The sequence below is a fragment of the Schistosoma haematobium genome, chromosome 6 (assembly GCF_000699445.3).
Source record: "Schistosoma haematobium chromosome 6, whole genome shotgun sequence".
Lineage (NCBI taxonomy): Eukaryota > Metazoa > Platyhelminthes > Trematoda > Strigeidida > Schistosomatidae > Schistosoma > Schistosoma haematobium.
The window spans coordinates 1,265,659-1,409,837 of NC_067201.1; the positions used below are offsets into that span (position 1 = coordinate 1,265,659).

Here is a 144,179-nt window from a genome sequence, read left to right on the forward strand (position 1 = left end):
TGTCTTCATCTTTCTCCACATTTTCGGTATGAGATTGGTTGGGAAGGACTTGTTAAAAATAGTCGTGGATTGATAACATAGAATGTCAGCTTATTTTTTAGAAAGGTTTGGGGTTCCATCCGTTCCTAAACATTGGGACGAATTAAGTGGCTGGAGATATTTTCGGACAACAGTTTCAGTGAAACTAGGAACACAACTATTCTTTAAACCTGTGGATATAGGCACCATGAAATCAGATGACTGATGTACAAAAGACTTATTTAAGTCGCAAACATTCAGCTGGTTATCGCTTATAATGTGCCTGTCACCTGTAAGTTCTTTAAAAAGATTTCATATACTTGGAAGGTTTTTACGAGATAGGAGCTTATGAATTAAAATGGGCGTCTTGTCTCTAGGACCATTTAGCTCACGAACTTCAGTAGTTTTTTTCCTTGTAAATTCTCCCTTTTAACCCACTGCAGTCGTTTTAGCTGAAAAGGTGAAAGTCGATCAAAACTTACAAAAATGATTTCAGTGAGACAACAAATAGCGAAACAGAATTTTAGGTAACAATTGATAACTGTAAAATGTGATGGACAGACGAACCCACCAATAATAGACGGAAACGCCAACCACCACATTAACTCCTTTTGACCTTGTACGACTGTATCTCTTTATTAACCGATCACAGTTTGATGTTCATTGTAAAACAATACTTGCTTGTTGACTCATTTTTCCTATTCTCTGGCCACTGTTAGATACGTTATTTGTCTCTGTTTTCCCTGTACTAATAGACCGTACTGTTTGTTTGTACACTAACGATGTTAATTTGTGTTTTAGAAACAGATAAAGTTTATATAGCCAAATAGCTTGCTTGTTCCGACTTTGGCCAAACCAAGACTCTGTATTCGACGGTCTAAAGAATAGTTCAGAATTAAAACCTGTAGGAAATTGCTTCCTACAATAACGTCAGTGGTGTTTTCCACTGATCCATCTGTAAATGATTCATAGTTAGTCGCACAAAACGTGTTTTTCCGATTTTGAATATTTTTTCTGGGTAATTTGTCTTTTTCGGTCTGATGCAAGAGTGTACAGTTTCCATTCTTTCCATATACTTTAGGTAGAGCATGAATTATACAGTGATCCAAGCTAGAAAATGGAGCACGTTTACGAGTCACATATATACCCACATCAATAATGTAAACAAAGTCTAAATGAGCAAACAAATCAGTAAGAAAATCTACTACATTTTGGTGACCTAGTGATGTAAGGAAGCTACAGTCACATGATTTGAAATCACCACATACAACTGAAAGTGAATCACTGAAGGCAGTAACAGCGAACTCAGTGAATTCACCAGCGAAAACAGATAGCACAGATGATCACAGGCTCCCAACTTTGGGGAAGTCCCCAAAATATGCGTTGCGCATCATTCCAAAATAACATTTCACCACCGTTGCATTATTAAACCTTTGAATATTCAAATACAATTAGGAAACAATAATTCTAATAAAATAATGACTTTTGGTCACGAATAGTCTATCGAATTTAAGGTTTTGTTTTAGTACGTTAAAAATACACGAGACAATGAGTCATCGACTTTATAGCACTTTTTCAAACTTCTCACGCCATGCAGGTTGGTTATTTGTATTGTCCAGAACTTCGACTATTGTTTCTATTCAGTATAACTCAAGTTAATTGTCTCTTTCAGAATAGTAATTTACCGCTTGATAAGATCGCTAAAAGGCGGGCTAATGCCACCAGAGACTTGATGGGCTGTCCCAGATCAACCTATTACAGGAGGTTGCGGAAGTTAAAAGCGGAATTCATCAAAAACTATCAGCTAACGAGCAGTGACGATGAGAATGTCAATTCAGTTGTCGTCACAGAAGTAGGGACCATCGCAGCTACAGAGCAGTGTGGCAATATTGTCTCACAAACAGCCACTGCTTCATGTAGTTACGCCCCGGTCGACTTTTCAGTTGTCAACATTGTGACAGGAAAAGTTTCACTTGTAGCGAAGTATGTACCTATTTAATCAGTGCTCATAAAGTAGCTAATCGAAAACAGGTTTTCTCATCACCGCTTCCATGTACATCAACGGAAGTTAATAAACCGCAAGTTGGATTTAATGCAATCATGATAAGAAAGGGTTGTGCAACGATGACAGTAAAACGCTGAAAAAGATTCTGAAAGCAGTCACTGAACTGTCTAGCAAAATGGATAAACTTATCACTTTCAATGAACGCCCATCTATGGGTGTCATGAACAGGCGTACCGACCAAGCAGACACCCCTATTGCTTTCCTATTAAGAACACATGAGGAGTTGAGTTTTTTGAAGTTGCTTTAGATGACTTAAAGTTCCGTCATCAGTTCGTAGTTTGTAACAGGTGTTTGGACAAATTATAAGTGACCAGATTGTACGAGCTCATATGTGATGACCCTCGTAAATCAGCAAAAGCCTGTCTAAGTTACCTGTTGTCGCCGGAACTGGCGAAGACGTGCACTTTACACGGAACTAAAAGTCAATTTGGTATTGGTAAGTACAAACTTTACCGGACGATTCAAAGTAAGTACACAATACAGTATTAATATGTTTGTGGGTGTTCTGTGTTCCCAATTCCGTAGTGCAACCTGTCCCGAAAAAGAAGTACTACACGCCATGGATGTTGCAAGCCAAGCTTTCTTGCATGACGCAAGAGATAAAGTAAATAAGCGTGGATGGCGATCCAAAGAAGTGGTGAGCTAAAAGCACCCTTACATGTTTGAACTAATGCATATTTCAGTTTTGATATTACTTCGTGATCAATATTTTTACCGAAACAGATTTTCTTGTCGTTAAAAAAGTTCATCCTTGTCCATCTTGCTTAGAGATGGCTTCGCAAGTTTTAACAGACGTAACTGTAAGTTTTTTGTTCGCATTATTAACATTATTAGACCGTTGGTACGTCATGGACGTTTTTCATATCATGACATTTGCTTATAAACTAAGGAATTTTTTTATTTTTGTAGAACATTGTGACTGATAGTTCAACGTCTACGTAACGTGCTTATGTTACAAAGCCATGAAAAAACCTTGTATAAATCAATGATTTGTATTTTTACAAACCGTAATAAACACTTCGTCAAGACTCTAATTTATGGAAGACCTTTGAGATTTAGATGGTGGTTGGAGGTAGTCAACAGGAAACCCTGGACCCGGGTTTCGTGCTACTTGGCACTCGTCAGCAAGGTGTACCTGTAATCTTGAGGGAACTGGTGCTCCCTGGCGGACTCGATCTCGTGTCACCCAGTTTCACAGTCAGAGACGTTACCACTGAGCTATTCGAGCCGTACACCTTGCTGACGAGTGCCAAGTAGCACGAAACCCGGGTCCAGGCTTTCCTGTTGACTACCTACAACCACCATCTAAATCTCAATACATAGTGCCCGCAGTGCCGAGTCACTTAGACTAGTGGCCACATTGCAACATGATCGATAGCATTCGATCTGCACTAATAAGGACTAGACAAGCATGACATTGATCACCACCCAGTGATCAATCAATTGTGATGGAAGACCTTTGAACGAATCTTAAGTGACCTTGAGAAATAACAGCCAATCAGCGAACAGTCAGTATAGAGTAAAAATATATTGTAGAAAACCAAGGAAATAAAGTGGATACACTTCTTGTCAAGGTTAGAAAGAGGTTCAGAGGTTCTAAAATTGTAATGCATGCAGTAGAGGGAATCATTCATATGGCTACAGAATAGCCGTCATCTGGAGTCATGATGAAGTCTCAAAAACTCTTTCAGCCTGGACCACAAAACTTCAATATTGTTTATGTGCACTCCAGTTGCTGAGTGCACAAAATGCTACTTGTGAATAACGACACGATGCACATAAGCAAGTCTATGCAGGAGTCTGTACGCTCTCCGATCATCCGCACATACTGTAGTACCCGGCTGCAGCCAGTGTTACTGGTGCCTTTATCATCCATTTCGCGATAATTGTCGTAATTTGCCTCAGGAATTATATATAGGGTTTTCATCACGAACTGACATAAGCTATAATGACAGAAATTTATTTAGCCAAATGGATGTAAATCTTTCGCGTTAAAATCCGAGATCTATTATCTTATACCTGATTTATTCGTCCACGAATTATAGTCCCGCCGTTTTATTTGTTACAGACGCTTAATTATCACGTTTTGTACGAAAATCCCTGAGAACCGACCGTACGTTAGCATTAATCACTGAAGTTGGCGCTGTAACCTTGAAATCTCTAAAATGTCTCTGATTGACTCTTCCATAAATTACAGTCCCGCCAACATTTCTATGTGTCACGAATCAGTCTTTTAATTACAGCGATAGGTCGAATAACTACGTTTCTTTGGCACTACGTAATTGACTCGAAATAATGGAATATCGCAGTAAAAACTGTACGTATGTATTGTCGCCTGGCTTTTCCTTTATATCCGTAGAAATTTATTGAAAAGTATTGCACTCAAACGAGTTCGCAAAAAATAATAAGATTATGGTGAAATTTTGGGGAAAAGCGCAAAATTCAGGCGAAATTTAGGAGAAACACGCGAAATTTCCCTAAAATTGTGAAAAGTTCTGGGGTTTTATTAGTAACTATAAGCCGATTTTCCAAAAGTGCAATAAGATTCTGGGTAATTTTTGGGTTTTTGTGCCATTTTCCCAAAGTTTACTGTGGCGGCTCCCTCAAAATAGGTCAGATTTTCCCCTTAATTATGGAATTCGGTTTTATTGTTTGGTCGATCTAGACGATAAATTTTAAAATCACGTAGTGATACTAAGCAATCGTCCTGTAAATCATTTAACCGAGATTTTTGAATTGTGATGACACCACAATCACGACACATATTGTAGATAGATAACCTTGTTAATAAGTGATCGGCAGTTAGAATTTAGCAGCTTGAAAATCGACATACGATTATTGTTCATTCTTTTCAACGCATATTACCAACAACCGTGATCTTTTTTATTGTAATCTTTTGTAACTTGTACTGCGAAAGGTCGTAGGCTTTTCATAAACGCGCCTGTGTAGATTGTGCAATTAATAGACATAATGAGACGTTAAAACAAAATAAAAAGCAGACAACTTGTTGAAATATTTAGATAGCAGAAACAAGTAGCCCAGATGTTCGAGCAGGCTCTCACTAAATAACGACTCGTGAGAGTTCCCATGGATAATTCAAAGGCGATGGCGCTCAGAATATTGTATATCAGGCTGGATCTACACATACCTTTCTGATTTCAGCAAGTGACTAGCTAGCAGAACACTCTTTATCAGCAGTGTTAGCGGATGTCGTATGAAGAAGTCTTGGAAGATTTTAATGCTAGAAATCCATCCATCGAGTAGGCCGTATAACCGTTAGTGGTCCAACTTTTGGAATTTCGATGTTTCTGATCAACTCTTCCCATGGAATCCTGTCATATTTGTCCTGCAGACTGGAAGAAAGGTAAGAGATGTCTTTAAGGTTCATGATTATGAGAGAATAATCTCAAACCGTGATCATTTTCTCAGGATTTCAGGTATGTTTAGGCTGGGGTCCTTTTTGTTTGGCAGTTAGATTGTGTTTTGAATTTCCGTTAAACTACAACCCATGTGTTTCTGTTGAAGTATCATCATACTCATCTTGAAGTGTTGTTTTTTTATTGAAAATATAGAGATCAAAAAGGTTTTTATTCTGTGGAAATTATTGGATTATAAAGGTCTAAAATCTGGAGTATGACAAGGAAAGATTCTAAGAATGATAAAATTGTGTCTAACTTCCCAAAAGTCATCGGAAGGGATGCCTACAGCACACTAAAAAGTTTTCCATTCCCAGATAAGCCTATTTCACTTTCCTACCCAACTCTCGAAGAGCTACTGCTAAATGATGTAATACTTACAAATTTCGAATCCCGTGAAAGGTTAAAATTTCATAAAGTGATTTGTCAGAACAAGTAGAAGGTCAGAGAATTTATCGTCAAATTGTGGAAACGGGATGACAAGTTTAATTTTGGTGACCAACTTCATGTCCAGATGGGTGATCGATTAGCTGCTTAATCTCAAAAGAGAGTTTATACAAATCCCGAAGTGTTTCATCCCAAATCCTGAGATTTTTTGTATTATTTGCGGGGCAGTCGAAGTTATTGACTTCCCGAACATCGAGAATTTTGGTTAATTACTCAGTTATCCTAATCCGACTTGTACTCAAAGTCACACTGATAGAAGTTTAATTAAAAATTATACCTATTCGCTTAAAAGCATGGATAACAATTCATTGAGGAGTGATCGATAATGTAATTAGTGATCTTAAAGGTGTTTAACTTCATCAAGATTATCGTATTAGTCATATTTCTGATAAAGTAGCTCTTGATTAGAGACTTGTTGCTTCATTACGTCGTTTAATTCAGAAGAACAGTACGGTAAATCCAAATAAGTGCATAAATTGATGTAACTGCATCTGAAGATCTCATAGATCAAGTAGTCACATTATGAAAAGTCCACAATATTTAATGAGGTTTATTTTTTGGTGGCATAGATATTTGCACTTATGCAGACCTAAACTTGACTAACAGCGAGATGTACCTTCATGAGTAGGTTGGCCTATCCTTGTTCTCTAGGCTCTGCATGCTGCTGGCTAGTTGACAGAAACAGGGAGGGCGGGAAGGCGTAGCACTGTCAGTCTGACCCGTTCCTTAAAGAAAGAAGCGATACTGAGATACGAGTATACTCGGGTGACGACTCTCAAACAGGAAGGAGCATGCATTCAGTATTCTGACGTCATATTCGAAACTGAACAGCTAACTAAATGGTACTAGTTCCAATAAGTCTAGAACTTCGATAGGAAAAAGTCACGAACTCGAATTCATTGTACTCAGTATGAAATTGTATTGTATTGTTAGGATAGGTTTAAACACAACATAAAATATTTGACTGTACAGTAAATATATTGATTGTTCATCACATCCGTCATACGTTGATTTTCTGTCTACGTATCGATAATGTAGTCCAGGATTATTTGCAATTCTGTTAGATCTCAATTGTTCAGCGATCTGATTTTTATTTTCCTCATCTACTACTACTACTACTACTACTACTACTACTACTACTACTACTACTACTACTACTACCACATTCGTTGAATGGTTTCTCTCTGTAATCATAAACATTTTAATTATTTCGGCCAGTGATCTCTTCTCCTGACAAATGTTTGGTAGTAATTTGGGTATCGGTAATGCTATCAAATTATTAAGCCAATCATATTAATCAGTATGATATTTTATCAATCAATTAAGTTATTTTAATACTCATAAATATATAACTAGCGGTAGTATAAGTAGTCTATGAGTCTATCAATAAGAATATGAAACTGTTGAGTAGTTTTGTTGTTGTTGTTGTTGCTTGAACACTTCTTATCACTTTAATATCTAATGGGAATAAAGTGTGTACATCACTAACAATAGATCTGGTCACTTCATTATTGTATATTTGTCACACTATCACGATACACCATCGAAATTTTCACTTTTCTAAATCTTCACTAATTAGAAATACATAAGTTTAAGTGAATTGACATAAGTCATATTCTTATTCACATATAAAACTTGTGTCGTAACTGTGTTATATCCGGAGGAGAATAATGAATGGTAACTTTTGGAATCTATTTATGAACTAATCACACACATAAATTTTTATTGTATAATTATTCAGTAGCTAAAGTATTCATATTCGTGTCCCTCTTATTATGAGCTTTATTTTGACCTATGAACTGTTATTATACGATTTACCATTCTTGAGTTATGCTCGGTCCATTAATTACATTCTCCCACATTCACAACCACTTTTGGTTAGAGCTTGTACATATGTCATTTTCTATTTTATGGTATGATGTGGTCCGGTTGGTTTGTATACAAACTCAGTATGTTTGAAATACATGAATCATATTACAGAGGCTGAGATTGGTGTTTTGGACTCAACAAGCAGGGCTAGACAGGAAGAAGGATCGATACGGACTTTAGGCTGCTCTTACGGGTTTTATGTGTACTTAATCCAGTTGATAAGCCTCTGTTTTCTAATTGGCGGTATCATTACGTTATGTATTAAATGGTCATAGGTCACAAGTTATAACACTGTACACGTTAAATACAAGAAGACAGTTCGAAACAGTTCTATTGTATGGGGCGGAAATCTGGAGAACTACGAAAGCCATCATTCAGAAGATACAGGTGTTTATTAACAGTTGTCTACGCAAAATACTTCGGATCCGTTGGCCAGACACTCAGCAACAACCTACTGTAGGAGGGTGTTGGGATATTCAGGAAAATATCCCAAAAATTATCCTGTTAAGCCTAATGCTATCCTTGGACATGAAATGGTATCATCTTATTGGTCAATATTTATTTAACGTGTTATTTTCCTGTTGGCCATTATTGTACAATGTTATTTTCTATTTTATGGTACGTTGTGGTCTGCTTGACTGGTATATAAACAAAGTATGTTTGAAATATAATGATTCATATATCCGAGGCTGTGACTTGCGTTCTGGACTCATCTGGCTGGGCTAGACAGGGAAGCGAGACCAATCAGAACCCTAGGTCGTTCTACGTGTTTGCGCGTCTTTGGTCCGAGCAATAATTCTCTACCCTTAATCCGCAGCAAATATTTTTCACGTTATAACAGAGGGAAAAAACCACATTCCAGTAAAGGAAGAAATCAGGAAGAAGCACTGGAAGTAAATAGGACACACATTGAGGAAAGCACTCAACTGCGTCAGTAGACAAGCCCTCACATGGAATCCTGAAGGCTAAAGGAAAAGAGAAAGACCAAAGAACACATTACGCCGGGAAATGGAGATGGACATGAGATAAATAAACAAAAATTGGTTAGAACTAGAAAAGAAGGCCTAGGATAGAGTGGGTTGGAGAATGCTGGTCGGCGGCCTATGTTCCATTAGGAGTAATAGGCGTAAGCAAAGTAAGTGAAAGGTTTCAGGTTCGAGTCCTGGGTACAGAATCATGATTTCTAGTTGATGAATTCATATTCATGCAAACAAAAAAAAAACAGCCTCCCAAGGTTTTCAATGGAATATACATTAGAAAATATCCATTATACTGATTCAATATAAGTAACATTAGAGATAAATGAATAATATCCATTCAAATCAATAAGATACAAATAAGTATGTATAAATCACGTATTACACAATTGAGATTGTGCTGGAGAAAAGAAACACACACACACACACAACAATAACTGAACTAAATTAAACTAAAGTTGGTGTTATATAATAGTTGTAATCACTAAAGAATTGAGTGTTTGTTTATGTAAATAGAAATTGTGTATGATTTATAAATGAAAATTCTAATAAGTTTACTAGTAAATTCATATGTCTCATTACACTTTAAATAGTATTCTTTACATAGACAATGAAAATGTTATTGTGTAAAACGAGTTAGATGGTTGAATGTACTTACTTTACGCCTGCTACTCGTCGTGGAGCAGCATAGGCCGCCCATCAGCACTCTCCATCCAACCCTGTCCTGAGCAATCCTTTCCACTTGTTATTCATCCTTTTCATATCTGCTTCTATTTCCCGACGTAATGTGTTCTTTGGTCGTCCTCTCCTCCTTTGACCTTGAGGACTCCAAGTGAGGGCCTGCCTTGTGACGCAGTCTGGTGATTTGCGTAATGTATGTCCTATCCATTTCCATCGTCTTTTCCTGATTTCTTCTTCAGCTGGAAGTTGGTTTGTTCTCTCCCACAGAAGGCTGTTGAGGATGGTGTTTGACCAACGGATGTTGAGTATCTTGGGTAGACAACTATTTATTAATACTTGATAATGGTTGTAGTGGTTCTCCAAGTTTCAGCTCTGTACACTAGAACTGTCTTGACGTTCGTATTGAAGATTCTGACTTTCATATTGGTTGACAGTTGTTTTCAGTTCCATATGTTCTTCAACTGCAGGAATACTGCCCTCAATTTGCCGATCCTCGCTTTTGCGTCTGCATCACATCCTCCTTGTTTATCGGTGATGCTACTGACCAGGTAAGTGAAAGATTCCACATCTCCCAGAATTTCTCCATCCAATGTGATTGGGTTAGTGTTCTCTGTATCGTATTTGAGGATCTTGGTTTTTCCTTCGTGTATGTTGGGGCCTACTGATACAGATGATTGGAAGTAGTCAACAGTAAACCCAGTTTGACGTAGGTTTCGTGCTACATGACACTCGTTAGTAAGGTATACCTATAATCTTGAAGGAACTGATATTCACTGATGGATTCAATCCCGTGCCACCCAGCTTCCAAATTCAGAGACGTTATCACTGAACTATCCGGACCGCGTCTGACACACAATGTCGAGTCACCTAGACTAGTGGTCACATTGCAACTTGTTTGATAGGATTCGATATGTACTAAAAAAGATCTGACATTGATCATCACCCAGTGATCAATCAATTGTATATTACCTTAATCATCAACTGTAAATCATAATTCTAATTCCTTATACAAGTTTATAGTCCTCATTTGGTCTTAATTATTAGGTAGGCATTCTCAAGATCAGTCTAGCATCGCTCGAAGATCGTTCATAAATCATAGTCTTATCGAAAAATCTTTTAATAATCTATAGTTATCAATGATATACTCAATAGGACTTGACTATAACAAACAACAATTACAAATGAAATCAATTTCCATTAAATCACTTTACTTCTTCAATAAGAATGTCCATACTTGAAAGTGTTTCAAGGAATTATCATCATCATTATATCAAATCATAATAGAAAGCACATGATATTGATTTAAGCATTAACCTTGAAATAGTGAATTACACATGATTGTATTCTACTTTATTGTTGTATTTAATCTACATGTGAAGTATAATAATAAGACTTTTATTACAAGTAAGTGAAACAATATTGAATGATTTTCAAATTGTGATCTACCTTTAATTGATTCATGAATTCAATTATTAAAATGACTACAATCTTTACAAAACCCTCTTTCTGATATGAATCAATATGCGCTCAATAGTGACCGGGTTCAAGATGGATCCCGTGGAGTTCTAGTGAGAAGTTATGATCAGTGGGGTTCAACTGAGTTTGTTGTGAGATAATAACTCAATGAAGACAATGGTTTTTTATGTTTCACTCAATTTCTGAGATTAGTTGAAGTGAAAAATTAGCACTATTAGATGCCGGCTCAGTGGTCTAGTGGTTAAGCGCTCGCATGCCAGACTGATAGGTCCTGGGTTCGAATATTGCAAGGTGGGATCGTAGATGCGCACCGCTAAGGAGTCTCATAGTAGGACAAAACGGCCATCTAGTGCTTCCAGGTTTTTAAATGGTGGTCTAGCTTCAATTGACTCATGATCTCAACTATTAAAAATCACTGTAATATTAACAAAACCCCTCCTGATATAATCGACATATCATTATATAATCCGGGATGAGATACTGCCCGGGAGCTCAAATCGAAGCAGGTGGTTTTCTTAGAAAGCCACACCCCGAGCATTGGGGCAACGTAAACAGATGCAGTCCCATGGTAGCCGGTAAGCAACAAAGTGTTCATACGCCATTTGTTCCCTTAGGATCCTGGAGCCCATGTATACCGTTGGTTTGTAATCAGGGTTTCCCAGTCCTCCTAGGTGGATCCTCCATATCCATCAATCCGGTTAAAGCGATGAACATTGGCTATTTGTCCTCTCAATTTCGTAAACAACACCCCTACCACGAGAAGGCGATCAGTAGGACTTATCTGGCAGTAGTTGTGTTATATCCGGTGAAGATTAAACTACAGGTAACTTCCGAGGACTATTCATGGACTAATATTCTTATTGTATAACTACTCAACAATTACACTATGTATATTTATATCCCTCTTATGACAAGCTTTATTTTGGCCTATAATTTATTATTGTACGATTTACGGTTCTTAAGTTATGTTCAGTTTACTAACTACTGCCTCCCACATTCACAGCCACTTTTTGGGCTTATTTGTGTACAAATATTATTTCCTATTTTATGGTACGTTGCGGTCTGTGTGATTGATATATAAACTAAGTATGCCTGAAATAAACGATCTGCTCTGATTCTGGTCTGATCTGCTCTGATTCGGAAGCTGGTATTGTGTTCTGTACTCAAGTGGAAGGGCTCGTAAGACATAGGACCAATAAGGACGCTAAACTGCCCACACCGGTTGAACGTCATTGGTTGGCCTAGTGTGAAGATTCGTATAAGTCGTATTCGGATTGGTAGATAAATCGTGCGATAGAAAAACCAGACATCACAAGGTCATAACAAGTTGTATGCTCATAGCCACTTGAGAACATTTCGAGAGGGAGCACTGACTCGCCCCACTCTCAACTGCACCAGAGTATTTAAGGCCAAAGCATTCTTCTGTTCTATTCCTGACCGCAGTTTAAACTTTTAACTCTACATCTGAAGCCGAACTCCTCATGTTAACTTAAACATTTATATTCTAACTATTATAAAATTGGCTTTTCTTTATAAATAAGGCTCATCATTGTCAGTAAATTAGTTTCAAATTGAATAATCTCCAAGATATTCACAATCTCGTTGAAAAATCTTTTGAATATAATTCTATCATTATGAGCAGAGATAGATGATTTACATGGTGGTTGGAGGTAGTCAACAGGAGACCTCCAACCACCATCTAAATCTCAATACATAGTGCCCGCAGTGTCGAGTCACCTAGACTGGTGGCCACATTGTAACATGATCGATAGCATTCGATCTGCACTAATAAGGACTAGACAAGCATGACATTGATCACCACCCAGTGATCAATCAATTGTAAGAGATAGATGATGACTAGCAGTGAAACTTTAAGATAACAACTTATTTTCATCTATATTAATTACAAAGAAATAAATCAGTCAAATTTTTATTGACACTTTACCGTTTACAAAACTGATATCTTGATGCAGTAATAATTAGTATTGTGCAATATGATGTTTAGGTATGTGTAAATTCACGTACTGATATATATATATATATATATATATATATATATATATATATATATATATATATATATATATATATATATATATATATAGATTGTATTCAGATATTATAAAGTACATTTAGGTTACCTTCCGGTGCATAAACACAAATGAAACGATGTACTTTTAAAGGTTATATTCGTTACACACTGCAAATAAATATATATCGTTTAATAACTAAAATCTCTATAAATCTCCATTCTGATCTTAATAATCATGTGCTCACTAGTGACTAACTTCAAGATGGATTTCTTAGAGTTCTGATGAAAAACCGTGACCAATGGAGTTCAATCTGTTTCAGGTAGAGATAAGCATCCTGTTCAGACAATAGATAAATGGTTGTACAAGATCATGGATTGATTAAAATTATACATTAACAACGTTGGATACAGTCTTTGTGGTCTAGAGGTTAAGCGTTCATGCATGAGACCGCAGGTCCTGGGCTCAAATCCCACATGTAGGGCTGTGGATGCACACTAATGAGAAGACCCATACTACAACGAAACGGCCGTCCAGTGTTCTCAGCTTTTCTATAGTGGTCTAGCTTACATCAACTCATGAATTCAACAATTAAAATACTTAAGTGACACGAAAAACTGTTTCTTTGACCACATACATCATGTAAGATTAGACACATTTGACGTGTAAATATACTAAGAATTCATATTTTAGTTCATTGTTTCATTGAGTCAACAGTTTTCTACTCTAAATTTTGTATTCTACTGACGTGTGATCTAAGAGATTTGATTGAACAATTTATCCAATCACTTGAATGTAATTTTAAACCACTTAAAAATCCACATAAAGAGGTTTATTCTCAATGAAGTATCTATTGACATTCTTCAATTCATTAATGAGAGAAATCAGGTTTCCAGAAGTAACAACGAGATTTGATCATAATCAGTGTGTGTTTTTGGGGTTGCAAGACAACTCCACTGTTATTATTGTAAACAAAGAAAACCCCAGTCGATCACTTCAATATCTTACTGAAAATCAATACGTTGAGCAGGTATATAATCACTGTGTATATGACATTGTGAATACCTCAAAAGAAAACATTTTGTGTAACAAACCAGTGAAGAGTGGGTATCCCACCAAAATTCAGTCTTGTTCAGAACAAATTGAAGTTTTTAAGTAAAGATGGATAGTGACTAGCAGCGAAATTCAGGACACTCGTCTGGTCCTATTTGGGACCTGTCAGCTGGATGTACCTGCATCCCAGAGTTGATGTTCACCTTGGGACTCGAACCCAGTACTGTTCGTTTAGAGCGCCATCGCGTTCCCCATTTAGCTACTGACTCCTGACAGCCGCCTGCTTGTTCAATGGGGCGAAGTTACAATTCACTTGGCATTATTTTACTTGAATCTTCCCATTATTATTTAGGACTGCAATGGACGAGCCCAAAATACAACGAAACGTGCGTCATACTGGATACCACTGCTAGCCACTATCCATCTTCACTTAAAATGCTTGTGACTTAAGGCTATATATTGAGGCAATCCGCACAGGATGCACACATGCCAATAAGAGAGTGATCAATTGCAATCCGAAATGACAATGGGAAGATACAATTAAAACAACATGAAGTGAAATTGAAAAGTGTGTTAAGATTTTATTGTGATAGAGTGAACACCGAGGACATTATGACTTTTGAAATAATTTTACAGACTATTACTAATAATAATTTGATTGTATAATCATTATGTCATTAGATTATTGAATTGCGATATTTCTAGCCTTGTTAGCTTTCGTTCGTTAGACTTACTAATTATTACTATGGCGTTGCATTATTCCTTAATTGTTGTTCACTAATCATGTACAGTTTGCACTAGTCTTTGCCATTCATGGTAAGATTGTATGTTAAATACTTCTTATTTCGATTGTGTTGGGATCTAATGATTTATATATAAAAATTAATGGCTATTTGAAACGAAGATACTACGTGCTTGGAATATAAAAACAGAAGTTTGGCTGCACTGTTCTCTTATCTGAACTTAAATATGGATGAGAGAAAAAGGTGCTCAGATTAGCGGAACAATGAGAGTCAAGATTATTTCGCCAGTGCTCAAGGTTATTCATGTGAACCTAAGCATCTCACTAGTCAAAGTCAGTAATCAGTCGGTAAATAAACTGTTACACCCGGACTCGAAAAGAATATAGATAGGGACTTCGTAAAAACTAAAACGTTGCATCTAACTTAACATCATACAAGTATATTTTCTTCTTACGTCACAACTGCACCAACAAGATGCAGTCTAATCTCTCAGATACTTGAATAGTGGATCGCTTGAGCTCCCACAGTCGCTGTCATTGACGTGCTTTAAGAGATAACACTTTCCTCACCGCCCCCCTCGAAATGAAAAATGTCACTTCAGGATTGGGTTGCATCGATACCCGAAGTAATAATAGGGAGTGAAGTAGTTGAGCGTGTCGACCGCTTCACTTATCTTGGTAGTCTCATCAGCCCTTGTGGTCTGGTGTGTGACGAAATCTCAGCACGGTTACAGAAGGCTCGACTAGCTTTTACCAACTTGCGTCATTTATGGCGTAGGCGAGATATCCGTCTATCAACCAAAGGACGGGTTTACTGCGCAGCAGTTCGTTCCGTCCTACTTTATGGCAGTGAAACATGGTCGGTAAGAGTAGAGGATATTCGTAAGTTACTACTATTTTATCATAGGTGTCTTCGAAATATTGCTCGTATATCATGGGACCATCGAGTAAGTAATGCAGTTGTTAGGAAACGGGTACTAGGTTAGGATGGCAAATCGATTGATGAAAAAGTGAAACTTCATCAGTTGAGATGGCTGGGACACGTGTTACGTATGCCCAACGACCGACTGCCTCGACGTGCGATGTTCAGTGGTATAGGAGTAGGTTGGAAGAAAGCTAGGGGTGGCCAGACCAAAACATGGCACAAGTCCATGGATTCACTGACAAGTGGACTGAGTCATGTTGGTAGTTGTAGACTAGCTGGTTGGGATCCGTGAGATGATAACAATCGATGGTTAGAGACCTTGAATGACATGTCTTAAATTCGTTTGCAATGGCGCAGGTGCATCCACTCTTTGTGTTCTTCAAAATTCTAATCTTCTTAACTCTTCATGTTCCTTCCTTTTTTCTCTTTCCAAATTTATTTCACTGTATTACACTCCTTGAATAACATCTTCAAGCCCTGATATTTCCGATTACTGCTTATACTCTTATTACTATGGGATTCGTATCGACAATTGTATTAGTGTGCTAATACGGTATGGCAACTTGAACTGATGTACGTATGTACGAAGTTCTACGTTGTTGAATGACTGACCGATCACAGTAGCTGGGTGTAGATCAAATAACCACATTTAGATCCTATATGTAGATAGTAAACAAAAAGAGAGTATCAGACAAGTAATCTAATCCATCCATATCATATTATGATGAAACTTATAAGAAGAAACTTTCAAAAAGGAAAATAATAAACTTAAGAAAAAAAACAGATTAAAGAAGAAGAAAAAGAAGAAGAACACAATGATATAATTTTATTTTCTGCATCTATATTTACTCTAAACAACAGAATGTGATACTTCTCCCTTTAACGAATGAATGTGCATAGAATTAATCATTAAGATAGTTGAAATGATCTTTAATAGTTACTTAGTGAAATGAATAAAAGAATAAACAAACAACCATTTCCATAGTATACAATCTACAATTTATATAAATAAATAAATCTGAATAATAAACGATGCATTTTAACAAAGAAAAACATTTAACACAAACAAACAAACAAACGCACACACACACAGAGAGAGACAAAGACAATCACAAAATGAACAAAGAGAAAACCAAGTTATTCAAAATGTACACACATCATTGAATGGAAGAAGAAAAAGAAGAAGAAGAAGAAGAAAAAAGTGTAGATGAATTTTTAATGGTCCATGTGAAGAATTTCAATCTATGGCCTAGAAATTTCACAATGAACAGATTGAAAGAAAAAAAGAAAAAGAAGAAAAGAGACAAAATAAGGAAGAGGTAAATAAAACTATGCTGATGAAATTATGGTTGTGTATAAACGTGTGTGTGTATTGGGGATTTGAATGATAAATGGGACAAATAAAACACACTATTAAATATATAAGAAAACTTAATAAATATGAAAGGAAAAATAAAAGCGGATTCATCAATTACACACTTTGTATGTATGTATGTATGTATGTATGTATGTATGTATGTATGTATGTATGTATGTATGTATGTATGTATGTATGTATGTATGTATGTATGTATGTATGTATGTATGTATGTATGTATGTATGTATGTATGTATGTATGTATGTATGTATGTATGTATGTATGTATGTATGTATGTATGTATGTATGTATGTATGTATGTATGTATGTATGTATGTATGTATGTATGTATGTATGTATGTATGTATGTATGTATGTATGTATGTATGTATGTATGTATGTATGTATGTATGTATGTATGTATGTATGTATGTATGTATGTATGTATGTATGTATGTATGTATGTATGTATAAGTAAATGTACAGAATGGACTGTGTAACAAAATCATAAGAATAATAAGAATAATAAACCCAAAAACAAGTACACAGTGTTTGCAGTAACTGTACCATACAATTACATCATACATCATATATATATATATATATATATATATATATATATATATATATATATATATATAATGAATATTCTGAATAAACAAACAAAATGGCGAGGGGTGTGTGTGCAGTCGATTATTTGACATTTCCTGTTGTTGTTTTTTTAACGTAATTCCAAAGTAAGTGTTTCTTGTGGAACAAGATCTAAATTAGCTAAAGTCATATTTTCATCCATCAAAGTTAACTATAATTTAAATAAGGGAGAGAGAAAAGGGGTTAATATTATGCAATAAAGATATTGTAAATCGTTAAGAGCTTATAATAACACATATATCATCTCCATCAATAAGTTTAAATCACGAATTGAAAAAATGAAAGCCCTAGATAGTCGTTCTATCCTAGTATGGAACTCCTCAGCAGTTCGCATCCATGACTACGCTGTCTGGGGATCGAAAATCAAGGATCTACGGTCTCACATGAGAACGCCTAACCTCTAGACTATTGACCTGGTATTCAATGGTGTTAATGTCCGATTTTAATTAATTCACAATATTGTATAGCCCTCATCCATTGACTGAGATGGATAACTGTTGCATACCTGCGACATGGTGGAACGGCAATGGTCACAGCTTTTCATGACAACTCCAGGACTAGCATTACTAGTGAAAAATGATACCGTAGATTCCAGAAACAGCAACACTCAGGTGTCCTATACTAATTATCTTTTAACTATGGTCCGTTCGTCATTCCAATCAAAATCAATAATCTCCATAAATCCCCCTATACTATGAACACAATTAAGTGTATGTATTTGAAAAGATCGACTACGGTGATCCAGTAAAGTTGTTCCAACAATGTCATTTACACATGACACTTGTTTGGCTGAATCACGATTAAAAAAACTACTAGTAAGTGGTCAGTCAATTGTAAATATCTGTCCTATAGGAGGTCAGCCGTCGATTGCATGGCTTAGTGATAATGTCTTATACTCTGAATTTGAGTGATATGGTGTTCGATCTCACAAATAACACTAGTTCGCTTGGGATTACAGGTACTTCTGTCTGATGAGTACCACCTTGTACGAAACCTAGACTCAGGGTTTGATTTTTGATGTGATTGCGGGTGTGTATATACAGACACAAAAAGGAAAAAAATACAGTTCATTGTGTACTTTCGTTTAAAATAGTTGTCTAATCAAAGTTATTCAGATCTGTAAACCGAGATCTTTGAATTCAGCAACTGTTAGGGGTCTATAATCATGTAAATAATCTTCAAATAAGTTGTCACATGTATACATAAAACAGTTCTGAAAGTGGTTTTTAGATTAAGTAACGTTCTATATTACAATGTTGGGGTTAGACAAAGGATACTTGGTAGAGGTCGGAGACTGGTAGGTGATGTAAATCAGTATCAACCGCGATGATTAAGACATCTTTTATGTATGTCTAACCACCACCTACCTCGCCGTACGGTGTTCACTAATGTAGAATTAAAATGCAAGAAAGCTAGGGGAAATTAAACCAAGATATGGCATCTATTCATGTAATGATTGACTGTTGATCTTAGTTATATCGGTAAATATGGATTACCTGGTCAGGGATTGTGCGATAATCACGACCAATCGAGACACTAGGTGATATGGTTCAATATTATTCACAACGGCCTAAATGAATCCACCCCTGAATTTCAGTATCCCTCCATTCACAACCCTCAACAGTCATTTCGAACCATGTTCCTAATGCCTTGCCTTTTTCGCTATCACTGCTACTACATTGTTTCAGTCTTTTCTGCCATTCATCTTGTTAATTACGTCTCTTTTTGTATATATCATATGATAACTTGGGTCAAAAAACATCTGTGCCTGGCTCTAATGTTGATGATGATTCGACTTTGACTTTGTTGTTATAATCACTCTACATAGTTTGATGTAATGAAGCATGAAAACCTGTTTGGTTGACGACAACAACATCCATCACAATTCAGCACATTAAAAAAAACAATAGCACTACAAACCCTTACATCTCGGATTGGATATGTAGTGAAGAGTTTATAATCTGATTTGGAATAACCTTTCGATTCCATAAACATAAATACATGTTTTAAAATATCTGAGCCAGCGAAACGTCGAATCATTGTACTATGCTTTACATTCGGATCATTAGAACACTGAGGAGGTAAACGAAAACGCAACGTTGTAATACCGTCAACACCATTTGGTGTAGATAAAAATGCTTCAGCTGCTGGTGTTTTTGGTGTAGGTGGTTCCGGCGGTAAACTAGCAGCCATAAATAATCGATGTTGTGTAGCTTTTATTTCATCATTTATACGTTTTTCTTCTTCAAGTTGTTTACGTTTATCTTCTTCTGCTTTGGCTTTGGCACGTTCCCATTCCTTTGTTGGATGTAGGTGGGGAGCGGGGTGAATGAAATAGGGTACAATAAATATATAACATTTACAAGTAACTTTAAGAACATAATTAACAAATAATGGAATTGAATACAACGATTGTGGCTAACAGTGGAATCCAAGAAATGTGTTTCGTCTTATTTGAAACCTTTATTTCAAATAAGCACTCGAACCCAGTAACTTTTGCTACCAACTCGTTTAGCGGAAGTGACAAAGGAAAGTTAAAACATTTAAAACAGATTCTACCGATGATGGTACAGTGTGAATTAGCGAACACTGAAAGTTATGAAAAGTAGTTAGTTCAAAATGTGTTTTCTGGAGACCAAGAATAACATTACATTAACTCGAATAGTCAACATCACTGGTGGGTGGCAAACAAGTCATCAGTGAACTGTTAAACACAGGAGATAGCAGAATTGTTCAGAAGTGACGAAAAAATTTGATCACTGAAATGAGGACCTAGAGTGTTGTTACAGGTATAAGGGTGGTTATTATTTTTTCTTCAGACACATCGTGAAGAGATACTTCTACTGAACGGGCCTGAAAAGAAAACGTGACTAGAAGTAACGGTCTTCGCGACATGGGAGCGGACTGCAACGCCCGAAGGACAATTGCTTGGAGCCGGTCACATACGATCTTTTTGAATTTTAAGTGTGTTAGTTAATAATTTTAAGGTATTACGACAGGAGACAGAAACCTATCAGGTAAGGTGAGGTCTGTTACTTCTAGCGATAACCTTTTCTAAACTCCTCCTTCTGTTATAGAATAACACTTCTGTATTATTTTCACAATATCCACAAATCCTCATACTGATAATAATCGTGTGTTCACTAGTGACTAGCTTCAAAATGGATTTCCTGGAGTTCTAGTGAGGCGCCGTGACCAGTGTAATCCAATCCGTGTCGAGTAGAGATGGGTATCTATCTCAGATAATGGATGAATGGTTGCGCAAGACCATGGGTAGATTGGGATGCCCTCTTCGTGGTCTAGAGATTCAGAGTTCTTGCGCGAGACCGAAGGCCCGCGTGCAGGATTGTGGATGTGCACTGCCGAGAAGTCCTATACTAGAAAGAAACGGCTTCCCAGTGCTTCCAGGTTTTCAATGGTGGTCTAGCTTAGATCGACTCGTGAATTCAATTATAATTCAATTTGAAATGATTTCGATTATGCTCTTGTCGATATTTTTGACTGAAATTTGGTAAATCTTAGTAGGTGCATGAAGTTCCTGTGTGGATTCCCTCGATATAGGCATTATGATACAGTATGATGTAGAATGGACAGAATGTGGCTAGCAGTGAAATTCTGGAGGAGCATTTCGTCCTAACTAGAACTAGTAAGCTAGATGTGCATACGTTCCAAAGTTTGTGATACTAGCCAATGGCTATCCGGACTCAGTAGCTAAGTGGATGACGCATTAGTATTCGAAGCGAAGTGCATTGGATTAGAAATCCCGTCCTGGACTCTACTGCTAACCAAATTCCATTTATTCGTCATCAATAATAGTTATAACCGCATAACTGTTCAAAACCAACTTATATTTATCTGAAAAAAACCCAGATGAAACGCGTGTCTCTATATATCATCATTTCATAAAATGAATAAATAATACTCAGGAAAATAACCAACCTTTTCTTGATCACGTCGTAACGATTCTTCATAGGCTGCTTCTTGTTCTTCTAGTACACGTCGTCGAGCAATAATCTCACGTTCAGCTGCACATTCCGGTTCTAACAATTCCAAATATGTTGTATAAGCTTGCCATAATTCTGCAACAATTACATCTGGTTTTAAACTACCACAACTGGTGCCCACTGACGAGGAATTATCATCATTTTTCACTGATTGTACAGTTGTTGTTGATGATGATGTAAAATGACTGCTACTACTACTACGACGTACATTTAGCAAAGGTGGAAAATGTTCAATTGGTGGCCACATTTTTACAATCCCAGTACCCATTACAATACATAACACTTCTAATTGACTCGATAATTTGACAATCATTGCTAGAATAGGATAACTATCTACCTATAAAAGAATTTCAAAAGATGTTAGCAACAATATTGATTTTAAAACAATGTACAACGAATCATTAATTGATTGATTACTGAGTACTGATTAATGTAACGTTTATGAAGTCTTTTAATGCTAATTAAATTTTATCGATCAAGCTGCAGGGTAGCTACATTAATGTCAGATGGTTGAAGGAAATCTTAGACCTAGATTTTATTAGTTGGCACTTGTTAGTAAAATGTACCCAGAATCTTGAGGGGACTGGTGCTTAGTGTGAGATCTGAATGTGTCAACAAGCATTACTAGTCACAGTCGACTTTGGTTTAGTAAATAGGTGATCCAGGTTCGAGTCTCACAACAGGCATCAGCTCTGTTTAGATTACAGGTGTGTTTGGTTGACAAGTGTTGCACAGCATGAAACCTCGATCTAAAGTCTCCGGTCGCTTACTTAAACCATCAAATGCCCTGGTACAGCCGAGAGTAAGGAGAGTCAGTTCTTCCTCTCGAAATGTTCTCATATGGCCAAAAGTATACAGCCACTGTCAGGAAAGTCCTACTCACTGCCTTCTCGTGGTAGGGGTGTTGTTTACAAAATCGAGAGGACGAAAAGCGAATGTCCGGCGCTCTGACCGTGTTGGTGGATATGGAGGATCCTAGGGGAGTTGGAAAACCCTGACTGCAAATCAATGGGGAACATGGGCGTACATGGCCATACAATCTAATTACATGGAAGCTACTGATATAAATTGCGGCTTCTTTAAACCAAAGTAGGATGAACAATATTAAAACCGACAGCCTAATCAATCAGCAGTATTTTTTCTTTAAATAAAAAAGAATATATGAATTTCAATGATTTTGAATTTAAAACTACTGATTGATTTCAGTTAGATAGACATTGAAGATCGGAACAAATACTAGATAAAAGTCTCAACTAAGCATAAGACTCCAACTCAACAATCCGCATCCATAATCCTATCAACGATCAAACTTAGAAAGTTCAGGCTTTGTGACAAGCGTTTACCTCCCTCACAAATCACCGATTTAACATTTAATTACAATTTATCATTTTAAAACGAAATAACTGTTCAATAAACTTTATAATTCTGTCTGATTAAGGTCAATCAATGGTGTAAAGCTACAAAATTCAACCGGGTCCGTTGTGAGATAGTAACTCACTGATGACAATGGTGGATGTGTCGCTCAATTTCGTGGATTAGTTGAAGTTAGACATTAACACCGTTGGATGCCAACTCAGTGGTCTAGTGGCTAAGTGCTCGCGCGCGAGACCAGTGGGTCCTGGGCTCGAATCCCGCTAGGTGGGATCGCGGATGCTCACTGCCGAGGAGTCCCACAATAGGACGAAACGGCCGTCCAGTCCTTCCAAGTTTTCCATGGTGGTCTAGCTTCAATTAACTCATGATCTCAACAACTGTAATATAAATCCATTGAGAAAATCAATAAATATACAACAAAGAAGACAATTATTTCACTAACAGTTAATGATGTAATTATTCTTGATAAATTTGGTAGTTTCACTTCAAGCCAACCAATTAAGCGTTCTCTAGTTCGTGTATGTGTTATATCCCATGGCCATAAACTAAAATCATGATCAGTTAGAAATCTAAGTAAACCAGATGAGCATAATACTTGTTGACAGAAGACATGACATGCTACACTTGCATTATTGTGTAAATATATAAATAATGGTTTACGCTGAGTAAAAAAAGGGGAAAGAAAACAAGTCCAATGAATAATAACAGAAGATGAATATAAAGTAAATACATAATACATGTGAACTGAATATTATTCATTAGTAGGTTAAGCGTTCGCGTGCGAGACTGTTTGAATCTCGCGGGGCGGGATCATGTATGAGCACTGCTGACGAGTCCCATACTTGGATGGAAAGGCCGTCCAGTGCCTCCAGGTTTTCCATGATAGTCTAGCTTCAACTGATTCATGAATTCAATTATTAAATTACTACAACCTCCACGAAACCCTGGTCTGATTATACTTTCCTTAACTTTCCGACCATGTTTCCAGAAGCTTCCAGAATAGCAAGGTCACACACAGACCTATAAATATCCTTATTTTTACTGCATTTGTAGTGTCGGTTATCATGTTAAGCCCATGTACCTTATTCTAGCTTTCAGACAGACCAATCTATTTATTATTCCTGAGTCACATTTTGACCATGTTAATTATTCGCTTATCAACCTTGACTGTTTTTATATGAGCGTATGTGCGTACACACTTTTTATCCTATTCATCACATGTTTGTAGCTTAATTTTGTGTGGCTATAAATATTGATTAACGCTTGGTTAAATGGAGTTGGCTCACAAGCCTTCTCCAATGTGCATCATTTTTGCTTCGCTCTCTTCTCTTCGCTTCTCAGATCTTTTTGTCTGGACCACTGATTGCATGAAATACACGTATTCGAAATTCATTTTCGTATTTAACTTATTTAGTTTCGTTATTGACTAACGTGATCTAAGTCGATAATTATATACGAGAATAATCAGGATACATATATTTCAACAGCAAACATTCATACGATCTAATTAATGTAAAAATAAAGGGCCACACTAAAGTGATGACCACGTCGACAACATCGTCCGATCTGACTTACATCTAAATGATGGGCCACTAAGTACTTAAAATAACCTTCGAAGGAAAGTTTCGTAACATACATCCTTTTGCTCGTCAACATTGGTGAATAATGGCTGATGAGGAATCCGCTTGAATGATGTTCGTAGAACATGTTCAATTTACCGAAGTTAGTGTTTTAAAATGACGATGCACACTGAATTATCGTTAGAATGGCCGTCTCAGTATTGCATTCCTCAGAAACGTGCACTTATGATCATGCTATGGGTCGAACTCAAAACTATAGGCTTCGCAACAAGTATGCTGCATTTTCACCACTAAATTTGAATTCAACTGCTCAAATGTTATGGTCTGATACTCTAATTCAATTACAAAATACGCGCTCCCTAAACTTTGATCTAATCAGCTACACGAAAGTGAGAAAAGTAGGAATGAGTAGAAATATCTTTTAAAAGTGTGAGCAACCAGGAAGTGGCAATCAGTCTTATACCTCTAACAGAGCTCGATATAAGTATCGGGGCACTGAATGTTCGACGAGGCTATCGAACAAGCCACTGATGTTTAATTTTATCATAGATAACACTCACGTTCTTCGGTTGGTTTACTGCTGAGATTGAAGTAGAAGTGGTTTAGAAAACCTAACAATAATCAGAATAAAACCAGGTGAGATCGACAAAATATGCCCAGAATTTTTTCCTGTAACCAAACATGACAACACTACAAACATACACTTTACATATTAATAAAATAAATGTCAACAACTTACATCACACACTTGACCAGTACCAACTGACAAAGATAGAGCAGTTTCGAGGCTACATGTAGAAAATGGTGGCGACATAGTCACACCATCCCTACAATAACGTTGTAAAAATACTATACAAAATTGTTGTGTAGCCAATTCTGGATCTTCGAAACTTGGATCATCAGGAACTAAAAACAAAAGAAACGAATAATAACAAGGTAGGAAAAGTATGTTTTTTTTCTTAAAGACAAACATGTTTACGATAACAATTAGATCGAGAGCCAAAAAAGTAACATTGATTTCATTCGATGCAAGCTGATCACAGATTCGATGATTGGATTTTGAGTTACACTTTCCTATGTTTACTTGTAAATAGGGAGGGGTAGCTGGTATTGTTACCTGGCTGCCCTAAAAACTTCAGTTCAACTCAACTCATTTACCAGGTTACAGATTAATGTACTTGACTTAGAGTCACTCTCTAAGCGTGACAGCTAATGATACTATCCGATTGTCTAAATCCAAGTAGGTGAAACCATGACTTAGTAACTGAACATCGAACATACAGTTACTCATCGCTGCCCAGTCCCTAAACTAAAGTAAATGAAGCTGAATTAGAACTTAAGATTTAATAGCTTGAAGTCCATTGCTTTAACCACTACGAAAAAAAGGTTATAAATAGGATACCTAGCACAATTGTGCATCCATTTAAGTTACTATAAACCATAATTATATAATTTAGAGAAATGAAAATTTACAATAATGTAAGGAGAGTATTCTAGAAAAATAACATAACATTACTATCTGAGACAACTTATTTTGTACCGTCTTTGAGAAATTCTTTCAATAATATTAGTTATTCAACAATTAATTCAAACACACAATTGAATACATGATATATCAGGTAATAAATTAAGCTTTATAGTCAAGTATTTATTTCATTGGTACATAAGTGATCTACATTTCAATTGGCTTCTAATCCTGTCTATTTTTGCCCCCAGATGCCCTGGTACGGCCGAGAGTGGGGAGAGTCATCCCTGCCTCTCGAAATGCTCTCACATGGCCACGCGTATATAGCCTCTTCCAGGGAAGTCCTAATCACTGCCTTCTCGCACGAGTGTTGTTTACGAAATTGAGAGGACGAAAAGCGAATGTTCGGCGCTTCAACAGGATTCCAAACCAATGGTGCACATGGACTGGCTCCAGTAAACCGAGGGAACAAATGGCGTATGAACCAATTGTTGGTCACCGGCTTTCATGAGACTGAATCTCCTTACAATGCTCCACTGCCTTGTGGACCAGACCTTCAGGTCGAAGGCTCGGGGAGTGGCCCCCTAAGAACACCACCTGCTTCGGTTCGGGCACCCGGACAGTATCACAGCCCTCACACATGTCGAATGAGATCTGTGTGGCGCATATGTAACTGGTGCCCCCTTGTACCAGTATTTATGTGTTCAAATAATCATCTTATTATATTCACCAAATCTATTGTTATTGTTATTATTCATATTACGTAATCTAGTATTATAACCTTTTTATTAACTGTGTTCACATTTCCTCACGGAATTAGTACTTTTAAAAACAACATTTTCATATATATATGATTGTACAGCTTGATAATAAATTCGTTGAAAAGAGATCCCTTCGCTGAAATTCGTGTTTTAATTTTAATGTTTAAATGGGAACTATCTGTCAAATAAATAATAAACTGCCTATTTTTGTATTCAGTATTGCATATGTAAGTGATAGATTAGAACAAAAAAGTGAGGTCAGGTTCTCTCTAATTCAATGTAATATATTATGACATTAGTCCTATCCCCAGACGCACGTGTTATGTATGCCTGAACACCGATTACTACGATGCGCAATGCTGACTAGTGTTGGGGATTGTTGGAAGAAAGTTAGGAGCGGCTAGACAAAAACGTGGCATCAGTCCGTGAAGTCACTAACTTCCAGTCTGAGCCATGTTGGTAGATGCAGACTACTTGGTTGGAGTCCGCGTGACTATCGTAACCAGTGGTTGAAGACTCTTGGTAACATGGCTCAGAATCGATCAAAATGGTCTAGGTGTATACACTCTGTCTTCCCTTAAACTGATAGATTAAAATCGCTTCATATCTTTCTTTCTACGAACTAATTCTTTCTTCCTGTACTATATCCTTATTGCAATCTTTCTTTTATATATTACCACAACTGAATTAACTACTTTTATGAATCCAGTGTCCATCTTGTTGTGCTAATGAGGTATGGCAACTTGGACCGATGCATGTATGTGCCTGGTCCTACATTGTAACTAACTGACTGATGAGTAGTCAGTCATCATTAGATGATTTACATTGTAACAATATAAATTTCACAATTATCATTTACATATCACTGGATTCATTCACTTAATAATATTTAAACATTTTCATCACAATCCATTTGAAAATCTTCCTTCATTCAGTCATTCAGATCTGACATAGTGGATAATAATTTCCGCCAATGCCCTCACCTTCCACTTACAATTTATTGATAACACATACAAAGTGATCATTATTAATCAGTGTTAATTGCTTGTTTCATATTGTTGATTTACGATTTAAAAGCTGTATTTTATGAAGATAATCACTATTCCTTACTGAACTGTCTCTCTTTCACATACACAAAGACGCAAATACACAATATAGTTAGTATATTATATTTTGTTGATTTGTAAACACCTACTTAATGGTTGATTCCATGGAGTGATTTTTTTATCATCAGTTTCATCAAGTATCTCATCACTAGAATAATGGTAATCCATGTCATAATCTTCATCCTCCTCCTCCTCATTGTCGTCATTACAGTTATCATAGTCATCATCGAATCCCTGAAAAGAAAAAAGACAAATAATCGAAATAAAAATGAAGAAAAAGCAAATAGCTAACTCAACTAATGATGAGGATGATAATATGGCATCAGTTTATGAAGCAATAGACTATCAATTTGAGCCGTGCAGGTAGGTGCAAACTACCTGATTGGAGTCCGCGGGATAACAGTGATTAAACATTCGAGAGGTTGAATGGTGTGGTTGAGAATCGACCATAGTTGGACAGATGCATTCAATCTTTGCCCTTCTTTAGACCTAAAGTTTAGGTGTTTCTTTATATATACCATCTTTACGAGTTGTAATTCTAATGTTTGTTCTTTCTTACTATCACCTCACCATGTTGATGCAATATGGCAATATGGACTGACGTATGTACGTGAATACAAGACAATTTCTGGTACAGTAACTCAATAACCTAGAAATACACAGAAAATTAATTCTGCTTTATCCTATACATATATACATGGTTTATAGTTAATTACACATAAGTTGTCGAGAACAGTAACTGAATAATTAAAGGATTTGACAAATAACCACTACTAAGTGATAAATCTCAATTCCATTTCATTTTTCAACGGAATTAATTATTAAATACTCTAAACACAATTATATATTGTAAGATGATTGAAAAGATTTGTAGCTCAAGTGGATGATTTTGTTGGAGTTTCATCCTCGGAGCTAGATGGTTTGATTGTGAAGTTGTCATTGATCTTCGAAACAACAATTATTAGAAGACTTCAAATAGAAGCGAGGTTTCGAGTTTCTTCACAAATGACTGACAGCTTGTCCTGTCGAATTGTATCGTGATTGATTATTGTTGACCTCATTTATACCTGAAGTTTGTGTTAATAATGTTTTTCAGAAGAACAATGGAAGCTTCACGATCAAACACTATCCAGAATATAGAACGAAACTCCACCACAATTATCTATTCATAAAGAATAGGAGTAAAGTAAGGCGATGGTTGGTGATAATCAACAAGGACCCTGCCTGAACTAGGTTTCGTGTCACCTGGGACTCGTCAGCAAGGTATATCTGTAATCTTAAGAGATTTGATACCCCCTGGCAGACTCGATTTAGTGTTAGCCTCACAGTCAGAGACGTTACTAATGAGTTATTCAGGTTACGGCTGATCTCCTGTACCACTCAGATGTATTAACGTTGATTGATCAATAAATGGTGACTAGTGTCATGTGTATCAAGTTCTTCTTTAGTGCTGATCTAATTTTGTCGATCAAGTCGCAGTGTCTTCACTAGTTTAAGAAATTCGACATCGCGTGCACTGTGTCAAAATGTGAGGTAGGAGTTAGAGTCAATCGACCGAACTTTGTGTTTTTAATGTTTAAATGGGAATCATATATGACATTGGTCACCATTTAGTGGGAGATAACAAAACGGTCATACACTTGAATATTACAAAGTAGCTTTGTTTAGACAATCATTACAAACTAGAATGTATTGGACAGCTATTTTGTCCTAAAATGAGACTTTTCAACAGTGCTCATCCACGATCTCAACAAGAATAGAATCCAAGACCTTCAATTCCTGGGGAGAGCGCTTAGCATTTAAACCACTGAACCGATATCCAATAGTTGACATTTGTAACTTCAGTTAACTAAAGAAACTGGACGATAATTCAATGCCTTTAGTGAGTAACTGCCTCATAACTGACATGGTTAAACCTAACTGCTTAAAACTTCACACACTAGAACTACATACCCCACAATTTCCATCACTAGTAAGCAGAAAATAGAAAGCAAGAAAAAAAACTCACAATTTCTGGAGATACGTTACGATAATTGGGTTTTTTCGAACTTGATATTTTACGGTTAGACTTATTCCTAGTGGAAGAAGTTTCAGTGATGAGGACGTCAGTAGCAGCAGGGGTGGTGGTGGTGGTGGAAGAACCACTAGGAATATTATCATCAAGAGAATGTGAAGATGATTTCTTTGCTCGTTGTTGTAATGATTCGGAATGGGTATCAACAGCATTGTGAGATAATTGAGCTTTACTTGGATTTTTATGATGATTTAATGGATTTGAAGCAGTCAACTATACATAAAGATATAAATATGTGTATGCATAAGAGTAAATTGTAAGGGAAAGAAAAGTAAAACAATAGTCAGTGAGAAACTGATATTGACAAATTGATTAAGGCACGTTATAATTAACATCTGTACAGTTGTCATTTATCCAATATAACGACTATTTAACACATAAAATAGGAAACAAATATTCTATATTATTGATAAAATAATACTTCCAAATGCCTTGGTACAATCGATAGTGAAGATAGTTCACTCTCCTTCTTGAAATAATTTCGTACGACTAAGCATTTATAGCCTTTTTGATAGAAGTTGTACTTAATGACTATACATAACAGGAGTCTGAGAATGCTGAAACTAAGTTTGTGTATATGGAGAATTTATCTAAGCGAGTTAGAAAAGCTTAACTACAAATAAATGATGTACATGGTGTTTTGACGTGTGGTGTTCGTAATCTAACACTGATACACGGTGTGCTGTGTGTTAACCCTCCGACTGACTACTTGAGCGAGGATACAAAAGTGAAGAAGGAAGTGTATTGGACTACTGAATAAAATGTAAAAAATACCCATTCATATATGTATATACCATTCTATCCTTAGGAAACTGACCCAGGGACCCCGATGAAATGCACTTGACCTTTAGGTCACTTATGATTGCCAACGATTAACCTTGTGCTACTTCCGAATAACTATCCATATGATGTGGGCTTCAGGATTTTGAAAGAATGAATGAAGCATAAATCTACTCTGGTCACTGACTACTAGTGCAAGAATAAACTTTTTGATGCTACTACTCCATCACTACCGTGTGGACTAGACATTGAGGTCAAATACTAGAAGGACTTCCTTAAGAAAATAACCTTCTCTGTATTAAGTACCTGGATATGACAGACGACGTACACAAACAGTAGTGATTTGAAAAATAAGGAACTGATAAACGAAGAGAATTGTTTCGTCAGTTTTGACTCAGTTTTCAATTTCTTTTATAAGATATTGAGATTTATACATACCTGATTTTTACTTCGTATTGATGCTAACAGCTTTGAGAGTGATAGATGTCGAATACAACAGAATAACATTTGGGAATCTAAATATATGTATCGTAAAAAGTCAGGGATTACTGATTTCTATAGTCAATATACCCGAATACGTCATTAACTGTTAAGATTTAGTCATTCGAATTAACAGAATACCATTAGCACACATATGATACTTGCGACTCTCTTTGAAGCCCACAAATAGATACATTGTGGTGTCTTTGCACCTAGATATGTTATGTTGTTGGAAATGAACTTACGTTACATATCCTCCACTGGTTGATGGATTAAGATAGACGTTGAAAACAACAGCTCTAATACTACTTTCAACCGGATAACAAAAGAATAAGTCAACATCACTGTTAAGAAAAGTGATACGTTGGACCAATCAAACATCCATCAAATTGTAAGCGCATGTGACCGGCCAAAATATAGCTTTCTTTTTTAAGAAAGACACACTTCATCAGTGGAAAAATGTGGTTTGAACTTCTAAGGGATATACATATAATTATACAGTTAATTCTGTATTTGGCTGGTCAATGAAGGCTTCCTTCTCACTCCTAGTTCTTTTATTTGTGGAGCGGGTCAGATTAATGTTTAAGAAACCTGGGTATATGTTAGAATCGGAAACTCCACAACACTTTTTTGGAGAGGACACGATAGTGGGGAATGAACACCCAAGTGGAGAAACCCCTAATGAAGTGGCAGAAGAAACGCATCTTATACACATCATATCCAGGACCCCGTTTGGAGGGCCACAATGAATTGAAAGGTCGAATTCCTAAACATCTTACATTCCATGAGTATCATGTCATAAACTAAAAGACACTCCGCTTTCCCATCCAGCTCCAGCGCCAACAAGTAATCTGAGGTGTAGGAATCACTGAAACAGAATTCACGAAACATGTCCAAGTCATCTGAGTCGGTGTTCAGGGATAGTGGCTTCAAATAAATTGACATCATTATATCCGAACACACACCACCACGCCTCGGCATTGTTTACTCTATTTTGCCATTGGATGTGGTTAATTCTTCGGAAACGATTATGATAGAACAAACTCGATGAAAATCCTTAGCTCTGATTATTTAAGATTCACAAACAAAAAGGAAAACTGCTCTTATTGTCGCGTTGCATAACAACCCTTTAGAGTCAGATATCAGAACGGTGCCAAAGACGGAGATTTCAGATGCGTTTTATCCTTTGACTCGGATGGTTTATTCATTGGGACTTCACTGACTGTCTGGACAAAATCAGCATGTACTTCAGAAAGAAATGATCTATTAGAATTTCTGGTAAAAATAAACTATGCTTATGATCTTGAGTAGACCAGCCCGGTTTGACGACAATGCCTCTAGAATTCTCGCGCGGAATTCAAAGAGTGGTGGAAGATAACATATTAAAAACTAAGTAGAAATTGTCTATGTACGGTTCTTCAGACGCTTTAAATTAATTTTAAAGAAATCTTTTCTATAATCAGTGAATGAGAAACGGTGCGTAAACTAGATTACAAGGAGTAACTGATCATAGTGTAGATTGTATATGAGAGTACATGATTTGATTCGAGGGGTGTTTATGTGTATAAAATGTAGTCTCCCATGCTAAGCCTCATAACAGAAACAAACAATTAGATTAGTGATAATAATAACAATGATACTTATGAACTTACGCATAAATCACAAACATCACCGGATTTCAAACCACAATCAGCTAATGTTACATTGTCATGACTAGATTTTTGTTCAGCAACATTATCATCATCAGTGTTGATAGTAGAAGAAACATTTGAATGTTTTGACAAAATGGATTGTTTATTTAACTGTTGAGGATTATGCCGATTCAATTCATTGACTAATGAATTCAACACTTCATTCGATGGTATTTGTTCACTAAATAATAGATTACTCTTCTTATTATTATCATTACGATTATGTTTTGATTTAATAGACCATAATTGATTTGTTATTGGTATACCAGTAATACGATGTAAATCATTATGTATTTTTGATATATATGAATCACATGGTAAACGTAAATAATGATAAGCGTAAGGTGAATATGATTTATCAGTATTTAGTTGATTACTTTCAGATAGATTCATATCTTTAGTGTTATAATTATCATCATCATCATCACAACAACTACTACTACTATTATCAGTAGTAGTTGTTGTTTGCGCCAGTATTTCATTATCACTTGTTTTATATACACTAATATGTAATACAACTTTTCCATTTTGTTGATTTGAATAATTACTATTAAAAAAGAAATGTGTGCAAATGATGAGCATATTTTTTTCCAGTTTGAAGAGAAAAATTTTTTAAAAAAGGAGGCAATATCCAAAGTAAATGGATCTCAATGGTGGCCTAACATCAATCGGTTCATGATCTCAATCAATAATCAATCAATTAATAATCTCTACAACCCTATACCGATAATTACCATGTGCTCACTAGTGGTTAGCTTCGTGTGGGAATTCTCAGAGTTCTAGTGAGAAGACGTGACCAGTCGAGCTAATCTGTGTCGGGTAGAGACAGATATCTACTTCAGTACAATCGGAGATGATCGCTTAATTTCATGGATTGGTTGAAGTTAGACATCGTTGGATGCCGACCAACTAAGTGGTCTAGTAGGTTAAGCGTTTGCGCGAGAGACTCAAGGCCCCGGGTTCGAATCCCACAAGCGGGACCGTGGATGTGCACCGCTGAGTCCCACAATAAGACGAAACGGTCGTCCAGTTCTTCCAGGTTTTCGATGGTAGTCTAACATCAATCAGTTCATGATATCAATCAATAACACACAAAAAACATTACATATATTAGAAAGTTACTTTTCTTTCAACGGTTCAGTTGAAACAAAGAAAAAATCCACCTTAAATTATGACTGTTCAATGAGTCAACTTCATAGTTCAGATAAGATTAAATGAAATGTTCAGTTGTCTTTTTTCTTACTCTCAGATGTAAAAGATCGGGTCTACAACGCGTCGGTGAGAGCAGTTTTGCTCTATGCTTGTGAAACCTGGCCTCTCCGAGTTGAGGACGTTAGACGACTTTCTGTGTTCGATCATCGTTGTCTCCGAAGGATTGCTGACATCCAGTGGCAACAGCATGTCAGTAATGCAGAGGTTCGGCATCGTGTGTTCGGGCACAGCGACGATGATTCAATTGGTGTCACCATCTTGAAACACTGAACTCGGTGGTTCGGACATGTTCTACTAAGAATGTTGTCCCAGAGAATTCCACGTCGTGCATTATTTGCTGACACTGAGACTAAGTGGAAAAAACGGAGAGGTGGTCAGTGCATGACATGGTGTCGTGGTATGAAAGAAAGCTCTGTTGAACCTTCACGACTCCCTGGTTGGGGTCCTAGAAATGGTGCAACACAGTGGCCCCCCGAATGCCCTGGTACGGCCGAGAGTGGGGAGAGTCCGCTCTCCCTCTCGAAATACTCTCACACGGCCACGCGTATACAGCTTCTGCCAGGGAACTCCTAATCACTGCCTTCTCGTGGCGGGGGTGTTGTTTACGAAAATGAGAGGACGAAAAGCGAATGTCCGGCGCTTTAACCGGATTCCAAACCAATGGTGCACATGGGCTCCAGTATCCTGAGGGAACAAATGGCGTATGAACCAGTCGTTGGTCACCGGCTACCATGGGATTGCATCTCCATACGATGCTCCACTGCCTAGTGGGTTAGACCTTTAGGTCAAAGGCTCGGGGTGTGACCCCTAAGATAACCACCTGCTTCGGTTTGGGCACCGGGCAGTATCACAGCCCACACACAAATGATGAACTCTTTATGTCTATGGAAATTACTTTTCTCGCTTCGAAAAACAATCAATTGATTCAAATTATTATCATTACAATTATTGTCATTATTAATACTATTATTATTATTACTATTATTGTCATTATTATTACTATTATTATTATTATTATCCACAATATTCACCCTCTTTTACACTTATACAGCGGCTCGTCTTCGGTGGAAATTCCACTGTATCTAAACGTTCTCGAGTCACTGTCCAGTTGAAAATTGTATGTTACCAACGAATACGAGAACTGAAGCAGTATTTCTGAAACCACGTGTACCATTCAAACTGGCTGCCTTCAACGTTCGCACATTTATTCAGGTTGGACAACAGATAGGGTTGGCTATGTCTTTGGAAAGTCTTAATATCGATATGTGTTGTCTATCCGAGACCCGTATTCAAGACTCGGGCGAAGTACTACAAATTCGATCTCCATCTGTCGCTTCGAAAAGCTTGTTTTACGTGCGCTTATCCGGGGACCCTGTGGCATCTTCGTCTGGTCTTGCTGGCGTTGATGTCGCACTAAGCGCTAGAGCTGAGGCAGCACTAGTCGATTGGATCCCCATTAACAGTCGGTTATGTGCTGTTAGATTAGAGAGTTCTATCAAAGTGAGAAGAAATCGGCGTGAGAAACGATGTCTTTTCGTCATCTCCGCCTATGCCCCGATAGATTGCAGCCCGGATGCAATCAAGGATGAGTTTTACCACCAGTCATCTGTTCTTCTCTAGAAAGTGCGTTCGACAGATATTGTAGTACTAGCCGGAAACTTGAATGCTCAGGTCGAGTGTCTAGGCACAGAAGAGAGTCGTTTGGGTGGCCGATGGGGACTCGTTGGTCTCAGGACAGATAACGAGGACCGTCTACTGCAACTGTGCACAGACCACAACCTGTTTCTAGCTAGCACTAACTTTCGGCACAGTCATCGCCGATGTGCCACCTGGCATGCACCCTCTGCATCTCAAGCCTGGACTCAGATTGATCACATCGCGATCAGCTACCGCTGGCGTGGTTGTGTACAAGAATGCCGCTCCTTTTGGAGTACCTATCTGGACTCTGACCACGCCTTGGTCTGCGCCAATCTTGCCTTACTTTTCAGTGGACAACGAAGTGACCGCCATCAACGGATTGATATTAGCAAGCTGGTTGCAACTTCTGTTGCAAGTAAGTATCGAACCGAGCTAGCCTCTAGGCTAGCTACCACTCCACCGAAAAGTATAGATGAGCATTGGTTCCAACTTCATGACGCCATGAAAATGGCGGGAACAGTCAGTTGTGGGTTTGCGAAACGTCCCGCTTTTAAGCACTGGGTTTCTTCTGGTTCCTTACAACTCATTGAAGCCCATCGGTCTACTCCGGGTGACCGTGAGTTTGACCATAAACGAAGGATATTACGTAAGGAAATTGGGCAAAGCTTGCGTAAGGACCGAGAAGCCTGGTGGTCGAAGCGTGCTAATGAGCTGGAAGCAGCAGCTGCATCTGGTAACTACCGGAAGCTCTTCCAGCTCATCCGAGCCACTGGCAGCAAGGTCTGGTGTAAGCGAAACAATCTGCGAGGATGATGGGATGGCAATCACTAACATCCATCGACGTCTTGGACGGTGGGCAGAATTTTCGAAGGGCAGTTCAACTGGCCCGCTGCTCCGGCAACAACGGTCAGACTGTCCTGCCCTCCATGGCCGGTGACGACTGATCCACCAAATAAGGCGGAAGTCCGCAAGGAACTCCAACTTTTGAAGCGTTACAAATCACCTGGCCCAGATGACTTACCTCCGGCTCTTTTTAAAGATGGTGGTGACTTTTGACTAAGGAATTGACAACGTTGTTTACAAAGGTTTGGGAACTAGAGAGTGTACCAACGTCATGGAATGAGTTGATAGTTGTCCCCATCTTTAAAAAGGGTTCACGTCGTTCCTGTAACAACTATCGGGGATAAGTCTACTTCCGATTGCGTCCAAGCTTTTGGCTTCCATCATACTTCGTAGATTGTTCAAAACCCGATAAGGATTGACTCGCGAGGAGCAGGCTGGGTTTCGTTCTGGTCGAGGATGTATTGATCATATCTTCACCCTCTGCCAAATGTTAGAACACCGCCATACTTATCAAAGGCCAACGATCGTAGTGTTTCTTGACATCAGGGCTGCCTTCGATTCGTTGGATAGGACTGTTCTCTGGGATTGTCTATTGAAGAAGGGTGTGCTTGAGAAGTTTATTAACATCCTAAAAGCCCTATATAAAAACACCTCAGGCAGAGTGAGGGCATACAACCACCTTTCTCCATTGTTCCATTCGAGCAGTGGGGTTAGCAGGGTTGCCCAATCTCACCATTCCTCTTCAACTTTGCCATCGATGACATTCTGGAAACAGCTCTGATGAATGTAAGTAATGGCGGTGTGGATCTTTTGCGCGGAGAAAGACTTCTCGACCCTGAGTATGCGGATGATATTGTCTTATTGTGCGATAATGCCCAAGGTATGCAATCCACACTTAATCAGTTGGTAATCAATGTCCGTAAGTATGGTATGTGCTTTGCACCTTCGAAGTGCAAAATACTTCTACAAGACTGGCAGGATCCTAATCATGTACTCACCCTGGATGGTGAGCAGATAGACGTAGTCGAGAAGTTCGTGTATCTGGGTAGCTGCATAAGTGCTGGTGGGGGTGTGAGTGATGAGATCGATGCACGTATAGTGAAAGCCAGAGCGGCTTATGCCAATAGTAATAAAAATAATAATAATGGGGTAAACGAAAGGTACGATCAAAAGAAATCTTTCAGTTAAAGAAGAAACATCCATTTTTCGAAAGTAAAAGAAGGTTACAGCAAGATCGCCACTGGCTTCTGTTCTAAACCATATCTGATAACGGCTCAAGCCACTTATTTTATTATTTATTTATTTGAACACATGAATATTGGTACAAGAGAGCGCCAATATATATGCGCCACACAAAACAATGAGAATTCGAAGAGAAATAAAAAGGAAACTAAGGAGCGCAAAAGAGAAAAAGAAAACAATAACGAAGAGATTGGTGTAAGGTAGTGTGGTAGTAACGAGGGAACGGAAAGGTACAATCAGAAGAAATCTTTCAGGTAAGGGAGACACAACCACTTTTTATGAAGAAAGTAAAAGAAGGTTACAGCAGGATCGCCATTGGCTTCTATTCTGAGCCATATCTGATAACGTCTCTAGCCACTGTGTTGCACCATCTCTTAGACCCCAACCAGGAGTCGTGAAGAACCGACAGAAGCCAGTCCTTTGCGGCTTCCTTTCATACCACGACACCATGTCATGCACTGACCACCTCTCTGCTTCTCCCAACCAGTCCCAGAGTCGGCAAATAATGCACGACGTGGAATTCTCTGGGACGACATTCGGAGAACATGTCAAGCCACCGAAGTCGGTGTTTCGAGATGGTGACACCAATTGAATTATCATCTCTGTGCCCGAACACACGATGCCGAACCTCTGCATTACTGACATGGTGTTGCCACTGGATGTCAGCAATCCTTCGGAGACAACGATGACCGAACACAGAAAGTCGTCTAACGTCCTCAACTCGGAGAGGCCAGGTTTCACAAGCATAGAGCAAAACTGCTCTCACCGACGCGTTGTAGATCCGACCTTTTACAGCCAGACTAACATCACGAAGGCGCCAAAGGTGGCCCAGATTGGCATAAGCCGCTCTGGCTTTCACTATACGTGCATTGATCTCATCACTCACACCCCCACCAGCACTTATGCAGCTTCGTGATGTTAGTCTGGCTGTAAAAGGTCGGATCTACAACGCGTCGGTGAGAGCAGTTTTGCTCTATGCTTGTGAAACCTGGCCTCTCCGAGTTGAGGACGTTAGACGACTTTCTGTGTTCGGTCATCGTTGTCTCCGAAGGATTGCTGACATCCAGTGGCAACACCATGTCAGTAATGCAGAGGTTCGGCATCGTGTGTTCGGGCACAGAGATGATAATTCAATTGGTGTCACCATCTCGAAACACCGACTTCGGTGGCTTGGACATGTTCTCCGAATGTCGTCCCAGAGAATTCCACGTCGTGCATTATTTGCCGACTCTGGGACTGGTTGGGAGAAGCAGAGAGGTGGTCAGTGCATGACATGGTGTCGTGGTATGAAAGGAAGCCGCAAAGGACTGGCTTCTGTCGGTTCTTCACGACTCCCTGGTTGGGGTCTAAGAGATGGTGCAACACAGTGGCTAGAGACGTTATCAGATATGGCTCAGAATAGAAGCCAATGGCGATCCTGCTGTAACCTTCTTTTACTTTCTTCATAAAAAGTGGTTGTGTCTCCCTTACCTGAAAGATTTCTTCTGATTGTACCTTTCCGTTCCCTCGTTACTACCACACTACCTTACACCAATCTCTTCGTTATTGTTTTCTTTTTCTCTTTTGCGCTCCTTAGTTTCCTTTTTATTTCTCTTCGAATTCTCATTGTTTTGTGTGGCGCATATATATTGGCGCTCTCTTGTACCAATATTCATGTGTTCAAATAAATAAATAATAAAATAAGTGGCTTGAGCCGTTATCAGATATGGTTTAGAACAGAAGCCAGTGGCGATCTTGCTGTAACCTTCTTTTACTTTCGAAAAATGGATGTTTCTTCTTTAACTGAAAGATTTCTTTTGATCGTACCTTTTCGTTTACCCCATTATTATTATTTTTATTACTATTGGCATAAGCCGCTCTGGCTTTCACTATACGTGCATCGATCTCATCACTCACACCCCACCAGCACTTATGCAGCTACCCAGATACACGAACTTCTCGACTACGTCTATCTGCTCACCATCCAGGGTGAGTACATGATTAGGATCCTGCCAGTCTTGTAGAAGTATTTTGCACTTCGAAGGTGCAAAGCACATACCATACTTACGGACATTGATTACCAACTGATTAAGTGTGGATTGCATACCTTGGGCATTATCGCACAATAAGACAATATCATCCGCATACTCAGGGTCGAGAAGTCTTTCTCCGCGCAAAAGATCCACACCGCCATTACTTACATTCATCAGAGCTGTTTCCAGAATGTCATCGATGGCAAAGTTGAAGAGGAATGGTGAGATTGGGCAACCCTGCTAACCCCACTGCTCGAATGGAACAATGGAGAAAGGTGGTTGTATGCCCTCACTCTGCCTGAGGTGTTTTTATATAGGGCTTTTAGGATGTTAATAAACTTCTCAAGCACACCCTTCTTCAATAGACAATCCCAGAGAACAGTCCTATCCAACGAATCGAAGGCAGCCCTGATGTCAAGAAACACTACGATCGTTGGCCTTTGATAAGTATGGCGGTGTTCTAACATTTGGCAGAGGGTGAAGATATGATCAATACATCCTCGACCAGAACGAAACCCAGCCTGCTCCTCGCGAGTCAATCCTTATCGGGTTTTGAACAATCTACGAAGTATGATGGAAGCCAAAAGCTTGGACGCAATCGGAAGTAGACTTATCCCCGATAGTTGTTACAGGAACGACGTGAACCCTTTTAAAGATGGGGACAACTATCAACTCATTCCATGACGTTGGTACACTCTCTAGTTCCCAAACCTTTGTAAACAACGTTGTCAATTCCTTAGTCAAAAAGTCACCACCATCTTTAAAAAGAGCCGGAGGTAAGTCATCTGGGCCAGGTGATTTGTAACGCTTCAAAAGTTGGAGTTCCTTGCGGACTTCCGCCTTATTTGGTGGATCAGTCGTCACCGGCCATGGAGGGCAGGACAGTCTGACCGTTGTTGCCGGAGCAGCGGGCCAGTTGAACTGCCCTTCGAAAAATTCTGCCCACCGTCCAAGACGTCGATGGATGTTAGTGATTGCCATCCCATCATCCTCGCAGATTGTTTCGCTTACACCAGACCTTGCTGCCAGTGGCTCGGATGAGCTGGAAGAGCTTCCGGTAGTTACCAGATGCAGCTGCTGCTTCCAGCTCATTAGCACGCTTCGACCACCAGGCTTCTCGGTCCTTACGCAAGCTTTGCCCAATTTCCTTACGTAATATCCTTCGTTTATGGTCAAACTCACGGTCACCCGGAGTAGACCGATGGGCTTCAATGAGTTGTAAGGAACCAGAAGAAACCCAGTGCTTAAAAGCGGGACGTTTCGCAAACCCACAACTGACTGTTCCCGCCATTTTCATGGCGTCATGAAGTTGGAACCAATGCTCATCTATACTTTTCGGTGGAGTGGTAGCTAGCCTAGAGGCTAGCTCGGTTCGATACTTACTTGCAACAGAAGTTGCAACCAGCTTGCTAATATCAATCCGTTGATGGCGGTCACTTCGTTGTCCACTGAAAAGTAAGGCAAGATTGGCGCAGACCAAGGCGTGGTCAGAGTCCAGATAGGTACTCCAAAAGGAGCGGCATTCTTGTACACAACCACGCCAGCGGTAGCTGATCGCGATGTGATCAATCTGAGTCCAGGCTTGAGATGCAGAGGGTGCATGCCAGGTGGCACATCGGCGATGACTGTGCCGAAAGTTAGTGCTAGCTAGAAACAGGTTGTGGTCTGTGCACAGTTGCAGTAGACGGTCCTCGTTATCTGTCCTGAGACCAACGAGTCCCCATCGGCCACCCAAACGACTCTCTTCTGTGCCTAGACACTCGACCTGAGCATTCAAGTTTCCGGCTAGTACTACAATATCTGTCGAACGCACTTTCTAGAGAAGAACAGATGACTGGTGGTAAAACTCATCCTTGATTGCATCCGGGCTGCAATCTATCGGGGCATAGGCGGAGATGACGAAAAGACATCGTTTCTCACGCCGATTTCTTCTCACTTTGATAGAACTCTCTAATCTAACAGCACATAACCGACTGTTAATGGGGATCCAATCGACTAGTGCTGCCTCAGCTCTAGCGCTTAGTGCGACATCAACGCCAGCAAGACCAGACGAAGATGCCACAGGGTCCCCGGATAAGCGCACGTAAAACAAGCTTTTCGAAGCGACAGATGGAGATCGAATTTGTAGTACTTCGCCCGAGTCTTGAATACGGGTCTCGGATAGACAACACATATCGATATTAAGACTTTCCAAAGACATAGCCAACCCTATCTGTTGTCCAACCTGAATAAATGTGCGAACGTTGAAGGCAGCCAGTTTGAATGGTGCACGTGGTTTCAGGATTCGTATTTGGTGGTAGCATAATTTTTTTAACCAGGCAGTGACTCGAGAACGTTTATATAGAACCGAGTTTCCACCATACGCGAGTTGCTGTATAAGTCGAAAAATAAGGATACACCGAGTGGGAATAAAAGAGAGTGAATAAATGTTAAAAAAATAATAACAATAATAGTAATAATAATAATAATAATAATAATAATAATAATAATAATAATGTGAATCGTTTGATTGTTAATCGAAGAAAGACAAGTATTTCCCATAAATATCGACATTTCATCATATTTGTGTGTGGGCTGCGGTACTACCCGTGTGCCCAGACTGAAGCATGTGGTGTTCTTAGGGGCCACACCCGGAGCCTTCGACCTAAAGGTCTAACCCACTAGGCAGTGGAGCATCGTAAGGAGATGCAGTCTCATGGTAGCCGGTGACCAACGACTGGTTCATACGCCATTTGTTCCCTCAGGATACTGGAGCCCATGTGCACCATTGGTTTGGAATCCGGTTAAAGCGCCGGACATTCGCTTTTCGTCCTCTCATTTTCGTAAACAACACCCCCGCCACGAGAAGGCAGTGATTAGGAGTTCCCTGGCAGAGGCTGTATACGCGTGGCCGTGTGATAGCATTTCGAGAGAGTGGGCGGGCCCACCCCACTCTCGGTCATACTAGGGCATTTGAGGACTCAGAGAGAACAACACCTTCAAAATTTTTCACCTGACCCTACAAATATTCTTTATCATGGTCGGTTTTCTTCGTTAATAATTTCTACTTTAACTAACCCAGTGTAAAATTTAATGAACTAATAAACAAATTTACCTAAATATGAAATGCTGTCTATCTGTTAGTCAAAAACTATAAAATTACGTTTACAGTCCAAGCAAATCATTGCATATGATTAACCAATAGGGGAATATTGCATCACTTTTCGTGTGTACATGTATGTATGTAGGTAATTGTGAGTGGTAATTATTAACTAATCGCAAGGAGAAAAAAGTACTTCTTTGCGGTTGACATGTATCTAACGCATGACGAAACAAAGAAAGGAGTAAACAAATATGTTGATTTATTTCGGGGATGAAAATGAGGAGCATCGTGAAATAAACACTTACGAGTAAGGTAATGGATCCGGATTGAGTTTAGCTCGAAGTTTAATACATTTCGGTAGATGTAATGCACGAAGGAGCGTCTGGAATAAAATTACAATTAAAAGGATAGAGACTAATTTTTCCTACCAGTTGGTTGGTAAAGTTTTAGTGAAAAATCATGCACGTAAATAACTGACCCATGAATTTCAAATATGAAACTGCAAAAATGAAAAGTTTAAGTATTTCTGGGTAAAAAATTTAACGTTGAATTCCAACTCCATGATAATTCACAATACGTTACAAACAACAAATAAAGCATTGATTTTAATTTGACATATTCGTAGCCTGGATTGCATACCTTTATGCTAATTCTGCAATTTTAAAAGCGTAGAGGATATTGAATGTTCCATGTGGTTTCATATTGACAGCAGCTACTACCTAGATATGGTGGTTGAGATACTATATCGTGATGACCCAATCAACTTATACTGACTGGTGCTTCTGTTTTCTTAAGGTCCATCATGCCAACCAAGTCAGTTGGAGAAGGATAAGACTAAAAGCAATAACTTAGGGTCAAAGGGAGAAATCATACTGTTGACTGTACTGGAATATGAGGTCAATACGGTATTTCCCTTAGACAACCAATAATTGCAGACATACTGCTTTCTCACAACGAAAGGAGGGGTAAGAAACGATCACCCCTAAAAATATAAAACTTCGTATTACCTCACGGGCTTCCATGTTCGGCAGTAGTCTGAAAAGCACCGACCCAACACAATAAAAACCCCTCTTGAAAACGCTGTGCATGACTACCTTTAAACAGCTATTGCCCGAACGCTGCGGACGCTCTCCCAAATTTTCAAGACCACCAACCTTACCCTAATTGCTGAAGTTCATTTAACCAGCAAACCATAAAGCCGTATAATATCTAAACTCAAGTACTTGAATACCTTAAAACGAAGTCGGTCAAAAAAGTATCAGCAGAAATAAAGGACCGGAAATATTCTGGTCTAGAAAGATATGACATAACAATATAGTTGGACCATGTTATCTACTCGCTTACATTTCTTACTCGATTACAATACTATACAGATAAATACAATTAGACAATGTATTATTAGAAAAATAATTGTATATCTTACTGAGTTGTCAGAAAAAGAATGAGATCCAGAACTCTCCAAAACAAGATGCTTTAAAAGGTTGGCTTTGCTACACTCTGTTATTTTCGATTCTAATTCTGGACTAGTCGCTAACTGTATGAGCTCAGTCAACCGACAGTCAATAAAATGTTGTTTCAAAAATCCAACTGTCTCCGTATCAGGAAAAGGAAAACTTTCTTTTACAACTTTTTGTTCATGATCTGTATCATCATCTATAGGTAATTCCAAATCTATTTCAAAATTCAGGATACGAACTGCTCTATTGGAATTAATAGTAGCTTGATCACTGTCCAGTTCAATAACGGATCGAGAAATCGCTGGAGATATATCGCACCCTGAAATATCAGTATCGATATCACACATAGTTGATACGGAAACGGTCTGAGTCCCTAAGTTATGATTCATTGAGGATTCAGATGACAGAATGGGTCCACCAAGCGGAGTCATAGGAAAAACTGTGGAATATGGAACAGATTGATCTTCTTGGACAACTGATGATCCTGCTAAAAAAAATAGTGAATAATTTACATTTTTTAAAAAGTACGTAGTATTTATATTGAATGTACAAAATCAAATGAAATCATTGATGAACGCCTATTAAATTATTTGTTTGTAATTGACCACCTGTTGAATATCTATTTGAGTGGAGATAAAGTGTTTCCACTGCTAGGATGAATGGTCAAAATTCGAAATCAAGAAATATTTCATAGAATTACGCTTGGAACTGTCAATAAAATAGAAAAAAATATTTGTCGACTTTAAAAATCATCATGTGTTCACATGAATATTTTATTGTTGTAGATCAGTAGTGCGAATAAATTTTAAATAATCAAGATACTGTTTCGGTCTTAGTTGAGAACATAACAGATATATTGGTAGGCTAAATCACACAATAGATGATGCAAATAAGCTGCAAAAGATGATCTCATATCTTATTTTCTGGTTTACATAATCCAGGTAAAAATCGGTGGACAAAAAGTAATTAACAAAATAAAATATTAGGAAGAAAATTTACAATAAATGATCAGTTACCACTGATTTGCCCCCAAATTCTTCTTAACAGTTCTTATCTACGACTGGGCATCTGGAAGTCGAATCCAGGACTTTCGGTCTCACATGAGAACGCATAACCTCTAGACCACTGACCAAACTGGTATTTAACAGTGATGTCTAATTTTAATTATTCCACAATATTGTGTAGCCCTCATCTATTGACCGAGGTGTATAACTGTCTCATACCCGACATGGTTGAACGGGAATGGTTACAGACTCTCACTACAGTCAGTCAATCAGCTACAGACTAATTCTTTCTTACTGTACTATATCCTTATATGCAATCTTTGCTGTACATATTACCACCATTGAATTAACTACTCCTATGAATCTGTTCATCTTGTGCTAATGAGGTATGGTAACAGGTATTCTCACTAAAAATCCAGGAGTTGTATCTCGAAGCCAACCACTAATGAAAATATTGTACCGTAGATCCCAGGATCAGGAGTCATATACTAGGGCGAAACGACCATCCAGTGCTTCCAGGTTTTCAATTACCCTTTAGCTTTGATAGGTCCGTGATTCCAATAAAAATCAATGATCTCCACAAATCCCACTATACTATTAACACAATTAAGTGTATGTAGTTGAAAAGATTGACTATGATGACCCAGTATGGTTTTTCCACCAATGTCATCAACACATGACACTTGTTCGGTGGTATCACGACTAAAAAAAGTGACATCGATTGCTACTAAGTGATCAATCAATTATAAATACCTATCGTATAGGAGGTCAGCCATCGGCCGAGTAGCTTAGTGATGTGGTTTCCGATCTCACAAATAGAACCACCCCACTTGAGATTACAGGTACTTCTAGCCTCCAACCGAGAGTGGGGAGAGTTAGCTCTCCCTCTCCAATTGCTCTCACATGGTCACATACGTACAACCACAGTCAGGGAAGTCCTAATCACTGCCTTCTTGAGGCGTTACTACTGTCTACGAAATTGAGAAGACAAAAAGCGAATGTCCGGCGCTCAAACCGGGTTGGTGGATATGGATAATCCACCTAGGGGAGTTGGAAAACCCTAATCCCAAACTAATGGTGCACGTAGGTTCCAGGATCCTAAGGGAACAGATGGCGCATGAATCTATTGTTGGTTACCGGCTACCATGGAACTGCATCTCCTGAAGTTCCTCAACTGCCTAGTGGAGTGTGGCCTGCTAAGAAAACCACTTGCTACAGTTCGAGCACCCGGGAAGTATCCCAGCCCACATACAAATCAAATGAAGTGAGGTGCATATATTCGGTGCCTCCTTGTACTATATTTGTTTAAATAAGGTTTTTACGAGCCTTAGTAAAGCGTTAAAAAATTACTGGGGATAATATTCTAGACAAACAGATTCCTTCAAAATTTCATTTGGTTCTCAGAGATTAGCTAGTAATCGTTAATCTAAGAGCTGGAACTGGACCACTATCCAAATAAGACGTTACTAATACAGGAGACTATAAGCCTATTGGCTTTGGCCTGTAAGAAGAACGATGGTGGTTGCGCTGACAACACGAGCACTGACAGTGAAGAATGTGTCAGTGTACGTGCTATTACGAGACGCCCCAAACACCCGACTGTGGTTGACGGAAAAGTGAAATCTCCGTTAATATTAACGGGAAGGGAAGTACCACCTGACATCGACATTGGTAATCATGCACCTCTAGTGGAAATTGAAGATCCGGATAAAACCGTCACCGTTCCAAATAGTCCAGGTGTCCTGAAGGAAGAAAAATTGACTACAGTAGGTAGAAAACGAAACGAAAAAAGCTGTAGGCAGTACGCAGCTGGTTAGTAAGTGATTGGTGAAATCCCACTGAGTCACAAAATGCACTGCCAAAGTCTGATAGTAAGAGAGAAACCCACTCTGGTATGACTGGAAAGGAGAATCTAATCTCATCGAATATTATTGTGAGCGAATTTCTGTAGTCAAACGACCCTTATCCCAAAATTAGACACGCGCATGATTTAGAGAATCTGGGAGAATATATTCGTAGTATCTTACCAGATAACTCCAAAGGAGTTCAGGTCAAAAAGCTTGTTAGAATAGGTAAGAGGACCAAGGACAACGTTGAACCCCGACCATGCAGACTCCTTAAGGTAATCCTAGGATCGGAGAAGCAACGTGATTTCCTGTTAAGTAGCGCTCGTAGTCATGTCAATTCCAACATTCGAATAAGACCTGATATATCTCTTGAAGATAGAACAAAAAGAAAGCACTAGCTGAACTAGAAACCTGTCAACAAAACGGTGAGGAAAATCTCCGGTTAGTGGAATTTCGGATAGTCAGGTCTTGGAGGCGAATGCTACCAAGGCCTGTGTGGATAAGCCGTTCTACCTAGGAGTTTTATATGCTAAAGCTCGTAGTCTGAGAAATAAGTTATATGAACTAGAAGCATTAGCGAACAAATTAAAGCCACTCATTGCAGCAGTGACAGAAACTTCGTTAGTCCATGACTTAGACATTACTCCAGAATTGTCCGGATTTCATTACCTAAGGAGTAATATATATAGATGTAGAAAAGGTGGCATCCTTTTATGTATAGCCAATAATATAAATATCCGCTCCTCTACTAGCGAATCCCATGATGGCGGTACTTGTGAAGTTATTAGCTGTGAATTGGCTATCGGATGTGGTACATTTATGCCCGGTGTCATCTATAACATACCAATCTGCTTAGCTGATGACTTTATTTTAGAGCACATTCAACTATGGAGTTCAAATAACAGATACTTGGTAATAGGAGACTTTAATGCACCTGATATTAGTTGGACTGAGATGACCACGGAAGGATCTATAAACTCCTTTGATAGCAGGTTCCTGATAACAATAATGGAGCATGCATTAGTGCAGCATGTATCCAAACCCACACGTTTTGGTGCTAACTAAGGTTCTTCTCTGTTGGACTTGGTAATCACTCGTGAGACTGAGGATATTGTCGACCTAAATATTCTTTCACCGTTAGTGAACAACGATCACGCTGTTTTGTCACTCACGTTTAGAACTAGGGACATAATATACGATCAGGTTACACCCCGCCCAAATGTATGGAAAGCTCATATATCAGCCATTCAGGAATGCGCCACTAAGACTGGTTTGTAGATACTAGCTTATCAGTTGAAGAAGCATGGTCTGTATTTAAAGGTAAGTTTAGTTTAGTTACGTCCTCATCATTCATACCATACCTGGTACCGCGAAGACCGAATAACAGTCAACCATGGATAACTAAACCAGTCAGAAACTTCTTAGAAGAAGGAAGCGCTGGAATATGTTCATCTCTACTAGCTTAGAACAATACAGGTCCAGTTATTGGAAGATTAGGAATGCCTGTGAAGCGTTAATAAGTAAGACCAGACGATTATATGAAAAACAATTGGTTAGGGATTCTAGATATAGTTCGAGACGGTTATGCTCGTATATAAAAAGGAGAACTCAGAGAAGCGATGGATTTCCATAACTTTTGATACAAGAATATCCGTTAATCTTAGCAAGAAATGATACCCAAAAAGCCGAAGCTTTACCGGAATATTTTAGTAAAATGTTTTCTATCAGTAATGAAGAATGATCAACGATTCATTGTGATTGTGGCGGCTCGCTGATGGACCCTGTAGTCGTTGAGGAAGGTACTGTCTTAAGGCTACTTCAGCATCTCAAACCTGATAAGTCCAGTTGTCCTGATGATATTCACCCTAGGATTATGTAAGCCATATCAGACGTAGTTGCTGAACCATACTGTTTGACATGTCTCTGAGGCAGTTCAGACTGCCCAGAGACTGGAAAGACGCTATAATAAGTCCGGTGTGTAAGGAAATCCTCGGTCCCCTTCTCTTTTTACTTTATTTAAATAAATTACCAACTGTAGCAAAATCATCCGTTCTGCTCTTCGCTGATGACATAAAAATTTGGAGACCCATACACAGTATGTCGGATAGGATAGTATTATAGAATTATATTAGCTCATTGGTAGCATGGTTGGACAGGCGGTCACTAGAAGTAAATCCTAATAAGAGTGCGGTGATGCAATTAAATAACTATGATGAATCGTATCACTATACCATATGTGGGTTTGTGCTACCCAAAGTAAGAAACTATAAAGATTTAGGAGTCATATTAAGCAGCCCTCACACAAATCGGATGATTTATGTGACGCACATCGATTTGGTGCCTCCTTGTACCAATGTTTGTGTTTAAATAAATAATATAAGAAAATACATATTAAGCAATGGTCTCAAAACCACTAGTCACTGTAAGGCTGCTGCTGAGAAAGGCTATAGGGTAGTATGGTCTATTCGTAGGACTTCCCAGTATTTAGATGATGAAATGTTTAGATTATTATATCTGATTTATGTGCGACCACATTTAAAATATGGGATTCAAGCAGCGAGTCTTTGTCTCAAGTATGAAGCAGAGATGCTGGAAAGAGTCTAACGACGAGGTACTAATATGGTACAAAGTCTATCTAGCCTATCTTATAAAAACAGACTGAAACACCTTAACCTATTTCCGTTATCTTACCGTAGAATACGGGGTGACCTAATATTGGCTTATCGTACACTGAACGATGATCTTGGTATTAACATGTCTTATCTTGTACTTTCATCTAGGGAAGATCATTTGAGAGGACATTCAAAGTTCAAAAACCGAGATCAAGTCGTTTACGTCTGGAGTTTCGTTTCTCGCACCGAGAAGTGAATTACTGGAATTCTCTACCGGGACACGGAATATCAGTACCTTCTGTTGATATATTCAAAACAAGATTGGACCTCCACAGCATTACAAACTGCAAGGATTAATATAGGTCGACAGACCTATCCTTATTACTGAAGATCTGTGGTAATCCAGAAGGGTCTGTTGCTTTATCTTGGTTTAGATTAACCCAAGATTTCTACTTCATTATGACGATACGGCTTCAAATTGACTTCAGAAATATGTAGAATTTATCTCTATATGACTCGTGTGCACTTTATTATTCCGCATCTATTAATGACGATACGAATCGCTTGTTTTCTAAGTAATAACACCACTGTTTTTACAACCCTACAAAATAGATTACTTCAAGTATTATGAGTAGGTCGACAGCCTTGTACACAGGTTAGATAGAGTTGAATGGCGAAAGGATTTTTATTGAAGAATTTCGGCTAATGATTCAGTGCTTTACCGACTGACCAATACAATTTTATGTAAACATTGATTTCCAAATGTCGTGCGAACTAGACACACGACTTGTATTTTGGCATCGCTAGCTGTATAAACTAATATAGCTAATAACTACAACAATTACATATGTTTTTATCAGGAAACTAAGGTTTATAAACTTGAGGGGATCAATGCTTTTCTAATCCCCTAGGTGAGGCCCATTTCTACATACATCAACAGAACTTATGCATTAAGTTTGCCAACCACCTTGTTCTTAGCAGCAAAACACTCGCTACCTAGAAGCAGTAAAGGGGACTTCCCCAGGTGTGTCAGAAATTTTTGGTGTGTTTACAACATTTGTTATTACCTGGCAACACGTCACTAATAATGCTGGAAACAGCGGCCGTTAAGTCCCAGTTATGGTCTTCCAGTATTGATATTGCATACGTGATATCTGTTAATCCAGTACACGCCTATAGAAGTCAAATAATATTAGGAAGTGCACGCTCAAAAATTTAATATTCAACTTACCAGAAAATTCTCAAGCATCGTATCCCTGTCCATTGCAGACAGAATAAGGGCTGACGCGAAATTGAAGCAACCTAAGATGGACTAAGACCAAATTCTATTAATTCATCATGCGCAAATCATCCTAATAGAGAGATATCTATGGTGAAATTGGAAAAATTTGAAGCCTTCAAGGTCATCGAATCCCCATGTTCAACTATTAAATGGTCCAAATGGTTCAAATGTTTTGGGACGCAACAAAAGCTTTCGTCTAGTGGGCTTCCGTATCTAGTGGCAGAGGATCGCCGATGCCTCCAGGTAGGAGCTTAGGTATAGTTAACAGATGCGAGAGAAATAATAGTAGGTTATACTACAATACTTTCAGTTTCAAATGGTTCAAATGGTTGTGGACGGAATAGAAGAAGCTTTCGCTTAACAGGCTTCCGTGTCTAGTAGCAGGGGATCACCAAATCCTCCAGGCAGGAACCTAGGTATGTTAACAATAAAAGAGGAAAAGAAATTGGTAAATCATAGTGCGATGCTGTCCTTGGTCCTTAAGAATAGGTCAAGTTGCCTCTTGAAGGACTCCTGAGAAGTCGCTTGGACTAGCTCGGCCGGCAGCGAATTCCAGCTTTTGACAACTCTTAAGGAGTAGAAGTTGTGTCTACATTCCGTCTTGCTATGTTGTGTTTCCAGTTTCTGGGTGTTACCCCTTAGGTTATTGTTCGAACTAAGCTTAAGTAGGTGTTTAAGAGGATGTCCAGAAGTGTTAAGAATACTATAAGCCATTAATAAATCACCTCTAAGACGCCTATATTCTAGTGGGTAAAGGTCTAGTGAACGGAGGCGTTCTTCGTAAGGCTTAGATTTGAGTCCTCGAACTGATTTCGTGGCTCGCCGTTGGATACGCTCCAAAGTGACCTTATCCTTTTGGAGTGAGGGGGAGTACTATGTTTCCGTACTCTAAATGGGGACGGATGAAACTATTGAAGATTGTGTGGAAAGTTCTTCCGTCAAACTGACCAAAAATGCGCCTCAACGTTACCAGTGCAAGGTTTGCTCGGAAGGCATTTTTGTCACAGTTAGCGTAAGACTTTAAGTCATGGGGCACCAGGACTCCTAAATCTTTTCGACTTGGGATACTACTAGAGAGGAGTTTCCTAAGTTGTAACTGTAGTTTGCGACATGTCGCAGATGGACTACTTTACACTTAGAAGTGTTAAAGGTAAGTCCGTTATCGTCTGCCCAACTATGAAGTCGAGTCAGATCCTCTTGAAGAGCCTGTATATCGTCTTGGTTGCGTATCTCTCTCCAAAGTTTCACGTCGTCGGCAAAAAGTAATAAGTCTGACGTTACCTGTTGAGGAAGATCATTTACGTAAATCAAGAAGAGAAGAGGCCCTAGTACTGAGCCCTGGGGGACCCCACTAGAACATTCCATAGCTTGAGATAAAGTGAAATTAACCCTAACCTTAAAGTGTCGATTTTTTAGGTATGAAGTAAGCCAGTCGATTAGAGGTGGTTTGATACCTAGTCGTTTGAGCTTGTTGATAAGACACAAGTGGTTAACCTTATCAAAAGCTTTTGAGAAATCAAGGTAAATGACATCAACCTTTCCCTTGCGATCGAGGATGCTTGTCCATCTGTCCACCGCAGTCAGCAGGTTGGTTATACAAGAGTAACCCTTCCTGAAACCATGCTGTTGGGGTGAGAAGAAATTTAAGGACAGTAGGTAGTCATTTAAACCGTCGCATATCAGGGACTCCATGAGTTTTGAAGGTAACGACAGAAGAGCTACCGGCCGGTAACTTGAAGGTTCATTGCGTCGACCACCTTTGAAAATTGGTGTGATGTGAGCCAACTTCCAATTTTCCGGTAGTTTGCCTCGGCTAAGCGAGTGTGAAAACATCACGCTAAGCGGCGTTGCCAGGATTGAGGCTGCCTCCTCAGTATGGCAGGATGAACCATATCCGGGCCAGGAGAAGTGTCAAGTCGTAAGTGCTGCAGTTTCCGGAACACCAAGTCAGCGCTTAGGTCCACTTCAGAAAGTCCTGTGGAATTGCAGATGAAACTGTCGTCAATAAAGTTGATATCAGCCGGTTGAAATGTTTGAGAGTAATGGGCCGCCAGAAGGTTAGCGGCGTCGCCATCGTTGTTGGTCGGGCCGTTAGGACCTAGCAGTTGAGAAACTCCTGTTTTGGCTTGACGAAGAGAGGCTGCAGTTTCAGTTTTGGAAGGACAGGAGGCTCGATGGCCTATATTAGTCCTGGCAATCGTGGTCTCTCAGTTGATCCAACTTTCTTTTGAAAGAGTCGACGGATGGAGCCTCAACCACGTGCTGAGGTAGTGAATTCCACTCGTTGATGATTCGATGGGAAAGTCGATAGTCAGCTGACAAGTAATTTGTTCTCAGCTTGTGAACATTTTTGGAGTGTCCTCGTAAATTCTCTGTTTTGGAAGACAAGAAAAATGAGGGCATGTTAGGTGCAAATTTATCACTAAGCAACTTGCAGACTGTAATCAAGTCGCCTCTAGTTCTGCGATATGACAACGGGAAAAGGTTCAGCTTGGCCAGTCGATATTCATACGGAAGCTTCGCTATTCCGGGAACCAGCTTAGTCGCCGTTCTCTGAACCTTTTCCAGAAGCTCACTGTCTTTTTTAAAGCAGGGGCTAGCCGCTTGTATGCAGTACTCAAGTTTAGGACGAACGAACACTGTATACAAAGTCAAAAACGTTTTAGCGTCGACATGACTAAAAGCTCTACGTATTGCCCATAAGGTTCTAAAACCTTTGGCGGTTATTGCACGGCAGTGTGCAGTAGTCTTTAAGTCTTGACTAACGATAACTCCTAAGTCATTATATGTCTGGACGACAGGTAGCTCAGAGTTATTCATCGTGTATGTATCTGTGCCTTGATGACCGATATGCATCACAACACACTTGGAAGTATTTATCGGCAACTGCCATGTTTGAGACCATTCAGATAATTTCTTCAGGTCATTTTGAAGTTCTAAGCTATCACTCTTACATCGTATCGTTCTCCATATCTTGACATCGTCAGTATATAGCAAGACCGATGATGGTAGGAGACAAGGAAGGTCATTTACATACAAGAGGAATAGCACTGGCCCCAAAACTGTACCCTGGGGCACTCCACTAAGCACAGTTTCCCAGCTAGATAACTTTGAGTTCACCCGAACTCTTTGTTGACGCCCAACTAAGAAGTCTTTTATCCACATCAATAAATTGCCTCCAATCCCGAATTTTTTAACTTATATAACAGCCGGTTGTGCGGAACTTTGTCGGAAGCTTTACTGAAATCAATGAAGGCGACGTCTACAGGTAACTTTTGGTCCTTAAGAGCGCACCAGCTTTCACGAACCACTAATAAGTTAGTGAGACAAGAATAACCTATTCTGAAGCCGTGCTGCTTCTCCGAGAGGATCCGGTTTTTATCGAGATACTTAAACAGCTCCTTCCGAATAATCTTTTCTAAGATTTTAACAACCACACTAGTTAGGCTAACGGGGCGGTAGTTCTCAGGTTTGTGTTTCGTACCTCTTTTGAAGACAGGACTTACTATGGCGTTTTTCCAGTCTTTCGGTAAACGACCCTGCGTAACGGATAGGTTAAAGCATGTACTTAAAGGGCTTGCAACGAAGTTAGATAATTCCTTCAGTAGCCTAGGATGTAATTCATCGGGCCCCGTGGATTTACCTATGTCAAGCTTATTTAGCAGTCCAAAGACATCGAGTTCTTTAATGGTCACGCTATCCAGTGTATGTATGGGGGGATCTGTATACGCTGACGGGAAGGGCGCTTCTATGGTATACACGTTGCTAAAGTAGTTCGAGAACACTTGAGCCTTACCAAAGTCGTCTTCCACTAATGATGAAGCAGTACTGTCTCCCCATAGAGCAGGAATATTTCCTTTTTTCTTTGTCCTCTGGTTTATATAGGTATACAAGCGTTTAGGACATTCTATGGATTCCTTAACAAGTTTTTCTTCGTACAATTTTCTAGACTTACGGAGGGTCGAGGCACAAGTGTTCCGAGCCTTTCGATACTGAGATTTTGACTCATCAGTCCCCAGTAACCTAAATATATCCCACGTTTTCCTTTTCTTACGGAGAAGGATACGGACCTCCCTACTGAACCATGGTGGTGAGTTTTTCGGCCCCTTTGGTATAGTCCAAGGGATGTGAGGTGTGGTAACTTTTAAGTATGAATTTCGAAATGCGTCCCAGGCCGTTTCAATGGAGGACTCTGGGTCTATTGTCCAATCTATTAACGATGCTGAGTGCATGATGTCTGGTATGTTTGCGTTCCAGACGTTGGGTCTGGACTGGACTGACGCGTCCTCATGACTGGCAGTTATATGGAAGTCGAAAGTTAAAACTGCGTGGTCACTTTTACCTAAGGGTGGCATATGATGGAGGTTCGCAACATCATCCTCATAGTGAGTCAGTATAAGATCTAATAAGGATGATTCAGTGTCCGGATCGTACCTTGTCGCTTCTTTCACATGTTGCATTAGAGCACATGTGATAACACCATCAACTAGTTCCTGCTCGAAAGAATTCTCCGACGATTTAGTTCGCAAATTTTCCCAGTCTACCATAGGTGTATTGAAGTCCCCTAGGATTATACATCGACCACTTTCGGACCAAGTATTGAGACTGCTTAACAGGATCTCATTTGCCTCACAGCTTGGACTGCGATAGACCAAACCAATCAGCAGCTCTTGTCCCTTGCATTTTAAGCGAAGACTAACTAATTCACACGTCCCACTCTCATGGGATACACTATCGATAATGGCAAATGGGATAGCATTCCTAATGAATAAAGCTACTCCCCCTCCTTTGCGCTTTTGTGTTCTGTCGGCCCTTACTAACGTAAAGCTCTCGAAATAAAGTTCCATACTATCTATAGCCTGTGTCAGCCAGGTTTCTGTTACTGCGATTATGTCTGGCTTTGTAGAGTCAATCTGTACACCTAGTTCCGATCGCTTATTAAGTAAGCTTCGTGCATTGGTGTAACAGATCCGAAGCCTGTTTAAGTGCCTTCGTGCTTCACCCAGAGTGGCTTCGGCATCATTCTCTGTCGAAATCTCACAACCCGAAAATTTACAATTTTCAGGTCCTTTTCGCCAGCGTCTAACCTAAGTTGTAGTTCTTTCTGGGCTTCCCGTCTTTTAACGCGGTCTGCCAACGGTAGGTCCTTTCGGATAAAGACTCCTGAACCCTTTAATTTGTGTCCATTTTGTAAAATTAGGTCACGTTCGTTCGAAGAGCCGAATACTACTTTAAGCAGTCTGGAATGATTTGGTTTCGAGTCCGCTAGACTCCCTAGTCTGTACACCTTTAGCAAGGTGACCCCAGTCATATTTTGAGGCATGAGTTGATTAAGCAGCTGCCTAATCAGTACAATGTCATGCTCAAAACGAGCTTTAGGTTCAGAGCTATCGCTCTCCTTGATTCTATGAAAAATAGCTGATCTGTCGCTATGATCAGCTTTCGATTTTTCAACTGCTTTTACGGGGGCAGGGTTCCCTTTTATATCCCTACTTTTCTTCCTTACAACCTTTACCCATTCGTCAACGGTGCTGATAAAAGCAATAACAGTTGCGTCAAACCTAGTGTTGGATTTCGGGGGGTTGTCGACGACCTGAGTCCTTGATTCGTTAAACGTATTATAATGGGACTTGTGAAATCGTTAGCTGTGAACTCACTTTTGGAGGTTGTACGTTTATATTAGATGCCATATATCGTAGCCCAATCTGTCCAGCTAATGGTGTTATTTTAAAGCACGCCCAGCTATGAACGCGATCTGGTAAACATGTTTGTAAACTGTGAGTCCATTACTATTTGGAACTTTACGTATCATTTCTTCACTTTAATTTTTACATATCGTGATATTTTTCAAATTTTTGGGTATTTCCCCCCCCCTCGTTCACTCCTATACTCTATATTCATCATGACTGAGCAAACTTTTTAGAATGTCAACGTGGCGTGCTACTATTGGTCAATAGCATAATGTCTTTTAGCGGATTGGCCAAAATATGATGTCGACATCTGTAAATACCCGTGTTTTTCTGTACAAGAATGAACCTTTGAAGTAAAGTGTTTTTCACTTATTTTGCGCCTTTTCTCTCGAGTTCAGGTCGCTTGCGGGTTATCAGAATAGTTTAGGAACCGAATAAAGCGTTCGAATTAACAAGACTTATCAAGATCGATCCAAACTACCAACAAATACTACATAAGTACCCTGAGATATACCAAATGCAGCAGAAATTGCAAAATGTAATTAGCAATGTTACACATTACACCACGACTGCAAGACCACCTGTATTCTCGAAAGCCCACTAACTAGTTCCTGAAAAGCTGAGGTTGGGAAAAAATGAATTCAGGCACATGATTAACATAACAACTATTTGACCATCGCACAGCAAAAGGTTCTTGAAAAAGACAACAGCGGTTAACGTCCGACTGTTGACTATCGAGGAGTGAATCCACAAACCATTCTTGGTCGTTACTCGTTGCCTCACATTCACAATTTGACAGCTACCTCAAAAGGCACAACTGTGTTCACAAGAACCAGTCTGGTTAGAGCATAAAAACAAATTCCTATAACTGCAGACGATATTCACAAAATGGTTATCATCACTCCCAACAGACTTCATGAATTTTTGCAAATGCCTTTCAGCTTAAGAAACGCTGTACATACTTTCCAGAGATTCATCGAGTTGGAGGTCTCAAATCCCAGCACCCAGATGCAGATGACTGCTTGATTGCAAGTCCAGAGAGATAACCTCATCTCTAGCATCTGGACGTTGTCTTCAAACGACCACAAAAGCACGGCATTACTGGAAACATTCAGAAATATAAAATCGGCACCGACATTCCGGATGTTCTGGGATATACTATTGGTGCACAAGGCATCTGACCTCTAAAAAGGAAAGTGGTAGCCGTTCTCGACTACCCAGAGATGATCAATGCCATGCAGTTACATACATTGAACGGCTTAGTAAGTTTTTATCAATGATTCATACGGAATAGCGCGTCTCTCATGAGTCCCTGAAACGACCAACTTTGCGGAAATGCAGAAATCATCAATTTGGATAACAATGCGAGAAAAGCATTCTTCAGGTTAAGGAAATTATCACAAAAGCAACCATGCTCAAACATCAGAATATTAAAGCACTCATCAGTACCTCAGTAAACGTGTCCCATACGGCAATTGGAGGAGCCTTACAACAGTGCGTTAACTACACATAGCAACATTTGGCATTCTTTTCGAGACGGTTGCTAGACACTGAATCGAGTCATAGTACTTTCTGTAGGGAACTCCTGGCCATTTATTGTGTTGTGCGGCGCTCTCAACACCCTGTTGAAGGCCAAGAACCCACTCTATTCACTGACCATAAACCTCTTACCTTATCTCTGAGCTCCTCCTCAGACAAGTACTCTCCTTGAGAGTCTAAACAACTAGACTTCATTTCACAGTTTACTTTGTGGAGATAGGTCTGACAAGCTTATTTTGTAAATAGATTTTAATATTATTGGTATTTATTTTGTCAATTTCTCACTACATGTACATTTATCATTAAATGATTGTACCTGTTGTTTTAGTAAACGACCTTGAACACTTTTTCCGTTGTGGTACTAACATAGCGTGACACACTTTTGGTTGTTCGCAAATACACTACTACACACACACGCTCCTTGTTCTATTCTCACGCGTTATCGAGCTAATCGCATTCTAAATCGAGTATTATCCACATTTTAGACTGCTGTGCCATTTCTATTACACCCTACGTCAAAGAAACTTACTGGAGTCATATTTACCTCATTGGAATTATTACTCATTTATAATTGTGGATTTTTGGGACCAAAACTCAACGGAATACGCGACAATTAACTGATTTAAGTAACTTCACTGAACTTATATTTTGTGTTATTAATTTATAAATTGTAATTGTTACATTAACTTTTGGACGTAATAACTTTATTGCTAATTTTTGGTTAATATACTTTTTGGTCCACCACAACTTCAAATATAAAGCGCAATTCTGGGACAAACAATTTAATTGCAGATGCCTTGTCTTTTATGATGTTCTTGAACAGTTTCCAAGGAACAGACCTTCCTAAACTTGTCTAGCTTTAAAAAAGAAGGTTATGGTCTACAGTGCCAGTTATCTTCGACAATCCTCAAACCAGTGATCAAACAGATGGGAACAGTTAAGGAAACTTTACTGTGCGACATATCTAGAAATAGGGTTCGTTCAACCGTGCCGAAACTATCGATGCAACATCTTCAATACGTTGCACAGTGTTTATCATCCAGCTGTTCATGAAACCATTGGGCTCATCCTAAAACGATTTCGCTGTCCTGATATGAGCAAATATATGAGGGATTGGGGGCGCTCATGTGTACGCTGCCAAAAATCTGAGGCGATTAGACGCAACTAATGTCCCTCGGGCTCCCGACGCCCGTCTCGACGGCGTTCATCTTGATTCAGTAAGACCCTTATCAGATTCAAATGGACAAGTACCTTTTAACGCGTGTGGACTATTTCACACGATGGTCAGAAACAGTACGTAATAAGGACATTAACGCTGAAACAGTGACCCGCCCCTCCCTCGAATGGTGAGTGACAAACTTCGGCTACCCTCCAACTATCACTACATTGAGATGACCAAACCATCCATCTCAGAGAACAAAACTCCATAAGCAGTATCACTACATGTCGTCGACTCCAGCTCTAATGTGGACTTTTACCGTTGTCTTACTACACTACTAGGAATCACACGATTCCGAAGGACTGCCTACTATACACAAAATATCAGATCGATAGAACGAGTTCACCAACAGATAGAAGCTTCACTTGAAGGCCCAAACCTTTCACAGTGAACTAACGCTCTTCCATTCGTGTTACTCAATGTTCGCAGTGCAGGGGAAGTTGACGTTAGACACACTGCAGCACAACTCATTTACGGAGCGACACTCCGATTTCCAGAATAACTAATGGACCCTTCATCTACAATGAATATGGATTAAAATTTCAACGATAACGTGAGCACTGTCCAACTTAAAGTATTTTATTTAAAAGTAAACTGTAATAATGTTGATTCTCCTCCTTTACGCCCGAAAGATACGAAACTCACAATTACGAAGCCTTCCCCGGTAATCAAGAATCACGACCAAACTTTGCTGGTAGCTGAAAACCGTACGAAAACAACGCACTCAAGGAGAAAGATAAGGTTTCCATAACATTTGGTCGACTACTACGCGTAGTACACTGCATAACTTTTGTTTTATCTCGCTTGTCCGTATGAAAGAATGACGGTCAGACGCCGTTGAACATGGCGAGCCGTCGGAAGAGTGTCTACAACGGTAAGATTGCTGACTTTAAACTCATGGCTGGCCACGTTTTAAGGTCATCACTACCCCACTACGAGAGTGCACTGTAGTGGTATATAAGTCTCAAAAATGGAGAGTTCTGTATGTTTCCAACAGTTTCACCAAGTGGCCCGTCGCATGTTATTATTGTAAGGTTTATCCAATATTATATTTTTGGTACAATATAGGATTCTCAGCACAAAGTATTTCAACAAGTTTCCGTTTCTTATTTCTTGGTCGATCCTCACGTTAAATATTGAGTGATCGCCAGTTAGATGCCAGCAGTCCAGTAAATGAACATCTGAATAATGTATATTCTTTTCGCTGCATATTGCCAGCGACCACATTATCTCTTATTGGGCTTTTTGTAAGTTTGACAACGAAAAGTTGTACACTTTTCAGAAATGCACCAGGATATATTATGCGAATAATAGACATAATGATACATTAAAACAAAGAAAAATAGATAACTTGTTGAAATATCTAGATGGCTTGAACAGGTAGCTCAGACGCTCAAGCAGGCCGCGAGGTTCTAGTGAAAGGCATTTCAGCAGAAAATGTTGATACTACGTTCCTGAACTGATGGATTTCTACAGCCACTTTCGACAAACACTCACAGTTCTAGTCACACGTCCTTACTAAATGTAAAAGTTCTAGACGTCTAGCACATCACCATAACAGCATACCATTCAGCAGCAAATGGACTGGTGGAGCGATTCCACAGACAACTATAAAACTGACCGGTAGCACAGCCTGATATTATCGAGAACCACACCACCGCCACCTGGAGCTGCCGACGTATGGGATAAGGGTTTTGGTATATGCTCAGGAAAACAGGTCAGACTATGATCCCCAGACAGACGTATGTGCGGTTTGAGTGCTGGACCAAGTCGTGGATGAAGTAGAGGTTGAAAGAGACAGATGAACTCTGCACCAGATCCATCTAGATAAACGGTTAACCATAGATCGCCTAGTGACAAACAGAAATCTCCAGTTTGACACTGTATTGAATAAGATCAACCTACGCCCCGTTCCCGGTGAAGAGCCAGGTCCATAAGCAAATAAGCCTAATTCCAGAAAGTAATCACATCAACAACTGTGACAAATGGCGACGATGCGCGTGAACCATATGAATATAAGCTGCTAAGTAAAGGGGCACTGGGAATGGTTAATGCACAGAAATCATTCAGTAAACTACTCACTTTGTAATTTACCTATGGGAATTTGAATTCCTCCTTTTCCCCCAAAATGTACCATTTTTACCTTTATTTCTGTTTCCCACCTGGAAGGACCTTGAACGTCGTTGATTAGTTTTCTCTCTTTGTAGGCTATTTTATGACGTTTTCCAAGGACATTTCGATACTGCGTATATACACACCAGTTGTGTGCTTGTTGCTCGTTATTCTGGGTTAATTGTGGAACTATATATTTCCCCGGCTGAATCTGGTTTTCTTCCTCCAGTTAGCAGGGCCGGAGTGTGGAGAAATGACTGAGCATTTATTACTCGACAAGAAATGTTATATCCCGCAGCTTTTTTATTCGTTTATCGTTTCTGAACTTGCTTGTCGTGTTCTCCGAGTTATTGTGACTGTGACGCAAACTTGGGAATATATCAGGTTGAAAATGAGGTATACATTAAGATTGGATTACTTCGTAGTCTGCGTCAAGATAGATTAAGGAGGACTGACGATGTTTAAGTGCAGAAATATCCTGCCTACTACCAGTGGTGTTGCGCCTGTAGAGCTTGTAGACCTTCACGCGGATAGGATATTCCGAAGCTCCATCAACACCAAGGTAATGGGACCTACTTCTTGTCAGTTTACTGCTTTCACATGCACCTTATGGAATCACTGCTAATTTTGTCTCACTATACATAGCCTTATTCCTAACTTTTACATCCCTAAACTTGTACGTCTACTCCGGTACACACTTGCCTACCTTTTAGCCTTTTTAAATGCTTATCCTTTGTTTAGAAATCTACGATTCATACTTTAGAGCATTGCATCGATGTCTTACCCAAAGTTCATAAATCGCAACCACCTGATAAGCTTGTAATATGTTACTTATTGAGAGAGAGTTTTACAACGGGATGTCGAACACAAAGCATAATGTAGGACAATATTTTATCCAAATGTAATCTTAGAACATATAATAATTGGAGTTTCTTAGCACTTCGCTTTCATTCGCTCATATTTTGATGAACATCCTTGATAACCGTAACTTCAAATTTCCGTCCATCATCCGAACCCATTCCACCTTGTTACGCGCGACAACTCATTAATTTTTGTCACCTTATTCTCTTATCTGAAGACCATTCATTCCAGTAATAGCAGTTAGTTTTGGTTTTATCTACTAATTTGCCATATATTTGTATGTTCCAATAGGAACCGCTAGGCATTGTTGAGGGTTTATATCCATGTGCTTTACTGACTCTTTGTTTCTCTTTTTCAACATCACCTTCAAATTTCACAGGTGCGGATCGGACGTCAAACTAACTTACGCATCACCCAAAGCCACAGCTCACGTAAGCGCCCTTTTTATCCACTTGATAACAACCAAAAACGTCTCAAAAGTTATTTTGCATAAATGCCTAACAGCACGACAATTCCAACACACAAATGTCGAGTTCGGACCTGATGTGCGTTTGCCAAGGTTAAAATGTGTTCTCAATGCCATTGTTGGAGGACCAAAAACCTTATTCATAGTACATTAACAAAGCACAAACCTAATTATCAACCACCCAGCACATCTGCACGAATATACCACTTCGTTTTTCACCGATTTTATCCATTTAACAATACCAAGTTTAGACCAGTGCTGTAAATTATTGATCATGTTTGTAAAAATGGCGAATGCCTGCTCTGTAAGATGTATGCTACTATTAAATAACGAGTCATTAGAGTGTCAATGAGAGCTTTTACAATAGTGGATTACTCAGAACATGATAAAAAAATGAGCGGTTTTACCAAAATGCCGTCGACAAACATAAGGTGAAAATATAGAAAAGCGAATCTCTTGTTGAAACGTTGACACAAAACTGGCTTCATTTATTTGGGTGGAAACGTTATGGTATGAGACGAGATAAAACAAAAGACTGTTTCAAAGAGTTCTGCACTGACGCAGCTTAGTACTTTGTGTATAGATCTTGGTTGGCGTTCACTATTTGTGGCTCACCGTTTGTAGCAACGTATTGACTCACCTATGAGTGACGATGGAGTGAATGGAGAATAATGATAATAATAATTTATCATCAACTAACAGTCTGTTACATGAGGTATGCCAGTTTACAGGCAAGATCAATTTGTTACAGAAGATGCAGTCTTCACTATATTGGGTTTCTTAGTTTGATATTTTATCGGCTACATTGATCATAAAGTATTGGGCATAATACTTTCCACATATGAATGGAATGATACCAGTAAGATCCGTATTATCAATGTGACAATTGGCGCGCTTTATGGAGGTTGCGTTGCGACGTGCAACTGATAGTCGAAATTAAATCCACGTAAATTTGATGGCGTCGATAAACCGCAACATTATACCCCTCTGAGACATCCGATGCATCAATGATGGCGCAGGACGAAGTCACTCGATCCATGTGCGCTATCGGTGGCATATCCTGAGAGAGCTGAAAAAGATGGTAAGAAAAAAAGGACGGGAAGGAAAACAGGAAATGTTCAAGCGTATTGAAATTGAGTCATTTGTAGTGAACTAGTGAAGGTATAACTACTTGGTCTAATTTTCTATTATTAAGGCACCTTTTAAGCAAGAGCTCCCTAGTTGGTTAGAGAAAAGAAGCGTATATATGATATGAATGGACCGTGAACACAAAGTATTCGTTCGATATCTAATTCCTTTTATTCAACCTCACCTCTTTTGCGCAATGAATGTAATAAAGGTCCAAATAAATATTAAGTTGAATGATTTTATTTCAAGCACTCATTCATTCATGCAAACTGCACGATGGAAAGCGATGAAGGAAGATGTACTAGATAAAATAGCATCAATTACGAGCGTTGATACAACTCAAGATATGCAGAGTATGTTATGACACTGATACAGAGACTCGATGAAATTATAAATACATAGTCATTCACACAAGAACACACGTAATGTGTATATGTACAGTTACAAGGTCACGAATATAAGGGGCATATATAGTAAGAATCACAATGTCCTATGGAGAGGGTAGTTATTAAAAAGATAAAGAAGATAAAGTTATTAAAGTGTATCCGAGAGCAAGGATAAGCTACGTGTGTAATGGGACTACGTACTACATTTATACTTTGGTGAACATATATGCACTTATTTTGGAAGCTGTTTGTCTAAACGACCATAAGTTTCTAAAAACCGATTCTCAGACCGCATGGTTTTCAGGTTGCGATTTGCCATTGGTTCATTGTGAGAATAAGATGAGTGCACTGAAGTTTTACTGGCGTTATGTTTATCCATTTTTGCCCGTTCAGTGCAGATGCAGAAACATTCGCCCACGTTGGTAAGGCTTATCTGCAACTTAGATACGTTTGCCGAGAATTCCAGGCCGGCCTGCAGTGTACATACGTAACCACCCGTCGTCACGTCTTGTCAGATTTAGACGTTATCAGCGTGATGTAGCAATGATGTTTTAACAGTACGCTAGAGCCCATCCACACAGCACCATAAGTTAAATATCAAGAAAGAAGCCTTACTGAACTCCGCTAAGTACTAGTTACTATGATAAACATGTAGAGCGTCAGCATTTATTAATATGGATAAACGACTTCCTAGTTTTTCACTAAAAAAGAGTACGGGATAACTCAAATATTCTAGCTATGAAACTGTGCTTAACGGAGTGCCTCAGGGTACAGTTTTGAGGCAATTGTTGTTCCTCCTGTACATAAATGACCTTTCTTGTTTCCTATCATCATCGGTTTTGTTACATAATAAAAATAACAAGATGTACAGAGTGATAAGAAACAAAGATGATAATTAAGAGTTTCAAAACGAATTAGTGAAATTGATTGAACGGTCTAAAATTTGGCAGTTGCCGATAATATCTTCCAAGTGCATTATTATACATATGGTCACCAAGGTCAATATACGTACATGGCGAATATAAGCAAGATACCCGTTACCCAGACCCACAACGACTTGGGAGTCATCGGTAGTCAGGACTTAAAAGCTACTGCACACAGTCGTGCGATAGCCGTCGAAAGTTTTAGAACTCTATAGTCAATTGGTAGCTCCTTTAGTCACGTCGATACTAGAAACCTTTTAGAATCTGTACACAGTATTCGCTCATCCTAAACTCGAGTACTGCATATAAGTGGCTAGCCCCTGTCTATAAAGAGACAGAGATCTGTTTGAAAAGATTAAAAGAACCGCAACTAAAATGGTTCCAGAATAGTGAAGCTCTCGTATGATGCACCACTGTTTAAACTAAACCTACTTCCATCATCATATTGAAAACCCAGAGAGGCTTGATCACAGTTTTTAGATTATCTAGTAGTCAATTCACATCTGACGTTCCCTCTTTTTTCTTGTCTTCCAATAAAAGAATTTACAAGAACGGTTTACAAATTTTCACAAGTTCGGAACAAATCACTTGTCAACTGACTATCGACTTTCCTATCGAATCATCAACGTATGGAATTTAAATAGCTCAAGTGGTTCAAATGGTTTTGGACGGAATAGTAGAAGCTTGCTCTTAACGGGCTTCCATGTCTAGTAGCAGTGGGTCACTGGTACCGCCAGGTAAGAACCTGGGTATATTATCGATAAAAGAGGAAGAAGAAAAAAAGTTGATAAGTCATAGAAAGATACTATCTTTAGTCCCTAAGAACATGTCAAGTTTTCTCTTAAATGACTCTTGGGAAGTCGCTTGGACCAGTTCAGCCGTCAGCAAATTCCAGCATTTGACTACTCTCAAGGAGTAGAAGGTATGTCTACACTCTGTTCCTCTGTGTTCTGTCTCCAGTTTCTGGGTGTTACCCCCAATGTTTGATCTGGGACTAAGCTTAAATGTCTGTTTAAGGGGATATCCAGAATGGTTTAGGATGCTGTACCTCATTAGGTCATCTCTGAGATGCCTATACTTTAATGGGTAAAGGTTCATTGGTTGAGGCCGCTCTTCATAAGACTTGAATTCGAATCCCCAAATTGATTTCGTGGCTCGCCGTTGGATACGTTCGGAGTGAGGTAGGAAATACCACGTTGCCGTAGTCTGAATGGAGATGAACAAAACTGTCAAAGATTGTGTGGAAAGTTCTTCCTTCGAACTAGCTGCAAATGCGCTTCAACGTTACCAGTGAAAGGTTTGCTGGGGGGACATTTTTGTCGCAGTTAGCACGAGACCTCAAATCGAAAGATACAAACACTTCTAGATATTTTCCAACTTGGGATACCTCTATAAGGGTCCTACTTAAACTGTATTCGTATTCCGTAACATGTCTCAGATGGCAAAGTTGTTCCGTAAAGCCGACACATCCAACCGTTTGAAATTTCAACGCCTGTTGTTAGCGGGATGTTTGAGCTCAGATTTGCTGATAAAATGGAATGCTATGACGACATGACCACTTTTGCCCATGCAAGCCGGGATTAAGCAGCTTTCAGTTAGACATTCTTGGTTTTTAAATATGCAGTCTAAGCGCGACAATGGATGCTGTCAAAGGTTTTATTTTAGGAAGTTCGAGCAACTAGTTTAACTCTTCCAAGAACGTCCTATCATTTTTGTCCTGCAGGTTAAGGGAAAGATCAGAGCTGTCTTCAAGACCTATGATTATGAGAATCATCGCGGACTGGGACTGTTTTCCTACGTTTTCCAGCACGTTCAGGTTGACCACCTTGTTGTTCGGTGATCGAATTGCGTTTCCGATTACTATGCTCTTTGCTGACCGGTTGGACAGTCTTAGGGAGTAGACTGTACGGCCAAATCACCAGTCGATTTCACCACAGAACCTGGGATGTTCTGCCTCTTATACAGTGACACCCGGTATTTCTCAACTTTATTGACGGGGGTTCAATCGCCTACATAGTTTTTGGGGACCACCGTTGCAATCAGAGACCCTGTCCTGGGAGACCAAAGTTTGCTGAGGGAGTCCAGTACTGTCGATGTTATGATGGCGCTGAGATTTAGCATGTTCTTATTGTTGTAATTGCATGCTCCATCTATACTAGCTTTGTCGAGGTCCCTTTTTTATCTTCACTGCGTACCTTTTACGGATTTGCTGACATTTTCCGTAGACCTGTCAAGAGAATGGAGTTGCTCGACAAAACCTTAGCATTCATGTTGCACTTGCCACATGCCCACCTGCGATCCTACCTACTATGTCCGTTGTAAGTAGTTACTGTAAGATCCATGCATACTTCGTGGAATCGACCTTTGCATTTGTCACACTGCATGCCAGAAGTAACAGCAAAATGACAACCTGGTGGCCTACATGAATTCTTCATGACTATAGTGATGTAAATTGTTTAATAGGTCCTGGCAAATATCTATGGCCCTTAAAGCAAAAAAAGCATACCAGAAACGGACAAAATGGATAAAAACGGGTAGTACGAAAGGTTAGGATATACTTAAAGTAGTCTTAACGTAGATAACTGGAAAAAAACCGGATGGTAGGCTGAGGTGAAACCACAGCCAACTATTAACTTGTGTTTATCTAAAAAAAAGTAATCCATCGAACATTAGGCTCAAGATAGATTATTTGGATTAAAAATGGAGCTTTCGTTGCGTAGGAACACAGCAAAAATTTGCTAAATACAAATCACGTTAGCACTAAAATTCTCTTTCTTGAAGCGACGCTTTCAAAAGAACTTTGGTCTGTGAAATCACCGTTGCCTGGACTAACGAACGCCGTTTGGTTTCCTTTCCTTTCCAGGTTGAAACTGGAACTGAATACTAAATACTAAATCGTTGACATACAGAAAGTCATTGATTGACACCAGCAGAAGTCTAGAAATTACTAGATGTTTATCTCTTCATGTTACAGAATAATGAGTGACAACTGCAGAGCAAATGTAAAAAAATAGTTCCTACCTTTGAAATAAAGAAAGATTGGATGTTGAAAGTCCAAAAACAAATTTTGTATGACTAGATTCCGCATACCAACGTAAAGTGCGCCGTGTTTGGAGTTGTTGCCTAATGATGTCTGTGGTCATCTTAACACTCATAGTTTTGAGTAGTTTTTCGCTATCTTCGAGTAGTAGAAATAGACCAGGAGATTCGGATGAAATTCTTTATTTACCAGGCGCTTGGCCACAACCGAATTTCAAGCAGTTCTCTGGATATCTCCATGGGTCATCTGATAAGGTCAATATTCATTACTGGCTTGTCGAAGCTGCTTCGTCACCGACGTCAGCTCCCTTAATTGTATGGTTTAACGGTGGGCCAGGGTGCTCTTCTTTAGAAGGTTTACTTACTGAAAATGGTCCTTACCTTGTGAGTTATTTTGTGTTTAAGTTCTATAGTTCGGATAACGTTCAGTGTGATTAACTTGAAAATTATAAAAACCTGCTTAAAAGTTTGACAGTTTCCTATATTTATAGACTTATGGCTCCTTGATCAAGGACGGAGAAATTTATCTATCCTTTCACTATTGTAACTTAAGAAATCTGCGGTATCTTACAGTAAAAAATATTTTCTTACTGTAAACGAATATTTGCATAGCAAGTACATAGCTGACACCATCAACATATAGTTGGTGAAATAGTTGTAGACTGATTGCTATGTTGTTGGTATGATCACTGAGCCAAGCTTATGTGTATCTTAATCCTCGCAACATTATTTAACCCTTATATTCATATGTAACCTAAATAGACAAATTTCAAGAATTTTTCACATATTTCGTCTCAAAGTACAACGGTAATGTGAACCTTAGACAATTTGTTTGGGAAGTTTAAACTTGTTGTTAGTTGTAGTCCATAATTGTACAAATGTAATCCTGTCGGTTTTATAATTCGTGCACGATGTATTACTTAATTGAAACATCATTTGTAAGAATAAAAGGCTAACCAATCTAGGTAATCACGGCGGTTTGCGGTGGACCTATTGTGGTTTCTTGCTTGAACTTTCAAAAGACAAATATTATATATATACCAGTAATCCAATAATCACTAATTCCTAAAATCAATCAAACCAGTATTGAAACTTAAGAAAAACGCTCAACTACGCTTGAATAGGTTTTTTCTAAGGTCGAATTCACAGTAATATAGTTATTACTGTCATTTGTTTTGACTAAATATATCATGAAAGCAGATGAAACATTCGTAATATGAGTAGTATGATTATATATATTTTCAATCCAACCGAAAACAGTAGCATTGCCATTATCAACAAATTCATGAAGAGATATTGCCACAAATGTTGAATTTTTAATTCTTGAAATCGATATGTGCATAACGGTAAGAACTTTGACAACTAAATTCTCACATTGTGATGTATTCACGTGATGTTTCGTTCTAAAATCTCGTTTTTTTAAATATATCCCTGGAGTAACAAAAAAAGCATGTGTAATAGTCTACAATCTTTGTATATTTACTGGTGTTGAGCTATGACTAGCAAATTTTAATTTTAATACAGCTAACTAAATGTGAGATGCTTTTTTTGGCAAACATTTTTTTGGTGTTATCATCCGTTATTTCTTCGTTTGCGATGTTATTGTAAATAATTCCAACTCAAAAATTTATCTCGAAATCTGTCACTCTGGAGTTTCAAAAATTTCAATTTCATCTTTCGTTAATGAGATGAAATCCATATTCAAATTCCCATAACCTTTGACAATTACAACCTCGATTTCCTTTAGAACAGTTCAGAAATAAGGTCATTTTCCAAGATCTCTTGGTTAGCCAATAATCATGCTCATTATTTTTGCTTAACTATTTGCCTCACTAGGACACGTAAATGAATAGAAACTGCAGCTACAGTACAACCTATTAGTTTTACTATAGATGTGTTTCAAAGTTGCTAATGTTGGTTGTAGGGCTCGTTTCAAAGACTTGGTATATAAACTAAGAAATGAAATCCTTATTTGGTTATTAAGGAAAAGCATCATCCCATAAAATCAATATCATGGTACTCAACTGCAATATAACGTTCTTTATTGTTTTTCTCTCCCATTTCCAAGTTGTAACGATAATCAAAATATGAACGTTTGGCATCCCTATACAATAATTTGTTGATAAACATTTCACGTTTTGTGTTTTTGTATTGTGTGTGGGAAAATTTCTTCAGAGTGAGTATTGGCATTTTTAGAGTCAACTAGGGCGCAAATGTTTGAGGACATGTATTTGCCTTAACTATGGCATTTACTTGGAAATCCCAATGTGAAACAGTTACTTTGGTATCTTATTACTTTTCACTTGGCCAGATACCAGTTGTTATCTACACTTTTGTTATCAATTATATCTTTTTCAGTCACCTCCTTAGCAATACATTCACTATCCACTTACCATAAACAGTCATCACTCCGTCAGTGTTGGTAATGTGTGTAGCAATTAGTTTTTTTACGGAACAAGTCAGAAGTTAAATAACTGATTAAAAGTATGCACTTTGCATATTAAACCGTTGAATTAACTAATGTGCGATGCTATTGTGAAGTTCTATCTATTCCCCTCGAAAATATCTAGGTCTTATATCCACATCACTAATGGGATTCCGCAACTTGCGTTAGCTGAACTGAACTTCACAAAAGTTTATATAACAACAGAATAACAATGTCATATGTTTAGGTTGGATGGACAAGCTTTCGCCAATCACGTCTGTCATATACATCCAAATGCACTCATGGTTTACCACTGACCACATATATATTCCTGTTATTTGAAGGAAGAGGATTCGTGGAATGATTTAATAAATGCCTATAAGGCTTAAACTTGGTCAATCCTTCTGCTTCGATGTGTTCCATGATCCCTGACTTACCTGTTGTGACCACAACACCATGTGCGAATGGGATGAATCTGGGATTCTTACATGTTAGTGCTTCTTAAGTAAAATAATGACTTTCGAGAGTCTAGTATACGATAAATGTCAGTTGCGTGTTTCCTTCGAAAGTGAACTTCTTCAATATGGCTGTTTCGTCTACTTAGACACCGAGTATCTTGGATCCACACCGAATCGGATTTTGCTCAGGTTTTGAATGGTTAAACATGTCTAGAATTCCATGATTCACTACTTCATCAACAAAACACTTTAAGTTGTGCATATTTCACACTAAGTTTTCTGATTTATATTCAGTCTGAAAATTAAGACTCATTCTGCATTTTTATGAAGTTTATGTAGAATCTCGGATGATCTATCAAGTACATTCATAATGAATAACTCAGAAAATAAACGTACGAAAGTACTGCTGTGATCGTTTTCTGTAAGGTAGTTTTGTAGTCTAAAAATGGTTGGTCAGGCTTCTGTCTGGATTGTTACCTAAAGCCCTAGGTTATTAAAGCCTGTAAGAAGTTTTCAAACTTCTGACTCCAACGTGTACGATCTCCATTTTCATTAAATGTGGTAATTTCAATGAAAGTTTCGTCATTAATTTCTGATCTTAAAGTTAACTCGAGTCCATTGTACAGATTCTTTTGAACCCTAAGTTCACGTAGATGATAAAAAAATATACTGACAGCAAATTTCGAGACCGTCATTTTTATCGTAATTAGCCGTCACTGTATATTGTACGCCTACTGTTGCAAGGATAAGATGGTTCTTAGGGGAAGAATTGGTCAGCTTACAATCATGATCGATGATGATTTGATTTTCATCTTTCCATTTCTTAGGCGTCGTTTGTTGTCACATTGTTATATGAATATTTAACCTATGTTAGCATTCAAAATAGAACTCCCCATCTTTCATCAGTATCTCGTTTTATCCCTTCCTTTTATGTACTCGTCTTTCCAGCTCCAGGAAGGACCTCGTCTCGTGGAAAATCCATACTCCTGGAATAAAGTAGGTCAATTGTATTTTTATTAATTAGTTTAATATTCAAAATATACCCTAGAGCTTTTATAAGTTTCTCTGAAATGATCTTAATCGCTTTTGTTGATCAATCCAGTTGGTTTGCTCATGATAACAACCATCAACGTGCTTATCAGCTCTCTCTTTGCTTCTTTGCAACTATAAGATGCAGCTACCTTCAGAATATCACGAACTAAATAATTTCAATTTTTCTGATAACCGTTCATATGCTGTGTCAGTTTCGTCCTAGGGCCTGTGTAAGAAAGGCACGTCATTGTGATCGATCCTGAGCCATATCACCAAGAGTCTCCAACCATTCGTTACGAAAGTCACGCGGACCCCAACCAAGTAGTCTGCATCTCCCAACATGGGTCAGACTAGAAGTTAGTGACTTCAAGCACTGATGCCACGTTTTGGTTTGGCCGCCCCTAACTTTCTTCCAACCATCCCCTACACCGGTTAGCATTGCGCGTCGTGGTAATTGGTGTACAAGCATACGTAACACGTGGCCCAACCATCTCAGTCGATGAAGATTCACAACCTTATCAACTGATTAACCATCATTCCCTAATACCCTGCGTCTAACCTCACTATTACTTACCCGGTGATCCCAACAGACGCCAGCAATATTTCTAAGGCATCTGTGGTCAAATACTAGTAGCTGACGAGTATCTTCTACTCTTAATGGCCATGTTTCGCTGCCGTAAATTAAAACAAAACGAACTGCCGCGCAGTATACTCGTCCATTTATTGATAGACAGATATCTAGCCTTCGCCTGTATGTTTGTATGTGTAGGAGTGAATTAAGTGTTTGTTTTTGTATGAAGGTAAAATAAAAGTACAAGTTGAAGGTTGAAAAATTGTTTCTGAATCATTAATGTATGAGTGAACATGGATAGCCTGAACAGAAAGAATGATATTCAACTAGCTTTTTTCTGCCAAACCTATGGTAGGTATCACTGTACCATGAATTTTCCATTAATGTTTTGTTTAACAATCTAACATCATCACCAATAGCGTCATTTATACAAATACGATCAAGCCTGTTAAATAGGCATCTTATCAAACCCCGTATGCATTGCACCGGGCAATAAATGTAATAACTAAGGTATTGACCTGTCCATGTTAGTTTTCTAAAAATGGATCGCTTGATTGAGTCATCTCGTTTGCTTAGAGGTATATCTAGGAAGAGAAGCTGGTCGTCCTTCTCCTCTTCGCATGAGAGACTAATGTGGTTTAGTTACTGCCCCAATTATTTGAGCAATATTAATCTAGCCATCATGCATACAACATGAGTACTGATGTTTTTAGATAATAATTAGTTATTATATTGATTCCTCACTCCTAATTACTTCGAGAAAAAGACATCCAAATATAACTGTCAATTAACATCATAAAAATTCCTCCAATAGTCTTACTAGCTGTAAAGTCACAAACAGGCAGCTCAAAAATACCGTAGGAGAAAATCAGTAAGAAGATAGGAACAGTGAACTATATACAAATTATATGAGTTGGAAAAGAGAAATAAATGACGAGTGAGGGTAGTGTTTGAGATCCAGAGTGCAGTAGTGACAATGTGGTCGATTTTAAATCAATTCGTCAGAACAGATGGAATCATAAATTACACCACTTATTTCATTTATTGAAGATATTAAACTAAGAAAATATGATCCAAAAGTCCGAAAAGATACATATACTCTTTTTGGTTAAATGTATCGTTCACACCGAAGCAACTATTATCACAATTTTACGCAACCTGTTATCATCTGGCCAGTAAGTGTATCATCCCCGACCGAAGCTGCTACCTTGACGCGGTGGTTGGGCTCGCCTATCGTGATGACCCAATCGAGCTATATTGGCTGGAACATATTTTCCTGTAGGTTCCACCATGCCAGGCAGGTCGATTGGAGAACGGTAAGACTAAAAGCAGCAACTCAAGGTCTGAGGGCGAAGTCGTACTGCTGACTGTAGAGGGGTGTGACAGCAGTAAGGTGTTTCCCTCGGACAACCAGCATCTGCAGCGATGCTGCCTTCCCACAAGGAGGGGTGAGGTTAGAAAAGGTCGACCCTAAAAATGTCACACCTCACCTTACCTCGCGGATTTCCGTCTCCGGCGGTAAGGCCCTTTGAAGAACGGAGCTAACACATTAAAAACCTTCCACGAAAAGACCGTTCGCGACCGGCCTCAAGCAGTTGTCCCTTGGGCTCTGCGGTCACGCTCCCAGGTCGTTAAGACCAACACTAATCCAATTTCCTTTTCAGGTTCCTCAAGAAATACCCTTCCACGGTGCGGGCAGCCGGGAAGTGATATCAGCCCTCATATCCGTAACAGCGCACGAGACCAAGTTGGTCACACTCAAATCCTTCCTACACCTGCTAATAACTCTCTTATCTTCATGACTAACCCTTCTCACGTCTCTTTATCATCTCGCACCGCTAGGGCAAACGATTCGAGTACGCGGAACTTTATTCCTGGTCTTCTGAAACCACGCTCTAAACTACACGTAGGAGCTTTTAACGTCCGAACACTGTGCCAAATAGGACAACAGGCTTCCTTAGCTAGGACTTTAGAATCCCGCGCCATCGATGTGTGCTGCGTCTCCGAAACGCGCATACAGGATCCGAGTAGCGTCGTTCACTTGACCTCACCATGCCAAAATAAAGAACCGACTCGATTCACACTTCGTGTATCTGGAAGCCCTGATTGTACTTCCCGTGGCCTCGCTGGCGTAGGTATAGCATTGAGTTCTAGGGCAGAACTAGCTCTCTTAGAGTGGATCTCAGTAGACAGTCGTTTGTGTGCTGTCCGACTAAACGGAACAGTAAGGATCCGAAAAGATAGGGACACTCGTCGTTGCCTCTTCGTCGTCTCTGCCTATTCTCCCACTGACTGCAGCTCAGATGATGTAAAAGATGAGTTTTACAGAAAGCTCTCCAACCTTCTCCGAAAAGCTAGGCGCTCGGATGTAGTAATAATGACCGATGACCTTAATGCTTAAGTAGGTAAACTAAGCGATAGAGAAAGACACCTAGGTGGATCTTATGGTGTCGTGGCTTAAAGAACAGATAATGACGACCGTCTGTTGCAGCTATGCTCAGATAACCGCCTCTTTCTTGCAAATACTAACTTTAAGCATGAGGAAAAATATCTTTTAACATGGAGACCTCCTAATTCGTCCCAACGTTGGACCCAAATAGATCACATCGCTATCAGCCGCCGATGGAGAGGCTCGATAGAATAGTGTCGCTCATTCTGGAGCACAAGCTTAGATTCAGATCATGCTCTAGTACGAGCGCGTATTTGCTTGCGTCTTACTGGACGTAGGAAAGAGGCTGAAAGGAAACCTCTTAGGGGCCTACTTAATGATAGTCAAACTAAGAGTATATTCCAGGAACAACTAGGAAAACAGTTAGGCAGCCATGTATGTGATGTCCACCCTGAGGCAGCATGGAATGATATCCGTAAAGCTGTGGAAACAGCAGTGATATCTGCAAGTACGGTAAATCGTAAGGTTAGGGAGCGACACTGGATCTCAGCAGCATCTATCGCACTGATAGATGCTCGAAAACTCATTCCACCTGGCTCTGAACATAATGAAGAGTGGAGTCAGCTTAAGCGCAAGCTGAAAAGAAGTCTACGCAATGATCGTGAACAGTGGTGGGTAGCGAAAGCAAGAGAGATGGAAAAGGCAGCGGCAATAGGTAATAGCAGAAAATTGTTCAGACTTGTTAAGGAAACTGGCATTAGCAAACCGACTGTTAGTGAAACACTCTCAGAGAAAGATGGACATATTATTCATTCTCAATCCAGGATATTAGATCGATGGGCAGAACACTTCAGGGATCAGTTCAACTGGCCTTCAGCCACACTTCGGTTTCCCACGATCTCCAGTCAACCTGAAAGGCAAGTTAATGTAGGTCCTCCGTCTCTTTACGAAGTAAAAAAACCATAAGAAATCTGAAACGAGGGAGAGCAGCAGGCCCTGACAGGTTTACTCCTGAGATTTTTAAGCATGGTGGTTCCGTATTAGCAGTGAGATTAACTGAGGTCTTGGGTAGAATTTGGGAACTAGACGTAATCCCATCTGACTGGTCTCAATCACTGATTGTGCCAGTCTATAAGAAAGGGCAGAAGGCCTCTTGTGACAATCACAGAGGAATCAGTTTGACAAATATAGTGTTTAAAATATTAGCCTCAATAATACTTCGACGCCTAACCAGGGCTCGTGAAGAACAGACTAGAGAAAATCAGGCTGGTTTTCGACCTGGACGTGGTTGTATAGACCACATATTCACACTATGTCAGGTTCTAGAACACAGACACACGTTCAGACGCCCCACAATGGTAGTATTTCGCGACCTTAAGGCAGCATTCTACTCTGTTGATCGTGAGGTTCTATGGGAGTGTTTGTCACTGAAAGGAGTACCAAAGTAGTACATTAACCTTATACAGGCTCTCTACTGGAACACAACTGGTAGAGTGAGAGCTTATGGCGAACTGTCATCAGAATTTATTGCCTCAAGTGGTGTTCGTCAGGACTGTCCACTCTCCCCATTCTTGTTCAACTTTGTTGTCGACGTACTTTTAAAGATAACACTCTCCTCATCTAAATTTCCAGGGGTTGGACTTCTACCGGGAGGTTCACTTGTTGACTTAGAATATGCTGATGACATAGTTTTATTTGGGGAAGACGCTGACAAAATGCAGAGTCTTATGACCACCACATAAGCAACAATGCAAGCATGTTCGGGATGTGATTCTCCCCCTCGAAATGCAAAATGTTGCTTCAGGATTGGGTTGCGTTGACACGCGAACTAATGATAGGGAGTGAAGTAATTGAGCGTGTCGATCGCTTCACCTATCCTGGAAGTCTTATCAGCCCTTGTGGTCTGGTGTGTGACGAAATCTCAGCACGAATACAGAAGGCTCGACTAGCTTTTGCCAACTTGCGTCATTTATGGCGTGGGCGAGATATCCGTCTATCAACCAAAGGACGTTTTTACTGCGCAGCAGTTCGTTCCGTCGTACTTTATGGCAGTGAAACATGGCCGGTAAGAGTAGAAGATATCCGCAGGTTACTAGTATTTGATCATAGGTGTCTTCGAAACATTGCTCGTATATCATGGGACCATCGAGTAAGTAATGCAGTTGTTAGGAAACGGGTACTAGGTAAGGATGGCAAATCGATTGATGACGTAGTGAAACTCCATCAGTTGAGATGACTTGGACACGTGTTACGTATGCCCAACGACCGACTGCCTCGACGTGCGATGTTCAGTGGTATAGGAGTAGGTTGGAAGAAAGCTAGGGGCGGCCAGACCAAAACATGGCACAAGTCCATGAAGTCACTGACAAGTGGTCTGAGTCATGTCGGTAGGTGTAAACTACCTGGTTGGGGACCGCGAGATGATAGCAACCGATGGTTAGAGACCTTGAGTGACATGGCTCAAAATCGTTTGCAATGGCGCAGGTGCATCCACTCTTTGTGTTCTCCCAAATTTTGATATCCTTATTCCTCCTTGTCTCTTTTTTTTCTCCTCCCAAACTTATTTCACTGTATTATACTCTTTAAGTAACATCTCCAAACACTAATCTTTCCGATTACTGCTTATACTCTTATTACCTCTACCACTGCGGGATTTGAATCGACCACTGCATCTCTGTGCTAATGTGGTGTGGCAACTCGAACTGATGTACGTACGTACGAAGTTCTACGTTCTTACTGACTGACTGAAATGTATCATCTTAATCCTACATAACACATGTTACTAACTCAGACAACCGAACAGGCTTTAGTTAACTATCTCAAGTCATTGAATATTGATATATATATATATATATATATATATATATATATATATATATATATATATATATATATATATGACTACTTTGTTTTAGATATGATATTCACAAGCCAAAACGGAGTTGTAAGAATAATTTATTTTAGGCTTACAACTCAGATAATATGACCGACCGTTGTTGCTACCTTGACGTGTTGGTCGGGCATGCCTATCGTGATGAAGCAACCGAGCTATGCTGGCTGGAACAGCCGTTCCTTAAGGTCCTACAATGTCAGACAGGTCGGTTGAAGAGCGGTGAGACTAAAAGCAACAAACCCAAGGTCTGAAGACAAAGTCGTACTGCTGACTGTAGAGAGGTGTGGCAGCAGTAAGGTGTTTCCTTCAGCGCTGACAAAATGCAGAGTTTTCTGGTAGCACTGAGCAACAATGCCAGAATGTTTGGAATGCGCTTCTCTCCCTCTAAATGCAAGTTGTTGCTTCAGGACTGGCTTGCGTCAACACGTGAACTAAGGATAGGGAGTGAAGTAGTCGAACGCGTTGACAACTTCACTTATCTTGGAAGTCTGATCAGCCCTAATGAGTTGGTATCGGACTAAATCGCAGCACGGATTCGAAAAGGTCGTTTGGCTTTTGCCAACTTACGTCACATTTGGTGAAGGCGAGGTATCCGTCTATCAATAAATGGACGAGTATACTGCGCGGCAGTTCGTTTTGTTTTAATTTACGGCAGCGAAACATGGCCATTAAGAGTAGAAGATACTCGTCAGCTACTAGTATTTGACCACAGATGCCTTAGAAATATTGCTGGCGTCTGTTGGGATCACCGGGTAAGTAATAGTGAGGTTAGACGCAGGGTATTAGGGAATGATGGTTAATCAGTTGATAAGGTTGTGAATCTTCATCGACTGAGATGGTTGGGCCACGTGTTACGTATGCTTGTACACCAATTACCACGACGCGCAATGCTAACCGGTGTAGGGGATGGTTGGAAGAAAGTTAGGGGCGGCCAAACCAAAACGTGGCATCAGTGCTTGAAGTCACTAACTTCTAGTCTGACCCATGTTGGGAGATGCAGACTACTTGGTTGGGGTCCGCGTGACTTTCGTAACGAATGGTTGGAGACTCTTGGTGATATGGCTCAGAATCGATCACAATGGCGTAGGTGTATACAGTCTTTGTCTTTCTAAGAGATTAAAATCACTTCATATCTTTCTTTCTATTAACTAATTCTTTCTTCCTGTACTGTATCCTTTTATGCAATCTTTCTCCTATATATTACCACTTTTGACATGATCACTGCTATGAATCCGGTGTTCATCTTGTTGTGCTGATGCGGTATGGCAACCTGGACCGATGCACATATGTGCCTGGTCCTACGTTGTAGCTGACTGACTGATTGACATACAGACACACACAATGCATGTAGTCATTTATTTTCTTATGCTTCGCATATAACTGATTCGTATTATCCTATTTACTAAAGTGAGCACGTAAATATGATTAAATTTGTGCAGTATAGACTTGTTTTGATTGTTAAACAATATATATTTCTTTGATGATCTTGATTTCGATTATCCTACCCTGACGAAGTTCACACTAGTTTGTTGAACGAAACGTTGGAATCATTTAAATTTCAACCTCTAAGATTATTTCAAATATAATTTTCATATGTACTTTTTTATAATAATATTGACCAATATTCGTGCACATCAGTACGCACGTTGTATGTATGATGGCTAGATTAGTGTTGTTCAAATAATTGGGGCAGTAACTACAAATTTTTTGATATTTTCAGTAATAGGAACCCATAGTATTGTGTTACACGTCACAGCTTCACAATGTATCCTAAAAATTGAGATTATCACCTAAGTATGTACATGGTATTCTGCATTTGTACACCGTTTTCCCATTTGATTGTCTTAGGCATACTTTAAGATTATCACAACATATAGTGGACATATTATTACTGTTTGTAAATGTATATTATGTTGAGTAAAAACAAATTTCATCAATTTTCCCACGTAAACTAAAACTGTTTAGTTGACCTTATTTTGTTCTTCTTTAGATTGCTAATGTTTTGTACCTAGAGGCCCCAGCTGGTGTGGGATTCTCTTATTCTACTGCTCCATCTCAAACATGGGATGATGATCGAGTAAGCACTATGTTTTTGTAACAGATGGTTTCAAAGTATTGCTTTCATTACTGTCCTTTTCACTGTCAACTTTTTAAGATGGAAAAGTGGTGTCATGAATTTATCCAACCAACCATCCATTAGTTCATTTGAACTAATTATTTTCTTAGGATTTACATGTTGACGTCATTTATCTCATGTGATTTAGCCAACTAAACGTAAATATTTCTTCATACTCGGAATACGTTCGAAATTCCTACCAAACATTGCATTTGTGTGTCGTTTAGTTCTTTTTTTGGCAAGCTCCACTTCCATACTGATTTGTCAGTAGCTTTTCAACTGTTTACCAATTACAACTTGTTCAAGATAATAGACTACATCAATCTGTTATTTAATACAATCAGTGGCCATGATATTTAGCTATCCAAATTTATAATAAATAATGGTTATGGATTCATGAGGTATTTAAAAAGCAGTTTTGTATTCTACTTTAAGTATACAGGAAAGTTTCATACAATCGGTACCCTTTATGAATTTGAATAAAGCCAGAACAACAATTGAGACAATAATATGAATTCTCTATATTTTGTGGTTTCTCATCAGCTACTTACAACCATATATGTATTAGAAAGTAACATTGAGGTATGGTATAATGTGAAACAATCGATATTGATGACGAAGAGAATTGGAATGACAAAGATTATCAATAATAACTATATATATATAATGTACAGTTGAAGGTACTGAGAAAAGAGGACCTGTCAATTTTGGGTTGTTTGACGTAAGATCGTCAGTCTTGCTGATGGATTGGCAACCTTCAACGCATTCACCAATTTACATGAACGTACCAAAGAATGGAAAAACTCGGCATTTACTTGATACCGGGTATACTATTGACATTCTACAAGCCTTCAAAAGTATTAACAGATAAAACAACGCGGCGTCTCTTCGGTTTGCCAAAGTAATAGCAATAAATAGACTCAAACCTGATTTATGTATTCAGAAAGAGACAGTAATAAACTTATCACGACCTTGATAAATTACTTCTGTCATTATCACTATTTTATTAGTGTTTATTTTATTACGTGGTCTTCCCTCAACTAATTCTTATTTCAAGTACACCAAAACCATCCGTCCATTAAAGTCTTCACATTCACTTAATTCTCTTAACTTATGTAAACTCTTCAAATCCTGTTCAATCACTACGTAACTCATCGATTTCTAATTCCTGTAATCTTATGTAAAGCCTTCACAACCTCTAAATTTGTCACACAATCCATCGTATCTGTCTCCGGACCTTATACAATTGATGCATCACCCACCCTTCTATGCTTTTGAATCCTATCTCCAAATGACCTCTAACCTGTTCTTGCACACATATATACATATAAAGTTGTTATTGATAATCTTTGTCGTTCCAATTCTCTTCGTCATCAATATCGGTTGTTTCATATTATATAATACCTCAATTTTACCTTCCAATATATATATGGTTGTAATTAGTTGATGATAAACCACGAAATATAGTGAATTCATATAATTCTGTTTCAATTGTTGGTCTGGTTTTACTCATATACAGAGGAGTTTAGGTAAATAATTAGTATTGTTAAGCTTCACACGAGAAGCTGTCTCTTATTCTGCTGGTTAGTACATGACTTTTAAATCATCTTATCACAATTACTATTAGTATCAGGTGTGTATGTGTATGGTGGTGCGATGGGATAAAAGTTATCAAGTCACTACTCATTCATGAATCGTCTTTCACATCTCTACTAGAGGCCCCTAAATGCATTCAGTGTGCTGATGCTATTAGGAGATTTCGGATATTTTGGCTCCAAATAATCATGCGTTTCTCAATCTCATGGAGAGAATCCGTTGACTTTGCTACTTTGTACCGAATAGCACTTAATAAAGACCAAACAAAGCTTCTTACTATTCACCTGTAATCACCTAGTCAGTGATAACCGAAGTAAAATATAGCCTTCAACTATGTAAAATAATAAGTGTCCTTTGTCATCTATCAACTCTTGCTTTAAAGTTTCTGGTTTTTACATTCATGCAGATAATTTTCGCGTTATTATAATCAAATTTTCTTTCGTTCAATTTTCATGTTAAAAATAGACTGCTTTAGACAATTATCATGCATTGCTTCATTTCCTGAAAAAGTTCCCCGAATATGAAGGACGTCGTCTATATGTTACTGGTGAAAGTTACGCCGGTGTTTACGTGCCAACATTAAGTCTACTTCTTTTAAATTCATCAAGATTCGACTTGAAGGTATAGTTAAACTTTTTTTTAAAAAAGGGACATAATTATCATTATTCTCCAGAAAACTAGCAAACAGTTTTTCTTGATACCATGAACCGATATAAGTTAAGCAACCATTGAGAACCTAAAGGCACTAGACGGCCGTTTCGTTTTAGTATGGGACTTCTCTGTAGTGCACACACGACTGACAAACTGGGAATCGAACCCAAGATCTTCGGTTTGATGAGCAGACGTTTAACCTGTAGACCACTGAGCCGGGATTCAACCGTGTACAAGTCAATCAATCCACGAAACTGCATGACAATCTTCCCTTGTTGGTTTTCTTTTACGTTTATCCAGTTAATAATCATGTTTTCAGTATTAATTACCTGGTATAGTTGATGTTGTCCTGGTAAAAATTAGCCATGCCTATTGAGAATATTCGTGATATTATTTGTTTGATGAGTTTATAATTAGGGCCAGGAATACTCCCTAATTTCATGTGATCAATCTACACGAAAACACTCTTATATAGAGCGGTATATCGCACTGCCTAATTGTCCCAACAAAATGTTCATGTGACAACGAGAACACATGAGTCAATTTCAGCAAAGCTAGACGTCGGTTGACAGATAATTTGTCTAGAAAATTTAGTAAACTCAATTTCAAACTAGTTGTATATATGAGTTTAATTATCCTGAAAGAATTAGTCGTCTATAAACCCACTTTGATCATTGACTACCATGGGAATTACTCCACTGTTTTGTGCATTAGATCTTGAGGTTAATAACTCGACAGTGGCCTCCTAAGATAATAGTGTACTTATGTTAAAGCGGCTAAACAGTATTTCAACCTTCACACAAATCATGTTGGTTCCAATAAGGAATATGAATAACTTCCTGTACAGTAGTAGAGGGTGAAAAAGCGCATCTATCCTAGAAACCTCTGAAGTCTTGATAGTTTTTGAATTCCTGGGGCTGTAATATATTGTTTTATTGTCTTTCGTCTTCATTCAAGATCATATCTTGTTCATGATAATTATAAATATAAGGTGAAATACTAATCCATATGTATATGACAAATATATACATATTTTTAATTTGAAATGTTGGTTAGATGTACTAACAATTTCAGACATCTCGATTACATGTGAACAATGGTTACCACTGAATAGCAAATATCAATTCCTTAGATAGTTAGTTACAAACCACATATTGGTAGTGAATAAGTCCCAAAATAAAAAATGCAACACTTACTAAGTTGACTTCTTAATTTCAAGTAGCTGTTAAGTGCCAAATTGTCTGAAAAGCCTGAAGAATCGGAATAAAGATCTCGTTTGAATCGTTTCTACAATTTTTAGTGATATTTTTTTTGTATTAAACTAAAGAAAAACTACATCAGGACTAATCAAATGTACAAAACTACTATTCACTTAAATTTGTGTTGACAAACAAAAGATGAAACCCTGACCATAACCAAACCAGATAAAGGAGGAGGTATAGTTCTCATGAACAAAAATAATTACATGAGAAAAGTGGAAACAATGCTTAGCGATCCTAGCAAATTTCAGATAATTACTAGTAATTGTGACATCAATATTAAAGTAGAAATACAATTGGCCGATTTCCTTAATGATCTAAAAAAAAGGGATTAATTACGACCGAGATTCACGATTCAATTAAGCCGACTGGATCATTTACACCACGACTGTATGGTTTGCCTAAAGTACATAAATCGGGTCTTCCTCTACGCCCAATTCTAGATATGTACAATTCTCCTTACCACAAAATTGTAAAGTGGCTAGTACGAAGCTTAAAACCTTTGCACAAATCAGTTGTTAGAAATAGTGTAAAATATGTCTTCAACTTCATCTCTAAAGTGGAAAATATTAATGTTAGTATGAAGAATATGATCTCATTGGATGGAGGTTCTTTGTTCACCAACGTACGACTTATAGAGACTATTGAGTTTATATGCAAGCAAATATCAGAAAAACAAATCAACATTGGCTTGCCTAACGATAGTCTAAAGGAACTGCTCCTAAGATGCACGCTGAATGTACATTTTGTCTTCAACAATACTTATTATAGACAAATAGACGGGATAGCCATGAGCTCACCTCTAGGTCCGATTTTAGCTGATCTCTTCCTAGCAAAGCTAGAAAATGGACCTCTCAATGAGACTATTAAGAAACTTGGTTTATATTGCCGCTACATTGACGACACCATTATCGTAGATCAAAACACCAGGTAGGAGGAACTCCTAGAACAATTCAACAGTGTTCACCCAGCGATTACTTTCACTGGTGAAAGCGAGCATGATAAGAAGCTGAACTTCCTTGACGTCACACTAAGCAGACGAAGTGACGGCACATTAAGTAGAAGTGTGTATAGAAGAAACCACTCTTCATGCCAATATACTCACTTCTGCAGTTTCACATCTATCCGTTACAAGAGAAATTTGGTCAGATGTCTCACTAGCAGAGCAAAAAAAAGATCTGTACAGTAGATACTCTAAGTCAGGAGCTTGAATTTATCAACAACTCACTGACTGAGATCGGCTACCCCAGTGCTTTCATTAAGAAGTACATATATGACATAATAAAGAAGTCGGAGATTTCGACTGTTCGTAAGAAACCTTTATACATGAAAGTGCAATTCAACGGGGATGTGGCTAGTGATACTCTGAAATATAGGTTAAATAAAGTAATCACCAGGACATTCTACGCAGCCAATCTTGCGTTGACCTTCTCTTGTCGACCAGCGATGTCTACGCAAACGAAGGATAAGTTACCTGAGTTGGCCTCTTCTATGTGCATTTACAAATTCAGCTGCTCCTGTGGAGATAGCTATATAGGGCGTACTACCAGGCAACATAACCAACGAATGAGTGAACATCTACCAACTTGGTACATAAAAGGCCAGATAAAATCTATTCACAGTTCTATGTTGGCACATATCATTGATAGCGGTCATGCTTTAGATAAATCGAAATCATTTCGAGTTATCCATCGTATACCTCCATCATTTCCCGACGGAGTTCGTTCCCGTCTCCCATATATAGCTGAAGCCATTGGAATTCGTACATATAACCCCAATTTATGTGTACAGAAGAAATACGTGACCCCCCTATCCCTTTCATGGCCAGTTATAACTTAAATAACAATTTTTTATTTAAATTTTATTATTATCATTATTTATTTATTTTATTCTATTTGTGTTATCGGTAACCTTATTTCCTCATTCATTATTTGTTTGTAATTTTCCGCCTCTTTCCGTTTGTATTCTTCACTATTTAATTATTTACACACATCTTATTACGTAATGATGTTAATGTTTTGGTGTTGACTATTCCTAGTCTATTTACCTTCGTTTGTTTGACCTTCTATTTCCAATGTTTAACTATTGATAAGAGTTTTGTTATTGTAGTTTATTACTCTTACTACTATCAGTTCACCTGTCTTCGTACTATCAACTTGTACTTTTACCTATTTTATGTGTAGTGACTTATTCTATTTCATTGTGATTAATGACCCATATTGCCTTGATTGGTTTAACATTTTCGTATAAATATTCATGTATATTAGAGTAAAGCCTGATGACGATCTAATTGAAAACAATATTGTTCGCTTATATGTGTTGTTCTAATTTTCACAATGGGAATCTTTAATAAACCGTGCTCTATCAGACGACTCTAACTTAAATAGCACCTGCCCTATGGAATTCATCTGTGTGATCTGACTAATTACGTCTTTTTCATTAAGCCTATTCTTCAATCGTAATTGTAATCAAATTTCAGTATACAAAGCCATTGAGTAGATAAGTAAATCTATGTATTTGGAAATAGTATAACCAGTTATTCATAATTACCATATAGAGCCTGTCACAAATTCTGTGCATTACGCCAGGTTGGTACCCCACATCGAGACGACGAGATGAAATTAAGAAGTCAAATAGCAACGTAGTCGAAGTGATCGAAACAGTAATGATAGTGATCAGTACTAAGTATTCAGAACGTGGTTCCAGACGATGGGATGAAACTGTATTTATGAAGGAATACTGGAATTTGAAGAAGAGTTCGATAGAGGATGAATACGTATCCCTCACTATGGCACTTAACGTCTCTAACCACTGATCACGGTTATCTCATGGACCTCGATTGATTAGTCTGTACTCAATAAAAAGGCTCAAACCAACAGTCACTAATTTCATGAACTGGTATTATGTTTTGGTTTAGTCTACCTTCATATAACCGAGAATAACTATGCTGGTCGTAAAGTATTCTACAATATTTCACTTTGATCAGTTTCATCAAAAGTTAAATATCATCATTTTTATATTCATGAAAATTCTGTTGTAATTTTAGTCCAATAGTTAGTTGATGTACATCTTGAACTATTCTGTCCTTCTTTTTCATTTGTAGGGCATTGCTGTTGGGAATGGATTGATTAATTACAGATTCAATGATAATTCTCTTTTGTATTTTATTAATTATCATGGTTTGATTGGTGAAAAGTAAGTAATCATTGTGTGTATGTATGAATGTGTAAAAGTAGATATCAGTTGAACTGTCAAACACTTGTGTAATTAGTATTTGTTTAAATAATAGTGAAAATTCAATCTCCTGTGAATTGTATTTGTTCTCATGATTAGTCTTACTTATGGAAATGAATCGTTACGATTTTTATGTAACTTTATGTTTCATATCGTTGTTAATGCAAAAAGTTAATCTAGTCAATGCATAACTTCGTAACTTTATCAATTGAATCGTTCTCTATTAAAAAAAAAAAGAAAATACACATTGAAAGCCTCATGAATTCAAACTGTTTAACGGACTTATTTTTTTTCAGATATTTAACCAACTTCTTCACAATTTGACCATTTTGCATTTCGGATATGATCTGCAAAACAAAGATTCACAAATTAAAACACAAAGTTCAGTGAAAGGATCTCTTTTCAACGAATTGATTATCAAGCTATACAATCGTATATAGATGAAGTTTTTTTTGTATTTTTTTTTGTAAAAGTACTAATTCCGTGAGGAAATGTGAACACAATTGATAAAAAGGTTATAATATTAGATTACATAATACGAATAATAACAATAACAATAGATTTAGTGAATATAATAAAATGATTAAAATGATTTTGTTATAATAATTAAAGGTCATAGAGATGTAAAAAGTACATAAACAAGGTGATATGATGGGTATTTACGAATAAAATAATGAGAATATAAGACATAAGTAAAGGGGGAATTACTTACTTACTTACTTACGCCTGTTACTCCTAATGGAGCATTGGCCGCCGACCAGCATTCTCCAACCCGCTCTGTCCTAGGCCTTCTTTTCTAGTTCCATCCAATTCTCGTTCATTTGACTCATGTCTATGTGTTCTTTGGTCGTTCTCTTTCCATTTGGCCTTGAAGATTCCAAGTGAGAGCTTGCCTTGTGACACAGTTGGGAGCTTTCTTCAATGTGTGTCCTATCCACTTCCACTGCTTCTTCCTGATTTCTTCCTCTGTTGGGATCTAGTTTGTTCTCTCCCATAGTAGGTTGTTGCTAATAGTGTCTGGCCAACTGATCCGAAGTATTTTGCTTAGACAACTGTTAATGAACACCTGTATTTTCTGGATGATCGCTTTCGTAGTTCTCCAAGTTTCCACTCCTGAGAGTAGAACTGTTTTGACATTTGTATTGAAAATCCTGTTCTTGGTGTTGGTTGACAGTTGCTTTGAGTTCCAGATGTTCTTCAGTTGTAAATATGCTACTCGTGCTTTGCCGATCCGCGCCTTCACATCTGCATCAGATCCAGCGTGTTCATCAATGATGCTGCCCAAATATGTAAAGGTTTTTACATCTTCCAAATCTTCTCTGTCACTTGTGATTGGATTGGTGCATGTTGTGTTTTATCGAAGAATCTTGCTTTTCCCTTTGTGTATATTGAGACCTACTGCTGCTGAAAAGGGGGAATGCAGTTATAATAATGATAATAGGATAATCAATATAATTGAGTCCAAGGTAACGATAATGATAAGACGTACTTCTTTTGTACGCATAGTTCTGGTTTAGGCTCCTGGATGGTAAGAGCTTCGGCTATTTTTAAGAGTTGAATACGAAGAAATCGGGGTAGATTTAAACGAATCACATAAACAACCTTAAAATCAATTTATGGATCTGTAGAATGGTTACAGTCGATTAGGTGTTCAAGTGTAAAACTCCTAACTGCTTTCCTTTCGCCCTTATAGAACCAAGCTGGTATATGTTCTCGTATCCGAGGTGAAAGCGAGCGCTGACTACGGCCAATGTACCTTGCTCCACAAGAGCAGGTGAACTGGTAGATGCACATGGAGGCGACCAGACGCGGGAGCTTATCTTTTATGGATACAGAAAATAAGTTCCTACTAGTGAAGTTTATTCGCAGTTTAGCCACATTAAATGTTCTTCTAATCGTTGTTGTTAGACAATTTTCGATTACGTCTGATGTTCTATCACCTTTAAATTTCAGACTTAGTTAAAGGTTTTTCTTCGGCATGTTGTGAGATAGGAACTCACTGAAGACAATGGTGTACGGTGGCGCAACTTCGTGGATTGCTTGAAGTTAGACATTAACACCGTTGGATGCCGGCTCAGTGGTCTAATGGTCAAGTGCTCGCGCGCGGAGCCAGTAGGTCCCGGGTTCGAATCCCGCGGGGTGCGGGGTCATGGATGCGCACTGCTGAGGAGTCCCACAATAGGACGAGACGGCCGTCCAATGCTTCCAGATCTTCCATGGTGACCTAGCTTCAATTGACTCGTGACTTCAACTAGTGAAAAACATTTTAATCATTTTATTATATTCACTAAATCTATTGTTATTGTTATTATTCGTATTACGTAATCTAATATTATAACCTCTTTTTTATTACATCATCTTGGTTCATTATGTTCACATTTCCTCACGGAATTAGTACTTTTACAAAAAAAAAACAAAAATTTCATATATATACGATTGTATAGCTTGATAATCAATTCGTTGAAAAGAGATCCCTTCACTGAACTTTGTGTTTTAATTTTAATGTTTAAATGGTAATTATCTGTCGATTCACAAATCCTCTAGATATTATGACTAAAGAAAGTGATCTACACTGTTGTTAATTAAATTAAATTGAATAATCACTTCTGAATTGGCATAAAACATTTAGATAAACGATAGAGCGTAAAACAACAGGATAGTCAATATAGAAGTTTTAATTGTAAGGAGTTTTAGTAATGTTTTTGATAGTTGTAAAACGGGAATGAAAGAAGCTCATTTAAGGTAGGATAAAATTGCTATACCCTAATTTTTGTCAAATAATGTTTTTCTGATATATATTTTAGCGTATATATTGAACAAATTACTACTACTCTACTTGTACACAAGTTGGTTGCTGAGAGATACGTTTAATTTAATTTTTGCAGTTGTTTTTCGGGGTGGGGTGGGGTAGAAGTAGTATAATTGAATGTGATACACTAACTAGCGCCCCTCTGGACTGTTCAATTTGTTATAGTTTAATAGTTATGAAAGGACGGACCAACACTGAAGTCAGAAAGAGAGAGAATACAATGGGCACACTTGTAGGTGTTATGTGTGTTCTTAGAATAAGGTGCTTAATCATGTGCAAAGTAGTTGTGATTACATACATCCATAACTGTATCCTCTTCGCCTTTCCTCCTTAGTTCATGGAATGATTTAAATAATAAATGTTGCGAAGATAAATGCTCAACCGTTTGTATGTTCACGGATAATGAATCACCTGAATGTCAACGGATTGTGAGTTTGTTTATAGACAGTCTGTGTCTGTTCAGTGTTTTTATAATTTATTTCATGTTCTGTTTGTACAATGACTTTTAGTATGGGTGTATTTTTTTGGTTGTTTTACAAATATGTCCTTATTACTTACACATTGAACGTGTAGTTTGTTTCAGCTGAACTGGGCATGTGTACTCTACATGTCTCATTCATCGCCTCCACCCTGACGTGTATCAGAGTGGCTAAGCTAAAAGTGTATAGAAACTGTGTTAGGAGACCATCAAAGAGCTTCATAAAGCCACAGGCTATTTAACTGCACCATTTTCGTAGATGTTTCCTGGCTTCCTGGTTTGATAACCTAACTAAAAAGAGATCACATTTCTTTAACAATACTTTTGATTTAAAGCAATATTTTTATACGTTACTATCGTCGTGTTTAATAAGTTAGCTATAAATACGTTCAATCTTTTCACATACCGGGAAGACCTTTTATCTGCACTCCCTGTCGAGATGCTCTCATACAAACACGCGTTTGGAACCTCTACTAATGGAGCCTTACTGACAATGTCCACGTTGCGGCTGCGTTTTTTTACTGACGGAAGAGGACGAAGAGTGAAAGTATGGGACTTGAAACGTGTTGAGAGGTACGTAAGCTCCACTCAGGGTGGCTTTTGCCCTATTAATATATGACGTAATGATACCACCTATTAGAGAACAATGATTTATCGACCGGACCAATGACGCATAAAACCCGTACGAGCAGTCTAGAGTCCTTCACCAGTCCTGCTTCCTGCCTAGCCCTCTGTTAAATCCAGAACACCAATCTCAGCCTCTGCAATATGAATCATTTCTTTCAAACATACTGGGTTTATATACAAACCAAACAGACCACACCGTATCATAAAATAGAAAGCAATTGCGCAAGATATAGCCAAAAGTGGCTGTGAATGTGGGAGACTGTAATGAACAGACTGGGTATAACTCAAGAACGGTAAATCGGATAATAATATTTTATGAGTCACAATAAAGCTTATAATAAGAGGAACACGAATATGAATAGTTTAGCTACTTAACAATTATACAGTAAAAATCTATGTAACGTATTTGTGCATAAATGGTTCTCAAAAGTTGACATTCATAATTCACTTCATCATATAATAGGCGGAAAAGCCTAACTTCAAACCAGTTGTGTTACTTGCATTCCAGTATCCCAAGGAAATGGATAGAGTATTAATTTGTTTTGGTCACCGACCACCATGGGATGGCACCTCCTGTTGTCCTCCCACCACCTTGTAGATAAGACCTCTAAGAAATCTCCCTCCAAGCACAGAAATATGTCAACACGGACAACTGCATTTGCTTGCAGGCTGATTGTTTGACCAATAAATAAGACTATGGAAAAAATGAGCATACTTATACACTGTTAAATGGCCATTATATGTCTACTAACTAACGACTTCGAATCCAGGACACATATATTTTAGTTCTAATAATCTTTTGCTAATAGTGTAGTTCATACTGTACTATTCGCTCTATTTACTTTTTCAGTAGTATATGTAGCTGTTATATTATGATCTACGTTGTAATGTTGATGATTCCACTCTTGTTTTTGGTTGTACACTGACAATCAATTTTTACGAGAACCTATTTACTATTCTTAAATTCCTTTTGGTAACACACCATACCATAATAAAGGTGAAATCTGTGAATCCTTTTTCTAGTTTCTTACAACTATGTTATAATCAGAATGGGGATTTATGAAGATTGTAGTATTTTCAGAGTTGAATTCATGAATCACTTGATGGCCTGTGCTTCCAGGTTTTCATTGGTGATCTAGTTTAAATCGACTCATGAATTCAACTATTAAAATTGTGTTATTGGTATTTTCTAGGTTAGTCAACTATATGAAACTTCTATGAAGGGATTAAATGAGTATAATTTATATTCTGAATGTGCTGGTGGTGCTGAAATGTCATCTTTCAATTATAATCGTTCATCAATGTCTATCTCTGAGTTGTCTTCCATTCTGGCAACATCTAAGCAATTTATTCATCACGATTTCGGTAATCTGTTTCGTGATAATGTCTATCTGAAATATCGCCGTTACGCTAAGTAAGTCAAGTTTGAATATATATATATATATATGCACGTGTGCCTGGTCCTACGTTATAGCTGACTGACTGTTTTGATTGGTCACCGACTGCCATAGGACTGGATCTCTTAACGCTGATCCATTGCCTTGTGTATTAGACCTCCAGATAAAATGTTCGGGGTGTGACCCCCTAAGGAAACCACCTGTTTTAGGTTTGGCTACCCGAGTAGTATCTCAGCATACACACAAATTTACTGATTCATATGGAGCATATATGTTTTGGTGCCCGTTTGTATCAATGTTTATATGTTTAAATAAATATACATATATTTCAATAAACGTGCTTGTTATAAACCAATAGAGTGGATACAAAATTAGATGACATTTTCAACTTTAAATAATTATTTCATTCAATAATATACAGATTACAACGATTTTTTATTTGGAATTGTCCCAGTTCTTTTATTATCATTACATATTGTTATTATTATTATGCTTATTTGTGTTATGACTTTATGTCCGGCTTTTTTTATACGTGATTTATCCACGAATTAAAACACGACTTACACAATCGTAGCACTGTGCCAAACCAATGACGTTCGATCGGTATGGGCAGCCTAGCGTCCTTATCGGTCCTATGTCCGCTTAGCCCGTCCACTTGAGTCCAGAATCCCAATACCAGCTTCCACTATGCAAATCTAATCATTTATTTCAGACATACTGGGTTTATATATCAACCAAACAGACCGCAACGCACCATAAAATAGAAAATAACATGTGTACACAATAAAGTCAAAAAGTAGTTGTGAACATGGGAGGCAGTAGTCAATAAACTGAACACAGCTTAACAACCGTAAATCGTACAATAATAAATTATAGATCAAAGTACAGTTTATAATAAGAGGAATATAAATATACATAATCTTATTATTGAATAGTTATACCATAAGAATATATAGATAATATTAGTCAATTAATATGTCTCAGCAGAAGTTACTCGTGATTTAATCTTTGCTCGGATATAACAATTTGTATTTGTAATGGTTCATCAATTAGATTCTATATTGTTCATGAATAACGAATACTGTTATGCGTGTACTGGCATACTCTATGAATACATTAGTAGAACTGTTTGTTTGTGTTGATATGTGTGGCTGTATGTTAAATAAGACAAATGCCTAATTTCAACATTCACTATGCCAATCATATTCAAATCATTTTAACTATCAATCTATATGTAAACTATAAACCGAAATGTTATGAAATGTGATAGATCGTTTGTTTGTCGTATGTTTAATACACCTAATGTAAAGTATTGTCGATAGTCGGATTATTTATATGACCATCTTCCTGCAATGATGTTTTGAAATAAAACTTTTATATTGATTATTGAAGAGATAAACCATTATCGTTCTAAGTATTTCAGATACGTGTTACATATATGTTTAGTTACTACTCATCTCGATGTTAATTACTGACTGACATAAGAGTAGTAGGCTAAAAAAAGCTAAAAGTAATCATCCGAAGTTTTTACTTCTTTAATGTTGCTTTGTTGGCCGATAAGTTGATATGTTTGTGCTTCGGGTTTTTATTTCATAACACCGACTTGAGCACGCCTGTTACTCCCAATGAAGCATAGGCTGCCGACCAGCATTCTCCAACCCAATCTGTCCTGAGACATCCTTTCTAGCTAATTTTTTTCATGTCTCTCTAGTTCTCGGCGTAATGTGTTCTTTGGTCTTCCTCTTTCCCTTTGGCCTTGAAGATTCCAAGTGAGAGCTTGCTTTGTGACACAGTTGGGAGCTTTCTTCAATGTGTGTCCTATCCACTTTCACTGCTTCTTTCAGATTTTTTCCTCCGTTGGGATCTGGTTTGTTCTCTCCCACAGTAGTTTGTTGCTGATAGCATCTGGCCAACTGATCCGAAGTATTTTGCTTAGACAACTGTTAATGAACACCTGTATTTTCTGGATGATCGCTTTCGTAGTTCTCCAAGTTTCCACTCCTGAGAGTAGAACTGTTTTGACATTTGTATTGAAAATCCTGACCTTGGTGTTGGTTGACGGTTTTTTTGAACAAGCATTTCATGTACCTAAATTAATGGTTGCTCTGGTTGTCAGAAAGGGCATCAGTCTCATGTTTTCTGAAGGAACTCGGCTTTCACCATGAGGCGTCATAACTCTTCTAAATGAAGACTTTCTAACTCCCAGGGCAAAGTTTAAATTTACAACACTTATACTTTGTTAAATCAAATAATTAGTTAAGCATTTAATACTTTTCAGAAAGTCACTCAACGGTGTATGTGTATTCTATTAAATCACATAAATAATCACTATGATTGTACTATTACAATTAAATAAACATTTTAATGTTATAATGAATGAATAAACAGAATTGTATTATAGAGACAAACTCCCTTCTGCCTTTAAAAGAAAACGATTATGACACAAAACCGATCATGTTAATAAATGATATGATCGACTAATTAATGCACTGGGTGTATGCTGCCCAAAATGGCGGGTGCAAATGTTGAATATCGGACAAAAATGAGTTAATTCAAATTATTACAGTCTTTCTTACAGAAAGAATAATTCTTTAATTAGTCTTCGAATTTCCTGGTAAAAGACTGAATCGATCATATGTACACTTATTAATAGTGTTTTTAGTATACTGAAATGTGATGACTAAAACAAAGACTCGAGATGCAATTTATTCAATCATACTAATAATATTTAGTGCCCAGGATTAATATACATTGCTCCAAGTTGCCTTATCATATCAGCACAATTACGAGAAATTCACAAGACGGACAACACACTTCATCCTCCGGGCGTTAATCATTATAAGTTTGTTTATTGACACATGGATCAGTACAGACACCAAAAAATATGAAGCTAGTGTTTATCGATTAATCATTCTGTAGTATAACAAGGAATAAACAGAACAGATCTAGTTGATGACAATTTCACAACGGTAAGGAAATATCTCAAGTGAAGATTTACGACTTAAAGAAAAGCCAAACAAAACCAAGAAATCCTACGATACATATCGTTATTGTCTTTCTGAATATAACTAATTCAAGATATCACAACACAACACTCATTGATAGTAACGATAATCCCTGTAAGTCTACAGTTCCAAAACTCTTACTATTCAATTCACCTATCTCTTTTTCTCTCGTTACTTTCAATCTTTCGTAACTTCCGTTTTTTTTATATTTTAGTTCTTTAATACGCCATAATCTGACTACTCGTTTAGTTGTACCATGTGTAGATGATACAGTGATTCGTAGTTATTTAAATTCACCAATAGTACGTCGATTTATTAATGTAAGACTTGATTTACCGAAAGAATGGGATCTTTGCAGTGAAACAGTTAACCTCAATTATGTTCGAATTTATCATGATCTTACAGAGCAGTATATGAAATTGCTTAAATCCAAGGTAGGTTTATTTTTGTACACACTTTTAGCTTTTGCTATTTGTTCAATCAACGAGACCTATCTATATAGTACAGGTTGGAGTAACCGGCTCTCTGAGTTACATTGCAATTGTTTACATAAGCTAGTGATACATTTGATTAGTCACTGAGAAGTGTCCAATGTGAATGATTAACCAATTGTAGATTATCCATACTTAAAAGTGACTAGTTAGGGCTCTAATAACCATATGGTAACATCACAAATTGTGTAGCTGGATGACATGGGTTCGAATGTTTTATAAACTATACGTTCCTTGGAGGTTACAGTTATGTGTTGTTGATGATAAGGGATAATTTGTACGAGACCTGCGTTAAACAGGATTTCCTCTTGACCACCTCTGATCACCTAACAACCGGCGATACGATACGATATCTGGTTGCCCTAAACTCAATCGGATAGGGCTGTAGTCGGAACTTGGTTGTTTAATCAATGTTCAGCGAGAATACAGTTGAATCCCGAACTATCAACAGTCGTAAATTACTCAACATTTTGTTACTGTGTCCTTGATTTCACCGTTAAATGGAATGGCAACGAAATGATACGATATTCTGGTTTGTTGCTTCCATATAGAATTGTAAATTTCTTTTTGAAGTTTGGTTTAGGCAGTGCCTATTATCGAAGAAGCGGTATGTGTGTGTGTGTGTGAAAGAGCTGACGAGGGATGATGATATCAGTAAAGAATGATCCTACCACAAAAATGAAAATTGAGTGTAATATTGGTTTTTCTAACCAAAAAGATATTGTTATTCTGATGGTGTAACCCTCTCAGCTCGCATTTTGGTTTAATTTACCGTCTTCGATCACCGAGTTTTTACCCTATGGAATCAGAGAGAGAGCGAGAGCTGACTTTCAAAGTATAAAAGGACTTCATTGATTCTAAAGAAAATTTGTGTGATGGTCAAAGTTGTCTACTATGTAACCAGCTCGCAATACATTGTTTGACTCGCTTCGACTTTTGCGGCAGGTTTTAACCACACTCTTGACGTTACATACAGAACTACGCTCTAATATCCGACGAGTTTACGAATCTAAACTTGATTAGTGAGCTTCAGTTAATTATTTCAACCAATTTGATTTGCTGAATGTATGTGCATAAATATAAGAAAGCAACAGTTTATTAACATGATTTATTTGGTGTAAGGAAATCGTACTTGGTCATCTCAAAATGTAGTCCACTTCGTAACATCAGTGTTGTGAAGAAGGATTTTAATGATTAGAACGAACAAATTTTCGATAGTTGAGATGAAAAAGAAGAATGTTGATCGATATGTTGTAGTTGCATGATAACTGCTAATGAGACCTGCTAGATTCGCTACTTGATTAACGCAGAATACGGTTACACCTACGACACTCGAACGTTAGAACTTCACCGTCGCAAATCAGAAGACCGAAGGAAAACTGGAGAAGTTTTTACTTGGTAAGAATCAAAATGTGCAGAAAACCACAGGTATTTATAGATATTAACATGCTACTGACCAATAGTATCATGCCACGTTGGTATTCTAGGAAGCTTCATCATAATCTGATTAGTTGGAAACCGTTCGGCTCCTTTAGGGCCTCTGGAGGCTTCGTTGTAGTTCTCGGAAGCCGACTCAACAAGATCAAAATACTGACTACAAGTAAGTTCCCCTCATGATTGAACATCAAATTTTTTTATTCTCACAAAATAACATTTATGTACAAAATATTAAACATTTTAACAAAACATAAATGTCAGTATGCGCTTGTGGAAATTTTTGAGCTTCATTGGAATCACGAACGGATCTAAATTAGATAGAAGATTGTCACTCATGTTGGAGCACACGTGTAGACATGGATCATGTTCTAGCTCGAGTACGCATTTGTTTGCGCTAAGTTTTGTGATAGTCGTAGACATGTGGATCATCTGAAGACTGATGTTCAGTTTGAGAATCTATTTACCCAAACACAAGACTTAATACTCACGACAAAGGTTGCACATGAAAGATTCAAGACTTCACTGGTTGATTGCTGTAACGAATGTAGAAACAACAAACACCGCACAATTAGTTTATTGACTGATAAACATTGCGAGGCTATCCGGAAACTGAAATCAAATGAGCATATTATTATTACTTAACCTGATAAAGGATTGGGCTCCGGAATGTTAAATAAGACAGATTACGTAGAGAAAGTAAATACCCTGCTGGGTAACCAAACTAAATTCCGAAAGCTTGGGTCATGTAGTGACCGAACGTCAATTAACTATAGCATTAAAACATTTAAAACAACCTCAGTACATCTGTGAGTATACCTACAATGGAATCAAGCTTTCTACTCTGGCCTACCTAAGATTCATAAACCTGAGGTTCCTTTGCGCCCTTTTCTGGACATGTCAAACTCAGCATACCATTCAACAGCGAAATGGTTGGCGAAATCATTAGACTCATTACATCAAGAATTGGTTAGGCACAGCGTTAAAGACGTATTGGATTTTGTAGATAGAATAAAAAATCTGAATATAAGTGGCAAAACCATATTATCACCAGACACAAGATCTTTGTTCACTAACATTCCTCTGACTGAAACTATCGATTACATATGTGAACAATTGCTAGAAAATAAAATAGAGATATCGATCTCAGAAGATAACATGAAGGAACGTCTTTTAAAATGTACTATGAATGACAACTTTTTTTAACAATAAATTTTACAGACAATTAGATAGAGTAGCAATGGGATCACTCATAGGCCCGATCCTTGCTAACATTTTTCTAGCCAGACTAGAAAACGAACTGTTGAAAGACATCCTAAATAAGCTAGATTATCACTGTAGATACATAGATGACACACTAATCATATGTGATGAAAATATCGACAAGAAAGAGATGTTGGACTGTTTCAATAACATCCATCCAACTATTATATTCACACGCGAAGAGGTGAAAAACAATAATATAGCTTTGCTTCATGTCCTACTTTCTAGAAGGATAGGCGGTTCCATAAAGCGAAATATATTTAGAAAGAGTACATGGGACGGGTCAGTATACCTATTTCCAAAGCTTCACACCTATTCAATATAAAATGAATTTAGTTAATTATTTCAGCGATAGAATCAAGCTATTATTTTCTGAGTATAGTGTAAACAGAGAAATAGATATACCAAAGATCGCATTACGAAATAAAGGCTATGCGGATGACTTTGTCATAAAATTCTTAGTACAAGTTAGTGAAAAAAGAAGAAATTGTGATTCAGTCAGTAAAAATCCCTATATCTGAAACTGGACATAGCTAGTGGCATTTTAACACGTCGACTGAAAAGGACTGTTGAAAAGACGTTTCACGACGTCAAGTTACGTACAATTTTCTCAATCAAAGCAATACTTACACAACAAATCAAGGTTAGGTTACGGATAATGAGCTCCTTCATGTATGTATACCAATTCAACTGCTGTGGAGCTAGTTACATACGCTTACTCAGAGGGCTTTATCCTTGCGTGTTCGTGAACATGTACCAGCGTGATTCGCAAATGGAGTTAGTAAATCGATCAACAGTACTATTCTTACTCAGCTGGTAGATAATGAACATCATATCAAAATAGTAGAAGCATTCTCTAGCCTCTATGTTCACCTTGAATCACCAGTTACCTAAACTGGATATTATAAACCTCTTAACCCTCTCTCATTTGTTTGACTACATCTATCTTAATCTTCACATTCATCTTTCCCAATTCACATGATCCCTTTGTTATTGTGAATACCTTGATAACACATATAATTTTGAGATGGTGGAGAAGATTTGTAGCTCAAGTAGATGATTTTGATGGAGTTTTATTCTCTGATCTGGATGGTTTAGTCGTGGAGTTTTCATCGTTCTTCTGAACGATATCATCAGCACAACTAGAATCAATCAACATTGAGGTGTACAGAACAAACTATGAAACACTTCACTTCTATCTGATGTTTGTGCTGGTGATGATATCGTTCAGAAGAATGATGAAAACTCCACGATTAAACCATCCAGCTCAGAGAATAAAACTCCATCAAAACCTTGATAACACTCTTCTTATTACATAGTATATTCACACAACAATATTATTATTACTATGATCAATTATTACCTGAATTAACAAGATACAATTCTCGTATTATATATTTTATTCTTACCATTTGTTTATAATTTTCATTTTTGTTGTCGTTGTTGTTGTTGTTGATGTTGTTGTTGCTATACTCCTATTGTATTCCGATTAGAATTTGATACTTTCGTCTAAATTATTTTTAATCTTTATAATTTACAAATGAATACAATTTAGATGTATTTATGTTCATTATCTTAATAATATGCCTTATGTATTGACCTTTGTAAAATATCATTAATAGTTATAGACTTATAATTATAAAGTCTAATCTCATAATGATGAGATTATTGTAAATAATTGTTCAATCCAAAAATTTGTTTAGATTAATGAATATAACAAAACTATTGTTTATTGAAATGTTACCTTTAAGATCTGATATTAATCAACATATGCTTACTAGTGACTGGCTTCACAAGGTATATCCTGGAGTTCTAGTGAAAAGTAGTGACCAGTGAACTTCAACTAGGTCTGTTGTGAGATAGTAACTCACTGAAGAAGACAATGGTGAATGTGTCACTAAAATTTTGTGGATTAGTTGAAGTTAGACATTAACACCGTTGGATTTCAAACGGCCTAGTAGTCTAATGGTTAAGCGCTGGCACGCGAGACTTACAGGTTCTGGCTTTGAATCTTACGAGTCGGGATCGTGGATGTGCACTTCTGAGGAGTCCCACGATAGGACGAAATGGCTGCTCAGTGCTTCCAGGTTTTCCATAGTGGTCTAGCTTCAACTGACTCATGATCTTAACCACTCAAAAGATTCTTTATTTTTATTTATTTATTTTTTGGAACAGAAATTTGTTTAGATTAATGAATATAACAAAACTATTGATTATTGAAATAATAGAGATTTTCAACTAGAAAAGAACATTATTTGATAAATGAATGAGAACTATTTTACCTTTTCAATTGTAGATTTTTATTTTAATATATAATGGTGATATTGATATGGCATGTAATTATTTTGGGGATGAATGGTTTGTGGATAATTTAAATCTAACGGTATGTTATTCAATGAAAGAAATACTATTAATAATGATAATAATAAACTCATTGTTCACATTAAATAGGAAAAAAATATCGATTAACACAGTTGGATGCTGGCTCAGTGGTCTAGTTGTGTTAAATGTTGGAACGTGACGCCTTAGGTCCTGGGTTCGAGTCCCATGTGCGAGGTCGTGAATGGACACTGCTGAGAAGTCCTATACTAGGATGAATTAACTTTCCAGGTTTTCAATGATATTGTAGCTTAGATCAACTTGTGATTTCAACTGTGAAAATATTCAGATAAGACAACTGATTGGAAAAGTTAAATGTAATTATCGTTATTCAAATAATAAGTGATATATAAAATGAAATAATGAGTTTAGTTTTATTTATTAATTATTAGTTGCCATAGGACAGCTAATCGTATTCTATCTCTGTTATTGATACTATATGGTCATATATTTAGGGCTTCGACTGTTAGTCTTTCTTTGTAGGAAATTAAGATATTTTTGAGGGACTGTTGTGCCATTCAAATCAATTTTATGTCCCGACTCTATTGAAAGTTTACAAGAATATTCATCTACCTTCATATCTTACATTAACTCAGCACCAAATACCATGAAACTATTCACTCAAACATGGGCGTCCAAATGCCCTGGTACGGCCGAGAGTGGGGAGAGTCCGCTCTCCCTCTCGAAATGCTCTCACAAGGCCATGCGTATATAGCCTCTGCCAGGGAAGTCCTACTCACTACCTCGTGGCGGCGGGGGTGTTGTTTACGAAAATGAGAGGACGAAAAGCGAATGTCCGGCGTTTTAGCCGGATTCCAAACCAATGGTGCACATGGGCTACAGTATCATGCGGGAACAGATAGCGTATGAACCAATTGTTGGTCAGCGGCTTCCATGGGACTGCATCTCCTCACGATGCTCCACTGCCTTGTGGATCAGACTTTCAGGTCGAAGGCTGAGGGAGTGGTTCCCTAAGAAAACCGTCTGCTTCGGTTTGGGCACCCGGGCAGTATCACAGCCCTCACATATATCGAATGAGATTTGTGTGGCTCATATGTATTTGGTGCCTCCTTGTACCAATATCTGTGTTAAAATAATAATAATAATAATACTCTCTCTGTCTTCCGTTAATCTGTTCTACCACTGTAACTGCTTTGGCAGATACATATAAATTTGTATACACAGTTGGTGGTAACATGAAAGGGATACCTGTCGACCTTTGATTGTGTCAAAGAACGTGTTGTTTTGGACAGGATAATCACTTTAGCTGCAGGATATGTTTTTGTCAATGCAGTTTTTAGTCTCATATTGATTGATCCTGTGACATAGTCACCTTTGAATTTGAGTTGAATAAAAACAGGTTTTTTATTTACTGTAGTTTCTTTGGGTATTTTATCTTCATGTTTTCCATATTTCTCAATAAATCTCAATGGATATCCGTTATTCCTTAAACATTTTTGAAATTCATAACTTCCCCTTCTATTGTATTGGCAGTACATATTCTTTCTGTTCTATGAAACAATGTTTTGACAAGTGCCTTTTTATAATTGATTGAAGAAAAGCTGTTGAAATTGAGATAAATCCCATTCCATGTGTCTTTCTTATAAACTGAGCCACCTATACACTAAAGGATTCATTTGTATTTGCTGACAGCATGAATCATATAAATATTGCTGGTAATTTTATGGTTTCTTTTAGTGTGACATCATTGTTTACAAAAATACCACTTCTTGAAACCATAGACATAATTTGTCACCATCCTGATATCCTACCTCTACCAGCAATAGAATTCAAACGACAATTACTCTTGTGTACAAAAGATGTTCAGTTCCAATTCAACAATACTATATACCGACAAACCGATGATGTAGCAATCGGAAGTCCGTTAGGCCCCGTCCTAGCAGACATTTTCATGGCTAACCTCGAAAGAACCAAGCTCAAAGGAGCGATTGATGAAATGATGTATTATTCGAGGTATGTTGATGACACTTTCATTGTATATAACAATCAACAACACGCAACAAATCTGCTAAAAATTTTCAATGAAGCTCATCCAAATATTCATTTCACTATGGAACATGAAAAAGAAAACAAGTTCCATTTTCTCAATATCGCGATGAAATGAAGAAACGATGGCAGAGTTCAACGCTCAGTTTAGAAGAAAGACACATAGAATGGGATTTATCTCAATTTCAACAGTTTTTGTCCAATCATTTATAGAAAGGCACTTGTCAAAATATTGTTTCACAGAACAGAAAGAATATGTACTGCCGATACAATAGAACAGAAAGGAGAGCCTATGTCCGATTCAAAGAACATATTCCGAAGGGTTTGAGATCAAACGAACTAAAAGCATTTAGCAGCGCTATCGCAAGACATCTCCTTGACACAGGACACGAAGTCGGTATACTAAAGACTTCAACATTGTCTCAGTTGAACGTGTATCCACAATTATTCACGTATATTGTTGATATAAGCGATGATACATCGTCACGCTTGACCGTTTACTGGTGTTCATATGCATGAAAGTAATATGGGACACCACTCTTCGCAACTTGTTAGTCTTTGTTGCTGAAGCAGTTTACTTTTTCAGCCACAATGTCTCGGGTCCAAACCCTGCCCCACCCACTTCCTGTTCAGGAGGCGAAGCTATTTTACTAGCCCTTACAGAGTATGGCTCGAAGCAAAGTATGTAAATTTGTGCCTAATAATCATCCAAACAAATAGGTTTCTTCATCATTATTTCAAATTTGTTGTAAACCTCTAGACCATATCTCCCCGTTCACCTTGGTTATATGTTGAGAAAGATGGTACTAAACAGATCGGCGGATACTGGAAATTGCTATCAGACAATGAATCTAGTTTGGTGTATACCACTGTACGAGGTGCAGGACATATGGTGCCACGAGATAAACCTGCTGCAACGTTTCACATGATTCGTCTGTTCATTGACTTCAAACCTTTTTAATATGTAGTGGATTTCAACACGAAACTTGACCAGCTGTCTATCTCCCTACTTCTATTTTTGATTCTGATTATTTTGTCATAAGACGCTACTGTTTATGCTCCTTACCATTGTTATATTTGTAATTTTGAAAAGAAAAATTGGAAATTGGCATGCTTTGTAATTGGATGCCCCAATCTTATAGTATCATACCACTTTGATTTTATCTGTCTGTTTTATATTGTCAAATTCGAACTTAGCTACGAGACAGAATTATTGTGTTCTGTTTATCTATATTACCTTTTGTGCTTGATTCCCACATTACGACTTTAATAGTAGGTTTTTGATAAACGTCTGTGATTATTATCGATGGTTCGCAAAAACGTCTGTATGAACGACTGTTTCATGTTTTTGGTGTCTTATTGAGCGACATTGTGGTGTTCAAAGTGATGATAAGAGACCTAGAACTCAATACACGTTTATTAATTTGAAATGGAACGATGACCATGCCACTGCTAAATATAATCCTGTTGCGTCAATACGTATTTAGTTCAAAGAACTTATTAGCATTTTCATATATAGCATTATTCGATTGTCCAATTACTTGGCTAACGGAATGTCCAGATTTTTGTCGATGACATATTGTTGAGGAACAATTGTCTAAACTCTGATCATATCTGATAAGTGAGGTATCTCCAACAGTTTTTTCGCTCAGTCAGTCGTGAATAATCGGTTGTTTGCCTGCACTTCACTAGTTAGCCAAGAAACATAGTAGGAGCATGCCATTTCACACTTCTGAGATATGTATGCGATAAGTCTTTAGTTGTTTCTAACGTTTGTTTACTTTTCGATAGCGAGTTGGTGAAATCCACAACAAGAATATGGAGTAGTATTCTGGCGGAACTTCTGGTACGGACATTTTCGTTTTAAAGTCGTCAAACCACAACGATGTGGATTGAAGTAGTCAATGAGACTGAAATGTTCTGATGACATGTTTTATTCAACGAACACCAGAATTCTTTTTCAAGGACTGGTCGATCCTCGTTTTTGTCTTCCATATGGAGAAGCACTGATCCACAAATAGGTTGAATTTTTATGGGTAAAGAAGAACTTGTTGCAGCCAGCAGTTTCGTAGCTGCGTATTTACTTACCTCTGCTTGTGATCGAAGTCAATTACCTCTGAGTCCCTTATTCAATCACTTTTACTTTAGAGACTGATTCATGTTGTTTTATCAAAACACCTTTCAATTTGGGGAATGCCATGACGTCAGCAGTGCTGGGACGAATTAGGCATATACTTAAGGGACGGGTCAGTCATTTCACTCCTTTCTGTTATTCTGAATACCTGCCATTTTGAGCGATGTCAGAAAGATTTGGGCCAAGCGTTTTGCAGTTTGGAGTAAAATCACAATCCCGCATATTGCATTGTACTCTCAACAACCTGTCTAAACACACTTTTTGGGATATTCTCATTAAAGGCAGATACTTCAGACGCATTGATCGATGTAAGCTATAATCCTGTACATCAGTTGTCATCCTAATCGTTTTTTAAAGTTAAACTCAATGTATATTATGTCAAACAAGTCATTACCGGAAGAAGGGAGTATAGGAGCAAAGTGTTTTCCCCTCAATTCACATAGTTAAAGATACTGTGAAATGTGTACATCGGCGAGCCACAAAATCACGCAAATTCATGCCTCATAGAGAGCGTCTTAAGACAATGAAATTTTATCCATTAGAGCTTGGGCGTGGCCTTTTAATGACTTATGGCATCCTAAACACGCTTGGATATCCTAACAAAACTTAGCAGTAACACTCAGAAATTAGGGACTCAACAATATTGCAACTTGGACCGATGCACATATGTGCGGGTTCTTACGTTGTAGCTGACTGACTGAGAGACACAACATATACTAATGAACCGAAGGAACACATTCTACACTTTGCGAGTGGTTAAATTCTGAATTTCTCTGCTTGCTGAGACGGAAAAGGCGACTTTTCGAGAGTCTTTCAAGAGAAAACGTGATATATTCTTGTGGACCCAGAACTGTAGTTCACAATCACTTTCTAATACTTCTTTGTTCTCTCAAGATGATGACTGCTAAAGAGTCATTATGAAGTAGGTTGAATAGTACGAATTGCCATATTGGTCAGTCAAAACAGAAAACCATTTTACCTTTTGTAAAGAGCTGTTCTTGTTTCCAAATATATATACAGAATCTCTTTTTCATGGAGTTTTGTTCTCTGAGCTGGATGGTTTGGTCGTGGAGCTTTCATCGTTCTTCTGAACGAAATCATCATCAGTACAAACTTCAGATAGAAGTGAAGTGTTCGAATTTCTCCACATGTGGTTCACAGCTTGTCCTGTACACCTCGATGTTGATTGGCTCTTATTGACCTTAAGTTTGTCATTGTTTACTTCTTTGTTTTGGTTGTGTCTCCCATTGGTTTGATTTTTGTTCCTATATTTATGCATGATTTTCCTGATTGGTTAATAAATTGGATTGATTTCAATATGTTTGTTAATTGCTGATTGATCTGAGTGCCAGGCTTCTAAAAATTCTTTGGTGTTTTTGGAGTTTCCTTTGTCTAAGATTTCTACATTTTTCCAATCGAATGAGTGTCCGTAGTTGTTCACGTGTATTGATATAAGTGAAGAGATATCATGGCGTTTGACTGCTAATTGATGTTCATGCAGGCGAAGGTGAACGGGACGTCCACTTTGTCCGATGTAGTGTTTTTCGCAGTTGACACAATTCATTTTGTAGCTGATGTTTGATTTGTCCTCTTTTGCCATTTCATCCTTTGGTTTGCATGGGATTGATTGTAGTGATTTTGTCGGTTTGTGTGTCACACATATTCCCAAGGTTTTCAGCAGTCTCGTTGCGGTTTCCAATATGTCTTTTATGTATAGTAGGGTGATCCTTTTGTTGATTTCTGTGCCTGACTTGGGTTCTGATGATGCGTGCGGATGGTATTTTTTGATGAAGTTGGTTGGGTAGCCGTTCTTTTGAAATACGTCCTTCAGGTATTTCTCTTCATTTTTTCGTGCTGCCAGTGTGTCCTCGCCCTCTTGAACAAAGTGTGTACGCAGTTGATTTTGTGAGCTCTTGGGTTGTCGCTGTTGTAGTTGAGAATTTGATCTGTATGGGTCGGCTTCCTCTACACTTGAGTTTCCAATTTTCCTTTGCCGGTTCTAGTGATTAATATATCCAAGAATGATAGTTTGTTGTCTAACTCCCGTTCCACTGTGATCTTGATGTCATCGAAGACGTTGTTGATCAGCTTGTAAGTGTTTTTCAGCCCGTCCTTTTTGACGATGACGAATGTGCCGTTCACATAGCGAATCCAAATTTTTGGCTTGATCATAGGTAATTTTGAGGCATCTAGTCTTTGCATCACTGCCTCTTCAATCAGTCCTGATACTGGTGATCCCATTGGTGTCCTTTTCGTTTGTTCGTAGATTTTGTCGTTGAATTGAAAATATGTTGTTAGGCATAAATCGATGAGTTTTAGTAGACTTTGAGGCTTCGTGTACTTTGTGAGATTTGTGTCGTTGGTGAGAAGGAGGGATATAGTTTCCTTTGCCAACCTTGGTTCAATCGAGGTGAATAACATCGTTACATCGAAGTATATCATCAGTTTGTCGTTGTTGATTTGAATGTTCTTAATTTGATCCAGGAACTGTGTAGGGGATTTGATGGAGTGGCTGGACGAATCCACTAAATGTTTCAATATTCGTGAAATTTCTTTTGAAAAATTGTATGTCGGCGTTCCGGGAAGTGTTGCACCTGGACGTAGTGGGATGTTTGGTTTGTGTACTTTTGGTCCGTCGTAGAATCGAGGGAGTACTAGTCCAGAATCTCATTAAATTCAAATCGAAACTCGACTCTCACTTATTGAGTTACAGACCTTAACCACACCTTTTCTACTTGAGTTTAGTTCGATTGTATCTGCCACATTGCAGTTGTGGTCTATTTAACTGTTGTTGAGATTTGACTGAGCTATATTGGCTAGAATACTTTTTCCCTTGGATCCTATTATTCCACTTTGGTCGATTGGAAAGTGATAATATTAGAAAAAGCTGGAGGAGAGGATTAGAGGAAATCAACCCTTGAAATATCCCATGGATCTCTGTATTCGATCGTAAGGCCTTGAAATTCCGAGCTAACACATCAGGAACTACTCATAAAAAGCACTGTATAAATAAAATTAAGCGTTGCTACTGAAGCACTGCGGTGATAACCTCAGGTCGGTAAGTCAGGTAACTCAAGTAGAAGTACCTTTCCACGGTATGACCAGTCGATAAATGTCAGCTTACCTCCTGACCTCGTTTAAACCCGTTGTAGGTGGTATTCGTAGCTCTATAAAAGTGTGACAAAGTCAGTTAAACAAATGTGTACTTGTTTAATTAGTTCAGTGAGTCAGCTACGACGTAGGACCAGGCATATATATGCATCGGTTGAAGTTTTCATACCTCATTAGCACAACAAGATCAACACCAAATTCGTAGAAGCAGTTACTTCAGTGATAGTAAAATAACATTTCATATGAGAATATGAGTTTACTTAGTTATACAAAACTTAATTTATTCACCAAGCATATACCAGATACTGTCTCATCAGTGATATTTTTAGAAAACTGGTTATCTGTTTCAACCTTTTCATAGTGTTTTTCTTCTAAGAAGTAGAAATTTAGTGGAAAATATTTGTGTTGTTGTTAGGTTTGTTACATGAGTACGACTAATACGTCATACAACTTCGACAGTTGAAGGTATCACGTCCCCCAAGCTGCGAGTCAAAAGGCAGAAGAAAATAGGGGAAGCGTTTACTGAACAAAGCGTCAAAACGTACAGAAAAATAGGTGTATCTATGGTTTTTCGTATTGTCTGTAACATCTTTGTAATCCAGCAAATCTGCAAGGAGGAAGTTTATACAATTGTCCTATCACAACATCCCACGTCGATATCCCGGAAGACTCCATCGGATTGTGATTGAATGGAATCTCATCGGTCACCTTAAAGCCTCTGGGGGCTTCTTCGCACCTTCTGGCAGGGCTCACAACAGTCATTAGATTTTCGAATTAGGCATCTACTACTCACATTGGGTAGGTATTCCGTTGATGGTTGCAGAGGCTATATGAATTGCTATCACCTACCTGTACATGCTATATTGAGTGTAGAACCATTTAGTTGTAACACACATAAGAAGCTTAGTATAATAGCACCAATAATCGCGCTACACAAGAATACGACGTACACTTGCAGTGTTCGGGTTTACTTTATCGATTTGGATCTACAGTATCTGTACAAAGACTGTGTTATGGCTTTCACCCCTGTCACTTATCACATGACAAAATCGCCAGACAGAATGTCGATTTCTATGACCGTGATTCAACTATGAATCCTTATTGGTCCATAATATAGTAAGTCTTTGACTGACCCATCCTGTTCAATCCAGAACACATATATCAGCCTTCACTGTATGAATCGTGAATTCCAGACATACTTAGTTTATATACAAGCAGACGAGACCGTATCACACCATAAACCGAGACGGAAGGTTATGGGTTCGAACCTTGAGTGCGAGACCGTGGATGCGCACTTCCGAGAAGTCCTATACTAGGAAGAAACGTCTGTCCAGTCCTTCCAAATTTTCAATGGTGGTCTAACATTGATCGGTTCATGGTCTCAATCAAAACTTGACACTCTCCACAACCCTATACTGATGAAATGAAGAAATAATTACACAAGATCAAGCCAATACTGGCTGCGAGTGTGGGGGATTGTAACTATTAAATTGAGAATAAATTAAGATTGGTAGATCGGATGACAGTAGCTAGTATGTCAAATGAAGACATATGACAAAAGGGAATATAAATATGCATATAATCTAGATACTTAATAACTGTCTAATAAGAATATATGAAATAATGAGCCATCAGTCATTCAGTACGTAGAACTTCGTACGTACGTACATCAGTTCGAGTTGCCACACCACATTAGCACAGAGATGCAGTGGTCGATTCAAATCCCGTAGTGGTAGAGGTAATAAGAGTATAAGCAGTAATCGGAAACATTAGGGCTTGAAGATGTTATTCAAGGAGCATAATACAGCGAAATAAATTTGGAAGGAAAATAAGGAACATGGAGAATTCAGAAGATTAGAATTTGGGATAACACAAAGAGTGGATGCTCCTGTGCCACTGAAAACGATTTTGAGCCATGTCATCCAGGGTCTCTATCCATCAGATGCTATCATCTCGCGGTCCACAACCAGGTAATCTACACCTACCAACATAGCTCAGTCCACTTGTCAGTGACTTCATGGACTTGTGCCATGTTTTGATCTGGCCGACCCTAGCTTTCTTCCAACCTACTTATATACCATTGAGCATTGCACGTCGAGGTAGTCGGTCATTGAGCATACGTAACACGTGTCCCAGCCATCTCAACTGATGAAGTTTCACTACTTCATCAATTGATTTGCCATCCTTACCTAGTACATGTATTGTGAATTGCGAGTTGGCTACTCTAAATTCTACCGATTGACAAGCTTCAGATATCCCAGTTCGACCCCAATACTGTTCCCGATCTCCAATATATCAGAACACGAACCGTAGATGCAAAATTATTTATGGGGTCAGGAGCAGCAGAATAATGATTTACAAACAAATACATATTTATACAGTTAGGATTACTATAAATATTGACCAACAGAAAGATGACACGTTAAATAATATTGACCAATAGGAAAATGACACGCGAAATAAATATTGATCAGTAGGGAAACGACCAATAGGGAAATGACACCATCTAACGTTCAAGGGTAGCGTTAGACTTAACCGAATAATTGTTTTTGGGATATTTTTCTGAGTATCCCAACAACATGTTTCTTAACAACTGCGTTACTTACTCGATCGTCTCAGGATATACGAACAATGCATCGAAGACAACTATGGTAGAATATTGGTAACCTACGAGTATTCTCTACTCCTACGGGCCATGTTTTACTGCCATAAAGTGGGACGGAAAGAACTGGTTCACTGTAAACTCGTCCTTTGGTTGATAGACGGCTATATCGTCTACCCGAAAGCTAGTCGAGCCTTCTGTATCCGAGCTGAGACTTCGTCACACACAAGACCACAAGGGCTGATAAGACTTCCAGGATAGGTGAAGCGGTCGACACACTCAACTACTTCTCTCGCTGTCATTAGTTCGGGTGTCAATGCAACCCAATCCTGAAGCAACATTTTGCATTTCGAGGGGGAGAATCACATTTTGAACATGCTTGCATTGTTGCTTATGTGGTGGTCATAAGACTCTGCATTTTGTCAGCGTCTTCCCCAAATAAAACTATGTCATCAGCATATTCTAAGTCAACAAGTGAACCTCCCGGTAGAAGTCCAACCCCTGGAAATTTAGATGAGGAGAGTGTTATCTTTAAAAGTACGTCGACCACAAAGTTGAACAAGAATGGGGAGAGTGGACAGCCCTGACGAACACCACTTGAGGTAATCAATTCTGATGACAGTTCGCCATAAGCTCTCACTCTACCAGTTGTGTTCGAGTAGAGAGCCTGTATAAGGTTAATGTACTACTTTGGTACTCCTTTCAGTGACAAACACTGCCATAGAACCTTACGATCAACAGAGTAGAATGCTTCCTTAAGGTCGAGAAATACTACCATTGTGGGGCGTCTGAATGTGTGTCTGTGTTCTAGAACCTGACGTAGTGTGAATATGTGGTCTATACAACCACGTCCAGGTCGAAAACCAGCCTGATTTTCTCTAGTCTGCTCTTCACGAGCCCTGGTTAGGCGTCGAAGTATTATTGAGGCTAATATTTTAAACACTATATTTGTCAAACTGATTCCTCTGTGATTGTCACAAGAGGCCTTCTGCCCTTTCTTATAGACTGGCACAATCAGTGATTGAGACCAGTCAGATGGGATTACGTCTAGTTCCCAAATTCTACCCAAGACCTCAGTTAATCTCACTGCTAATACGGAACCACCATGCTTAAAAATCTCAGGAGTAAACCTGTCAGGGCCTGCTGCTCTCCCTCGTTTCAGATTTCCTATGGCTTTTTCAACTTCGTAAAGGGACGGAGGACCTACACTAATTTGCCATTCAGGTTGACTGGAGATCGTGGGAAACCGAAGTGTGGCTGAAGGCCAGTTGAATTGATTCCTAAAGTGTTCTGCCCTTCGATCCAATCTCCTGGATTGAGAATGTTTAATATGTCTATCTTTCTCTGAGTGTGTTTCACTAACAGTTGGTTTCCTAATGCCGGTTTCCTTAACAAGTCTGAACAATTGTCTGCTATTAACTATTGCCGCTGCCTTTTCCATATCTCTTGCTTTCGCTACTCACCACTGTTCACGATCATTGCGTAGACTTCTTGTCAGCTTACTCTTAAGCTGGAATGAGCTTTTGGGCATCTATCAGTGCGATAGATGCTGCTGAGATCCAGTGTTGCTCCCTAACCTTACGGGTTACCGTACTTGCAGATATCACTGCTGTTTCCACAGCTTTTCGGATATCGTTCAAGGTTGCCTTGGGGTGGGCATCACATACATGGCTGCCTAACTGTTTTTCTAGTTGTTTCTGAAATCTACTCTTAGCTTGACTATCATTAAGTAGGGCCCTAAGATGTTTACTTGCAGCGTCTTTCCTACGTCCAGTAAGACGCAGACAGATACGCGCTCGAACTAGAGCATGATCTGAATCCAGGCATGCGCTCCAGAATGAGCGACAGTCTTCTCTCGAACCCCCCCCCCATCGATGGCTGATAGCGATTTGAACTACAAAATTTATCAGCTGAGTTAAAATTTGCATGTGAACAATCATTTCGGGGGATGCGTCCAGATGGTCTATCACATTCGTTGAATCATACAGACGAAAAAATCTCTACCATGAAGACGATCACAAAAACAAGAACAACAACGAAGAAGAAGTTGAAGGGGAGGAAAAAACGACCATCGTGTTCAACACGACGATATTCAGCGTTTAAACAGTACACGTGTTTTAATAAAAACAAATTCCACAATCAAACTGCAATGTTTGAGGTATTACGAGTTCACTTAGTCTTCGAGCGGAAACAAAGTCACTGTGAACAAGACCAATAAGCCAGAAAACTAATGCGTCTCAGCCCCGCTAAATAAAAAGAGAAGCCAAAGTTTGAAACGGGGAAGGTATTTTCCTTCGAAACAATCAACGTCGAGGTGTACAGAACAAGCTGTGAAACACATATGGAGAAATTCGAACACTTCCCTTCTATCTGAAGCTTGTGCTGATGATGTCGTTTAGAAGAACGATGAGAGCTCCACGATCAAACCATACGGCTCAGAGAACAAATTTCCACCGAAGTCATACATTATTTCATTATGTAATAAGTGAGTATGTATTGTTGTACTGATGTACCGGTGTGATATGACGACCTAAATTGGTGCACATGTGTGTCAGGCTCCACTTTGCACTTGAGTGACAGGTTACCGTGAATATATAAAACAAAGTCAATTCGTCAAATATTTTTCTTTATAAAAAAGCTATAGATTAATATATATTTATGTACACATACTTAGAACAATGTGGTCATATTCTTCAGATATTGTATATTCTATAGCATATAATTAATGTATTTCAATGAGTTTGAGATAGATAGAAAACAGTGTCCACCTCTATTCAAATTGGGAACTTGTATCATAGAAAGCTGTCCATTCATCATCACCATTCATTCTTCAATTGACTTAAGTAAACATTCTCTGGCGGTTGTTTAAATTCAACTAAATTATCACAGATCATCAATCGACGTTTTTCAAATACCCAACGTTGTAACCATTGAATAGGCCAATAAAATATAATCCATATACCAATGTAAAAGATATATGCCCATTTTAATCCATGAATAAATGGTGTTTCAAACCTGATTTCGCATAGATTTTGGAGGAAAAATATAATTGAGGAAGCGTATTGATAGGCTGTTATTTAAAACATGTTGTTTTGTTGCGCCATGCCAAATACCGTGGTTCGGTTGAGAATGAGGAAAGTCCACTCTCGTTCGGCGTTGCTTTATTACCCATACTACTACTTTCCCACTTCCGAGGTTTTATTTGCCCAAACGTCAGTGCAAAACGTAAACAATTTACACTAACCAGGTTGGTGGAGACGGAGAGTCCACGTAGGGTAGTTGGCAAATCCTGATTCCATACCAGACTTAGGGATCCATTGAGAACGAATGACACACCAATCTATTTTCGACACTGACTGCTATGAGACGCCATCCCCTGACTTTGCCTCACTGCGTTGTGGATAGGAACTTCTGTTCAAGGGCTTTGGGAGTGATTCTCCAAAAAACAACCGGTTCGGGTACTCGGTCAGTATCCTAGCACAGACCATTATTATTTGTGTGGCACATGCCTAGTTTCGGTGCCCATTCGTGTTAGATTCTATGTGAATTAAATAAATTGATAGTCGTTGCAGTGCGCACACACAGGTCCAATCTGATATTTGATGCACCGCTGTACATTTATAAAAAGTCGGAAACAAGATCTTGAATTTGAATCCCTTGGTAGTCAAGCTTTATTTGTAGTCAGACAATACTGAACACTAACAATGTGTTATATTTCATTCAACGTTTGCAACCTCCTTTTGTAAGTATTGCATCGAGATGCCTAACAAAGGAATCTGTATATATGGTTGCACGTAATAATTAATGACTTTAAAATGATATATTTCTTTAAGCTACAGGAAAAAAGGAGGTAGCTCATCTGGACCCGTTGTGTTGAGTGTCTCCTAACATCCTCAGCTACTGATCACTACAATCGGTTGGACACTAGTCAGATTGCCTGGATCTACTAATGTGGCTCAGACCACCAGTTATTGGTTAAGGAAATCGATGTCTCATTTTAGTTCATCTGCCACTAGTTTCTCTCCAACTCACTCTTACGACGACCAATATTCTACGTTGGGGGGGGGGTATTGGTGATGTGAGCCACATGTTGCAGTCACCTTAGTAGATGAAATATCACAATCTTATCAATCTACTTATTATCCCTGCCTGGTACCATGCATCTAACCTCAGCATCACTTATGTTACAATATTCCTTGAAACCCTGTCCAAGTGTGACGGAACTTTTAGGCTGTGTTCTTATGCAGTTAACCCTACATTCCAGACAAAGATGGGTTACGTAAGGCGTTTCACTATCTACGTAAACTTGTGATGGAGACAAAGCGTATGAATGACTTAACCCAAATAGGACATCAGTCCATGATTATCATTTGAAGTAGTGTATGGTTTTTCCTTTCAATCTTGTATTGATTTTCACATGAAAGTTTTCTTGATTTTACTCAATCTCTTAATTTTGTGTTGTTCATGTGAAAACGTTTCATGTACAACCATTGCACAGCTGTACTCAGGTTCGGCAAATTTATTCTGAATGTAAGCATATGCCTAATAGAGTTATTTAAACTGAATTGACAAATAGTTTTTCTCTTGGAGTGCACTTTACTGATGTCAACGAGTAATATATTCTGATCTTATGTCTTTCTAATCCATAGCACACAAAAGATTTCATCAATCGAGTTTTAATGCGCGGTCTCTAGTTTAATTGTATTGGCATCGCGAGACATTTTTTATGAGTTCCATGTAATTGGAAGTAGTCAACAGGAATTGATGAACCTAGGCTTGGTACTAGTTATTAATTTATTTAATGGCTTTATTCAATATTATATTTTGGTACAAAATAGAATTCTTAGCACAGGGTATTTCAACAGGTTACTTACGCAAAAAACCACTAACAACGACTTAAAAGGAAAAAGGGTTAAAAAAACAAGATAATTGACCTTTGATACTGTGTTCATCAAAGAGTGTCCAATGACATAAGCATTATGGGATCTCAAAATGGTGTTTAGATTCTGTTCATGTCTCATTCTAAAGTTAACAGCCTGAGATTTAGAAGGATTGAGTATGAGACTTACCAACAGACCAACAATCAAAACGAGACGAAAACTCATTCATTTCTATAGGGTGTAAAGAAGAAGAGATAGGCATACATACAGTTAGATCATCCACATATTTCACAAGTGTTTTCTGTGGAAGATGGCAGATCATGCAGAAAAGGAGAGAAAAGAAGAGGTGAAAGAACAGTTCCTTGTGGTACACCTTCATGAGACAATAGAGACTCTGAACACTTTCCTCCAAATACAGTGTATTGTTCCCGTCCAGAGAGGTAGGAACATAGTCAGTTGGTTATCCAGCTGTCAGTGTTGACGCTGAATAACTTGTTAATTAAACGTCGTCTTGGCATAGAATCAAAAGCTGAAGTATAGTCCAGAACGTGTTAGCTAGGTGTATGAAAACAGTGCACGCTATCTGGGACATAGATTGAAGCACATTCGGTCTTCAATGAAAGCGTCAGTTTCTTTACGATTGCAGACACTTCTTACTAAAAATGCTAACCATCACGAAACCTAGGTCGTGATTATTGATTTGAAATGCTGAATACTTATTTGATCACATCCCGAAATTTGACAGAAAAATTTCTCAAAATGGTTCCAACGGTTTAATTGTTCACCACGAGACTTGAATTCTATGAGTTCGACCTCTGTTTTGGTTGTGAGCGAGACTGATGAGGAGCCTGCTAGGTTTGAAGCTATCACGAGTTCACTTAATCTGCGAACGAGAACAAAGACTCAGTGACCAAAGACCAGTAAGCTAGTTATTTGATGAGTCCCAGCCCCGCTAACTGGAGGGAGAAGTCCAAGCTTTGAATGGGAAAGTATATTCTGCAAGCAGCCAGGAACGAGTGATCACACAGCGATCCACAAATACAATTCGAACGTATATATATATAAGTTGTATGCATATAATTGATATTATCATGGAAGTATTTTTAAACATTTGATCAATGATTTAGTCAATCGACTGCCATAGAAATATTTAACATTTAATCGATAAGAATAGTTTAGTTAATTAATAATTGTACGGTAAAATATACGTATAGTATTGGTCCGCAAATGGATCCCAAAAATTACCACTGATTGTTATTATCGGGGCATAACAGAGCCCCACATCAGAACGTAGCAGCTTTCTAGTGCTTCTTGGTTTTCAACACTACCGCAACTGAGATTTATTTGCAATGAATAGAGCTCAATAAAAATACATTTAAAAATTTTTCTATTACTGGTCAAATTATAGCTGTAATTGTGTTTCCTCTCTCGCTCGCATTCTACGTTCGACTTTCTGTAGACATATCGAAAGCGGATTATAGCGGTAGGAAAAAGGAATGCCTGACGATTCGAGAAAGAATGTTAGAACCTCTTCATTCTTCTAGTTACATTCGTCGATTAACGCTTGATTAAGTCGAGTTGGCTCATTCGCTTTCTCCATTGAGCATCCTTTCGTTTCTATTAGCTCTCTCTTCTCTTTATTCACTGAGATTCTCTGATTGCCTGTTCAGATCAATGAGTGTAAAAAGTATACGTATTCAAACATCCATCCCCATATTTTACTTATTTAACTCCGTTATTCAGCATTGTCAGTTAAATCGATAAAGATGTGCGAGAATGATCAGGACGTATATTTCGACATTAATCATTAAATAACGATGATTTGTCCTATCTAATTAGACTCAGATAAGGGGCAATAAACATTATTCTGTTGTTGACTACAATTCAAATAAGTGATATCCAACCTTCCCTCTTTGAATTTGTTTGCTTACTGAATTTAGGTTTTGTTTTTTAGTTACAATGACACACTCACCAATTGATTTCACTTTGATTTCATACTTTCCATAGATAGATTCGGTGGAAAATGTGCTGATTTTTAGTGATTATTTAGCTTTCTACTTAATTTTTATTTAAGTAGTATTCTGAGTTCGCTCAAAAGAAAATAGTGTGAAGTTTGTAATTCCTTATTTTCATACTAAATTTAATAGTAAAATTGTTAGTTATTTTATTTATCATAATAACTTTTAATTAATTATCAGAATGTGTTTTGTGGAGATTTTTAGAAATTTTTCACAGATTGAACTCATGAGTCAGTTGAAGCTAGACCACCATTGAAAACCTGGAAGCACTGGACGGCCGTTTCGTCCTAGTATGGGACTCCTCAGCAGTGCGCATCCACGACCCCGCACCACCCGGGGCTCGAACCCAGGACCTACTGGCTTCGCGCGCGAGCTTCAACTGACTCATGAGTTCAATCTGTGAAAAAATTTAATTAATTGTCAGATATATGATGAGAAAATAAATTGCATATTTGAATTTGATCTCGTTTTGAATGAGAATCGACTGAATAAAGTCACTGCTTGGAGTTTTTATCAAATTGAGAAATCGATGAGTGTAGATCACAAACGTAGATGATCTCTGTCAAATAATTGGAGACTTATAAGTTGGTAAGTATCTTATTGTAGATAATAATATAATTCAGTGGTTTAAAACATTTACTAATTATCAGTGAAATCACCTGGTTTGAAAGAAGAACCATAAGAAATATTATTTTGGTTGAGATAGTGTAGCTCAAGCGGATGATTTTGATGGAGTTTCTTTCTCTGGGCTGAATGGTTTAGTCTCGGAGCCTTCGTCGTTCTTCTGAACGACATCATCAGCACAAACTTTATATAGAAGTGAAGTTTGTGCCGATGATGTCTCTGTATGTAGGTGTATTTTTAATTGCAAAACACTAATTGATCTTCATGTTCAAACGAGTGAATGATTACGGTGAAAATTACTGGATTTTAGAAAAGAAACTAGCTTATGGCTGAATAGGGATCGTGGATTCGCACTGCTGTGGAGTTCCATAATAGGAGGAAACGGCCGTCCAGTGCTCCCAGGTTTTCAATGGTGGTCTAACATCAATCGGTTCGTCATGTCAACTAAAAACTTAGCATTTTCCACAACCCCTAGACTGATAATTACCATGTACTCACTAGTGACTATCTTCGTGCGAAAATCCTCGGAGTTCTGTTTAGAAGCCGTGACTATTAGGGCTTATCCGTGTCGAGTAGACACAGATATCTACCTCAGTACAATGGAAGATGGTCGCGCAATTTCCGTGGATTGGTTGAGGTTAAACATGCCGGCTCAATGGTTTAGTAGGTTGAGCGTTCGGGCGCGAGACTGAAGGCCTTGAGTTCGATTCCCGCTAGCGGGATCGTGGATGAGCACTGCTGAGCAGTTCCATAATAGGACGAAATGGATGTCTAGTGCTTCCAGGTGTTCAATGCTGGTCTAACATCAATCGGTTCATGATCTCATTCAAAACTTTTATTTTCGTTCAAGGTACGTTTTTGCGTAAGCCTTTGGTTAGTGGTCCTATCTGAGGCAATACGAACGTCTTTCAACTTCGTAAGCGTGCAGATTAGCCGTTCGGATTCTTTTAACTGTTTAGCTAATATATGAGAATGGAATCTGAACAAGACCGGGCACGAGTATTTCCAGTGCATTTTATTAAGTGGAATGCATTGGCATGGACTGTCTTGAAGGTTGGATGCTTATTTCTTGTTTCAGTTCATCATGCTTTGATAAATAATTAAACCGTCTCAGTGATTTCTATAAAACGATACACAGGACGTGATGTGGATTATAGCATTAGGATTATTAACCACAGTCTCATAGTCCGATATGCACAGGACGCAATAACTAGTTGGATATCAGAGAATCAGAATAGATTATAGGCCATCCAACAAAGGACGTGAAAACTAGGTGGTTCTTTAAAATCGGCCACTTAACCCATTTGAATTTAGATGGTAAATGATCACAGCGTTTATTCTTGGCTGGAGTCAGACCGTCTCTGAATTGACAGACAAAAGATCACTTTTTTTCTAAGAAAATTAGTGATCTTTTGTGAAATGAGAATTTCTTTCATCTCTGTTTTATGGGTATGTGTAGGTGTACGTGATTGTCAGTTATATTAACAGCTTATTATAAGAAAGCGATTCCTTTGAATTTCTTTTTAGAAAAGTGGCATTCTTTTGTGAAATGAGAATTTCTCTCATCTCTGTTTTGTGTGTATGGCTTATTGTCGGACTCATATTACTCCGCCTATACAAAGTAGAGTATAGAGAGTATCATATTATTTGAATAATGAGACATAATGAGGTGATAGACGACAACAAATTATGATCTTTGATATTTTAATAAACAACTGAAGTTATCAGGAATATGCTTGTTAATTAAACGCTAGATTATTTACAGTGAGAGAACTTTCAATTAGCGGTATACAAATATCAGATTATATACCTCAATAGCTGAATGAATATTGCATACCGATGAGTTCATCTGTCACGATAATTAATAAACAATGATCATATCATTCTATAACATTCAATCGTCTTGATGGTCACATTGAATCATCTAATCAGAAAGGAACAAACAAACACTTGTAAAATGTATATAAACAAGACAAATTCTGGAAAAATTTAATAACGTTTTGAACAACACGATGAGGTGAGTACTGAATGAGATATTATTGTTTTGTTTACTGAACTATTGCAGGTATATCTTTTCATCTGATCAGTTGATAGCGCTCTATTCAATCATCGTTTTACTTTCGACATTTTGTGACTGTAAGGACATTTGTAAAGATCCCGCAGTAGAGAAAAATGAAGAAGTAATCCTTCAAAGTAATGTATATAAATATGTAAGTCGTCGGTCATGTTCCAATGCACATATTCAGTCACATTTTTATCACTATTCCCAAATTATTCGTGCCGATCAGACTCTTCCAGTTGATGATGGCAAGTTTGAGAAATTGATTACTGAAAAGGTGAGTTCACTACATTTTGCGGTGGAGGTACTAACCTATGCTTGTATATAAATAGGAAACTGCTTCAAATTTCTCGTTTAAAGTTTACGGTGTTGACGTCAGCTCAATCATCATACAGCCCTATGGTGAGAGAATCATTTTCTTTGAAGTAACATTGTTATTGAGTTTTGCTTATTCACACATCATTCCTTGGATCAAAGTTGTTCTATGATCTTTAGTAAAACAGTTTGATCCTTTTTCTAACATTCATAACTTCTGTTGATATCTTATTTTGTTTAAGTTGTAAGTCGTTTGATGCATTGAAGTAAACAAATTGCGGTTCGTGCAATATATTTTAGTCTCCAGTTACTTTTGTAGTCTTTCGTTCGTTCACTGTTGATCATCAATCCAATTGCATGTTTTCATTCAATAAACAGGTAGAATTAGTTTTGGCGGAGAAACGATCATTGGATCAACTGAACATTTTGTAAATCTAACACGACCAACTGGATCTGAGTTTTTGGAAGAGAGTGAGTTGTTGTGTGTTCTTATTTATCACGTTTTGTTTGCATAAATTATTCACTATTTATTTTGATTATTTCATGAGAGCTGACCAGTACACAGTGATTATTTTATTTTTGAGATTTGATACCCTAAAATGTGTTCACAACAAGTGTTCATATCTGTCAAGCGATAATCTTAAATAAAACAGCGAGCCATTTCAAAATGGACACAAATTGATTGAGTAGAAAGAATATGTCGAATGGTGTGTTAGCGGAAGTGGAAATCCTCCATTCTTCAGTTTGTTCAAGCCACCATAAAACAGATATCTCATCAATACGACACATCTTGGAAGATTCAATGAATCGAACTGATTACAGATACAACAATAAACGCTGATGTGCGAGAAATCAGTTTGCATTGATCAGGCACATGAATTATCAAACTATATTTGATTTACTTCAAATCTTTTCTGTCATTCACATGGTTCTTATAAGTTTATTGTCTCTTAGTCACTCTCTGTGGATCATTGGATATTCAACACTTTTCTGATTATCACGTTTGTATGATCATGAAGTTCGAACTCAGATTAACGAACAAACATGAACAGTTAGATAGTATAACGTGAGTATTTTGAACCGGGACAACTAGACCATCAAAATGAAGTTCATTCATTGTGTTCGGTTAACGGAATTAATGACATTTGAGTAGCATATCTGTGTAATAAATAGTTTTGAACTGAGAGAACATTGTTCCATTGGAACGACAGAGTTTCCGGAAATGATTTCGCATACGTATTGCCGTATAGATATTACCACTTTTTTAATTAGTCGAAAGCTTTTAAGATCAAAGTTTCAGAAGTGAAATATTCTTCTCAGTTGGTTGGATTGAGACGTTCATCACATCGTTGAAATAATAACAAGAATCCTTGAAATTATCATTTAATTAGACCGGTGCAAAGTCATTCTGTGTTGAAATATGTTTGTTAAAAGAAATGGACATTCATAACTCAGGAGCATAAACACAAATTTCTCTTGCTTTTATTATTTCAGAGGAATATTTTGCTGTCAGATATTCTTATCATCAGGAAATTGATGGTGAAAGTATGCTTTCATAAAATGATTGTTTGATCATATGTGAAATATTTAAACTTACACCATCATTCATTGTATTCACTTACACTTTAGTTGAATTCTTTACAAAAACTGACAGTAGTAATAAAGTGTAACCACTCTGGAAAATTAGGGTAAAACTATATATGCAAATCCATTGATCGTTTGAACACATCGATTGAGAACTAAAAGACAGTTGACACAATTAGGAACATACTAGATTTGATGAGTAACAAGTAGATCATTATGGATAAATTAGGTCATAATCTCATTTCACTTTTAGATAAACGAGTGCGGAGATACATTTTCATCAACAGACTTCGATGGAACTTGTTTAAATGATGATTGGTCTAAAGCAATCCAGTTTTTCATCTTTATCAAACACTGATATGCCTATATGTTGCATAAACAACTCAAATACCAAGTGGTGTTTGTATGCGAACACTTTGTAGCGTGGCGTCGAGTTGAGATTAACTATGAACACCGCTACCAAGAAACACGTGCCAAATAAATCAGAAGGCGTAAGTTGAACGTAACCAAAGAAACCCATAAAATCTCCGAGAAGCCAAATACCAGAAGGTAATTAATGGACCAAGTCGAGATATTTATTTGCTGGCGATCTCGTGGCATCGAAAGGATACCGAGATCGTGCCAGGATACAACCTTGGTTACAGAAGGTAACCGAATTCGCGCGAAGTTACAATTGAAGTGTAAGTATAAGAATGGAAGCACAAAATAGCTGTCATTAGCACAGTCAAACAAAAGCACATTAAAACAAACACTGGTACAGTTGGTTATAATAATAATTGTTTTTATTAAACCAGTCGTGTTCTCGTGATAAATGTGAGTCACTACAACTTGACAGCTCATGTCATCTGTACTTATGATGGATTGTTCCATGGATATTTAAGGGGAATATTGTAACAATGTGAAGATGTCTTCAAGAAACAGATCTAATCAGAAGCCTGATAAGTGGTTGTTTCAATAAGAAAATGTGGGTGTAATAAATCCTCAAAAACGAATCATCCGACATTCATTTCGAAGAACGCATCCATGTTTCATTTAAACAGCGTTCACTAGATTATATTTATTACGAGTTCGACCGAAGAAATTATTTGAGATAAAACAGTAAATATCTGCTCAAATCTGTTCACTTTGTGAGTAGGCACATACAAATTCACGTCTAACAATAACATGCTCATCATTAATCACTCAAAATTTAAATATCGATCGTTCTCTGTTTTCAGGTGTTACAGCCAAGATAACCACTGTGATACATTCGAATGGGAAGATATCTTTCTATTATGAGAACGTAAGTTGTACATTTGAGTGTCAATATTGTGTTGTTTCGAGTACTTCAGATTATTCAACTAGATCGTGCATAGCTATACTGTCGAATGCATCAATATTCATTAGACACGATAGAAAGGGGTCAAAATATTGTGATGTGCAAAGAAACTACATGAAACTATCAACAATCATTTGATAACATACTTTATTCTAGTCAGTCTTTAAACAGTGAACAAGAAGAAGTGATGTGATATCTAAAGAAGGACTCCTGTCTTCGCGCCGATTAAAGACAAAGAGAGTATGTTAGAGTACTGTACGGGAACAGTTGAATTCTATCAAGCTTTACATCATCTTCTGATAATCGGCTGCTTCGAAAAGTTATTGTTGAATATTCTAGTGATTTGTGTATAAATATCGATGGTTTCTCAGTGTTAGGTATTTGATTATCAATTTTTGATATTGCACTCTAATTTCAATGCAACATATGTTGGATAAGTAGAGATAGACTGTAAGATGAAGAAATGTATGTGTGTTGAACTGAATTAGTTTTGATTGTTTGGAGGTACTCAGGACACATTATAAGAAAAACCATTATGGGAAACGAATGGTGATGAATAAAAATGAGCACTCATTCGCCTCATTCCATGATAGATAAATAAATCGATAATCTTACTGCATTGACTTTGACAACTGAGGTGAGTCACAATATCTTTGTAGACTAGATGGAGCAAAGTTTTCAGGGAATCGAAGAGATCAGTTTGCTTACTGTGAGTGTGATTAGTTGTTTTTGTATGAGTTAATGTGAATGGTGACACACGACTTCAATGGTTAGATATTTTTAATGTATATGTTTGTGTGTTGACAGATGTTTATTCATACTTCCATCACTTCTTTTCAGATTCCTACACAAATTGATGAAAAAAAAGTTAAATCGACGTTCTACGGTATAGCTCCTTGTGGAGAAGAAGGTAACAAGTGTTATATATATTCTGATTTACACTGACCTACTTGTACAATCAAGTGTTTGCGCTATGTTACCTTCTATTTCTACTCTATTAATAATTTATCAACACATAAATTTGCTGCAATCTATCATAGTGATGAAACACACCTTTCTTACAGTCTATATTGATCATTTGTTTCGTGTGTAAAGTAAACTGATCGAAATATCATTGAAGTGTTTTGGAAAATTACGTGAAACAAAATCGGAATACTTTTGTAAACTCACTGTTCAAAAGTAAATGGCTATTAAGAATTCAATGTCAATTAGCTATTTGGACATCTTGATACAAAATTGTAGTATCACAAGTGATGGAGAGTCACAATCCAAACCCATTTTAAGATATCCCGTGTTTGTGATTAAGTCTTTAGAATAGTGGACAGATGAAATTTTCTGAATTGAAATCAAAGTATTTGTGTCCTCGATTAAAAAAGTTTAATCCTTATTAGTGTCATATAGCAAATTGGTGTTTTGTGATGAAATCGTAATGGTTTGTTACGTTTTCTGTGCTTAATTCGACCATAAATGAATTTCACGATCCACGTGTACTGTCAATTGTCTAACCTGGTGTACCTAGTAATATAACTAAGATGTGTGAATATCTTCATCGCAAAAGAGCGGATGGATATTTGGAGAAGTATTCAGTATATGTTTAACGATTGACTCATTCAGACAAGAATATAGGAAGGATGATATTAGACAGACGATATATTTACCCATTTATTCACTCACAAACTAATCGACTGGACAATTTTTCAGTCTATAATCATATAACCACACAATGCAAAACGAAGTGTTTTTTATCATATAGAACCGAATGTTGTTTTACAAAATGTTCATTCGTCTTGCTACACTGACACGATTGTATATTGTTCAAAGATGGAGCTGAGTTCCAAGACAAGCAGTTAGTGTAAGTGATTAGGTTAGATACAGTGTATTATGAGTGAATGTGGGAAAATGCATCAAATGTTTCGTCAAGAGGTACTTGATGATTGTTCGAAATGTTTAACTGAGTCTCAATTTTGACTAGTTGTGAAATAATTTGTAACAAGTTGAACATGTTTTTCCAAAGATGCTTAGGTGACACCCCTGTGAAACAAGTCAGAAGTTTATTGATATCATTTTTCATTTTTGCTGGTTGAACGTTGGCCACTTTCGGAACGAAAAGTGTTGTAAAGCATATTTTGTGAGAACGTTGTTTAACTGCCATTGTATCGGCTATCAGCAATTAAACAGTTTTTTTCATTTTGATCACTCCTTAAACGAGCAAACAACTTGTTATACTTAAAATAGAAATCAAAGTTTCAAGTGTCTTCTTCTGTATATTTTACCACATCAGATGGAAAAGATATTTATAGAAATGTTCCTGGTGAGTGGATCAAAAGTAGAACGTTGGTGGAGTATGAAGTTTCCGGGGGTATGTTAATCCTTATTATATCGGAATTGACTATTTTCACACTCAAACGCATCACTTGTGTTTCAGTAAATTGCAAATTTCTTATGTAAATTCAGCCAGTCATAAAATGACATCTAGACATGAGTCTCAACTGACGTTATACTACAAATCAATTCGCTGTTGAATATTCATATTGATGAGAGACGAATTTTGAACTATTATAGAAGCCATCACTTTGATGAAATTTACTTGAAGGAAATCTTACGAAACGATGGATGAGATGATATAAGTTTTTATACTAGGTACACAAATACTGATTTTGTGTGAGGTGTTTTAATCGTAGATACACTTCATGAAATGGAAATAACTTTGAGAACAGAAGCTTTATTTCCTAAATCTCTGCATTATCCTACTCATCCGATAAATCGAACGTGTAGGCAAGTCAAGTGTTCATATTTCAGTTCATCATAAGCAGTAGTTACTTGTACAGTGTCACAAATATTGACGATCTTCATGGTTTGGAAGTGTTTCCTTTCTGCTGAGTATGTACAGTGAAATGTGAATCATATTGAAAGTGTATTGTATTTCTCATTGCGCAATGTGATTATCAATGCTTAGTGAAGGGAAACAGTCACTCAACTCCGAAATCACCATAATATCATTGAGTTATAGTCACATGTTTTGTAAATCACTTATCGTTTGTTTGATCATTTGACATGCAGTCACCATATTCTTTTCACTGTAGATTGTCCAAAACACAATTCAACTGAAGCATGTAAAGACGCAAAAACACCAAATACAACGTGTATTTGGTGTGAAAGAGCAAACAAATGCATCACAAGCAATGATATGGATAGCCATGAATTCAAAGTAAATAGTTGTCAGAATAAAGTAAGTAATTGGTAGACTTCACTGGTTGCTTTCAATATTGTCATATACTACATTGTAAATCTGTTTACTCGGAGGAATGTTTTATTGTAAAGAATAGTCAATGCTTTGTATACTCCACACAGTGAATAAATCAGAGCATTGTATACGTTGGCAAAATTTAGTCACATATGAATACAACGCTTCGTTGACATGTGGACATCCAACGATGGGTAGAATTGTTGTTTAACACTAATGCCTGGAAACATGTTAATTTTTCAGCTCATAGAATGTGTAGTGACGAATTGGTAGCAGATATTCTAACTTACAATTCAGCGATTGCATTGTGCAAATGTAAACTATTTAACTATTTATTAAATTCTATTCTGTTATCACGACTGACAGTAGTGCATAGTGAATGATGAATTATTTGATTGATATTTGATACTTAGTAATATTGCCACTGTTTCATTCTACAGAATAGTTCAAATATCAACGTGACGATTGAACCATCACTCATCAAACATGAAGAAACAACTTCACGGACTACTGAAGATGACTCAAGAAATGAATTAGAGAATGCTGCTCAAAACTCTGAAACTTGTTCGGTAAATATTTGATATTTAGTAATTGTTGTACTGTTTCGTCCTTTTCAGAATACAACTATTGAAATAACTGAAGCTGAACAAAAGACAAAGTCAAGTCATTATGTTTACATTGTTATCCCAATAGTTGTTACTTCCATCATTGTATGTATTGGCTGTTTCATATGCATATGGCTTTACAGAAGAAATAAACATTAACCGATGATTCTCACAAACGTCCTATCATTTGTGTTTGTCATGGTGACTTTGTTATTTTCTCTTTTCATTTTATTAAAAAAACACTTTGCAAATTGGTGAATCACTTCAATAAACTGGCGGTTTTTTTCATTGAACCACAAACAACTTTCATGATTTGGCTACGTAGTAACTGATGTACTTTTGCTCATAGAATATAAAATATGGTTGATAATATTTATATGATTATTTTCATTCAATAAAAACTGGTTGGTTTTACATGAGTTAACAATATTGCACTTGTAAATTAACAGGGTCGTGTATACGTGATTTTGTAACGATTGCAATCAACAAAGAGTTCGTTGTCAATGTCTAGTTTGATGAAGTCTCATTACCGGGAAATATCATTTGAAATTGACGACGTTGATTGTTTGAGACTGAACTGTCGGAATGCGGCATCAATAGCTAATGAAGCACGTCAAATCTTTCGTTATTTGAATAATTGCTGTTTAATGAAAACTTGATGACAGACTACTGTAAATTAGGTGTTAGGAATGCCGATTATGAAATAATTCTGGAGTTCCGTTGATATTCAAGGAGGAATGACGAACAATTTGGATTGAATGAACTAGTAACAGTTTTGCCTCAGCACTGCAAAATAAGATGACAGTTTTTAGAAACAAATACACTGTAGTGTTTATGTCAATGACTGGCCATTGATTGAACTCAGTATTGATAACTTGACACATCGTCTCGTTACCCACTTTGATACTCACTATGGATACCCACTGGCCTCCACAAACAAATTCAATAAACCATAATAAGATGAACGCAGGAATGATAAATGTTTTTCCAGTGGCAAACTGCATCCTCGGAAATCCTGTCTTCTTCGTGATGCTGAATTTTGAATTTTGTGAGAAACTTGGATAGACAAAGTTGATATGTAGACCTATTGTTCATTTTGCTAATAATAATAATATCAAATCCTGTTATTGAACCTTATTAAGATTCGAGCCTCTGATGATCGTATTTCTTCTTTAACCACGAGTTCGAAGGGTACTTCCACATATAAGAACCACTATATACCTCTGTGGTTTGGTGCATAATTTTATTGTTGAAGCAGTCAGTATACAGTAAATTATTTTATTCAAGGCTTTGACTTATACGAGCACAATCTTCACTCGCCTTCATTCGCTTTTAAATAAAATTCCGAATCTTTCATTAAACATTTCATGGCTTCCTGTGTTAAGTGCTTTCAAGCAATAAGTTTTCAATTTTTAACATTCTCGTTTTGTGAAGCAAACGCGCCACAGTTGAAATTGAAGACATTTTTAGTCACGTTTCGCTTCTCATCTGACATGGTTTCTGACAACCTTGAGTGTAATAATGGCAAATGGAACAACGCAACAACCTTCCATCCATTTAGGCTGTTCTATAGCCATGTTTCATGAATTGATCCATAATGTAGTCAGTGATCTTGAAAGTGTTGACGTTTGTCCAGATAATTGTAATATTCATGGTTCTCATAAAATATCTCATTACCAGTGACTTGCTACTTCCTTACGTCGTCTGCATGAGGAACGTTTGCTGTTAATTCAAATTAAAGTGTTCATTTTATGTATCTGGTTTTGAATTTCCTAAATATTAGGCTGATGTTAATGATTTTAGAAGAGATATGATGCGATAAGCTCCACTTACATTTTTACAATCTCCAAAAACTCCTATACAATTACGCTCATGATATGAACAGAGAAACAAGAAGCCTAGACAAACTGCGAAAACTAATTGTCAGGACTTTATTTCATTTAGCTCCAAGCTTAAGAGACAGTAACATTTATTGTCTATTCTACAGATCATAAGCTTTCGTTTGATGTGTGTTTCAATGCCATAGCACTTTCTGTTCCAAAGCTATTGTGATTTAAAACGTAATATTTTGTACTCCATATTCTACTCTGATCCTCAATTTTGAACATTATTGTATTTCCGCAACTGTTTGCGCGTTGTAATCTGGTTAGTCACCTGTTTATTCACTTATCAGTTTACACTAATCTGAATTCAGGAATCAGATCGGAATTGAGAATAAATCGTGTAGCGTTCCAGTTGACTTGTCTTCTCTCACACGCATATTAGCCTCAAGGCTTAGTCATTCAGCTTATCTCGTCAGGGTCTTGATTTAGATTAGACAAGTTATCCTCCGCACAAAAGTGGTTAGACAGATTAAAAACGTGACAACTCACTAGCACGTGCTCTTCGAAATGGTTCGATTTTTATTTCCAGTGTGCTTTGACTGTGACGGCAGTCGATAAGAGGGCAGCGAATTATTGATCGGACCAAAGACGCACAAACACGTAGAACGGCCCAGGGGTTCTGATTGGTCCGGCTTCCCTGTCCAGCCCAGCCAGTTGAGTCCAGAACGCAAGTCTCAGCCTCGGATATATGAATCGTTATATTTCAAACATACTTTGTTTATATACCAACCAAGCAGACCACATCGTACCATAAAATAGAAAATAACATTGTACAATATTGACCAGTAGGAAAATGACACGTTAAATGAATATTGATCAATGAGGAAATGACACCATCTCAAGTCCAAGGATAGCGTTAGACTTAACAGAATAATTTTTGGGATATTTTTCTGAATTTCCCAACACAGTTTGCATATCAAACTATTCAGTTCTTACTGTTCGTATTCCTGCATTCGATTATTTCTGATGATCATACACACGCACACGCACACATACGCACTGTGAATTTAAACAGAATAATACACAACAGACTGTTATGGACACACACGTAGCAGATGTAATTGTGTTTGGATTAGTGGACAGTTCTTATCAACAGCTAGTGTTCTCTGACTATCAAATACTCTTCAAACATTGTTATTCTATGATGAAATGAATATATTCGTACTCAATTCATTTTCATAGTCATAGTCAAATCATTTTCGCCTACAGATGACTGTCAAATGTGGAGAGAAGGTGTAAACATAAGCGAAATGATTATCATGAGAAACGTATTGTTAAGTTAGTTGTATACAATTCTTTGACATTTGCTGTGACCCTGCACCTTTGGACGAAGTAATTAGCATATCGAATTCCAGTCTTTGCAAGACAGCATTTCGAAGCACGTTCAGGAATACGAATCTCAACGTCAAAATGATGGAACTACATCCGGCGGTGACTGGTTCCGAAACTGGTCCACAGAAACCCATAGTTCCTCCTGCTTTATTCCTTGTTGAGACTATATTTTGAGACGACCCGACACACGAACAAAACCAAAGTCCGTTAAAAACGAAATCACACCACATTGATACTGACGTTATTGGCTGTTTTACACAACATCACTGCATTTTCAAATTTACTACATGCTATTTCACACTCATGAGATTTCAGGTACCCTGATGTAAATCAGGGGGGTGATGATTAAAACTAGGAAACACGGGAGACCAACTTGTAGTCATGATGAGCTTGTTTACAAACAAAACACAATGCTGAATTCCACCAAGTATCTTGTACAGATATCATATCACTCTCTGTACAAGTACATAAACATTTTGACGGGAGTGGCCATAGGAAGGTTGTTGGTTCACTCTATTTACCTTTCCGATGGCATTCTCTCAATAAATACTAGTCAATATAAAAACAGCAATCAAACAACCTGGGACCTCCTAAAGAACTTGGTAACATTGACACTGCTCTTGAGTGCATTATTCTCATGGGTGCATTAGATATTTTTCATCAAGTCACAAGTTAGTGTTCTGATTCCTGTGCAGCCCTGAAAACACATGCAATTAATGCGTCCAACGTGTTATCTCACAGGATTAAAAGACTTATTCGTGATTTGTCACCAATAGTGAGTAAGTCGAAAGTATAAGGTCAAGTTCTTCTCAATGAACGCGCAAGAGCTCTTCCAAATTCAGATGTTTCTTGCATTTTGAGTGATGAAGTAAAACAATCTCAGGAATGATCATTAGTAATTAAGTGAATAGTTTGTCCTTCATACACGAAAGCGAAAAGAATGTTGTGCATTGTAGCACTGAATGACTGTTCATCAATGTGAGCTATGGAGTTGTCACACATAACAATAAAAGGGCTGTCCAGTGCTCGGATGATTCTAGTGGAGTTGTGAATAAGAACACGTTGTGATTTAAAGCTATGAATATGGTATTATCTCCAGCGAAACACCTGTGGTGGAATATGTTCGAGACAATATCTTAATCGGACATCACATGCCATTTATTTCCCGATTCCCTTAGCGTTCATATGCACTTTGTCCCGTTCTCAATTTACATATTTAACTTTCTTAATCCACTTTAATTTCTTAACACAATTTCTTTGCCAATAACTCTCTTACTGCATATTGTGTTCACATGATGTCTTTTGCATTACTATTTATACTAAACTTACTACCATTGTTATTATTATTATTACTGTGATTAATAATAACTCCACTAACCGAATTAAATTCTCTCACAATGCATTTTATGCATATTGTTCATTTGATAACTACATTGATTATCAATTGGCTCCTTGAAACCAACACTACTCATAATGTTACATTTGATATTTTTACTGAAGAGCATAATTTAACTTGCATCGATTGAAGCGATTTATTCATTGATCTACACCGATCATTCTGCTTGTCAAAAGTAAAAGTATGTAGTGTACAATATAACTACAGTCAGTAGATGGATCTCATACATGCAATTCGTGTTAAATATCTTCGTTAGACTACTGATTTGCTTATCCTTATAAACAGGTGATGACTATTCGAGATGATCTCGATTTAAAAACCTTTCAAGAACACAACAAAAAGTGCTCCGTGTTAAGTTTTGTCCTATTGCAAACTGTATTCTCAAGAGAAGAAAGTGATAGGAAAACTTGAATTTATAACGATTAGGTCACACAAGGATGGTTCTTCTAAAATGAGAGAAACTCGCATGAATGAATTAATTGGATGTAGCTCACTGAAATAAACATCCTACGTTGAATAAAAGTAGATGGAAAAAGTATTTTTTCTGAACAGAATCAACTCAAGAACTATTATTTGCATATAGCTTACAAACTAGTAATAGTTTAACGTACCCTATTATTGAAGACCACCACTCATTTAATTCCATAGCGATTCCAGACTAAATAGTAGAGAAAATTCATTTGAAGAAGATATGATTGCATAAAAAACATGATTGATCAGTTTACGACATAATCTTTTCTCAAGTTACTTCCGTTCCGCGCACAAATGTTTAGCATTAGCTGCTGAAATGAAGCGAATTTCTGGACCAGAACACATGCATCAAAAATAATCACCGGTAAACGATTGAACGAAAATAAATATCATTGGATGCCCAATTCACATGCAAACAATTGTAAATACTAGCAAACATAATTAAAACAGCCTATTCCTAATTCACTTACTTCAGCATTGTCTACAAATACAACTGCGACTAACACACAGAAGGAACTCGATGTAACTCAAGTACAATAAAATAAATGTCAGAATTCTCAGTACTTCCACTTTGTTAGCCATATGACTGAAGACACCGAAACTAGTTTTCCTTATTGATATTAAAACAAATTTTTGCTGTTTGTGTTTCGGTCTTTTGATTATCAAATGGCGAAGAATAACTTGAATTTCTATGAAAACTATTGTGACCATTTTCACGATTACCATTTAAACAAATAGTGTACAAGGTACGCAACAATGATGAGAAGGAGGAAACCTCGATTCAGTATTGATGGAAAACTATACCGAATTCTGTTGTGTGCTCTGTTGTACAAAATGTTTGCAACTACTGAGAAATGTGCATGCTCCATTTTCTTTCATATCCCTCCAGCTTATTGCCGTCTATACCAATGAAAATAACTAGTCATTCATTTTTTCACAATCAGCATGTAGATCATCAGTGTTTGCATTCTGTTTCGATGATCGTGACGCTGATTGGTGTGTGTCCTTTAGTATGCTATTTCGTAACTCTCTCCAAGGACGGTTTTGTGCTGTACATATACTTTTTGATTTGTTTGTTGTTATCGCTCGTACTTCTGGCTGTTTGTTGAATACACTTCCCTATTCCAAGCTTGGACTTATTCCTCTAGTTAGCGGGGCTGGGACACATCAAATACCTAGCTTATTGGTTTTTGATCACCAAGTCTTTGTTCCGTTTGCAGTCCAAGTGAACTCGTAACCGCTTCAAACCTAGCGAATTTGGCGACGGAGTTGGGGCAAACATGGATCCTTCAAAAGTAGAATTATTGCTCTAGCAACAGATTAAACTAATGTAGATATTAGCGGATGCAAAGCTTACGCCTAACATGCAAACAAGCACTTCTACTACTACTATTACTACTATTACTACTGCATCGTAAGTTGATGGTATTACAAATATTACCTCAGAGTTTCATTATGATACTGATTTCAATGTCACATTTGATATCTAGTTTCTACCCTATAAAGACTTATTGAAATTTGACTTCGCTAATCCGGATGATGCTTGAAAAGTTCGCTTGCTGCTTAGAAAACTGGATCCCAGCGAATTAGATAGATATTTTAACCTAATTCTGCCTCTAAACGCTCGTGGCTGATCATTCCCGGACACCGTCCAATTATTGAGCCAATAGTTTGGAGATAACTCTTCACTGCGCAACGCACGTTATCGATGTTTGAAGCTGATTATGGACGAAGACGCTAATTTTCTCTTGCACGTGTGTATTGTCAACCAAGAATGCGAACGCTTTCAGCTGGAGTCGCCTAATGAAGATCAAGTGAAAGTAGTTTTATCGTCTTCAACCTTCAATCGCAGAGGTCTAGTGACATCAGGACACGCTTGATAAGTCGATTAGGCCAAAACATTTAAATTGACACTCACTGATATTGCAAATCAGTATCCACGTCTCATCAATCTTCAGCCTGACACTACGATGGTCCTCAGTGGCGGTCCAGGTCGTACCGAAATTCACGTAGTCCAACAACCACACAACCTGCATAAATCTGCCCCAGCTACATCTAGTGCAGATAATCAGGCAATCACGAATCCTCCTGCCCCATGCTAGCACTGCGGTGCATGGGATTTTGTTCGAAGTCGTCCATATAAACGACATCGGTGATGGAAATGTAAAGCTGTGGGTCATAAAGATGAGTTTTGTCAACAAAAGAAGCCGAGCAGCTACAGAAGTAACAGGAAGCCTGTCCCCGAATCCTGCACAAACTCGCTGAGTCTTGTAGCAACCTGTCAGAACTCAACCCCAGATGAGAGAAAATTTATTACACTTAATATTAATTGGCATCCGTTTGGATTGCAAATAGACACTACATCTGACACGACAATTCGCCCAAAAAAATCTTGGATCACAATGGGCAGACCACGCACGGTGCCAACCTCGTACTGCATGTGATTATTATCTACGCTTGTTGGGACAACTACATTGTTAAGTTTCTTTTCACGATTAGACGTTTACCGAGGTATGTTACATCACACCAGCTAACGTAAATCTACTTGGTTTACATTGGTTTGCCCAGCTAAAATTAGCTGATGTCCCGTTAAATACCATATGCCACCTGGTATCACATCCACATGACCCTGAAGCATATACGAGGAGGCTGGTGACGCAGTCCTCATCTATTTTCCAACCTGGAATAAGTCGTTGTACTGTCATGAAAGCAACTCTTTGACTAAAATCAAGGGCTAAGCCTGTTTTCCGCTCAAAAAGACCCGAGCTTTACGCAACATTAAAAAGTATATGAAGAAATGAATCGCCATCAATAACAAAGAGTTATTACGCCCGTTTTTTACTCTGCTTGGGCAACATCTATAGTCGTTACCAAGAAGGCAAACGGCACGATATGTATATATATCCTGACTTTTCTACAGCTCTCAATGCAGCTCTGGAACAGCACCATTATCTTCTGTCCGTTCCCGCAGACTTGTTTACTGTGCTGAATGGTGGAACGCTTTTCGCAAAACTGGATCTAGCTGATGCTTATTTGCAAGTGGAAATAGATGACACATCAAGAGAGCAGCTTACTATCAATACTCATCGTGAGTTGTTCCAGTATAGCCGTCTGCATTTTGGAGTCAAGATAGACCTATATATCTTCCAGCAACCGATGGATACCATCCTATCAAGTATCTCGGGGGTCGCGGTCTATCTCGATGACATCTTAGTTGTTGCAGCGACATTGGAACAGCTAGGCGAACGCACGTCATTGATACTACAACGCATCAGTGACAAAGGGTTCCGGCTGCCCTCGGAGAAATGCCAGTTTTTACTGCTGTCGGTGAAGTATTTGGAGTTCAATTTTGACGCTGACAGCCGCAGACCGGATCCTGGGAACATTCGAGCTACCACACTGATGCACATCCCCACTAATGTCTCGGCAATACCTTCCTTCATGTTACTTGTTACCTTTTATTAATCGTTCGTTCCTTCGATGCATGATATTTGCGCTCCATTGAATCATCTGCTGAAGAAGAACAGCACTTGGAATCGGACTAAAGAGTGTGATGTGACGTTTTGTAAACTGAAGTCCATAATTAGCTTGGAATTGTTGTTAACGCACTACGATCCATCCATGCCGATCGTCGTAGCTGCAGGTGCTTCAGCGTATGGCCTAGGCGCTGTTATTTCACATCAGTTTCCAGACGCTTCAGAAAAAGCCGTTACGCATGCATCCCATACATTAACCCCGGCAGAAAAGAAATAAAGCCAGACAGAAAAGGAGGCTTTTGCGCTTGTGTTGCATAATGTTATCTGAAAACTGCAATACAGGAATTGCCAGTGTCTGCCACAGACATTCAAACGCCTCCAGGAACGACCCCATCATCAAGATGACGATGTACTATATCGCCAACGGTTGGTCGTCTACGAAGTTTGATGGCGGCATGAAACATCTGTATCAGCGGCGGGATTCACTATGCAATGTAAATGACTGCTTGATGTTTGGAGAATTAGTGGTTGTGTCAGAGTCCGTTCGCTAAAAAGTGCTGAAACAGTTCCACCTTCATCATTCGGGGGTTAGACGAATGAAATCCATAGCTAGGAGCTATGCATTCTAGCCCGCTATTGGACCAACATATCACTGAGTTGGTTGGAAAATGCATTCGGTGTCAGCAAGCGGTGAATGCGAATGCCAAGATCCTGCCAGTCTCATGGCCACAATTTGATCATCCATGATCTAAGATACACGTCGACTTCGCAGGCCAAATTAACGGAACTACGTATGAGGTTGTGGCCAGAAATCAGTCTTGTAATGCCACTCACGACAACTAAAACAATACAGGTCCTCACTGAAATTTATCCCAAAATGGCATACCAGATGTGGTTGTATCTGACAATTGGTCGCAATTTACTTCTAGCCAATTTCAAGCTTTCTGTCGACAGCTATCCATCAAGCACTTACTTCGCCACCATACCACCCGCAGTCGAATGGGCAAGCGGAAAGGTTTGTGGATACTTTAAAAAGAGAATTGGTTAAGTCTAAAGAGGAGGGGACATTAGTCGACGCGTTACATAACTTCTTGTTCGTTAATCGAACAACACCAAATGAGACGGTACCGGAGCAAAAGTTCCCGGCAGAAATCCTGATGAGCAGTAGACTCAAAACGATTCACAGCCAGATACTTCCGAGTGATGCATCGACACCAGTAAAGATAAAGTCTGTAAAGCAAGCCACGTACGACGTGGGATGTTCAGTGTTTGCCGGTGACTACAGAGCGACCCATGGTCCATAAATAGGAGCGCGATTGACCAGAAGAGTAGGCAGGAAGAGACAGGTGGACTCGATATCGGAACCAGCTACGCAAGTGGTTAGCCACAGACCGCCCATCAACAGAAGTAAATCTTCCGCTTGACACCCTACTTGACACCTTTAACTTATCGGCAGCTCCACCACGAGAAAAAGCCCGAAAACAAGCTTATCTCCGTTCCGAAAGCTGGCCACTCCGACAGACGCGAACAAAAGTCGAGATGAAAGTCGACCCCGGAAGAGTACACTATTAGAAAGAGGAGGTGTGTTGTGGACGTTAGATGTCCAGAACTCATTTGGAAAAGGACCCAATTTTGTGGTTTTATTTAGAAGATTTGAATTTCTTTGCTTTCGCGCCAAAAGCACGTGTGTTATTTTCATGTCGTATCTCTCACTTGAAGAATCTTGAATGCTATTGGTCCGTCGTGACTTTCAGTGTGCTATTTTGTAGCTCGCCCCAAGGACGGTTTTGTGCTGTGTATATACGTTTTGATTTGTGTTCGCTGTTATCGGTCGTTTTCTGGTTTTTGCGTAGTAAACTTCCCCATTCTCTCTAGTTAGCGGAGCGGTGACGCAATAGAATAACTAGCTTATTGGGTTTTGGTCGCTGAGTCTTGTTGTATTCGTAGTCTATTCGCAATAGGTATGTTACGATAAACTGTTCACACTCTTCTAGTCCACATTTGTCTGCTTAATTGAATGTAATCGTTAGTGTGCTTATGAATTTTTGTGGTAACACTGCTTAACATTGCAGCGTTGTTCCATTTGCCATTATTACATTCAAGTTTGTTAGAAACTATGTCACATGGGAAGCGGAATCTCATCTACTTATCTGCTCAATACGCACAGCCTTCAATTTGTATGGCACAGTGTACAGTGAAAGGCGGAATACACATAAGGATACTGTTGAAATTATCACTTATGTAAGCATATGGTTCTCAGTTGCTGAGAATTGGAGGTTTTTAGATAAAAGCACTCTGTATATACCTACATAGGACAGTACGGTGATTCGTTAGTGCCCGGTTTTTTTGAAGATTCACTCGATGATAATATCATCAACTAGCAGTCAACGGTGGTTTTGTGCAAGTATTAATCAACATTCATCAAAAACATACATTTGGTCAACAGTTAAATGTGTCTGTCCAGGACACCTGATAGGGTTGAGTTTATCCGTCTGAGTGATTACTATAAAACGATACACAGAACGTCTTGAACCCACGACTAAAGGCCATGAGTTCGATTCACGCGAGTGAGATTGTGGATGCGCACTGCCGAGCCGTTCCATAATAGGTTGAAACGACTGTTCAGTGCTCCCAGGTGTTTAACGGTGGCCTAACATCAATCGGGTCATGATCTCAATCGATTCTCATAAAACTCTTAAAAGGTTTATGATGGAACGTTCAATGTTTAACTTTTATCACTTTTATCGGTGTATGTGCATCCTGTGTGAACTGCTTTGATATTGCGTTTGAAGCGGACGGTACTCCGTTCGAGTGCCAGTGTGTAAGTGAACTCTGAGATGCAGGTACATCCAACTGACGAGTCCCGAGCAGTATGAAACGCGCATCCTGGATTCCACTGCCAGCCAGTATCTATCATTGCTTATAAAAGTCCCTTCTTGTTTATTTAATGACACAAAGATATTCCTATGTTCGTTCGGGAGTGTTAATTCATAAGTGTGTGTTTTTCTAATCATTTTTTAGCAAGAGATTGAGGAGATTGTTGAATTCGTGGAAAAAACGAGTCTATTCATGCTGGACGGTCTTTGAAAACCTGAGGACACTGAACGGTCGTTTGATCATAGCATACGATTCCTCAGCAGTGGGCGTTCATGACGTTGACTCAGTGATGTAAAGGTTAAGTGTTCCCACACAAAACTGCAGGACCCGTTTGCTTTAAGTCACATGTACTATAAACAGAGTTGGATAGGGGCTAGCAATGGTATCCAAGATGAGAGTTTTGCTCTATTTGATACTTATCAGCTAGGTGTAACTGAATTTCATATTTGATTTTCACACAGGGACTCGGATCCAGTACCGTACACCTCAAACTCCATCGCGTTGTCCACTTAGCTACTGAGTCCTGATAACCAAATAGGACGATGAACTGAAACTACCGCTTATTGTTGTAATATAATTAATAGGCTAATATTCATGAGATGATGTGCAGAAAATATGAACCGATAGCTTATCAAAATGTTCTTACAACTCGGTAACTGATTCGGTTTTAGTGAACAGTCATAATACATATTTGAAAATTGATCAGGGTAATTAAATATAAACAAGAACTAGGGTGTTTGAGAGAACAGTTTGGGTTTTTATTGAATCATAAAATTTTCATCTCTGTGTTATATTCACACCTTTCCTCTCTTTGTCTCACATGAATTCTTATGAGACTTTTGTTTAGTTACAATAATGTTATTGATTAATTGAACTGTATATTTATGGACATGGGTGAATGAAATGTAAACAGCTAAGTTGTCAAGTCAGAACTTATAATGACGGTAGTATAGTGTAAGTCAGAATTTGCACATAGAAAGAACAAATATCATAGCAGAATAACATCGAATTCATTGATGGTGCGAGTTCTCTTTAGCTGCTTACGAGTTCAAGTCAGTAGTAGTATTTATTATTATTACGAAGCAAGTATATAAACTTTGTATCAGAAATGTTTGGATTGATTTGATTTACAGTGTGGGAATGTAATAATATTGCGAGATCATTAAATGGAAAAATTGGAATTTTATGTGAGCAACCAAGAAGAATCCATGAAATCAAGGAAATAATGTTATTCTTCTACGATATTTTACCTCCCTTATTCCAGTTAATAAGTGGGATAAATTGAGTGAAATAAACTAGATTCTTCACAGTGTGAATTCACTAGTCGGTATAAACTAGACCGTCAATCAATCCTTTAACCAGTGGATGACTTTCTTCTCCTAGTACGAGACTCCTCAGCATTGGGTGTACACGATGTCGCACTCAGCCCCAATCATGGACGACTAGATTCTAGACAACTCGGCTGGCATTCAATTCTGTTTACGTCTAATTTCTTTCAATCTATGATCTTGCTCAACACTTCAACCATTGTCTGGGGTGGACAACTGATTCATACTCGACAAGAAGGCGCATTTTTGAAGAGTCCAATACTTAGACGAGACAGCCGTCAAGTGATCTCAGGTTTTCAATGATAGTCTAGCATTCATCGACCCATTAAATCAACTATTGAAATGCTAAAATCCCCACAAATTTCCATACTCATGAATTGGAACTACCAAAAATGATTTAAAAATAAACTTTCAATAAATTACAATTGCTACGGATAATGTAATTTAGTCTATCAAGCTGTCCTGTTTGTTTTCATGATGAAATGTCAATTCCCTCTTTTTATTGATGGATACCTTCAGTGGAAGTTTCCCGGAATTATTTCGGTGATGACTACTGTTATTAACTGGATTACCCGGATTATCATTGCTTCTGGTTTGTTAACTTTGATTTGTTCGTCAAAAGGGTCGCACGTTACTATGGAGATAGAATTTATCCTTTTTAATTTTCTTGTTTCTTTTTGGAAAGCAAGGTTATCTTGAAAGTCTGTCTTTCACATTGCCGTGTAGATGATTAACATTGATGTGTTTTAGTATGATAAATGTCCGTATTAGAGGAATGAGCAACTGTTCACAAAATGGATAATACGTAAGCCAACTGCAAATCCCAAAACCTCATTCGTATTTGCTAGATATTTGTAGTGGCATTGGATTCAAACCACAATACTCAAAGCTGAATATAAGATAACTAGGAAAATAGACTTTCAACATGTAACACTAAGAGAAGGTCAAAAATAGAGAAGACGGAAACAATGAATTCAATGAATTCGAATTCATCGAATAGTATAACTCTGCTGTACAGGAGTGATCATTGTCGTGTGTTGTCTTATCACGTTTATTAATATTAAGTATATTCTTCTATCTGCAGTCTAAACGTGTTCTCAATCATATTTTAATGAATGTGACGATACGATGATTCGGTGTAAATAATGATGCGACTTCCACATAAGATCTTGTGGATTAAGGCGTTTCATCATGACGAATCTACAATTTTAGAATTAGGTCTATTATTATAGCAGTAATAATAATGAAGTAGACTTTAATTCAACATATAGGTATCATTACCAAGGTTTGATTTGATAATTTCGAATAAATTGAGCATTGGATTGATTGTTATAAATAAAAATAAATGTATTTGTAATATCCCAATGAGTAGAAAATTAGATTTTCTGACGTTTCGTGACTTAGTTTAAGTCACTTCTTTAGAGAATAAGCAACCAAATTAAAATTAATCCAAGTTTAAATAGTACAATGGAACAATGTATAATTAAACATTTTTACAAAAATACAATTTTAAAATCCTTAAATTAATTAGTCTGAATTTAAGTAGTTCTTTTGATTGAACCATATTATGGGGATGAATCAATCAGAATCGAGCAAACTACTTTTAGATTTAAGGCACGATTCAAAAGTGGATCACAATTCAATAATTCGTGTCTTCAAATATCAGTATGCTTGATGATGTATTACACAGAGTTATCTCTGTGTTTCATCAAATAGAGGTGAAAATTTCGGTTTATGCTCTTAATAAAGAAAATCTACATAGATTGAATACTGTGTTGTTTTGCTATTCACTCATTTAAAAGTTTAATGTAATCAACAATATATTGAATAGTAGTTCCATCTTTGAAAAACTGAATCATTGAAAACGGGTTGGCTTCATGTAACATATGTGACTTAGATTCATATCGTTTCATCAAAATCACAAGATTCTGTAACTTTCCTACTTTATTCATTCAAAACTGAAATTCAGCTGCTTCTAAGTGCCTGCAGATTACAATATTATAGAGATTCATGAAACGATGTAGAATATTTCTTGGAAGGTTTACAATGGCATGTATGATTAGAGTGCTTTCAAAAAATGACGACTTGATCTACCATAAAATAACAGTTAGGTTATTATAAAGTGAAAATTAACATGAAGTCCCGCTTCAGTCACTTCTGGTAGCCACATACTATAATCAGTAGACTGTTTGACAAGTTATGAATGACTTAAACTTGTTGGGCAACTAAACCGTGAGTTCAATTATTCCATGTGTAAACTGACTGATGACTGATTACTTAAATCATGTTTGTTTGATGTTTTTATTTTAGTGTCACCACCAGTCTTGTTGTTACCTGCTACAACATTTAATCTTGAGTGATTGAAAGCAATCGACAGGAGCCTATAAACGCAGACATCGTGTTAGTTGGCAATGTATCTGTAATCTTGAAGGAAATAAAAGTGATTGTGAGATTAGAATTTATGTCAATTTCCATCGGGAACTAGACCAGCAGGTATAATGAAAATTGTCGGAGCCCTAAAGAATAAACATTGGCGTAAAAATCTCACTCACAAGAAACGGTCTTATTAGTTCAGTAGTAGAATTTTGGGTACTTTCAAACTACACAAAATGTTGGTGAACTAAATGTCCTTGTTTATTACATTTGATCATATCAAATAAATTCACTGCGCATATCGAGTCGGTTTCCGGTTGATGAAAATTTCGAGTAAAACCAATATATTCGCTCAACCCAAATCGGCCCTCTCCTTCAGTTTTATGAGGTAAATTTTAGAGTTGCTCTGTGAAAAATCACATCTGGCACAGTCAGTAATGAAACCCTCTATCAAAAACTCGATTTCAGTGAGGTCACGAGAGGTAACATTTAAGCAACTCGACTACAATGATCTGCATACAAAACACTCCCCACCGCCAGGTTACATATAATCTCAGTCAAACCAGCAGCCATACAACAAGTCAACGATAGTTTAACGATGATGGGATTTTTAATATGTGTATAATAATTCGACATCTCCTGTGGACCTACCCCTTGAAAATTCTTTTCGTGTTTATATCTTTCTTGACCCACCTATTATTCTATCACAATTCATAATAATTCTCTTTTGTCATAATGTGGTGTTTGAATTAACTAATGATTCTTTTGTACTTGTTGAATGCTCGATTTCGAATTCCAAATACAATAAATTTCTTTGTGCTTGTGTCTTACTTCTTAATTCAACTGCGTTATTTATGGGACTCTTAGTTCGTACTATAACTCATATATTATACTGGCGTAGCGATGGAGCCTGGGATGGAAAAGTTAGATATTCATTCAACTTCTGAAGCTTCTGAGGACTACGTTGAAAGGTTCGAACTCTGAGCTATGACCAAATAAGATGATGAGGGTGGTAATATTGTGGTACACTTCCTCACACTCATCGAAAAAGAAGCATACATCTTATGAGGAGTTCTGGCTATGCCAGAAAACCTTATCTCGCTTCCTTATACAACCCTCAAGGAACTGCTGCTAGACTATGTTAGTTATACAAATTTCTAATGTCGTAAAGGAGGAAGATTTCGTAAAATGACTCATGAGGATATAAAATATTCCACTGCATTACGTCAACCCAACCCAGTGTATACTCAAAGTTATGTTATGTTATGCGATGCAGTTCACGAAGATGGGCACAAGTTTGGTCAATGCTTGTCCTGTGGCATGTTCCACTCTTTTAATTCATGTAAATTTCGTAATTCTATGTGCTGTAAATGTGGTGATACTAGACATATTCAGTCAATCTGTAACACTACGGTTCA

The 144,179-nt window shown here is 38.0% G+C and overlaps 3 protein-coding genes across 4 annotated transcripts; 2 read left to right on the plus strand and 1 right to left on the minus strand.

Moving 5' to 3' along the window:
- Positions 1–14,307: 14,307 nt before the first annotated feature.
- Positions 14,308–51,393, minus strand: FAF1 (pre-rRNA processing and 40S ribosomal subunit assembly). Its single transcript, XM_051216639.1, has 12 exons — positions 51,204–51,393; positions 51,040–51,145; positions 44,476–44,996; positions 43,358–43,434; positions 32,985–33,570; positions 30,007–30,285; positions 28,088–28,232; positions 25,406–25,572; positions 23,529–23,747; positions 21,648–22,049; positions 19,635–20,006; positions 14,308–17,859 (listed from the first exon to the last, which is right to left on the minus strand). Exons 1-12 carry the CDS (start codon positions 51,234–51,236, stop codon positions 17,779–17,781), a joined length of 2,988 nt encoding a protein of 995 aa, XP_051065230.1. The 5' UTR covers positions 51,237–51,393; the 3' UTR covers positions 14,308–17,778.
- A 17,202-nt stretch (positions 51,394–68,595) lies between these two features.
- Positions 68,596–106,409, plus strand: MS3_00008280 (uncharacterized protein). 2 transcript variants are annotated; one of them, XM_051216642.1, is made up of 10 exons: positions 68,596–69,001; positions 72,449–72,496; positions 80,376–80,462; positions 82,563–82,718; positions 87,111–87,202; positions 90,385–90,478; positions 92,349–92,569; positions 95,772–95,991; positions 101,042–101,128; positions 103,892–106,409. In XM_051216642.1, exons 1-10 carry the CDS (start codon positions 68,705–68,707, stop codon positions 104,090–104,092), a joined length of 1,503 nt encoding a protein of 500 aa, XP_051065232.1. In that variant the 5' UTR covers positions 68,596–68,704; the 3' UTR covers positions 104,093–106,409. The 2 variants fall into 2 exon arrangements, with proteins under 2 accessions (XP_051065232.1, XP_051065231.1); XM_051216643.1 differs by lacking the exons at positions 90,385–90,478; positions 92,349–92,569; positions 95,772–95,991; positions 101,042–101,128; positions 103,892–106,409 and adding an exon at positions 87,538–89,483.
- Positions 106,410–120,083: 13,674 nt separating this feature from the next.
- On the plus strand, positions 120,084–127,982 carry MS3_00008281 (uncharacterized protein). The gene is made up of 11 exons (XM_051216644.1): positions 120,084–120,710; positions 120,747–120,836; positions 120,892–120,961; positions 121,253–121,345; positions 122,369–122,419; positions 123,676–123,740; positions 124,617–124,686; positions 126,058–126,135; positions 126,860–127,005; positions 127,461–127,589; positions 127,638–127,982. Exons 9-11 carry the CDS (start codon positions 126,964–126,966, stop codon positions 127,782–127,784), a joined length of 318 nt encoding a protein of 105 aa, XP_051065233.1. The 5' UTR covers positions 120,084–120,710; positions 120,747–120,836; positions 120,892–120,961; positions 121,253–121,345; positions 122,369–122,419; positions 123,676–123,740; positions 124,617–124,686; positions 126,058–126,135; positions 126,860–126,963; the 3' UTR covers positions 127,785–127,982.
- The last annotated feature ends 16,197 nt before the right edge of the window (positions 127,983–144,179 follow it).

Excerpts from the sequence above, each read along its gene's own strand:
- MS3_00008281 (XM_051216644.1), top strand. The coding sequence starts at position 126,964 with ATGGATAGCCATGAATTCAAAGTAAATAGTTGTCAGAATAAA. Across the intron at positions 127,006-127,460 it reads TAAATAGTTGTCAGAATAAA|AATAGTTCAAATATCAACGT; the intron begins GTAAGTAATTGG and ends TTCATTCTACAG. Across the intron at positions 127,590-127,637 it reads AAAACTCTGAAACTTGTTCG|AATACAACTATTGAAATAAC; the intron begins GTAAATATTTGA and ends CGTCCTTTTCAG.
- FAF1 (XM_051216639.1), bottom strand. The coding sequence starts at position 51,236 with ATGGACAGGGATACGATGCTTGAGAATTTTCTG. Across the intron at positions 33,571-43,357 it reads CCGGATCCATTACCTTACTC|TAATTATTCAAATCAACAAA; the intron begins GTAAGTGTTTAT and ends CTTTTTTAATAG. Across the intron at positions 20,007-21,647 it reads TACGACGTGATCAAGAAAAG|GAATGGGAACGTGCCAAAGC; the intron begins GTTGGTTATTTT and ends CATCCAACAAAG.
- MS3_00008280 (XM_051216642.1), top strand. The coding sequence starts at position 68,705 with ATGATGTCTGTGGTCATCTTAACACTCATAGTTTTGAGTAGTTTTTCG. Across the intron at positions 90,479-92,348 it reads CACCTGAATGTCAACGGATT|GTTAGTCAACTATATGAAAC; the intron begins GTGAGTTTGTTT and ends GGTATTTTCTAG. Across the intron at positions 95,992-101,041 it reads TGAAATTGCTTAAATCCAAG|ATTTTTATTTTAATATATAA; the intron begins GTAGGTTTATTT and ends TTTCAATTGTAG.